The following is a 144,179-nucleotide window of genomic DNA, read 5'->3' as shown; positions in this document are numbered from 1 at the left end:
GGGTGGGAGTTGGATGTGAGGGCTGAGGGGTTTTCACACTTTTCCTGTACAACCCCAAGAAAATTTTGGCTATGCCTGGAGACAATTTGGTTGGTTGTCACAACTGGGAGAATGCTACTGGAATCTAATGGGTAGAGGCTAGGAGTACTGCTAATCTTCATACAAATCACAGGACATACCCCCCAATCAACAAAGAATTATCTAGTCCAAAATGTAAATAGTACTGAGACTTAGAAATCCTGCACTGGCCTCAGAAGGCTGATCTAAGTGACCTCACTTTTCAGCCATATACTGCATAATTTGACAAAGTTGTGAGGGTATAATCCACTCCCAAATTTTGCCTCATCTGCCTATATTCCATCATCTCCTAACTCCTGGTTAGATAATTTCCCACTGTCTTATTAACTCTCTCTGATGCCCCCAAGCAGATGAGACCTGTCTACTTTTGTTTTCCTTTTAGTCCAGTTTCTAGTTTTTCTCTTTCCTTGTTAATCCTACATAAACAATTGTGCCATCATGAGAAGTCTAATTCCTTTAATACATTTTTTAAATTTTTAGGTCAATTTAATATTTTATCAAGCATACTCATTCGGGATGCTCATTTTTATACAGTTCTTTTCACTAAAAATATTTTAAAGCTTGCCTTTAAAAAAATACAAATATATAATATATGGTGTTTATGTCCAGTACCTTTGGAACTATAACCCTAGTTAATGTTACAATATTTTCATTTTTTCTGCTGATCCCCACCTACTGCTACTTTTTCTTTGATTGAGTACATTTTTTATTGAAAACTGCTTACTTAACTTACTTATTATTTATGAAAACCCCTAAGGTTCAAAAATAAAGTAATTTTTTCCAATAATTATTACAAGATTTAATTGAAGGCTATGGACTTTACTCCTCTACAGCATTGTAAGTAAAATGTAGGAAGGGAGTTCAGAAAGATGTTACATAGATTTTAGGCTGAACACAGTGACCTTTTAATTGCTATAACATGGTCCGAGTGCAATAAAGAACCACATATATGTATAGATATGTACACGTACATGCATGCATAATATACACGTATGTAAAAGGTACAACTGATCACATTGCTTTTAACATTTTGGGATATTTTATTTACATAATTTAATATCAACTAGAGATAAATTTGAGATTGTACCTTCCTAAAAACAGTTCTTTAGAGACTCCAAGAAATGGAAAAATAAGAATGACAAATAAATTATGGTCAGGAGTTTATCTTCTTTCAAATGCAGCAATTCTGCCTTTAAAAAAAATTGCATCAAGGCGTATACATCATATAATGTCACTCTGTAAAAATTGGAAAATTCTGTTGGAAAATCGATCACAGCATCATTTCCTTTTGAGCCTGGACACAACCCGAAAATCATTCAAAACATAGCAAAAAAGGCCATTACCCACAGATCATAATTCACATATAAAATGAAACCTATTTCCTTTGTTTAAAGTATTTTCAATATTTCTGTTTAAACTGACTGATAAAGAATGTTTCAGAAAAGAGTAAAACAAAAAGACCATAATGTTATAAAAATAGTTCATGAAAATAAAATTACTATTTGGTACCATCTTTTGATTTGTTTTAAATAATTAGGAAACATCTCAATATTGTTTTATTTAACAAAAAAGAGCATACAAATAATAAAATCATATATAAACATGTATGCTTATATTTGCTATTTATATTTTTAACAAATATTAGATATTTTGAATTAACTCTCCCTAGAAAATTATATTGTTTTAAAAACATAACTTAAGGTTTGATGAAAGTAGAGTTTTTAATCTTATGGGAATTATGAATATTTTTATGTTGCCTTTGTGGTTGAGAAATCTTGATGATAATATTACTTGTGAAAAACAATGAATACTCTTTTAGTCTTTTGTGTTTATAAACATGTACATATTAAATAATTTCACTAATAAATAACATAAATGAGTACATGGATTAATAGAAAAGTAGAACAGTATGCCTGAGTCAATTTAGGAGATAATTTTATATACTAGTATCATAAATCTTTGTATAAAGTAGCACAGGTTCTCTGTGAGTGCAGATAGCCCTTCAATATGCTGATTTCATTTCCTTTGGATGTATGTATTCAGGAGTGGGACTGCTGGATCATAATTTTTTAATTAAAAAATTAAAAGTTCTTTAATTTTTTGAGGAGCCTCCATATTGTTTTTCAGAATGGCCATACTAATTTAGATTCCCACCAACAGTCCTGTTTTCTCCACATCCTTAGCAACACTTGTTATATTTCATCATTAGATAATAGTCATTCTACCAGGTGTGAGGTAATACCTCACTGTGGTTTTAATTTCCATTTCTCTGATGATTAGTGGTATTGAGCATTTTTATTTAACATACACCTGTTGGCCATTAGTATGTCCTTTTTTGAGAAATGTTTACTCAGGTAATGTGTCCATTTTTAAATCAGATTGTTTTTCTACCATTGACTTGTTTGAGTTTTTATATATTTTGTATCTTAACCCCTTATTGATGGATGGATGGATGGATAGATAGATAGATAGATAGATAGATAGATAGAGACATATTTGTAAATATATTCTCCCAACCAAAGATTCTATCATTTGCTTTGTAGAAGCTTTTAGTTTGCTGTAACCTCGATCTCTTTTTCTCTTACAGTGGAAGTTGTAGCTGAGAGGATCCCTCTTGGCATTTGGTCTGGATTGCAGCCTGATCAAGGTGGTGCTGGTAATGTTGTCTAATGAGTGGTACCCATGGAGTGGTCAAACTGGTGATGCCTGAGCAGAGGCTTATGTAGAGGGACTTGCACTCTGGGATCTGGGCAAAAATAGCACTGGTCCCTGGGGAGCAGGCATACCACTGCCCCACTGGTAGCTTGTGAAACAGCCAGGAGGCCAAGAACAGGAGTACATGCTTGCACAGATTTACAGTGGCTCTGGGGCTGGGGCAGGACCCAGCTCTCTGTGACAGCTAAGCTGGTGTCTGGAGCACAGGAATGAATTTGGCTCTGGGGCTCAGAATGTGAAACAGCTCATTGTGATGAGGATTCTGGTGTCTGAGACATAGTGCAGCCACAAAGTCCAGGTGTGAAGTGTGAGCACTCAGGAAGTGGCCACAGCTTGGGTGTTGGGGCCCATGTATGGTTGGAAGAGACAGTGGATCCATTTCCCTAGCAGTTCAATAGCAGCTGCTTCTTGCAGGGAAGGGAGCATTTAGTCACATCTTCTGTGGGGCTCTCCAGCAGGAATTTGGCCATTACCTCATTGGAAAAAGATCCCAGTGTCCTGGGCAGAGCAGTTTGCCTGGAACCAGGGTGGTTTCAACTTTCAGCTAATACCAATAAATTCTGCCTTTCTTCTTTGTTCCTACCTCTCTCCTGGAGTATCAGGTATGCCGATCTCACCAGTGATCCTTTCTATATGGATAGTCTCCATTTTTTTTGCTTCATTATATTGCTGCAGATTCTTTAATGGGCCCTTTATCCCTCTCTGCATTGTTTTGATTTCTGGATAGCTGTTTCTATTTATTTTATTTATTTATTTACTTATTTATTTTTGAGACGGAGTCTCACTCTGTCACCCAGGCTGGAGTGCAGTGGCGCAATCTGGGCTCACCGCAAGTTCCACCTCCCGGGTTCACACCATTCTCCTGCCTCAGCCTCCAGAGTAGCTGGGACTACAGGCGCCCACCACCACGCCCGGCTAATTTTTTGTATTTTCAGTAGAGACGGGGTTTCACCGTGTTAGCCAGGATGGTCTCGATCTCCTGACCTCATGATCCACCTGCCTCGGCCTCCTAAAGTGATGAGATTACAGGAGTGAGCCACCGCGCCCAGCCAGCGGTTTCTATTTTTAATGGCGGGGCTGAAGGATGGTATCTCCTAGTCTGCTCTGTTGGTAGCATCACTCCCTTGATGTTTTGATATACATATATATATAGTGAAATAACGAAATCAAGCTAATTATTATATACTTAATTAACAGATCTTTATATACATATTATGTACTGGTATGGTGAGAATATGTAAGTAATTTTCATGTAAGTAATATTTTATTATGACTATAGCCACGATGCTGTTCAATAGATCTCCAAAACTTTAAATAATAAAGTTCTCAAAGCTTTATGCGCATATGTTTCTTTCCCATGTTCGTACTCAGAACATTTATTGTTTCACAATAAATTGGTCTGTGTAATTTTACCTGAATGAAATGTTTTGCTTCTGAAAATATAAAATGACCACTATTTTTCAGTTATCAAAAATCAGTCCGTGTTTGACAAAAAAATTGCGATTTTGGATAATAAATCTGTATATGACAAAACTTTTTGAAATTAAGAAAAAAATTCAGCTTTCCTTATCAGTTATTTAAAACATACACAATCATTAATGTCCCTTGTTAAATTTTTAAAATTCATTAATAATGTAATGTGACTAATATTAAAATATTTTGTCCAGCCATCAAATATAATGTCCAGAAGAAACATCAGTTTTGACAAATCAAACATATTATCACATAGGCCCAACATTTTGTACTTCCTTTGTTTAACTAATATTACCATAAAAAGAAATATGTTTTAGATGATTGATTTGTTTTGTTACTATTTTGAATTAATATACTATTAAATTGTAATTTCCAAAAGACTAATAATTTTAATATGTACAGTCATGCACCACATACCCACGTTTTTATCGATGATGCACCACATGTAAATCTCTGATCCCATAAGATTATAATGGAACTGAAAAATTTCTATTGCCTGGTGACATTGTGGCTGTCATATGTTATAGTGCAACACATTACTCCTGTGTTTGTGGTGATAATGATGTAAATGAACCTACTGTGCCACCAGTCTTATAAAGGTATAGCACATACAATTATGTGCAGTATGTAATATTTAATAACGATAACAACTATGTTACTGGTTTATGTATTTATTATACTGTACATTTTATTGTTATTTTGAGTGTACTCCTTCTACTTATAGATGTTAACAATAAAACATCCTCAGGCATGTCCTTCAAGAGGTATTCCAGAAGTCTTTGTTGTCATAGAGATGACTACTCCATGTGCGGTATTGCCTCTGGAGATGTTGAGATAGAAGACAGGGATATGATGACGCTAACACTGTGTAGGCCTAACGTAATGTGTGTGTTTCTGTCTTACTTTTTAACCAAATTTTTAAAAAGTAAAATATTAAAATTTTTAAAAAATTTAAAAAGTAAAATAAGTTAATTAATTAATTAAAGAATAGAAAAAAGTCAATACAGTGAGAATATAAAGAAAGAAAATACATTTGTAATACAGCACCACAATGTGTGCTTTAAGCTAAGTGTTATTACAAAGGAATAAAATAGTAAAAAAAAAATATAGGGAGAGAGTAAAAAAGTTGTAGTAAGATTAATGTACTACTGAAAAGAGAAAAAATATTTTTAAAAATCTAGTTTAAGGGCACAATGTTTTTATTTTTTAATTTTTATTTTAGGTTTGGGGCACATGTGCAAGATTGTTATATAGATAAAGTATGTGTCATGGGGATTTGGTGTATAGATATTTCAGTCACCCTGATAACAAGCATAGCACCCAATAGGTATTTTTAAAACCTTCTTTCGGCCGGGCGCGGTGGCTCAAGCCTGTAATCCCAGCACTTTGGGAGGCCGAGACGGGTGGATCACGAGGTCAGGAGATCGAGACCATCCTGGCTAACACGGTGAAACCCCGTCTCTGCTAAAAAATACAAAAAACTAGCCGGGCGCGGTGGCGGGCGCCTGTAGTCCCAGCTACTCGGGAGGCTGAGGCAGGAGAATGGCGTGAACCCGGGAGGCGGAGCTTGCAGTGAGCTGAGATCCGGCCACTGCACTCCAGCCTGGGCGGCAGAGCCAGACTCTGTCTCAAAAAAAATAAATAAATAAATAAATAAATAAATAAATAAATAAATAAAACCTTCTTTCTCCTCCCATTCTCCACCCTCAAGTAGGCCCCAGTGTCTGTTGTTCTTCTCTTGGTATTCATGTGTTTCCATTGTTTAGCTTCCATTTATAAGTAAGAAAATATGAAATTTGGTTTTTCATTTTTGCCTTAGATTGCTTAGGATAATAGTCTATATAGCTCCATCCATGTTGCTGGAAAGGACATGCTCTCATTCTTTTTAATGACTACATAGTATCATGGTGTATATGTACCAGATTTTTAAAATTTAGTCTGCCATTGATGAGCATTTAGGTTGATTCTATGTCTTTACTGTTATGAATAGTGCTGCAATAAACATATACATGCATATGTCTTTATGGTAGAAATATGTATATTCATTTGGATATATACTCAATACCAGTATTGCTGGGTCAAAAGGTAATTCTAAGTTCTTTGAGAAATCATCACACTGCTTTCCACAATGGCTGAACTAATTTACACTCCCACCAGCAGTATAAAAGCATTCCCTCTCTTCTGCAACCACTCCAACATTTATCAGTGTTTGACTTTTTAATAACGGCCATTCTAACTGGTATGAGATGGTATCTCATTGTGGTTTTGATTTGCATTTCTCTGATTATTGGTGATACTGAGCTTTTTTTTTTTTTTCCCCCATATACTTGTTGGTCACATGTATGTCTTCTTCTGAAAAGTGTCTGTTTTTTAATGGGTTTTTTGTTTTTTTGTTTGTTTGTAAATTTAAGTCCCTTATAGATTCAGATAACTAAACCTTCATCAGATGTATAGTTTGCAAATATTTTCTCCCATTCTCTGGGTTGTCTGTTTACTCTGCTAATGTTTTCTTTTTTCTTTTTTTCTTTTTTTTTCCCATGCAGAAACTCTTTAGTTTAATGAGGCCCCAGGAGTCAATTTTTTTTGTTGTTGTTGCAATTGTTTTGGGCGTCATCATGACATTTTTGCAAGGTCCTATGTCCAGAATGGTATTTCCTAGGTTTTCTTTCAGGGTTTTAATAGTTCTGTATTTATTTTATATTTAAGTATTTAATCCATCTTGGGTTGATTTTTGTGTACGGTATAACAAAAGGGTTCAGGTTCAATCTTCTGCATATGATTAGCCAGATATCCCAGCACCATTTATTGAATAGGGAGTCCTTTCCCCATTGCTCGTTTTTGTTGGCTTTGTTGAAGATCTGATGGTTGTAGGTGTGTGGCATTATTTCTGGGCTCTCTATTCTGTTTTGTAGCATGGAAGTAGCACCACAGGACTAAGGTCATGTGGGCCAAAATCCTGCCTGCCACAGGCACTTTTTTTTTTTTTTTTTCTTTCTGACGAGTCTGGCTCTTGTCGCCCAGGCTGGAGGGCAATGGCGCCATCTCGGCTCACTGCAACCTCCGCCTCCGGGGTTCAAATGATTCTCTTGCCTCAGCTTCTCGAGTAGCTGGGATTACAGGTGCCCACCACCATGCCTGACTAATTTTTGTATTTTTAGTAGAGATGAGGTTTCACAAACTTAGCCAGGCTGGTGTTGAACTCCTGACTTCCTGATCCACCCGCCTCAGCCCCTCAAAGTGCTGGAATTACGGGCGTGAGCCACCATGCTCAGCCAGAAATATTTAGATACCAGAAAGCTTGTAGTTGTGTTTAGAGTAGAAAAATTTTAAAAGTTAAAAATTAAACTGTAAAAAAAGGTTAACATGGTTAACATTACAAAAGCATATATTGTATCATGGTTTTGTAATGAGCTAATTTAGCAAAGAGAATTTCCAAATTACATTTTTCCAGAATTTATTTTTTTGTGTTTCTGGTTAGAGTGGGCCACAAAAGACATTCTTAAAAGATTTTGAAGAGTGGACAGGATGCAGTCATTTTGTAGTACACAATGTTTTGCTTATCATCTCTTTGTTGTAAAACAATACCTGAGACAGCAATTGCTTTGTTTTTTTGGTATTAAAATTATTATTTCATGCTGGAGTCCTTCAAATCCATGTTGTGGCAAAATCAGGACACATGTAAAATATATTACAATACATAAAATTCTGCAAACTTAACCAAAATTGTGGTAAAATTAACATATTAATTACAGGCAATTTATCACACAAGTAATATAAAGTTAAAAGATGAGAAAAGGTAGCATTAGTCTTCTAAGATCCTGTTTACTGCATGCATCTAAAGTTCACAGGTCCAGGTTGCATAACTGCAGTTGGCAGTAGATCCTCCAGTTTGGTTTTGAATAATCTCAACCAAACAACCCAAAAATGCCACTCTGGTAACAAAACAGCTCGTAATACCCCTCTGACCTCTGATACAGCAGACACTGACCAAGATAACAAGAACTGGGGAAATAGTAAACAGAAGAATGATTTCTTATAGAGAGAGAGTGATTTTCAATAATATGCACATAGCACAGGTGTTGAAAAAACTATGACACTTGTTAAAGTGATAGATAGTCCTGATTACTCAGGACTATCATGATAGCTGCAGGAACTATTGCCATGGGATTTTGCAGTAAGGAAGAGAGATTAGACTCAACTCCGAATACATTACAGAAAAGTGGAAATTTGTATTCAGGGTAGGGTTAACTAAAAAATCAGTGCATTTCATGATATAACTGATCTTATAAAATGAACATGATTATATCAAGATGCAGAAAAAATATTTGACAATATTTGATATCCATTGATGGTAAAAACTGAGCAAACGAGAAAGCAAAATAAGCATTCAATTAGTGTGAAAAAAATCTATAAATAATCTATAGCTGATATAATATATAGTGGTGAAAGATAAAGTGTTTTTTTTCCCCTAACAGGCAAGGATTTCTCTCACCACCCTTATTTATTACTATACTGAAAGTTCTATCACAGGCAGTAAGTCAAGAAATAGAAATCAAAGTATTCCGATTGTAAAGGAATAAATAAAATGATGCCTATTCACAGAAAACATAATTGTCAATGTAGAAAATTTTAAGGCTTCTATTTAAGCAATATCTTGGAATAAACAACTGAATTGAGCAATGTTATAAGACATAAGATCAATATACACAATTCTGTCATCTTTCTGTTAACTAGTGATGAAGAATAAAAACAATAACATAACGTGTCATCATTTCATGATACGCATGAGCTCTGCTCCATGAGAAAGTAATCTTAAATTAAGTAAAGTATGTACAGAAAATATATGCTAAAATTTTTAAATTATTGGTGAAATATATGATAGAAATAATTGTAAAGACATATCATGTTAATGAATTTGGAAGACTCAAAATTATTAAGATGACAAATATACCAAACTGAGTGATAGACTTAATGTAACAGCAATCAAAGTCACAGTAGGATTCTTCATAGAAATAGACAAGTTGATTCTCAAATTCATATGAAGAAGTAAATGGAACTATACTTTCCAAAATAATTTTATAAAAGAACAGATTGAGAGTACTTATGATGTTATGGATGTGTTCCATCCACTTTCTCTCCTGGCTCACAAAATATTGAGAGTTGTAACTCCCAGTACATCAGAATATGATCTTATTTGGAGACAAAGTCTTTATAGAGGTGGTCAAGTTAAAATTAGATGAGTAGTCTGGGCCCTGAACCAATATGACCGGCATCCTGATAAAAAAAGAACAGTTGGACACAGACAGAAATTCACAGAGGGAAGATGATATAGACAGATAACAGAAGCCAGTCATCTGCAAGTCAAAGAGAGAAACCTAGAACAGATCTTTTCCTCATAGCACACATAAGAAAACAACCCTGCTGACATTTTGATTTCAGATTTCTAGCCCCTAGAAGTGTGAGATAATAAATGTCTGTAACCTCAACCCAACCACTCAGTTTGTGGTATGATGTTACAGTAACCACAGCAAGCGAATACATATAGCCATTGATTTTAAGAGTTATTATTAATCTAAGTTAAGAAAGCCAGTTTAATATAATCGAACGACCAATGAAACAAAGACCAATGAAACAACAGAAAATCCATACATAGGCAAACTCAAACAAAATTACCTGATTTTTTACAAAAATGCAAGAGCAACTTAATGTAGAAAATACAGTCTATCATCAAAAGATGTAGGACCAAGGGTATATCCATATTTTTTTTAAACACAAAGAAAAAGAGAGAGAGGGAGGGGAAGGTGGAGCAGAATGGAGACGAAGTAGTAGAAGCAGCAGTTAACCTTTTCTTCATGCCATATAAAACACTAATTCAATATGTGTTACAGAAGTAAATATAAAACACGCAATCATAACACATTTAGGAGAAAATCTTTGTGATCTTGGATTAGACTAAGTGTTTTAGAACTGATATCATGTACATTAGACTTCATTAAAATTAAAAATATTTTTCTGTGAAGGACACAGTTAAGAGACTGAAAGAGACTACTTGCAGATGACATGGAAAACAAAGGATTTGTATTCAGAATGCATAAAGAATGATCAGAACTCAGTAGTAAGAAAACAATCATAAAAATTTGCAAATGATGTGAAGAGACACTTCACCAAAAAAATCCACAAATTACAAATAAACATATTAAAAGATGCTGAATATCACCAGTAATTGAAAAAATGAACATTAAAACCATGCTGAGAAACAACTAAACACCTATGAGATGGCTTAAACTCTTTAAGAAAAGAATAATAATAACAAAAGCAAGTGTTGACTGGCCCAGGGAGCAATGGGATTACTCAAGCATTGCTGCCAGGGATGCAAATTGCACAGCCACATAGCAAACAGTTTGGCAGCTTCCTACAAGGCTAAACATACACATACATTATGACCCAACAATCATGCTTCTAGTATTTATCCTAGATAAACAAAAACTGATAATTACACAAAAATCTGTATACAAATGTGTAGCAGCATTCAACACATTGCCCCAAAACAAAAACAACCCAAATGGCCTTTCAGGAGATAAACTGTGATGCATTCACATTCAGCAACAAAGTGAAATGAACGAATGTTTTATGTAACAAGGACAGATCTCAAGTGAATTATGGTAAGTGGGCAAACTCAATCTTAAAATATTACATACCCTCTGATTTCATATTTTACAGCATTTAAGAAAAGTCAAAAATATCAGAACTAGAACAAACTAGTTGTTACCATGGTTTGGAAGATGAAATAAAATTTGAATACAACGGACCAGCATGAAAGAATTCTTTGGAACGTTAGAATTATTTTGTATACTTTTTGTTGTAACAATTGCAATAATATAATTATTACAATAATATAATTATGGATTAAAGCTCATAGAACTATATACCAAAGTAGCATGAATTTACTTTAAGAAACTTAAAATTTTTAATTTTTTACTGGTAAAAGAATTGAGGAAATCAAAAGCTTTAATACATTTTAATGTTGAATTTAACTTTAATTAAAAATAACTAAAATTTCAAGAATTTTAACATTTTATTCAATGGGTCTTTGTGCTCTCCATAGGTCAATGTATGTTAACAATTAAACCTTGCAGACTTTGTGTGGATAATTACTCATCCTTTCAGACATTTATTTGTAGTATCATTACATTTAACATGCTGAAAGGAATTATCTGTTGTCACTTTCCTGGAAAAAAAGTTTTGGTTTGATACAAAGTGCCATTTTTTATTTTCCTGTCAAAAGGTTAGACAATACTTTTAAGTGATTAAGAAATCACTTTCTAAAAATTAAATTTAAAATATTACAGTTCAAACACAAAAGAAGCATTTGTTCTTAATGTACACTTTGTGAGGTCAAGTAACGTCCCTTCCTTTCACAAGAACTACATTCTAATCTTGAAACTCAGGTTAGGATAAATTATACTTATTTCCTCACAGTATGATGCTATGGTTAAACTATGAAACAATTTCAATACAGTGTTAAGCCCAGTGGAGTGATTTTTTTGCATTGTTAAATCTGAAACAGGGAACTATGGTCATGTATTTATTTGTTACTGGGATATAGTTTGCATATGGAAGTAAATAATACCAGATTGTCAAACAAAAATAAAATGCATTGTGTTGTTCATCTTCTAAATACTAATGAATGTCAACTTGTGTTCTAATTATCCCTCTAAGGGGAAGTCTATTGATCAAAAAAAGACTGGATTCAAAATAAAAGAATCCCAAGGCAGTAATTCTATGCTAGTCATAAAGCAAATTATAATCAAACACATGATGGTTTGTTCTTTTTACAAACACAAGTTTTAATATATTGAAATTCATAACAATGGATTTATTTTAAAGTAAATTCTGTTTACACAAATGTTTAACTTTTGTGAAAGACACAGAGTAAGTAGTAGTCAGTTTGGAGCACATGTCTACCAGATGACTGACTTCTGGGTAAATGTGATTAATATTAGATACTCTTATTATTTATTATACTATCCTAAAAATGAATTAATATCCACTATATTACTGAAAAGTGATAAAAATATAGGAAGTTAATATATTACTTTGTTCATTCATTCAATAAATATTTCTTGATCACTTTCTATTGGTCAGACCCTGTCCAAATACAAGCAAACAAAACCAATAAAATCACTTGACATCTTCGGGCTTACATTCTACCAGAGGTCATAAGACAATTTTTTAAAAATCGAATAACTAAGAAAATCATAGCAATGCTACAAAATAATAAGTTCCAACAGAAAACAAATTATAACAAGTTAATGAAAATTAGGAGGAATATGATCATACCTTTAAAAAAGGTTGATGGCTTTGAATATATGCCCCTTCCAACTCTCATGTTAAATTGCAATCCTCATTGTTGTAACTGGGGCCTGGTGGGAGGTATTTGGGTCATGGGAGCACATCCCTCATGGCTTGGTGCTGTCCTTGCAGTAGTGAATGAGTTCTTATGAGATCAAGGTGTTTAAGCATGTGGTACCTCACTTCCTCACTTTTTTGCTCTTGCTCCTGCTGTGGCTCTGTGACATGCCTGTTCCTGCTTTACCTTCCCCAGGGAATAAAAGCTCCCTGAAGCCTCCCCAGAAGCTGAGCAGATGTCAGCACTATGCTTCCTGTACAGCCTGCAAAACTATCAGCCAATTAAACCACATTCTTTATAAATTATGCAGTCTCAAGTGTTTCTTTTTTTTTTTCTTTTTTCTTTTTTTTCGTTTTCTTTTTTTTTTTTTTTTTTTTTTTGAGATGGAGTCTTGCTGTGTCGCCCAGGCTGAAGTGCAGTGGCGGGATCTCGGCTCACTGCAACCTCCAGCTTCCAGGTTCACGCCATTCTCCTGCCTCAGCCTCCCGAGTAGCTGAGACTACAGGCGCCCGCCACCACGCCCGGCTAATTTTTTGTATTTTGTTTAGTAGAGACGGAGTTTCACTGTGTTAGCCAGGATGGTCTGGATCTCCTGACCTCGTGATCGGCATGACGCCTTGGCCTCCCAAAGTCCTGGAATTACAGGTGTGAGCCACCGCACCCAGCAATGCAAGAACAGCCTAACATGGAGGTGGTTATGATTGACATCATTGTGAAGATGATATCTGAGAAAATTCTTGAAGAATGTAACACAGTCAAGGTTGCAGGGAACCAAAAATTGGATCTGATTTGAAAATATTGGAAAGCTAATTCCCAAGCCACTAATCCGTTTAAAAATCTTGGGCCCAGACTAGTATCTGACACGTAAAAGATTGTTGAAGAAAACAGTAATTGAATGCAAGCACATTATCTAAACCAATTTATATATTTGAGGAATCATGAAATTAGAGTTGAAGTTTACTTTATAGATTTGCATTCCTATGAGTCTTGTGACACATAAGAAAGCGTCCTGGGCAAACAAGCCAGCTACATATGGAATTCTTAGATGCTAGAGTTATGCTGCATTCAAAGGAAGTCATATCACAAATCCTGTGATTTCGGACTATACTAAGCAGAGTGTTTGTGATAGCATTGTCAAAACTTCTCTCTGACACTTTTTATTCTAACAGGAAACCTCAAAAAGATAAAACTCATCGAATATACAAGGCAGTGATGCAGAGGAACCTTGGGACAAAAAGAATTAAGGTGATGACCAGAAACAATAAATATTCAGTAGCAGAATTTCGTTCACTCATAAAATAGAAGCCACTGGAATAACCTCATCTTATACTATATGTTTTTTTAAGTGGTATAATAATTTTGTCAAAAAGAAAACAAAAAATTAACAATGTCATTTGTTTTCATTTCTCAGATGCCTCCAGATCACTACATGGACATTCAGATATTCAATATTTGAAGGAAGAATTTTTCCAGCATTAAGGTAGAAACAGAGATTTTGTTAGATTAATCATGTTGATCTCAGGACAAATACAGGAAGTGCTGTTTATTTAAACATTACCCAGTAAAAGGTCTAAAAACAAAATGTAGTATAAAAAAACACATAGCATTCAAGAGGTAGATACACAATTTATTGTGGCAATTCATTTATCTTTTTCCTCAATTCAAACTGTATTTCAGGAAATAATGGGTTCTTTTATATCCCTTCTTTGATGAAGGTACCAAGATGCATATTGCTGTTGCATGCACTGTGAGATATATGCTTCCATCTTTGCTTTCTAGTATCCACTGGGACAAGCTATAGGATAAACCCTCCTTGACACTGCCACACTATCCCTTCTGCCTTCAAAGGATTATCACAGCATGTATGGTATGAACACATAGATTTTATTTCTACATTATTAGTGTTTTTCAGATATTCTAAGTAGAAATTACAACTTAAAATAAGCTATAGTGTTCTTGGCTAATTTGATTTTGTCTTTATTGCGGGACAGACTTAAAAATTTTTAGGCTTCAACAACCCCATCTGTCCCCTAATTGGCTTAGTTACCCTAAATTCATAACACCAAGTATCCTAGGCAGGTCTACATTGCATAGTAATCATCACATTTTAGGCACCTAAAGAAGAGGAAAATTTTTAAAAATCAGAAGGTAAATACACTTTGGATATAGTTTCATATATATTACACATATGAGAAAAGCATATAAATATATATGTGTATATACATTGTCTTTTGTGAAATCTGTAGGATTTCCATACATATATCTTATTACATGTTTAACACATGTGGTAGTGTAATCCTAGTCTTGTCCATTCTTATAGCCTCAATAAAAACTAAGTCATTCCTCCTGAAAGAAAAACTCAGCTCAAATACTGAATGAGAATCATGCCTTTTTTTCGGATTTTCTTTTATGTTTTCATTTAATTTAAACAGTAGGACCGTGTGGCTGACTTGCCACCACTACTACTTGAGAAAGCCACTACAGCAGTTACTACTGTTACCACTTGAGACTGTCATTACAAGACTGAACGAAGGGATGAAGGTAGAAATGAAAACTTAAGACAAAAGAAACTCTTTTAAGGAAAGGCTAGCATGGGGAAGAAGAAAGCTCCCTACTTCTAGTGAGCAAAGGCAGCCCCACAAGCTTCTACAGCCCTTTGTTATTTATTGGGTAACAAGAGCAAGGAGCAGGCGCTAACTATTGGTCAGCTGCTTAATTGATCACATGTTCACATTGCTGCTGACAGGCTTCAATTGTGCCTAATCATAAGAAACATTTGTGCAGCCTCCAACAGGACTGTGGTTTATTTTCTGTTCTACACATATAGTGAGAACATCACCCAAGGTATACATAGCTAAGTTGTGAAGGAGAGCAAAGTTACAAAGCACATAATGTAAAAGTATTTCTCTTACAGCCAGGATCTGTAATTGCTCTGAGAGACATGAACTACTATGTTGAGAAGATGATGGTGGTTTTCTGATCAACTCATGCAGCTGTGGTCCTCACAGTGATCCACATTCACTTTATTTAACTTTTTGTGACATTGATGTCTTTGTGTGTGTATATGTGTGTATATGCATGTGCATGTACCCACATGGATATTGTTTAAAAGTTTATAACAGTTAAAATATTTATAAAACTTATATGAGTGTAACCATCTTTTAAAAAATAGAGTACCAGAAATTTAGAAACCCTTTATAGATGTACATAAAGCTCATAATCTATTATTCTAGTTTTTGATAAAACTGATTCTTTTGTATTGTCTTGACTATATATTAGATTGTTGTAAATATATTGCACTATTATTGTACATGGTCCATATCACATTACCCTATTTAATTCATACCCTTTGTCAAGTGCCTTTATAATCTATCACAACAGAAGAAGTAGAATCAGGGCAATGATGAAGGTAAAGCAAGTGAGGTTTTCTCCATTCTTCTCAGGACAATATGTAAAGGGAAACCAAAAAACTAAATAATTAAATTATATTTTACTATAATATTCAAAGATAACGAAGTTTAATGCAATAAGTTCATGGTATAAAAACATAAAAATTCTAAACAAAACCAGATTGCACCCTGCACTTGCACAACTTTACCTTACTGGCTTTGTCCTAATTTGGGCTCTAGATAGAGAATATTTTTATTCCCAAATGCTAGGATTGAATGTGTCTCCCAAAGTTCATTTGTTGGAAACTTAATCACTAATGCAGCAGTGTTGGGAGGTGGGGCCTACTGAGAGGTATTTAGGTTATGAGAGTGTCACTCTCATGGATGGGTTAATGCCAATTTCAAAAAAAACTTGAGACTATGAGTTTGATACCTCTCTCTCTCTCTCTCTCTCTCTCTCTCTCTCTGTCTCTCTCTACACACACACACACACACACACACACAAACTCCTCTATCTGTCGTGATTGACACAGCAAGAAGGTCCTCACTAGGTGCCCACACCTTGACAATGAAATTTGCAGCTTCCAGAACCGTGATATAAATTTTTCTTTATAAATTATGCATCATGTGATATTCTCTTATAGTAACACAGGACTCAAAAAGATATCCATTAATGTTGATATTATCTTCATGATTTGCTTTGACAAGTAGAATATTAGCATACGTAAAGCCAAGAAAGCATTTCAATGTGATTATGTAACTTGGCAGGACCTCTTGTATTCTAGGATTCTAGATGACAAGAACATGCCCTGGAAATCAGTTGGTTCTAACATATAAATACAGAAGAAAAAGAAAAATGAGACCTATAGTTTGGAATCACAATCAAGATCAAGGCCAAGCTGGGCCAAGATGACCTGCACCCTAGTAGAAGGCCTACCAACCTTTAGACCCTTGAACAAACCGATGCATAAATTTATCATAAAGGCATATAAAACTTGTAGTTTATTTAACAATTTTATTATAATACTTGAGGTGTGTATGAATGAATCTCAAATATAGTTTTGTATATTTCACAGTGTATATAAGCATCATGAAAATATAGTTTGTGAATGGAGTAGAAGTACTGCATTGAAAATTACACAGCCATACAAACACAAAGAGAAAAACAAAATGGAAGAACAAGTCAACATAAGGCATCGCAATGCTCAGCTGTCAATAAGATTTAGATAAGCATAAAATGTTCAAATCTTTTAAACAACTCTTGACTACAATTAGTTGAGTATATAAATACATAAACCTAAATGTTTATATTCGTGATTTATCAAAACACATTAATGTACCTACTAAATATATCAAGACATAAAATTTAAATGCCAGCCAAAAAAGCTTTTATACTTCTCCTCTTTCATTACAATCTCACTTTTCTTATAAAGGCCACGATATCACCTGTGGCTATAATGTAGTATTTTTGATCATGTGTAAACTTTATATTAGAGGACTAATACACAGAAGCATTTTTGTTTGTTTTAAATTTACAATTCACCCACACTTTTGTTTTTAGCATTAGCTGGTACAATTTTTAAATATATTTATTGGTACACATATTTATTCACTAATGTTGTTATTAATACACTTTTAGATGTTTTTGCCTGCTGTGGTACTATTCTGAACATGGGCATAAATAACATTGAACATGTCCTTGGTCATGCATGTATGCTTGCATTTCTCTTTAATATCAAAATAGGATAAGAATTGATAGTACCTAGGGTCTTGGTTTATGCAACTTTGGTAGACATTGTTAAAGAAAACTCTCAACGTTAATTGTTCACAAAAAGATGCCTAAACAATCTTTAAATTATCCTCTTTTTTAAATCATAGTTTTTCTTTATCAAATATTATTATCTTATAGATCAAAAACTCATTCATTTTTATCTTCACAATTTCTAGCATGTATAAGGAGACTGAGTGAAAGGTAGGGTATTCTACATAAATAATTTCATGGGAGAGTTAGTCATTTAGAAATTAGTCAATTAAGACTTTAGCATATGTTATTTTAAACCACATACCCATTATATGCTTAATAAATATTTGTGTAATAAAATATATTGAACAAGTTACATAATAACACAGGCCCTCAACTTTATGATTACATAAAGAGAACTAATAATAACTACTTGAGAAAGTTATGGTAAGGATTAAAGGTAATCTGTATAAAATTCCTGAAGTACTGCATGTATTGAGTTACTAGAATTTTAATAAATATTGATTTAAACTCACTGGCAATTATATTTTTCTGTCTCACGTAAATAATCCATTTGGCTAAACAGAAATGCAAGATAGAATAGCTTATTCAATTTCCTAATGCTAGATATTCTGAAAAAGACAATGTAAGGCAGATATTTGCATTGAATTGCAGCAAATGTAGTGTCTGTGTGTATGCATATATGTGTGTGTGTTTGTGTGTGTGTCTATATATAGTTATAATTGTGCCATTTACAGAATTCTGTAATTTACAAAATATTTACATAATCTGATGACGGCCTCAGTGCTCTGAGTTAATTTTACCATCTAGTATTTATTCTTAAAAATCAATGGGAATTTTTGTAGATAAAATCTTATCAGTCCAAAGTAGTCTTAATACTACTTAAAACAACAAAACCATCACCACCTCCCCCACACACATTCATGCACATACGCACACATACCACACTTTTAAAAATGTACATACATTTTACTATAAATTATTTAAAAATATGTGCTTAACAATATTAAAATGTGAACAGAAAAAAATGTTTTTTCAAAAATGAATTTTCTATGAAGATATACAACACATAAGACATATTTTCAAAGTTAGAAAAAAGAAAGAAAAAATACAAAAAAATGCAAGAAATCAAGTCAACTTAAGCACCTTCTCAAAAAACAAAAAACCTAAACTCATTAGTAAAGAATAAATAGACTAACAAAGGCTTCACAGCAATCAAATTATTGAAAATAAATAAATATGACATAGGAAAAAATAATCTAACACAATGCTAGCAAGCCTTTGAGAAAATATTACATGAGTATTTTTTTGTAATTTTTAATATCATCGGTTGAATGTATTAAAATTAAAATACTATAAGACATTTGTCTTAATTCTCAGAATCTTTTCCAGGTAGATAGATAGGTAGATAGATTTACACACACATACATGTATTTGTATGTGTGTTAAATATAGATATATATGAGAAAGATTCTAAAAATTAAGAAGTATTTATGTAAGTGTTATCTAAATAAGAACAGATAGGAAATAAAAGACCTTGCAAAATAAGTGAAACATATGAAATAAATTCATTTGTCATATTATTAATGTCTCATATATAAATACACGATGTATTTTTACTCAATTACCTATTGTATTGATACTGAAAATCACCATTTTAATAAACCCAAATTCACAAATTATAGGCAAACTTGGCAAAAGAAAATGTTCCAAAAATAATTTACATGAATTAAATGAAATGTTGCACAACAATTAAAAGTATTACACCAGTAGATTCTAAATCATTTACATGAGGTATGGTTCAAATACAAAACGTGATTCAGAGAATTGTACACAACGTATCATTTTTAAATCAAGCAACACAAACGTTTATGAATCATAATTGCATAATTTTTAGAAATGTGTATATATGTATATGTGTGTTTGTTGATACACGTGTAGACACAAAATATGAAAGTCGCACATCCAATTTAACAGCATATGATACAGAAAGAAGCACAATCTGCTGCAACAGTGAAGATAGAACAGAGGCAATCAACCTAATAGCAATAAAGAAGAGATTGCACTAAATCCAAAATTACATATCACATGATCCCATTTATACAATTGCTTACATATATATACATGAGTATGCATATCTATTCATAGCACCTTAGCAAAAAGTAGAAACACACCTACACCTATTAATTCATAGTGAAAAAAATAAATTAACACTAAATATGTATCATAGATTGTATTGATTTTTGTGTGTGCTTGTGTGTGTGTATATCTATGTGTGTGCATGTCTGTATATATTTGCATGAGCAATAACAAGGAGGGAGAACATTACTTTGTGAGCTTTTGGACCAGGAGGATAAATATGGAATATGAATAGTCCCTTATGCTTCATACCTTATTATATTACATCATACATGCTTTAGATTTAAAAAATGAGTAAGAGAATTAAATGCTGCAAACATCCATCATTTGAACAAATGACAATAAAATGTAACAGAAAAATTATATTTTGAAGACTATGCTGTTAGTATGTGATGTTTATTTATTTTTTGTACTTTTCAAAGTATGTTTCAGAGTGTTTTGGATATTCTTTTTTATATTCTGTTTTCATATGTCTCCACTAGTAGAAAATCATTTAGGAAACCCGGAAAGAAAAGTAGCTAAACTAACAAACGATGTAAAAACTGGATTCAGTAAATACAAAAATTGCATGAGAGGATAATTTTAATCATTTAATCATTATTTCCTTTCAAAAACATTTGTCTTTTATGTGGAGATCAAGATTGTAAGAACGTAAGCCATCATCATATAACTATATTATAAAAAATGATTATATGACAAATGAAGTTATTTTATTTATTTATTTATTTATTTATTTATTTATTTATTTATTTTTCTGACGAAGTTTCACTCTTGTTGTCCAGGCTGGAGTCCAATGGCGTGATCTCGGCTCACTGCAACCTCTGCCTTCCGGGTTCGAGCTATTCTCCTGCCTTAGACTGCCAAATAGTTGGGATTACAAGCACTCATGACCACGACCAGCTAATTTTTGTATTTTCAGTAGAGATGGGGTTTTGCCATGTTGGCCAGGCTGATCTCCAACTCTTGACCTCAGGTGATCTGCCCTCCTCGGCCTCCCAAAGTACTGGGATTACAGGTGTCAGCCACCGTTCCCAGCCCAAGTGAATTTATTTTATATGTTTTAAATGATTTTGTGAGGTTCTTTATTTCCTGCTTGTTCTTATTTAGATAAAAACTGCACAAAGAATTTACTTATTTCTGGTATTACATGTTTACTAAATCAAGGAAAGAAGACTGCACTCTACTTTTCCGTTGATATCCACCTACGTAAAGGTAGTTTGAAACATTTATAGAAACGCTGAAAGGAATTACTACTGACAATACATTCTTAAATGACAAAATGTCAGCAACTGTCCTAACTTTATTGCTGTATTTTGCGTATATCAACAAAATTTTATTATGTGAGTAAGCAATTTAAAAATCCTTTAGGGTTCTATTATTAACTTCTCAGAATTAACTTCAAAACGCAGGAAAAAAAGGAACAACAAAGATAACATTTTGGTCAGCAAAATGTCTCTAAACATATAATTCAATCAGCTAAAATGGCTATCAAAAGCCATGGGTGTCAATCATGGATGTGTGCTCCATGAGTGAATGGAAAGAACACACAAATATGCTTCCCAAGGTTAGAGGAAACATTTTGAAGTAGAAATCCAAGTTCTTTTTTTCCACAATAAAAAAGATACATTTTTAAAAACCCTCAGATTATATGTAAATTGTAATTGATCATAATGGCACTAGAAGAACAAACTTCAAAGGGACCGATTAATATAAAGGAATATAAGACAAAGAATCTGAGTTGAAATTTCTCCTTGGAAGAGACAGAAATAATCAACAATTGTATGAAAAAATGCTCAACATTTTTCCTAATCACCAGAGAAGTGCAAATTAAAAGGTACTTTATACCTATAAGTGAGAATGGCCATTATCAAAAAGGCAAATGACGGCAAGTGTTGGGAAGAATGTAGAGAATGTAGAACCATTGTACAGTGATAGTGGGAACGTAACTTAGTACCATCATTTTGGAAAATAGTATGGAGGTTCCTCAAAAAACTAAAAATAGAATTGCCATATGATCCAGCAATTTCATTTCTGGGTATATACCTAAAGGCATAGACACATATTTCAAAGAGATGTTGCACTCCATTGCACATTGCACATTTCGACATTATTGACAATAGTCATGATATGGAAGCAACCTAAATCTGTATCAGTGAATGAATGGATAAAGCAAATGTGATATACACACACAATGGAATACTATTGCACCTTAACAAAGGAGGAAATTCTGCCATTTACATCATGGATGAAATTGGAGGAGATTATGCTAAGTGAAATAAGCCAAGCACAGGAAGACAAATACTGTATGATCTTACTTATAGGTAGAATCTAAAAAGTCATTGTCACAGAAACAGAGAGTAGAAAAATGATTATCAGAGGTGCAGAGGAATTAAGAGTGAAGGAGAGAAGGAGAATGGGAAATGATAGAGAAAAGATAGATGTTGCTCAAAGGGTAAAAAGTTGCAGTTACACTGGATGAATAAATTTTAGGAATCCGTTGCACTGCATGGTGACCATAGTCAATAATAATGTATCATGCATCTCATGATTGCTAAAAGAATATATTTTTAAATATTCTCATCACAAAAATGAGAGGATGGAAAGGTGATGCCGAGTTGGCTTGAGTGAATCTTTTTACCTTGTATGTACAAAGACATCATGGTGTAGCCCTTAAGTATATGTAATTCTCATTTGTTAATTTAAAATAAATTAATTAATTTTTAAAAGGAAAAATAGATAATATGTCAATAAGTTAGCCGTGCTCAGAAAATCAGATAAAATAACTTCCAGGTGAAGGTTATCAAAACTTTCTATACTTTTAGAATACATAATTTCAATGATATATGAAGTTCTTAACCATATAATAAAATCTTCTAAACTTATTATATAAAAACCAAGTATTAATTCAAAAATCTCACATGATTTTACAAAACAATCTTAAGAAAATAATATTTATTAAATTCTAATTATATATTAATCAAAATTAATATATAAATAAAAAGCAAACATAATCCAAAATTATATTAAAAGATTAAGGCCCTAAGGCAAAATGACCTTTATTTATGAGAGCAAGGATAACCAAATATTAAAATTTATATGAATATAGGTAGCCCCAGTTATAAATCTAAGATAAAAAATAATTTACTATTTTCTTAGGAGCTAAATAATTTGATACAAAGCTATTTCCATTTTTGTTAAAATATTGAGCAAGTAGTATTAAACAGTTAAACAACAACAGATTAATTTCAAAGTTGATATATAAATGACTAATAGATACAGCACAGAACTGGAGGTTGTGCCTGTGATTCAGAGCAAATTTGAAGTATGTGCCTCATTTAAGAACTGGGAGGGTTTATCTATTGCAATAGGAGCAGAGAAAGTATATTAATAAAGATGATGGAATGGTGAGCACTCCGTGAGATCTATTTGAAATTCTAGGTGATTTTAGTCTAAATTCTCATCCTTAACAGAAGTTACATTAGACAAACCTGAGCAGATAAATTAACAAAAAAATGAACTAATATTGTGGTTATGGTTGAAGCTATTCTAAAGCAGTAGAATAGTTCTAAAGAAAAAGTTATAGCGAAAAAAAGCCTGAAAATCATTTTTATCCATAGAGAAGATAGGGAATCAACCTTTGTGTCCATCAATGGAGGAAAAGATGATTGAATAAAGAAGATGTATATATCCACAATGAAATACTGTGCAATTATAAAGAAAAATTAAAATTATGTCTTTTATATTAGCATAGATGAAACTAGATGCTGTTATCTTGAGTGAAACAAGAAACATAAAGACAAATGTTGCATGTTCTCACTTTTCAGTGGGAACCAAACTGTGTGTACATATAGACTTAGAGTGTGAAATAATAGACATTGGATACTCTAAATGGTGGGAGAGGGGTAGAAGGGGAGTGACTGTTGAAAAATTACTTAATGGATACAATGTACATTATTTGAGTGATCAATACACTAGAAGCTCAAACTTAAGGACTATACCATATATCCATATTTGCATATATTGTGTAGCACAATTGCACTTGTACCACTTAAATTTATACAAATAAGGAAATAAAATATATTTTTTAAAATTATTTTTCATATGAAGCAATATACAAATTGTAATGACATTTAACAATGATAATTAGGAATACTGAAATATTCACACACATATACATATGTTTTAATTAGATGACTATTTTAGAAACCTATTGACAGTAAGTCAATACTGTCAATCTAAGTGTCTATCAGTCATGAATGGATAAAGAAAATGTGAGATATATATATGTATATATATATATACACACACACACACACACACCATCAAAACTACTAAGATGATAAAAGAATGGAATAATGTCTTTTGCAATAACTTGAATGGAGCTGGAGGCCATATTTGTAAGTGAAGTAAACTCAAGAATGGAAAATCATATATTGTCTTGTAAGTGGGAACTAAGCTACAGAAACGAAAAGACAGTGTGATATAATGAACTTTGGAAATTCAAAAGGAGAAGGATGAGAGATAAGTGAGTGTTAAAAAACTAAATATTGGGTTCAATGTACGCTACTTGGGTGAAAGCTGCACTGAAACCTCAGACTTAACCCTATTCAATTCATTCAGGTGACCCCAAATCACTTGTAGCCCAAAAGCTATGAAAAATATATATATTTGTCAACAGTTTCTCTTCTTTTGTGATCTTATATAAGGCAAAAAAACCCATTATTATGTCAATATATAAATTATATATTATCTAAATATAATGCATACAAAATAATATATCGTTATTTATATAATAAAAAAATTGCCTTGACAAAGGTCACAAAAAAGAAAACACCATTGACAAACTGAAGATAGTTTCAGTAATATGTATTTGAGTCAATTATACACATACATAAGTATAGGATATCATCTAAAAAGATAGTTATATAGATTAATAATTTTTCAGTGATAACATATTTTAAAACAAATCGATATTCACCAAAAAATATTGGCAAAACTTAGTATTATTATTTGAGTAATAAAGAGCCTTATAGAGTTGTTATGAAGTAACAAAATATATGTAACACAATATAAGGTGTTGCGCCTATAAATCATAGCTCTATTTTATGTTATTATTTAATAGATATTTATTTTATTCACCTCTTAATGTACTGAAAATGGAATTTGATACTAAAGATTTGTCTTCTAAAACAATGTTTTTAAATTTCCCCGGTCTCCTTCTTAATTTGTAACATTTTATCTTTCTTACCTACCTACTTTTTCCCTTTTTTTGCTGATCAAGTCCACCCTTACGGAGTTTACCAGACTTCTGTAGGAATTCATTAGGGCCCACGATAGTCACCACTTTCTATCTATCAACTATGAAATGATAACAATATATTTATGTTTTAGACTCTCAACTCCTACATCTATATTAATTCTCTAGTATTTGCTTCCAATTTGTTGAATTTGTCCTCAACTGCTTATGTAAGGGCTTCACATAGATATATCATCATTAATTTAGGCTCGTCCTGCCTAAATGTAAGTGATGTCTTAATTCTGATCCTATTTTTATTAGGATTCTGACCCTTATTCATGCTGTAGAGTAATATCAAGATTACTTAGAAGGCTTGCAGAGGCAAATATTTGTAAGGGATGACAATATCTGTATAATGTTAGAAGAACTTTATTACTTTATTGTGCAGATTTAATGTTATAAGGCTTGTAACAACAGAATGCATTTGCTTTATTTTCAATAATATATTCTAACAGTAGAATTGGTAGTGAACATTTATGGTTAATATTTATAATATGAAACTAACAATTATTAGCTATCTTGACTGTAGCACTTTAGGATTAGATGGCTCTGAAATAATCATACCTGCCATATATGATTTGCCTCATAAAAAACAGTCACTAAGATTGTAAGAGGAACATTTTATAATTTTATAATTGAGTATAGGGTATGCCAATATCATGGTACAAAGAGAAAATGATTAAAATATTCAAATGTGTTTAGCTGTAACTCTGAAAAATTAATATATAGAAAAAATGCACATGTGTTCTCAAAGTTATTTACAGTCACAAGGATAAAATATTTTATTGTAATTATAAAAAAAACTGTTAACTGAAGATTCATAGGACTAACACATGGCATGACTCTCTAGAGGAAATTATTCTTATCTTCTTCTTTCTTTCTTTTTTCTACTTACCATGAGCAAGACTTTCTCTGAGAAATCTGTACTTTCTTTGCCACAGTTTCTGTACACTTCTTATCCTATAAAATATACACTTATAGTCAGGGCGGTGGGGAATGACACAGATGGTCAGGGTGGTTCCTTGCAATTTTGTTTCCAGACATTGTCTTTTCCTCTTAACTATACCCCTTGTATTACTCTCATTTGTGCTAATTACTTGGTATTATGACAATCCCATGTCAACCTTCTGTGAATGCAAGTTTCTCCTCAAATAATACTTATGCAACTCTTATCGAGTATTTTAATAATATAAAGAACACAGAATTATGTTATTTTGATGTGTAGGGGATTATTTTATTCTGTTTTAGAACCAGAAAAAAAAAGTTAGGAGGAAATGTCTGAGCCAAAAAATTAGATGGCATATTAGGAAAAGCATTTATTCTCATCCTCAAGGCCTAAAACTAAACACCAAGGCTCTTTGCAGTGATCTTTTATTTTCTGCTACCTTCTTAAAAGTATGGTTTTTCTGTTCCATTTTTTCTCCCTTCGTTAGCTATTATTTTCTCTCACTATGAACTGTAGGTTGTTTGCCCGAGTTCAGTAAATCACATACTAAACTCTAAAGTAATTGACATTTTGGTAAATTTTCTTTTTTCATTTATAAAAATTCTTCTTATTGCACAGAAACCTAGTTTATACAAGGTCCTAATTCATTTCTATAGTATCAGAATTTTAATTTGGAACCAGAATTGTAGATGTATTGTCATCCCAAATTTAACAGTGAACTTATAATTGAATCCAAAAAATTTAGGTGACGTGGTGATATGAATTCCTGCAGTAAATTGTGCTCTTACATTCTTTCTACCAGAAATGAGATTGGTTTCTTCACAAGTTTACATGATGCTTTAGTCTCTCCCATGCTCAATTTTCTTTTAAGAAAATTTTGTAAAATGTGTTTATTTTTCTAATTGACAAATTGAAATTGTATACATTGATATTGTACAACATGATATTTTGAAACATGTATTCTTAGTGAACCGGCTGAATTGAACTAATTAACATAAGCGTTATCACACCTATCTTTTTTTATGATGAGAACACTTAAAGTCTACTGTCTTATTTACTTGCAAGAATACATTGTTATTAACTATAGCTATCACTTCACACAATAGGTCTCTTGTACTTATATTTCCTATTTAACAAAAATTTTGTGCCTTTTGACAAACATCCCCCAGTCTCAGATCCACCTCCACTCCCATTCCTTGGTAGCCATGATTCCACTCTCTACTTCTATGAGTTCAAATTTGATTCCACATATAAGTCTCACAATGCCCAATTTTGGAGAACAAAGAATTTAGAGGACATAAAAGATGACCCTAATACTGGGCCCATGCTCAAAATGTTTAGGAGTCAACCCAATCCTGAGCTCTTTGAACAATTATTCCAATTAATATTTTGCCTGGAAAAAATACTGAATTTAGATTATTCTAATAAAACTATTTGACATACAGCATAGTTACACTGGACAAAGGGATGCTCAGGACAGAATACGATGGCATGAGATTTCATCACATTATTTAGTATGAGAAGCAATTTAAAACTCATACATTGTTTATTTCCAGAGTTGTCCATTTAGTATTTCAGAGAGCAGTTAACTGTCGGTAACTGAAATCTTGAAAAGTGATGTAGGGGACTACTGTATATGATCTCTATCACAACCATTCAGCACTACTGTTGTAACAAAAAAGTGTCCACAGAATATTTGCAAAATAATTAGTATGTCTAAATTTGGCCAATAAATATGTTTTCTGACACTCTTCTAGGTGATATGTGCCCATTAGTTCAGAATGATCCTAAATGTCAAATAGGAAAAGGAGAAAGTCAGAAATCTCACAAGATTATTGGGCTACAAAATGAATCAGCCGTGCTACAAGAGTAAATTTAATGGCATTATCTTCTCACTTAGCCTGTTGTTTCAGATAGTTTCATCATTGCCACTGTCAACTTAAGAGATTGAGGTACAGGATAATAATTAATGAATCAGATTAAGAACGGGTCGGATACACTTGCTCAGGCCTGTAATTCCAACACTTTGGGAGGCCGAAACAGGTGGGCTGCTTGAGGCTAGGAGTTCAAGATCAGCTTGGGCAACATAAAAGGCCCTTCTCTACACTACAGAAAAGAGAAAACTAAAAATTACATCTAGTAGGGAACCTTGGTGGGTTGATAGCTACATGGAACTGATGAGAAATGCACAGATCACTAGATACCTGGTAATTTTTTACTAAATTGTATTTTTCTAGAAACACCTAAGCAGCAAAATAAAAGAAAACCAAACAAACAAATGCAAATCTCTTGGGGTTAAAACAACCTACAGATTTTCAAACCTGCACCAGCAATAGGTGGGAAGCTTCTATAACACTTAACACAGATATAACCACAGAGATGAATAGACAAGAAGGAACTTTTTGAAGGGCAAAGCCAGGATATGAGAACAATTAGTGAAAGAACCCCTCCCAGGAAGCAAAATCAGGATCTAATCAAATAACTCCAATCTAGCACTCCAAGTTGTAATGGACCAGTAGCTTCTCAGTGTCTTTCATTCTATTTTTCCAGATGGGAGGGGCTTTTCTTGTTGTTGTTTGTTTGTTTGTGTGATTGATTTTTGGCCACTATTACTCTATTACACATGGCTATGCATCAGAGTGAGATTTACAATGGTCAGTTACAGGTTTGTTCAGGTCACAGGTCACAAGACCAAAGAAAGTTATATCCGTATAACATGGAAAAGTCTGCAAGTCACTCACTTTTCCTGGACTTTGAGTTAGAGACAGGAAATAGACAGGACTTTGAGTAGTCTTCTTTGGGGGAGTGGGGAGTATATGTATTTCATGGTTAAAAGGCGAATTAAAATCTTTTTTTTTAAATTTATTATTATTATTACACTTTTAAGTTCTAGGGTACATGTGCATAACGTGCAGGTTTGTTACATATGTATACTTGTGCCATGTTGGTGTGCTGCACCCATCAACTCATCAGCACCCACCAACTCGTCATTTACATCAGGTATAACTCCCAATGCCATCCCTCCCCCCTCCCCCCTCCCCATGATAGGCCCTGGTGTGTGATGTTCCCCTTCCCGAGTCCAAATGATCTAATTGTTCAGTTCCCACCTATGAGTGAGAACATGCGGTGTTTGGTTTTCTGTTCTTGTGATAGTTTGCTAAGAATGATGGTTTCCAGCTGCATCCATGGAATACTACGCAGCGAATTAAAATCTTTGTGACCATGAGGATACATGTGAAAAGACAAATCCAGATACGGGCACATGAAAAATTTCATTTTCCCATGCACAGAGATTCTTAAACTTCCTTGTCACTAGATATGGTTATATGACTGAGTTCCAACCAACATAATGTAAGTAGAAACATTATGGTCACCCCTAAGACTATTCTCTACAATAAAACCCTCCTACAAGTTTCTTCATACTCTCTCTCCCTGCCACAAAATGTAGAGTATCCTCCAGAGGACATTGAGACTCTTGGGGATGATGCACCATAGATGGAAGAAGCCTAGACCCTTGAATCTACATAGAGAAGGAGACCCAGCAAATACCATTATCAAATGGTTTAAAATGAGATAAAACAATTTTCTCTTCTGTTAAGTATTTGAGATATTCTGAGTCTTTTATTTTGACAATTTGCCTATTCTAAATAATATGCTGCTCTTTCAGAGAGTAACATGTAAGGCACATTTTTCAAAGTTAAGAATACAGGCTAATTTGAAGTAGCTTTCTTGATTATGTAGCTATTTAATTTTCATGCCCCTATTTCCCAAGCTGAAATGTGGAAATGTTTGTGTGATCTGTCTTACGGCATAGTTCCTGAGTATCTTTGGGATAGACATTTTCAGTCTTTTTTTCCACAACATTTGTTGCCAGTTTCTTTTCCATAGAATTTTTTCTTAAGAAACTGTCTTCTTTCCTCTCTCATTTTTGACACATGTGGAGCACCAAGTGAGCATGAAAGATACCGATACCTTTCTCCAGATGCACATTTTAGGCTCCAGCAACTTCTAGATTGTGTGCATCTTTCAAAGGTCATAGTTTCACTAAAAAAGCACAAGGCCTATTTACTCCCTAAGCATTGCTGACCCTCTTGCCAAGCTAGTATTCAAAGATAGGAAAAATTGCTTTCACTGTAAGCATAAAATATAAACTTTAAAAATCAAATGGCTGTCTTTGAATAAGTACAATCATGATTTTTGGTCACATTTTTATTTGGATAGCAACTAATCAGGTTTTCCTGTAGGATGTGAATCACAATAATATATCCTGACTTTCCTTATCTTATATGTCTATGCCCATTTATTCAATGAAACACACTTTGAACTTTTTGCCATTCCTCAAATATGTTATGTCCTTCTATTGAAATTTATTTTTTTCTAAATGAGGATGGTATTGTTAAGCTATCTGAGCAACATTATGCATTCTTGATATTGCAGTACTTACATTCATGAAGATCTAGTTCAAACTTCACCAATTTTTCATCTTTCTTAACTACAGTCCAAGAAATTCTTGTTTATAAATCTTTTACTCTATTAATGTTATTCCTGTGAATTTGATTTGGATTCCTACGGGACTAGACAGTCTTTTAAACTGGCAAGTTTTAGAGTAGGAGTGAAAGCTCATTAAAAATCTTTACAGCAGAAATGAAAGGAAGTAAAGTATAATTGCAGGAAACTTGAGAGATCAAGTGCACTGTTTGACCTTGACTTAGGGTTTTATACCTTGGCATGCTTCCAAGGCCTTGCATCCCTTTTCCCCTGATTCTTCCATTGCAGTGGCCTGCCCCCATGTGCAGTGGCCTGCCAGCACTTGGGAATGGCCACATGTGCAATGTGTTTACTGAAATTCTGCACATGCTCACTTGAGGCACTTTTCCCTTATGTTCCTGGAGAAAGGTAATATACAATTTCAACTCCACCATTCTGCCTCTTAGTGCGCATGCTGGAGCACACTCACCCAACTCCTGAGATCCTATCGGGAAGCTAATAAAGAGTTTTAGGTTTTTTCATCTATTGGGAGACTGCCTTTCTCTGGTGCCAGCTGCGAACAATTATTGTTTTAGAGAGGCAGCTTAACAACTGCCTGACTATCACGTGGTGGTCATCTGACATTCCTGGTGGAGAGGACTCTCTCCTGTTCTGCTCATCTCTGACTAGCTACCTACTATAACAAAATTAAAATACCTGGGGAGGAGCATAGGAATAGTCAGGGCCATAAAAAATTATATTATTTCCAGGTTGACATGTTTTCAATAGTCATATATTTGTAGTGTACGTGTGTGTGTGTGTGTGTGTGTGTGTGTGTGTATACTCATGACATGGAGAAGGAACGAATTGAATTTCACTAAGATTGAAGCATTTCTAAGGGAGTGGACAAAAAAGGAGAAAAAATATGTTATTGAATGATCAGATATTTTAGTATGAAAGTAAGAAGGAAAGTGAGAATATCAGATAAGGAATAGGGAACTAGTAAGTGATATAACATAATTGCAGGAGAAGTAGTTAGCAATCCCCAGTGAAGTCAGAACAATGATGAGACTCAGAGTAATAGGATGTGTTTAGAGAACGAATTTCAAAGCATATGATCCTTGAAACTGGGATGATATATGTGTTAAACTTGAAATTATTGGTAATGGCAAGATGATGATATGGAAATTGAGTTGCTGAGGAAAGGAGAAAAATAAGCATTTTGGAAAAGCAAATGGCAATCTATTGAGAGTATACGGTATTAAGAGAAGTAGCATAATACTGGAATCCCCAAGAATTCTGACAGAAGCACAATTTAAGATAGTCACAGTGAACCACTGTTTTACAGAGTAAAACTCAGTGGATCAGAACTATTGCATATTACTGCCAAAAGGAGAGGTTTTGAGTTAAATTTTATGTCACTTGGATGACATAAAATTTAAAAATTTATATTTTTAGAGACAGGGAAAAGAGACTAATTTAGAAATGGCAGACAGAAATTATGGAAAAATTTAAACTGCTTCCAGACTTAGTATGAAGTTGGTACAAAGAAGGTAGTATCCTTTGAGAAAGACCTAGCTTCAGCTAGTTCAGGGCAAAGACATAAATTCTTACACAACAAGTTGAATATATAGGTTGCTTATGCCCTGATAGAATGTGGGATTCAGAAGGCATAAGATAAGCATGCTAGGGGTTTGAGAGGTGTGGGAATTTAGATGAGAACAAATGATATACAGTGATATACAGAAATATATAGTGATTAATATGTAAGCATTGGGGGTTTACTTATATAGATTTCTGGTATATGATGGTGACTCTCATAAATGAGGTAAAGGTAAAATGTAAAATGTAATTATTCTTACACCAGAATTTGGCAAGGCTTTGAACACTGCTGGATATATTTAATGTGGTTTACTCTCTATAAGGTGACTGGGTTATGAACGTTCACTTCTCTGGTTTATGTTATTATAGAGACTAGGCATAGGACAGTTTTGCTTTGGACACATAGTTCTGATTTAATCACTTCAATTAGTTTAAGGCAAATAAAAAACTTTACACAACAGGTTGGAGATATAGGAGGTCCTTTTCTGATGGAATGCATGCTCTTGGTGACGTATGTCTGTAATATATTACTAAATTTCCATGTCACTGATAATTTTTAATTTGGTGTATTCATACCTTTCAGATGAAGAAATTCTTTTGGAAGCCTTTCTGCTTTTTAATGATGTTTTCAATGCTTAATATTTATCAATGCATGTGTATTCACACATGTATACAAGAGCTGAACAATTAAGTAAATAGATGGCAGATGGTGAGAGCCAGGTTTTTCACAGTTGGAGTGAGAAGTTACAGGTAAGCAAGAGGAGGCGGTTAGAATAAAACATATGGTCATAGAATCGAGTTGGAGCCATCGTTATGAATTCATTTTCAGCTCAATATACACAGAGATATCTGTATCTAGAAATATGTTTAATTATGTTTATGCAGAGGTTAGTATACATGCATATAATTCCTTACACTCTCAGCAGAGAGCAACTAGAAGCAAGAAACTCCAGTACAATGAGCACACCTAGCACCCATGTCTTGATTTCTAATGCCATTCTCCAGGAAAATAAACCAATGTTCCCTGGAAAAATGTCTGATTCTAGAACTGGGATAAGGAATATCCATAATAAACCTGGACTATCTTGTTACTCCAGGAAGTCAGATAGCTCTAAAACAAGCCCTATGTTGATGGAAGCAGCTAAAATGATGCAGGAGTCAACTGAAAGAGCTTCCAATATTTAAAGCTGAAACAAATTTGATCTACAGAATAATAAATCAGCATTCAATCATAACCCATATATATATGTTTTTTCCCCAAGATTGTAGATCAAATATCTTTGGCATGCCTCACTCCCCTAAAAATGCAAAGATCCCGCATGAATACCAGCTCTGTGACCTTTAGTTGGAGAAGGAAAATGGGTTTCACCAGAATTGTGAAGGATACCAGATACCCAGGAAGACAAACAGTCCCCATAATGATGTCCAGCTGATAAAAGTGAGTTAAGCCCCAGTACAGTCCCGAGAGAGGCAGAGAGCCTCCCTCTAAGACTCTCATTTTCACTGGCCAACGGAGAGCATTTTGTTTCTCCCAAGCCCTGGAGCTAACTTGGGGAGAGACTTGAAGGTGCTGAGACGGAAGGACACCAAGAAAAGCTGTGGTCATTTTCCCATACCTGGGACTGAGAGTAAGACATTATTTTTAATCTGTGTACATACAAGTTCTGTCATTCTTTGGCATCCCAGCAGCATGGCTGTAAAGGCATTTGAGTCTCAGGCCAAATATTGGAGCACTTGCTTTGGAATGCAGTTGGTAATTCCACAGCAGACTGTGGAAATCGCCGTAACAGTAGGTACTGGAATTGTGCTCTCCCCAGTCACAGGCCTGAAAGCATCAGAGAGCTCTACAGCTGTGATTTCTCCTGGGTTGGGAGACTTACACCCAGGACCAGCTTGGTGATCTGGATGGAACTGGTCTCTGTGTGCCATTGCTGCGTGCCCCAGCATGCTTCCCTGAGACTGCAATCCACTGAGGCCCTCTCCACTCCACCTTAAGGCAGATATCTAGGCATTCAGAGCACACACTTGTCTGGACCAGCAGTCTGAGCTGCCCCACTCTTCCTGGGCATAGATAGTGGTGCATAGGGATCCTCTCTGCTCCACACTCAGGCAGATCTCCAGTCATTCAAAGCACTAGCTTGCCTAGATTGTCAGCCTGAGCCTCTCTACCCTTTCTGGGCAAAGATCCTGGTGCTGGGGACCAGGGGTGTCTCCACTTCATGCCCAGGCAGATCTTCAGTTATTTGTAGCACCTGCTTGCCTGGTTCAGCAGCCTGAGCCATGCCACTCTTCCTGGGCATAGATATTTTGGTGGGGCCTACTTCACTCTATGCCCAGGTAGATCTCCAGGCATTCAGAGCACCTAGTTACCTGTATCACCAGCCTGTGCCATGACAGCTTTCCTGTGCATAGGTCATAGTGTAGCGGGACCCCCTCTGCTCTACACCCAGGCAACTCTCCAGACATTTAAAGCACCTGCTCACCCAGATTGCAACTTGAGCTCCCCTAACCTTTCTGTACAAAGATCCTGGTGTAGGGGGTCAACAAAATAAGCAATGGAGAAAGGATTTCCTATTCAACAAAGAGTGCTGTGATAGTTGGCTAGCCATATGCAGAAGAATAAAACCAGTTCCTTACCTTTATCACACACACACACACACACACACAAACACAACGCATGGAGTCAGAATAAATAACATATAATTACAAAAAACTAGAGTAAATGGGGAATATTTTAATATTCAATAAGCAATAACAGTATGGATAGCCATGCAAAAATCCATATAAATTATACCTAATAGCCATGTCAATTCTAGCTAGATAAAAGTTTAATATAAAAGTAGTCACTAAACAATCACAACATTTATGAACATTGTTTAACATTTTTACTCTCATATTTCTTTTTTTAACTTTTATTTTAGCTTTGGGGCTATATGTGAAGGTTTGCTACGCAGGTAAACCCATGTCACAGGGGTTTGTTGTACAGATTATTTCATCACCCAGGAATTAAGCTCAGTACCCAATAGTTATCTTTGCTGCTCCTCTCAGTCCTCCTACCCTCCACCTTCAAGTAGACCTCAATGCCTGTTGTTTCCTTCTTTGTTAAACTGTTAAAAGTGTAATGTTTTCATACTCTGGTGTGAAATAGATGCATACATATATGTGTATTTGCAGCAGTCTCCACTTATCCATGTTTTTGCTTTGCATGGTTTCAGTTACCCATGCTCAGCCATGGTCTTAAGATATTAAGATATTTTCTGAGGAAAAGAGTTAGCAAGAGAGAAAGAAATCACATTAAAATGACTTTTATTACAGTATATTTTTATAATTTTTCCATTTTATTATTAGTTTTTTAAAAATAATTTACTGTGCCTAATTTATAAATTTAATTTATCATAGGTATGTGTATATAAGAAGAAATATAGAATGTATAGAGTTGATGCTCTCTGTGGTTTTAGGGATACACTGGGTGTCTTGGAGATGGGTGACTATTGAGTATACATACATACATGAACAGTTTTATTTATGTATATACACACATATAAATAAACATAAATATATATAAGATCTCCACCTATTTATATAAATATATAAATGATTACACATTTAAATGCACATATGTTTATAAATATGTAACTATTTTTCAATACTTCAAACATGTTTCTACTTTGAGTCACTTTTTGGCTAGGTTTGTTGAGTCAAATTTAATTAAGTCATTCTTTTTTTTTTTTTTTTTTTCCTACTTAATTCATGGAAAACCTAATCAAATTAGTGCTCTCACTCTCCCCATTTCTCATTTGGTGAATAGTGAGTTCCAGTAGCCTATGTTTATTATAGAATTGGAAAAAAAGAAAAATCTAAGTCTTGTGAGTCATCTAAATAACTGATTTTCTAAGGGATGTATATTGTTCCATTCTACTTTTGTCCACTTCTCCACTAAACTTATCCCTTCTATTCTGGCATATCTGGAAACATATCATTCTATTTTTATCCAATTCTCCACTAAACTTATCTCATCTCTTCTATTCTGGCCTATCTGGAAACGTCTCCATTTTTATCTGATCTCCGGTAGTTTAGTCTATGATAATAATCCAATTATTATTAAGAATCCAGTTGACATGATCAAAAGACAACCTCAGGTCACACGCCTATTAATCAAGACTGCTTTACTTTCAACTGCACAGAAAAAGTATATATGACTGCTTTGCATGTCCAGTCAGATATGAAGGCACACTGTCAGACTGTCTCAGCATGTATATCCAAGGCACTCAATACTTCTATTTATGCTCTACTGTATTATTCCATCATATTGTGGAAAATTCTGGTTGGATATTTTCTCATTCAAAACTTAGATAATAGTGTGGACACAGTTTTCCTCTACTTTTGGTCCCCAAGTTAAGAATTTCTTGGAACCTGAGGCCAGGAGTTCCAGATCAGCCTGGCCAATATCATGAAACCCCTTCTCTACCAAAAATACAAAAATTAGTTAGGCATAGTGGTGCATGCCTATAATCCCAGCTTCTTGGGAGGCTGAGGCACAATAATTAGATGAACCTGGGAAGCAGAGGTTGCAGTGAGCCAAGATCATGCCACTGCACTCCAGCCTGGGTGACATGGCGAGACTGTCTGAAAAAGCAAATTTGCAAACATAATGTAAAAAAGATAACCAGTGTAGGGTTTAGTGGTATATTCACCCTCATTCGTGTTGGAAATATATAAGTAAACAGCTTAAAATATTTATATCATTAATTTAATCTTAGACTACAAGGAAATAATAAATTGTGGTAAATTCACATAAAATTTTGCTAGAATGTAAATAACATCAGTTTTTATAATTAAATATTTTCTATTTAAAGCAAGGTTAATCCAACTAGTGTATTTTCATATAGAAAGATATTGCAAGCTGAAGAATACTTATGAACATTTTAGATGACACGGGCCAGGTATGGTGCCTCATGCCTGTAATCCCAGTACTTTGAGGGGCGAAAAGGAGAGGATAGATTGAGCCCAGGAGTTCAAAATCAGTCTCGGCAACACTGTGAGATCATGTTTCTACAAAAAATAAAATAATTAGCTGGGCATGATGGCAGTGCCTGTAGTCCCAGCTGCTCAGAAGGCTGAAATGAGAGGATGGCTTGAGTCCAGGAGTTTGAGACTGCAGACAATTATGATTGTGTCACTGCACTCCAACCTGGGTGACAGAATGAAACCCTGTCTCAAAAACTGAAATATGAAGTAGTGCATGCTTACTGCAGATGCAGATATAGCCATCGTAGATGAAATATCGAAATAATGTGTGCAATACAATCAAATGTTCACAGTGATAGTGTCTTCATGAGAATATTGCCAGCATTCCATTCTTCATTCTGATAAAGTGATAACTTTTAAATATTCATATAATAAAGAATATCTGTTTCATTTATTCCTTCTCTCCTCTATACATCTAAGCATAAATGAGTCAGACATTTATTTTTGATTTTTTCTGTCTTTGGTTAGGTTTTTAAACTCTTGTCCATAAATGACACCATCATTTTCATTCTTCAAATTATGTTTTTCTACATATAAAATGCAAGTCTAAGTTCAGGAAAAAAAATGTCTGTGCGGAAATACACATTTGAAAGTCATTGGCATCCATGACTTTTCTTTTTGTCTTCTAAAACCTATATAATCTGTCAGAAAATCATGCTGTGTCAATTTCCAAAATATACTCAGAACCATCTGATCACATGCATTTCTGCATTCCTGATTCAATTCAGAAGCAGCTTATCACCCATTTATTGTTCTTGCTCCTATGAAAGCAATCTCAGCACAACAGACAGAGTTCATCAAATAGGTAGATAGATAGATAGATTGATTGATAGATACATACATACATACATATGTACATATATAGGCAAAGGTCTCTATATTTTCATTCAAAACTCTAATCTCTTACATTTCCCTAACTCACACAGTATGAAAGCTAGAGGTCCTCATTAAAATACTGATAACATTGGGCAAAGTCACTCTGTTATGTAGCCAACAGGTATTATACCTTGATTCTTGGATAGTGTCTGTAGCTTCTATTTTTCCTCTCCAAACCTAGGTTAGAAGAGCTCTTATTTTTGTTTCTTTAAAACATATCATTCTTAATTTTTAACAACTTTTCAAAGTACATGAATAATGCAAATAAATTGTATTTGAAAGTTTAACTTAAAAATTTCAATATATTTTGCAATTTTTAGTATCCACAATCAATCAACAGAATTTGATTTTTTACATGCCCTATGTCCTTCAAAATGGGGATAAACCTAAGTGTTATAGGTTCTGTTCTTTGTTTATTCCCTCTGCATTTTTCTTCTGAATGTCTTTCAACTCACTTCCCATTTGCCTCTTTGCCTTACTCAATATATGTGTCTTCTCCATTAAGCCCTATTAATATAGAAATCGGTATTTCCTCTCCAAGCCCTCCACAAAGACTCACACATTCACCAACACAAGCTCTCTGAGCACCCTTTTGTATATTCCTCATATAAACTTTGATTCTGCCACACCAAATCAAAATTTGTAAATCCTCAGGCCTGGTCACATTTATTTACTGGAAACTATGAAACAGAGAAACATGAGGCATGTGGCATGTTTAACTGTATGGCAAATATCAAATGCCATTAATCGGTGAGGTAAGAGAGAGTGGGACATCTAGGATTACTGCTGCTTTTGGTGTTGCCCAATTTGGAGGCAACATTTTATTGGGCAACATTCTTTTATATGTTGCCCATGTTTTGTCAGGTCATCTTACAAAATTAAGAGGACTTTAAACTTTCAGCAAAGATGTACTATAGGAAGCTTCGTTTACCATTATTCAGTTCTAAAATAAAGTGGACAAAGCAGGCTTGTGTGTAACAAAGTCAACATTGGCTCTAGATGCAAATTGAACCCAAAGTGCTGTTTCTTTAGAAACTACAAAATTAAGGTAAATGTGGAACTCCATGTCCAGAAATCATTTATCCAAATCTCTTCACCAGGGTTTTATATTGAGGTGTCTCTCTTTGTCAAACTGACTTAGAGCCTGCAGGTAATAATGATATATATTTTACCAATACAATATCAAATAACAAAGTTTGTAATAATCTATGAGTTTAGAAAACAAATATTTTCAGTGAGAAATAAAACAGCAGCCTCCCTCAAAAAAACAGGATTTTTTATGGTACTTCACAACTGCAGCACTTCCCAGGAAAAAATACAATTTTCTGTTAGCCTTTCAGATGGCTTTATCCATTTCAACTATTGGTGGTTTGTTGAATCACTGGACATGTTTTTGTTTCTACATCGGGGTTAATCTTTACTTCCTTACTTCTACATGACTAAATTTCAACTTTTTAGTCATTATGCTTACTAACACATTTTTGTTCGTAAAATCACAAGATTAAGCAATGTACATCATCAATATTTTTTGAATTTTTATCAAACCAATATAACATAGAAAAAAATCTGTATTCAGTTAAGTCTTCAATAGGTGAAAATAAATATTTTAGAAAATAGATCAGGGATAAAATTGGTTTGTAAATTATTTAATCATAGTATCATCTGAAATAAATAAAATAGAACTTACTGAAATGAAATGACTACATTTAACATTTAAAATTACTTGTTTCTTTTTGTTGCTATTGTTTTTAATTTAAACCTTTTTCAGTTGATGCTCTGAACCTCTTAATGACAAAGGATACACCAGATACATAAATAATTCTACACAAATCTTAACCCAGTATACTTAAAAAAATAAGTTAGAAACATTAAAATATCCAGGCCATCTGCCAGGAATAATAAAAGTAAAAGAGTCATTCTATTTTCAAGTTTATATTACCACTTATTTTTTTTCCATGTAATAATACAAACAGAATGAAATACAATAATGGGAAATACAGGTTGAGTATCTCTAATCTGAAATCTGAAATCCAAAAAGCTACAAAATCTGGAACTTTTTGAGTTCTGATATGATGCTCAAAGGAAATGCTAATTGGAATATTTTGGATTTCAGATGTTTGGATTAAGGATGTTCAGTTGTTAAATATAATGCAAATATTAAGAAATAAAAAAAAAATCAAAATTGGAAACACTTTTGGTCCCAAGCATTTTGGATAAGGAAAAATTACGAGAAAAGGTGAAAATTAATAGAGTAGCCCCCTTACCCAAGGTTTCATTTTCCACAATTTCAGTTACCCAAGGTCAAACATGGTCCGACAATATTAAATATAAAATTCCAGAAATAAAATATTCAGAAGTTTCATTGCAGACCATTCTGAGTAGTGTGACGAAATCTTGTACCTTCCTATTCTATTGTATCTGGGATGTGAATCATCCCTTTGTCTAAGGGATCCACACTTTATCCACTCCTCACTTGTTAGTCACTTAGCAGCCGTCTCTCTGTGATCAGGTTACCTGTCACATTATCTTAGTGTTTGTGTTCAAGTATGCCTTATTTTACTTCATAGTGGCCCTGTAGTACAAGGGTAGTGATGTCGGCAGTTTGGATGTGCCAAATAGAAGCCATGAAGTGCTTTCTTTAAGTGGAAAGATAAAGGTTTTTGACTTAATAAGGAATGAAAATAACTGTATGGTAAGGTTGCTAAAATCTACAATAAGAACAAATATTCTCTCTTTTAAATTGTGAAGAAGGAAAAATGCATCTGTGCATAGTGTATATAGGGTCCGATACTCTACGCAATTTTATATAGTACTGAAGGCTATTATGTAAGGATGAACTGCTGTATGTAAAACCCTGAATATATGTACAACAGGTACTATGACCATTTTAATTATTCATTAATATTCTTAATCCTATTTGTTTGAGGAGAAAATTAGAGATTTAAAGTAATTAGTTCAAGTCCTCAAAAGAGAGACATTTAATTATATGTCTATTAAGGGAAAATCTCAGAGGTTACTTACATTAGTAACGTAGTCTACTGATACTCATATAAATAATACATTTGTGAATTTCTGTAATTAGGAACTTGACTTTACAAAGCCAATTTCTTTTTCAATATTTCATTAGGAAATAAAATTTTGTCAACTAAGTAATTATTTTATACAGTTAGAGGATTAGCATAAGTTTAACTGCTTGAGATTAGGCTAATATCCCTGCTGTTTTTCCTGCGGAGGCTGTTTTCTGGGATCTAATAGCATCCAAAGTAATAGTTATACTTTAGTGTTTATTATTACTACAAGTTCACACTTACGTATTTTTTTCATTATTGATGAATTTTTGCTTTTCTCTTTTCCTCATAAGAGTTCTATATTAATATCTTAAAATACAATTTTCAGTATATATTTAATTTAATCATGAAGTGCTTGAGGCATTTCTGAAAACTTTCTGAACATAGTGCAAAGTGATATTTAATTGTATTAGGGAAAATTATGTTGCAAAAAACCATTAGTTTTGAGTCAGGAGTCATTATATATGCTATTAGGTGAAACCATCGTCTTTCATTCCTTTTATAACCTCAATATGTTGTGTCTTCATTTTTAAATTACGTATAACTCGGTTGTCACATACCTCCTAAATTTCTTCTACAGCACTGTCCTACTTCTTTCAGTTGATACAGCCAAATTTTAAAGAAATAAAACTCGTAGCCCTGTGAATGGTATTTCCTAGGTTATCTTCCAGGGTTTTAAAAATTTTTGGCTTTACATTTATGCATTTAATCCATTTTGAGTTAATTTTTGTATATGGTGTAAGAAAGGGGTATACTTTCAATCTCTGCATATGGCTAGCCAGTTATCCCAGCAAAATTTATTGAAAAGGGATTCCTTTTCCCATTGCTTGCTTTTGTTGATTTTATAAAAGATAACCTAGGAAACACCATTCCGGACATAGGAAAGACTTTGTAACAAAGATGCCAAAAGCAAATGCAACAAAAATGAAAAAGAGCAAATGGGACCTAATAACTAAAGAGCTTCCGCACAGCAAAAGCAAAAGAAACTAACAGCAGAGCAAACAGACAGCCTACAAAAATGTAAGATAATATTTGCAAACTATGCAACTGACAAGCGTCTAATATCCAGAATCTATAAGAAACATAAACAAATTTACAAAGAAACAAACAACCCCATAAAAAAGCAGACAAAGAACACGAACAGATATTTCTCAAATGAAGACATACATGTCACAAAGAGGCATATGAAAAATCGCTCAACATCAGTAATCATTAGAGAAATGCAAATCAAAACTACAATGAGATATCATCTCATACCACTCAGAATGACTGTTATTAAAAAGTCAAAAACTAACAGATGCTGGCAAGGTTGTAGAGAAAAAGCAACACTTATTCACTGTTGGTGGGAATGCATATTAATTCAGCCATTGTGGAAAGCAGCTTGGTGACTTGGCAAAGAACTTAAGCCAGAATTACCATTTGACCCAGCAATCCTGTTATTGGCTACATACTCAAAGGAATATAAATTATTTTACCATAAAGACACATGCACACAAATGTTTGTTGGAGCATTAGTCTCAATAGCAAAGACATGGAGTCAACCTAAATGCCCATTAACTGTAAACTGGATAAAGAAAATGTGGTACATATACACTATGGAATACTATGCAGCCATAAAAAAGAATGAGATCATGTCCTCGCAGCAACATAGATGAAGCTGGAAGCCACTCTCCTAAGCAAATTAACACAGGAACAGAAAACTAAATACTGCATGTTCTCATTTATAAGTGGGAGCTAAATACTGAATACATATGGACACAAAGAACAAACAACAGAGACCAGGCCCTACTTGAGGGTGGAGCATGAAAGGAGAAAGAAGATTGAAAAACTACCTGTTGAGTACTATACTTATTATCTGGATGATGAAATAATCTGTACACCAAACTCCCATGATACACAGTTTACCTATATAACAAACCTCCACTTGTACTGCTGAACTTAAAAGTTTTTTGAAAAAGAATACCATGTACCTAGTTAAAAAAATAATAAAAATAAATAAAGCATACAATCATTAAGGAGCAACAAAAATAAAATAAAATAATATCAAAATTATCAAGAATGGTCGAATAGATCCATGTTCAATTTGCAACAGTTGTTCCCAATCTTTTCATATACATTTTACCCAGAATTAAACATTTTTGTTATTTTATTTCATTTTTTCAAAGTACATATCAAAAAAATAACAACAGAAGAAAACTACTGTAGAACCTAAGCCATAACATCTAGTATTGATATAGTACTGTTACCTTAATCAGAGTCCATATTCAAATTTCTCATTCTCTCAGTAATGCTCTTTAGTCTCCCTTGCCTGGATTATAACCACACATTATAGCTAATTACTGTGACTCTTTATTTTTCTTTAATCTGAAACAATTTCTCAATCTTTTTTTTTTTGTTTGTTTGTTTCTCAGCCCCTTGCATTTTTAGAGTTCGGAATATTTATTTTACAGAGTTTCATATTTGGGCTAGTCCATATTTTCCTAGTGATGAAATTCAAGCTATTCACTTTCAGCAAAAGTACCACAAAAATGGTGTTGTGCCCTTCTATGTGCTTCATGTCAGGAGGCACGAGATGCCTGCCATTCCTGTTATTGGTATCTTTACTGTGGCCACTGGGTTAAGATAATGACTGTAAAGTTTTTTTCCCCCACTTTAATTTTATGATTATTTACTTTATAATTAAACAACATATTGAGGAGAAATACTTTAAAACAAATATTCTGTTTCTCATCAAACTTGCACTGGCTAGATTTAGCATACATTGCTACTAAAATAATCATTATGGTTGACGAAGATTGTTTTACTAACACTATTATTTCTTCAACATTTATTATTGCTGTCTCAATATATTTTTAAAAAAGCTTTTGCTTACTATTACTTCATTAGTTTATTCCTAAATTTATTGATAACATGATGGACTCAGGGTTACCTATTTTATTTAGTGGATTACATTCCACTATCATTATTTATTTTGAAACTTTCATTATACTGTATTTGGTCGGTATGTGTACCTTCAGGCTGATCCTTGTGACCTTCAGCGTGCCCCCTCCACACTTAAAAAACTTCCTTATTCTCTAGTATAATGAAATATTCCATGAGCATCCAAGAGTTTTCCTCTTCTATTTCTAGAATTAGCCATTATTCCAAAAATCCCTGGAGAAAAATATTACTGAGACACTAATATATTTGTGCTAGGTGTGTTTACTGCTATTGGTTGTCATGTGTAAGCTCTAAAGATATTTACATATACACATGTGCTATGCGTGATAGATGTATGTTTCCCTCTCTTCTCTATCCATCCACCCACCTACGTACATTTCTATCTACTATAAGTTCATATTGATACCTCTGCTTCCAGTTCAACATGATAGAAGATATTCTTTCTTTCTACCTTCCCATATTAGTAACTATGTCCTCCAACTGTGACAAGCCTGGCACACATTAACTTCAAAATGTCTACTTATTTGCTAAAGCATAGAAAATTATACATTTATTTTGAAATTTCTGAAACATATCTTTGGGAGAAAAAACATATCATGAAATAGAATAGAGGGCAATATTAGTTTATAGTTGTCCTGTTTTTATTTTAAACCTTAGGGTATAAGCTGTGTTTAAATTTATTTGGGTTGACATTTTCTCCGTTTAGTGTGACCATATTACAAACATGGAATAGACATCAATTCAATTGTTTTGTTTGTAATTTGTTTTATTTTTCAATGTTGATTTTATTTTATATTTTATGTAAGATATAAACATGCTTACAAAAATTAAAACAAAACTAAACTTTATTCACCACCCCCCCAATCATTTCCCCCCATTGACATCCACTCTCTGCAGGTTCTCATTCTCATAATACTTTGAATTATTATTTTTGCATTTTTAATAAACATAATGAAATATATTTATATGTTCTTATATTTTTTCTTACACAAACTATTATCTACTATACATATTTTTGAATTTACTACTTTCAGTCAGCAGTGTATTCTGGATAAAATTTTGCATGACCTTATAGAGATTGTTGTCGTTGATTTACAACTACAATGGACTTCATTGTCTTCAAGTAGCATGGTTTATTCAATCAGTTAATTATTCATGGAAGATAGTTTTTTTCCCCTAATACTATATAACTATAAACAGTGCTCCAATGAATAACCACTGCATATAAGTTAACGTGGTATCAGACATACATTTTCAGTCATTTCCTAGAAGTGGAATTACGGGATCAGAGGTAAAAATTTGTATTTCTGTTAGATATTGTCAAGTTTCCCTCATTAAGTGTTGTAGTAAGTAACAATCGTAAAGGTGTGAGAGTGCCTGTTTTCCCCACAGCTTCAGCAAGATGGCCTTTATTTTTTCAGTCAAGCTTTTAATTGTTTAGTAGTATAGTAAGGCAAAACGGTGTATCAGGGTTTTCATTTTTTAAATTTTGTGAATTGCCTCTTCATGTATTTGCTTATTTATATTTTGTACTTTTGTTTTCCCTCAACTGTAACAGTTATTATATGTTTGCAAATATTAATCCTAAATTAGTTCTATATTTCCTGAGACAATGTAATTTTAAGCCGATGCTGTGTAATATGTTTAATTTCTTGTTCATTACTAACCCCTCTGTGATTGTTAATACTGAATGTTAACTTGATTGGATTGAAGGATACAAAATATTGATCCTGGGTGTGTCTGTGAGAGTGTTGCCAAAGGAGATTAAGATTTGTGTCAGTGGACTGGAGAAGGCAGATCCACCCTTAATCTGGTGGGCACAATCTAATCAGCTGCCAGCGAATATGAAGCAGACAGAAAAACGCGAAAAGGAGAGACAGGCCTAGGCTCCCAGCCTACACCGTTCCCCCACGCTGGATGCTTTCTTCCCTTGAACACCCAACTCCAAGTTCTTCAGTTCTGGGACTTGGACTGGCTCTCCTTGCCCCGCAGCCTGCAGACAGCCTCTTGTGGGACCTCGTGATCATGTAGGTTAACACCTAATAAACTCCCCTTTATGTGTTTCTCCCATCCAAGAATTAGAAATGGCTTTTTACTCATTCCAGACAAATATTTTGTATTTCTTTTGGTATTTTTATATATTCCTTTATAGATGTGTTGTTCATTACTATTAGGCTTATTTCTAAGTATTTTATTATCCTACTCACTATTAAAAATAAATATTTTAAGCTATATCTTCTCACAGGTTATTGTGTTTATGTGAACGTTGTTGATTTCTGTATGTTAATTTTTGACCTTCTACCTCTTTGAATTATTACTTGAATTAAATATATGATTAGTTCTCTATGATAGTAACATTGTCATGATATAGGAAAATAATGAATGTTATTTCTTCTTTTCTTATTCTTCAACCTCTCTTTGACTCCTTTTGCTAGTTGCATTGACTAATATATTTAGTACAATTCTAGTTACACTAAAAATGAGGAATATCCTTGTTTTTTCCCTAATCATAGTGGCAGTATCACTTGTGTTTCCATTAAAATCAAAATGCAGGCTTTAGGAATATGGTTTATCCTTTTAAAACATCCTATTCTGTGAGTTTTTTAATCAACAAATGTGTATTGAATTTTCTTGATGTCTTTTATTCTGTGTCTATGAAAATAATCATAAGGTGTCTTTCTCTTTCACTGATTTTTATTGTGGTAAAATTTACATAACGTAAAATTTATCACTTTATGTTTATATTTACTATTGAGTGACATTAAGTACTTGCATATTAAACAATAACCACTACCATCTATATTCAGAAACTGTTTATCTTTCCCAGCTGAAATTCTGTACCCATTATACACTAACTTCCCATTTCTTCCTTTTGCAAACCCCTGGTAACAACCATTCTACTTTCTGTGTGTATGAATTAGACATTTTTTTTTTTTTGAGACAAAGTTTCACTGTTGTTGCCCAGGCTGGAGTGCAATGCTGCGATCTTGACTCACTCCATCCTCTGCCTCTCAGGTTCAAGCGATTCTCCTACCTCTGCCTCCTGAGTAGCTCGGATTACAGGCATGCACCACCACCCCCGGCTAATTTTGTATTTTTAGTAGAGAAGGAGTTTCTCCATTTTGGTCAGGCTGGTCTTAAACTCCCGACCTCAGGTGATCCGCCCACCTCGGCCTCCCAAAGTGCTGGGATTACAGGCATGAGCCACCACTCACAGCTGAATTTGACTATTCTATGTGCCACATAAAAGTGTATAAGTGGAATCATACAATATTTCTCATTTTGTGTCAACTGTTACTTATTATAATCTTTTCAAGGTTTATCATATGCTATAGTATGTGCCAGAATTTCCTTCTGTTTTTATAGGATGAATAATATTCCATTGTATATATATACTACTTTTGCTTATCCATTGATCTATTGATAACAATTTTCGTTGTTTCCATCTTTTGGCTATTATGAAAAATGCTGCTGTAAACATTGGTATACAAATGTCTCTTTGAGTCCCTATTTTTGTTCCTCTTGAGCATATGTCTTGTAGTGGAACTACTGGGTCATGTGGTAATCATATGTTACTCTTTAGAGAAATCACTACAATTTTGCCCAGTGACTGCACTAGTTTACATTTTGCTAGCAATGGAAAGAGTTGTATCATCTTCACATCCTTAACAATTTCTTCTTCTTTTCTTTCCTTTCTTTTTTTTCTTTTTCTTTCTTTTCTTTTTTCCTTCCTTCCTTCCTTCCTTCCTTCCTTCCTTCCTTCCTTCCTTCCTTCCTTCCTTCCTTCCTTCCTCTTTGTTTTTCTACTTTCTTACTGTGCCATTCTAAAGGATGTGAAGTGGTATGTCATTGTATTTTATAAATGTCTTGTTGTAGATCTACTATTATGCTGTTAAGCAATAGTAATGGATTTACTAATATTGAAACAATCTTGAACTGTTTGGATAAACTCTATTGTGGTTAAAAATTTTCTCTTTTTATTAAGCTTTAATTTCAGGAGCACATGTGCAGGTTTGTTATATAGGTAAATTGTATGTTGCAAGGGTTTGGTGTACATGTCACCCAGATAAATAGCATGGTACCTGACAGGCAGTTTTTTATCCTTACCCTCCTCTCATCCTCCACCCTCAAGTAGGCCCTGTGTCTATTGTTCTCTTCTTTGTATCTATGTGTACTCAATGCTTAGCTCCAACTTACAAGTGACAACATGTGTTATTTGATTTTCTGTTTCTGCATTAATTTGCTTAGAATAATGGCCTCTTGCTATATCAATGTTGCTTCAAAGGATATGATCTCATTCTTTTTTATGGCTATGTAATATTTGGTGGTGTATATGTGCCATATTTTCTTTATCCAGTCTAACATCAGTAGGCATCTTGGTTGATCCCATGTCTTTGCTAATGTGAGTAGTCCTGCCTTGAACATATGTGTGCATGTGTCTTTATGATAGCATGATTTGCATTCCTTTAGTATATACCCAATAATGGGAATGCTGTGTCAAATGGTAGATTTGTTTTAAGTTATCTGAGAAATCCAAACTGCTTTCCACAAGGGCTGAACTAACTTACATTTCCACCAGCAGTGTACCAGCATTCTCTTTTCTCCACTGCTTCACCAGCATCTATTATTTTTTGACGTTTTAATAATAGTCATTCTGACTGGTGTGAAATGTTATCTAAATGTGTTTTTATTTGCATTTATCTAATGATTAGTGATCATAAGCGTTTTTTTCTGTATGTTTGTTGGCTGCTTATGTCTTTTTTTTTTTTTGAGAAGTGTGTGTTCATGTCCTTTGCCCACTTTATAATGGGGTTGTTTGTTTTTTTCTTGTAAATTTGTTTAAATTACTTATAGATTGTGGGTATTAGACATTTGTCAGATACATAGTTTGTAAATATTTTCTCCCATTCTGTGGGATTTCTCTTTACTCTGTTGATACTTTATTTTGCTGTACAGAGCTTTTAGTTAATTTGCTCCCACTTGTCAATTTTTGTTTTCATTGCAGTTGCTTTTGGCACCTTCATCATTAAATCTTTGCCAGGGCCTATGTCCAAAATGGTATGTTCTACATCTTCTTCAAGTAGTTTTATGGTTTTAGGTTTTTAATCCACCTTGAATTGATTTTTATATAGGGTATAAAGAAGGGATCATTTTCGGTCTTCTCCATATGGATAACCAGTTATCCCTGCACTATTTATTGAGTAGGTAGTCCTTTCCCATTTCTTGTTTTTGTCAACCTTGTTGAAGATTACATGGCTGTGGATGACTGTCTTCAAAAGACCCATCTTACATGCAGTGACACGCATGGGCTCAAAGTAAAGGAATGGAGAAAAATGACCAAACAAAAGGAAAGCAGAAAAAATCCATGGTTGTTATTCTAATTTCAGGAAAAAACGGACTGTAAATGTACAATGATAAAAAAAAAAAAGACAAAGAAAACCATTATATAATTATAAAGTATTCAATTCAGCCAGACCTAACTATCCTAAATATACATTCACCTTACACAGGAGCACCTGGATTCATAAAGCAAGTCCTTAGATACCTACGAAGAGACTTACATAACCACACAACAGTAATGGGAAACTTCAATACTCAACTGACAGTGCTATAAAGATCATTGAGACGGAGCACTCACAAAGATTTTCTGGACCTAAACTTGACCCTGGGCCAAATGGACCTAAGAGGCATCTACATAACTGTCTACCCCAAACAACAGAGTATATATTTTCCCATCTGTACATGGCACATACTTTAAAATCAACCACACAAGTGGCCACAAAAATATTCTCAGCAAATTAAAAAAAAAAGTCAACATTATACCAACCACACTCTCTGACCACAGTGCAATAAAAATAGAAACCAATACTAAGAATCTATCTCAAAACTATATAATTGCATGAAAATTAAACATCCTGCTCCTGAGTGACTTCTAGGTAAACAATAAAATTAAGATAGAAATCCAGATATTCTTTAAAACTAATGGGAAGAAAGATACAATATAACAGAAGCTCTGGGACACATTTAAAAGAGTGTTAAGAGAAAACTTTATAGCACAAAATGCCCACATCAAAAAGTTAAAAATATCTCACATTACAACCTAACACTACAACTAGAGGAACTAGAAAAATAGGAGTAAACCAACACCAAAGATAGCAGAAGACAAGAAATAACCAAAATCAAAACTAAGATAATGAAATTGAGATCAATCAACTATAAAAAAGATCAAGGAAACAAGAAGATGCTTCTTGGAAAGAATAAATAATATGAATAGACCACTATCTAGACTAATAAAGAAAAAAAGAGGAAGATCAAGATAACAGTGTGGACATTTCTTAAATAACTAAAAGTAGGTCTACCATTTGATCCAACAATTCCACTTCTGGGTGTCTAGCAGAGGAAAGTAAGTCATTATACAAGAAAGACACTTGTACATACATGTTTATAGCAACACAATCTGCAATTGCAGAAATATGAAACCAGCCCAAATGGCCATCAAGCAATAAGCAGATAATAAAATATTATATATATATATACACACACACACACACACACACACACATATATATATACACACCCACATCGTGGAATACTACTCATCCATAGGAAGGAATAAAATAATGGCATTTCCAGCAACCTGGATGGAATTGGAGACCATTATTCTAAGTAACTCAGAAACGAAAATCTAGACATTTCATGTTTTCACTAGTAAGTGGAAACTAAGCTATGTGGGTGCAAAGGCATAAGAATATAATGGACTTTGAGGTTCAGGGGAAAGCATGGGGGGAGGGGGAGGGATAAAAGACTAGACATTGGGTACAGTGTACACTGCTCAGGTGATGGGTGCACCAAAATCTCAGAAATCACCACTAAATAACTTATCCATGTAACCAAACACCACCTGTCCCCCAAAAACCTATTGGAAAAATAAAAATAAAGAAAGTTGAAAAAAATAAATAAACACAATCAGAAATAACAATGGGGATATTACTACCAACCCAACCTTGTGGAAGTAAAAATAAAAAAATAAATAAAAATAAATTTAAAAAAACACAGACTATGACAACCACCTCTGTGCACACAAGCTAGAACTTCTACAAGAAATGGATGAATTCCTGGAAAAATACAACCTCCCAAGATTGAACCAGGAAGAAATTGAAACACTAAACAGACTAATAACAAGTTCTAAAATTGAATCAGTCATAAAAAGCCTATCACTCAGAAAAAGCCCAAGGCCAAACAGATTCACAGCTGAATTATGCCAGATGTATAAAGAAGAGCTGGTACCATTCCTACTGAACCTATTCCAAAAAAATTGAGAAGGAACTCCTCCTTAAGTCATTCTATGAAGCCAGCATAATTTTGATACCGAAACCTTGGAGATACACAACAAAGAAATAAAACTTCAGACCAATATCCTTGATGAGCTCAGACACAAAAATTCTCTTGATCTGGTAATAGATTCTGTTTTTTAATCTTTTATTTATTAATCTTATGCTATTTTAAGTGTGTTTTGACTGGAAACTGAACTGCTACTGTTGAGTTGAAGAGATGTTTCTAAGGAGCTGCTGGCAGGAAAAACAGAAAAAACAAGAAGGGTCAAGTATTTTCTCCCATCTGCTTCCTTCTAGTTTTCCCCTAAATCCTTTCTATTGATCTAACCTCACAGCAAGTCATCTCAGACATGATCCTAGTCCCGGTGTCACAGATCAGAGTATAGAAGCTTGGGTTTGGAGCTGAGCCAGGCTAGCAACTGTGTTCTATATATGTAAGGTAATGACTGTGTGGAAGGTGTCTTACATTATTACAATAAGTTTGATTGTTAATATGAATTAATAAATGTTATTATTTAGTGAAGGCCCTTTCTAAAAATATATATTTATTTTGCTAAGTTGTTTAACACTAATTGTATTTAACTAAAAAGCATATTGCTAGTATTTGTATTCTTTTTAAATTGTCAATGTACCCTAATTACAGTAAGGAAACATGTATGTGTTTAGTGAGAGACAGTAGGGAGTATACTTTACAGTATTGACGTAAAAAGCTTGCATTTAACAAGATTTTTAATCTATCTTATTAGTTGTTCAATACTTTCAGTGGCACTGAAAAATGTATTAAACTTATTTTGATGCTGCTATTATGAGAATTTTTTTCACTGTATGTTCAAATACATTCTTAATATTTCACAATTAATATATTAGAAAAATAATATTCTTTTCTGTGTGAAGCATCAACATTACAAGTTTATTTCACTGAGCAAAAAATAGAAATAGCCTGCTTTTATCTTTTACGGTATACAGCTTACTAAATCAATTTTGATTTTATTCTTTGTCAAATACACAATTCTTCCATGCCTTTTACTGAAGGTTAATATTTTCATGCCTTCTTTGAATTTCTTAGAAATTATAAATAATAGTTTAATTTGATCATTTCCTGTGGGCAGAGTAAATAAATATGTGAAAAATCTCAGCTATTTAGAACTAATTTATACTAACTGCAGATTATCAGGTTTTAGCCTTTTGGCACTAGTTAACTTGTTTTATTAGTCTGTTCTCACACTGCTATAAAGATACTACCCTGAGACTGGGTAATTCATAAAGGAAAGAGGTTTAATTGACTTGTAGTTCCGCATGGCTTTGAGGCCTCAGGAAACTTACAGTCATGACAGAAGGTGAAGCAGGCACGTCTTACATGATGGCAGGCAAGAGAGCATATGAAGGAGGAACTGTCAAATATTTTTAAAACTAACAGATAGCATGAGAACTCACCCACTATCACAAGAACAGCATGGGGACAACCTCTCCTACGATCCAATCACCTCCTTCCCTTCACACACAGGGGTTACAGGCCCCTTCCTCAACATGTGAGGATTACAATTTGAGATGAGAGTTGGGTGGGGACACAGACCCAAGCCATATCACCTGTATAAAAATAAGTTTTCATATTGTCCTCATACCTGTGGTATTTCTGATATTTTTTCTGATTTCTAAAGACTACATTTGTAAAAGTACAAATGAAAAGATTTTCATTTTTACTCCAGAAGTAAAAATACCCTAAAATTTTGTTCTTTCTTAATTAGCCTAAAAGAATAAAGAATAGAAAAATATATTTTAAAAAGGCATCCTTATCCTTACATTAGGGGGAAAAATGCAGGCTAAAATTATACGACTTTCAATAGTTTCCTTTTATTGTCAATAAGACTGTTCAAATAACTACTTTAGAAAGCATGTCAATTAGAGTTGTCACACACTCACAAAAGAGACTTTAAAGGATGTAGGATTTAAAGAATGGTGGGTAGGTTTAAAGAACCACAGAGGAATATGATACACTTAGGTATTGGCCACATTAAAGAACCATCACACAATAAGTCTGAAAGAAAAAAAAATGGTGTTACCAGACACTTTGGCTCCACGGAAAAGGGATCACCTGACATCAGTTGAAACGACAGAACAATCACTGCTAGAATGATGGCAATGCAAAGGGGGATACATTTCCAATGTGTTTCTTCATCTGCCTTCTAATACTCTACTACGCTTTCTACTTGCTGAACCCAAGGGAAAAATGAAGAGCAAAGAAGCCCTCCCTGGTGAACTAAGATGTAGTGATCAGCTTTGCACAATAGAAAGGCCGAGAAGGGTACATAATTAATCAGAAGATGGGCAAATAGTGAAAAAGTGACATCATAATACATGTCCACTAAATAAAAATTGAATATTTAAATCATTTTATTATTCTTTTCCTGTGTAAGCTTTTAATGTATGTTCAATATTTTCTTTCCATGATGAATTCTATATTCTTTTGAAAGACATTTTAAATCAGAAGAAGCAAATTTGACATTAAGACTTTCTTGCATGGCCTCCTCTTACTGAGAAATTGTCAATAAGCTTGGATGTCTGGGCTTTAAAAATGGCAAAGAAGATTCATTAACCTGAGGATAAATTAAAGACATGAAAATAATCTAAAAATTAAAACTTTATCTTCACTATAGGAATGAGGAAGAGAATACCTTTAAAATATTGACATAAACTGTAAGGGTATTTAAAATACTTTCATTTAGAAAAGGAGAGGGCTTCAACTCATGAAAACTATTTCATGAATTTTAAATAAATTAAAATTTATTTAAATTAAACTCATGAATTAAATAAACTAAAATAAATTTAAATTTAAAAAATTCATTATTATTTATTTATTTAATCAGTTAAGTCTGCCTAATAAGTTTCCATAAAACGGAATGGTGTAGATGGACTACATAATCACATATTCTACCATAAGCAAATTTGACACATGAATTCCCCAGTTTGATGAAATAAAACCCACAATTGTTTTCTTTCAAGGTAACTTTATGTTACATAAAAACATTTTCTTGGACTATTAGTTTTCAAGAACTGGGAACATTAAAAACCTAATTATGTTTACATACTGACTAAAGAACTATATCTCTCCTTTAATATGCCACACATCTGCAAGAGGTTTGTTAAACCCAAATAAGAATATACAGTAAATCATTCTTCATTAAGTCACTTTAGACTATAAGAAACAGTGATTTGTTTTCTGATTTGTTGAGCCAGTGGAAAACACATAAACACAAATACAAGTATCCATAAAATACAAAACAGACAAAAATAGAGGCAGTAAGGAGGAATTATCCTAGTATAGGAAATTTATAGTTGCCACATTACAAGTATTCTAGCATATTAGCATGTTTATGGCCACATACTAATAAACTGACCACAAAACTTGAAATCCACCAATAAAAGCATACTATTTTTAGACTATAGGACTTAACTTTATTTATGTTATCTTATAGTGAGAAAATAAAGGTGTAACTGAAGTTAATCTTTATGGAGCAATTATTCTGTATAAGGTGATTTATCTGCATTTTTGTTTTTAATATATCAAATTCATATGAATCATCAGTGACTTTGATGCTTTCAAAGTCATCTGGAATCTACCTAATCATTCACCACTTATTTGTTTTTTATTATTAAAAATTATTGGACATTTTTATGCCTCTGTGCACAAAGAATAAAAAAGTTACCTTCCTCATAGACCTTATTTTAAGCATGAGACCCTGGACATGAAGTTCTTACAATAGCTCTGAAGTGTATGAAGAACTAAAGTAATGGTTATTTATACTCAATATTACTATAGATGCTGTTGTTATTCTTACACAGAATTAATCACAACATTAGAAATAGGAAAAGACAATAGCATTGCTGTAAGTAGAAGGACTTGATGATTGTGTTTTTTAAAAAAATTACAGACTTAGTTAAATGTCCCTAAAGATATCCAATGTTGCATTGTGTTAACAGCTGTCTGGACCAGAACTAGCACATGGATCCTCTATGTGGTAACAGCGTCTTTTATTTTACATTGTCCACAATGCCATGAAGTAAGAATCATTTTTTATATACTAATTTATAAATTTGCCTTATTTATTTATTTAATTTTGAGACAGAGTCTCGCTGTATCACCCAAGCTGGAGTGCAATGGTGTAATCTTGGCTCACTGCAAACTTCGCCTCCCGGGTTCAAGCGATTCTCCTGCCTCAGCCTCCTGAGTGCTGGGATTACAGGCGCCCGCCACGATGCCCTGCTAATTTTTGTATTTTCAGTAGAGTTGGGGTTTCATAACATTGGTCAGGGTGGTCTCGAACTCCTGACCTCAGGTGATCCACCCACCTTGGCCTCCCAAAGTGCTGGGATCACAGTCATGAGCCACTGGGCCTGGCCAAATTTTTCCTTAATTTATTCCTCCTTAAGATCAATTCCATTGCAAGGTAAAACTGCTTCTCTGACATTACAGAGGACTGGTCTTGTGACCTGCTGTGCCCACCAAAAATGCCACTGTGCCTAATTTAAGACTCAACTTTAAGAAGCTTGGCAGGTTCCTTCCACCCTCCCATATAATTGCCACTTCAATAGAACCAAGTTTGCTGTATGTTGATGGATGATGTGAGATACACGGGGGACAGCTCAATTCTCCTGGTCCAACCATCCTTGATCAGCCTGATCCAAATTACTAAATAGTGTCCACCCAAGTTCAGCTGAGCAGCCTATAAATCTGTAGCTAAGCACAAATATCTGAGTAAGCCAAGTTCAGACTAGAATAGCCTTCCAGCTGAACCATAAAATTGTTAGAAATAATACACTCATGGTGTTTTAAGCCACAATGTTTCATAGTAACATTGTGAGAAACCATAGCTTACTGATCTATATCTATATTTATACCTATATGTATACCGATTCTGATTTTTAGAGGGAAATTAATAAACAGAGAAGTTAAGCACAATAAAAATCACAATTTTAAGGGATAGGATTTTTGACAAATCAGAAAATTTTATGTATACTTCATCTTACATATAAAAATGAAACCTAATAGCCCAACCTGAAATCACTGATTGTTTCAGATATTACTGTTTAAATTTTCTGAAAAGAAATCAATTAGAGCCTCAGGAATTGAAAAACTCACTAATGGAATTTCAAAACACAGTTGAAATCTTTATCAATAGAAGACCAAGCAGAAGAAAGAATTTCAGAGCTTGAACATTTGTTTTTCAAATCAGCCCAGACAGAGAAAAATTTAAAAAAAAGTAAGAAAGCCTAAGAGAAATATGAGCATATGTAAAGGAACAAAACCTATGAATGACGGGCATTTCTAAGAGAGAAGGAGAAAAAAAAAAACAACACAGAAAATATATTTGAGGGAATAATCCAAGAAAATTTTCTAATCTTGCAAGAGAGGTTGACATCCAAATACAAGAAATCTAGAGAACATTTGTGAAATGCAATGCAAAATGAGTATCACAAAGTCTCATTTCACTCAACAGACTGTGCAAGGTCAACATTAAAGAAAAAAAGTCTTAAAAGCAGTTAGAAGAAAAGGACAGATTACATAAAAAGGGAGCCTTATCAGGCTACCAGCAGACTTCCCAGTGAAAACCTTAGACAGCAGGAGATATTGGGGGCCTGTTTTCTTAAAGAAAAAAATTCCAACCAATAATTTCATATCCTGCCAAACTAAGCTTCATAAGTAAAGGAGAAATAAAATATTTTACAGATAAGCAAGTGCTAAGGGAATTTGTTACCAATAGACTAGCCTTACAAGAGATCTTTACAAGAAGTCCTTAAGGGAGTTTTAAATATTGAAATGAATACTTTCTGCTTCCAGAGAAACACACTTAAGTACATACCTACAGACCCTGTGCAGCAACCATACAATATAAACTACAAAGCAGCCAAGCAACAGCTTCACAATGGTGAATATTAATATTCAATATTAACTTCAAATGTCAGTGGTCTAAACCATTGACATCCAGATACAAGAAACCTAGAGAACACTTGTGAAATACTATACAAAATGAGCATCACCAAGACATGTAGTCAACAGATTGTCCAAGGTGAACCATAAAGAAAAAAGTTTTTAAAAACAGCTAGGGAAAAAAAAAAAAAAGATCACATACAAAGAATGCCATCAGCCTACCATAGACTTTTCAACAGAAACCTTAACAGGCAAAGAGTTGTAAGTTGGATTAAAAAACAAAACTCATTCATCTCAGGTCTTCAAGGGACCCACTTCACAGATAAAAACACCCATAGGCACAAAATAAAGGGATGGAGAAAGATCTATCATGCAAATGGAAAAAAAAAGAGCAGGGTGCAATTATTATATCTATAATATAATTATATCTATTATATCTTTAAACCAAAAACAGTAAAAGAGGACAAAGATGGGGATTGCATAATGGTAACGAGTTCAATAAAATAAGAAGACTTAACTATCCTAACATATACACACCCAATATTGAAGAACGTAAAATACTTGTTCATAAACCAGTACTTCTAGACCTATGAAAAGACATAGACAGCCAAACAATCGTAGTATGGACTTTAAAACCACACTGACAACATTAGATCATTGAGACAGAAAGCTAACAAAGAAAATATTGATTTAAATTGGACACTTGGACAGCCAAATCTGATAGACACCTGTTGAATAAGTCCACCCATCAACCACAGGATATATATTTCTCGGCCAGGCACAGTGGCTCAGACCTGTAATCCCAGCACATTGGGAGGCCAAGGTGGGCAGATCACCTGAGATCAGGTGTTCAAGACCATCCCGGCCGACATGATGAAACCCCATCTCTATCAAAAGTACAAAAAAATTAGTTGAGTATGGTGACAAAATTTATAAAGTGTTATAGAAGGTTTTTGCCTCTTTACAATTTCTGAGTCATCATTTTTGCAAAATAAATCACTTATGGTAATCTGGAATTCTGTTTTATAATATCAAGTGTTTTAAACCTCAAACATTTAGCAGCCTTCCCCTAATAAAACTTCAGTTTCAAAATTGTCTTCCCTGACACCTGGCTTTTTGGATAGTTCAAAGGGTCCCTGAAGTGTCCAGAAAAGAGAGGTAAACAGTATTATTTTACATGTTTAGTTAAATGAGATTGACAAAATGATGTTCAATCTTCTTTAGGTTATATCTTGGTGAATAATGCTAATATATGTTTCAAATTATATGGAATTTCTAAAATTCTACTGTCTAAGTATGTGCTATCAATCATAATTAAGGTTTTTATGTTAAATTATTGTAAACCATGGAGATAACCCAACTGCTTTGTCAATTGTATTTCTAACTGTAACTACAATAGACATTTTGCTATTCACAGAAAATTGTTGTCTTGTTTTAATCCTTTTCAAAAATGGTTTATAATGAGCCATAGAACATTAACAAGTGCTCTCAAATACAGGCTTCTGATGACTTTAGAAACTGTAACATTGGAATAGAGGAAAATGTACAGGACTCATAAAGAGCCGAAATGTTTTCAAATATCAAGCAAAACAAGAGTTAACTAAATGGACTGAATTCAGGAAGCTGAAGCAACCTTTTTGACTTTTGGTGGAATATTGCAGATCCTTGTTTTGTTTTTCAGCGTCAAGGAAACTTATTTCAAATTATTTATAGCCTTTAATAATTGAGTACAATATACCCCCTGTGATCAAAATTTGGAGCACGTTTGTTTCTCTCTGCCTGGTTCCTCTAGAATTTGGAACCTATCTGTGAGTATTCTTAACTTAGGGAAATATAGTTGTTTGCATCAGTGCAATAAGAATTCACTTTCTTTTGCAACAGAACACAATTGGAGAAAGTGGTTATTTTACCAAAGCATTGACTGCTTCTCTTTAAGGAGTCAATCTTGACTTGCAGAAACAATAAAACTCTGTGAGGAAAATGGCCTCATACCCTTGCCTACACAGTCCCTGTGTAGGGTTCCCGACCTCTAGTCAGTAAAGAATGTCACTTTCTAACAGGTCTAGGAGCTCCAAGTTTATCTTGGGACCTTAAGAGGAGAGAATCACCCACCTCACAGGTATTTGAGGATAAACTCATGGCTGTGCTCAGCTTTAAAAGGTCTTATTTGAGATTTCTTGTGGAACAAAATTCCATCAAAGTCAATCCAAAAAACCTATGTAGAAATAATTATTCTTGCTGCATGTTATGCAAATAATCAGGCCAAGTATTAGACTACAGTCTATTTTGCAAACCATTCAGTCTTATGATTATTTGGTTTTTTAAAAACACACATGGGGATTGGAGAAAGAGAAATCATGTTTCAAAACTTGTATTTGTCATTAAATTCTAAACTCACTAGTCATTTTTAAGTTTTCACTTACATTTTAGGCTAACCCTGCTTGTTTCTGTGACCCAACCAACACTCTCCAGCGACAGCTCAAAAAGATCAAAAGGGATGGGTAATGTAAAAATCTGGATCAATATTCTAGTTCTGAGCTATTATGCAAATCCTGCCAGGTGATGGAATACATAGGGTGCCCATCATCCAGAGGTTTCCTTTTTGGGAAAGTGAGACCAAGAGAACGAACCAATACCAAGCACCATGCACCCAAATCCCAGCAAGCATAACTATAGCTACTAGTTATCTGGGTGTGTCACAAGACCTGCTTTTCTCTCCCTTGTTGGACGAGAACTTAGTTCCACAGTTTCACTTTAGCATTTGGCTTATGATAAGGAGTCCATACAACCCCCACTCTGAGACACATCTTTGTCCCAGACTCAATTCCAAGCTTAGGGTCAAAGCCCTAGAAAAGAAAACTGGATCTGAGGGATCCAGAGGCAGATGATGATGGAAATTAAAAGGCACATTGCAGGTGAGCGTGGCTGATTCCTGTGGATTAAGCCAACCTGAAGCTTCCTGTTTCATGGATAAAGGCCACATTCATATCCATGAGATAAATGAGGTCCATGGAATCCCAGCCTACTGACAGCAGCGGAGATAGGGCATAGGTGGGTAAGAGTGAGTGATTCCCACCCACCAGGCACCCCTGCTTCATGGGTGCAAGTCGCTTTGGCACTCATGGCCTTACCTGCCAAAGTCGCCAGAACTCGGGAATACAAGGATGGAAGAGGGAAAGAGGACGCTCTAACCTCTCTCCCTCACGTACCCTGGGTATCTGCTAGGAAGAGAAGGGAGCCAGGGACACCTGCTCCCTTCCTTCTAGATGGGTAGCCATTCATCTTCAGTCTGTACCCCTTTCAAATGAATCCTGAACCCTTGGGACTCCTTTAAGAGGTGCCCTCTTTTTTCTTTCTTCTTCTCTGTTCTCTCTTCAATAATAGTGAATCATGTCTCCTTACTACAGGACACTCCCCTCAGATGCATCCTCCAAACTGGAAAAAGTTAATTCCCCAAACCTTAAACTGGTTGTCTTAGGACTGGACACAGGTGAAGGGAACCGGGAAGCCCAACATGCCAGCAAAAGGGTAAAGGTTTATTTATTTATTTATTTATTTTCTGTCAGTTGGGCTTTTGGCCTTCCTCTCCCTGTGTAAACTGGTAAAAGGCCTTGAAATTTTTAGCTATTCTCATCCCTCCCCTTATTTCATTGTGATAGATGTTTTCTAATAAGCCGGTTTGTCTGTTCTTGCCTTCAGGCCATCAAAATCCAAATGATCATGCAACCGGTGCCTCGGACCCATGGCCCTTCTGCTGGGGACCCTTAGATAAGCCTCTGAAAGAGCTCTGACTGCCAATTCCCCTAAACAGCACTACCCTCATCAGCAGGAAGCAGTTAAGACTGGTGTTCGTCCTTTAATCTAACGGCAGTTAGATGTACTTTTTTAGAGGGGGGAATGAGACAGCCAGGTGAGAGGGGTCCCTGGAGAAACTCCCAGCGGCCTCCGCACTGGTGTGGAGCCACAGAAGTTAGTGCCCTTTGCAGCGGGGAGGAGCCAAGCTTCCTCTCTTCCTATGTAGGGCCTGGGATTCAACCTGCGGGTAGGGAGCGCTCTAGCAGGAACTCTGGACTTGTGGAGGGTCCCTGTTTCCCAGCCCTCCTTTTTTTTCCTTTTCTCCCAATAACACCCTGCTTCACTCATCCTTCAAACCATCTGCAAGCCTAAATTCTTGTGGCTGTGGGACAGTCACAAGAATTTAGGTCTTTAACTGAACTAAGGAAAAGTCTTGCAGCAGCTGCTAATGGGGAAAAATTAAAATTTCCTGTTCACTGGAACATGAAATTCAGTCTTGGTACCTGAGACTCTGTCTCTTGAAATTTGACTCATGTTGAAAAATACAAGAAAAATGTGTATACTATTCATATCACAAACTGTCCTAAGGATATTTCCATTAATTCCTGCTAATTAGATTGTAATTTTAAATATAATGTCTTGTTTCCATTCTATCTGAGTCTTAAATATTCAGCATTTGTTTGAAATCTCTAGTTGTCCCTTGATCCTTTCTGTGCTTTCTGAAATTAGCCAGATTTCGTGTCTCTGCATAAAATCAAAGCATAGTACTGAAGCAAAATTCTTACTACGTTTTTCGAAGTAAAATTTTGTTTAATGGCATAACCTAGAGTAGAATTATGTGCCAAGATCAAATTATCTCATTATTTACAGTTACTCATTCTATATAGTATTCTGTTTCATGTAGATAGCAATTCGGTAAATGTATACAATTTAAGCAAAATGGTGATCTTTACACTCATATTCCTTTGTCCTTTGCTTTAAGCATGTATTGGATCATCATGAAAGTTAGATGAAATAAATTCTTAATGAAAGACAGTTCAATCAATGTTTACACTTTTAAGCAGTATTAAAGTTAACTCTGAAATGAAAATGTGCTAAAGTTATATGTCATAATACTAGTAGTACAAAGAAGATATGTAGTTTTGGAATTTGAAAACCTTGAGTCTCACCCATTCACTAACTGTATAACATTAGATATTGAAATTAATGTGGTGTCAGATTTCTCAACTATTAAAATGGGTAATTATAAGAATACCCTTGTGAAATTATCATATGAATCTTGAGAAAATTAGATTAAATTATGTACTTAAAGTACTTATCTTAGTGGCTACACAATTGTGAACAGACACTGAATGTAAACTACCTTTATTGAGTAGAAAGAGCATTCCCCTTTACATTCCATGTCATATGGTGTGACTGATGTAAACTTTATCCACAGTAGAAATGGAAAATGCAAGCAGCAAGGGGGTGAGCTTACAAAATGAAACTGAATATGCAATTACTGAACAATGCAGTTGCCTCATGGTCCAATTGCTTTTTATCATTATTCACATTTGAAATTATTTGAAACTAATTATAGATCTTGGTGTGACTCACCTTTTACTAACACTCTATTATGTGATATGGCTAAATAAACTGCTCTCCTCTCCTCTTGAACAAGAGAAAATGTGATTACTAGTAGTCATTAATGACTTTGGATGTGTATATAATAAAATGATTATGTAAACTGTATGACCCCTAAATGTAGTTATTGGTTCTTAGCACAAATTCTGTATTTGTAAGTGAAGAGTCTTCTGGGGGAAAAAAAAGTTGATAGGTTCTGTTTAGAGTAAATTATTTTGTTCTTATTTTTATTTATTTTGTTATGTTTTATATTTATATCCATGGATGAAAAGCATGTTTCTCATTTAGACATTATTTCAAGCTAATTTAGAGGCTGATTGCTACCAAATATTTTTCCAAATAATCATATCAAAAATATTTAAATTTTCAAAGAATATAGTTTTTACTTTGAAATAAGTTATGCTTTGTTATGAATATTTAAATATCTTTGCCTTTAATTAATGGCTCATAAAATTAAACATTTTATAAAATTTCCAATCTGTCTTAATTACTTTTTAGAAATACCTCTTAAGTATATTGCAAAATAAGATGCTTCACAATAAATTCCATATGCATGATATATTTGTCAGTTTATTGTTTTATGTGATAGCATTTCTGACTTATATAATCACATGCTATTATCTTCATTTTACAAACAGCAAAAACAAGCAGAAGAATTAAGCAATTTTCCAAAGGCAAAAAAGGGGGTCAATGTCAGCAATCGGATTAGAGCTAAGGACGCTTTGATTCCCAAGACTGGCTTAAGATGATTAAAATGCCTCTTTCAGTCTGACTTCAGTAATTAGTTAGAAGTTGGATCTTTCTATTGAAATCTTAAAACCTCGTGTTTTTGTTATTTTAAGAAGCACTAATAATAAGCTAAATATTCAGTTAACCAGATGGGAATTTTGAAACATAAGCTAATGGCGTGATCAGTCTAGATATTCTGTGTCTGCATTCTGCTTCTTTTTTATTTTTACTTATTTACTATATTAACAAATCATATGTATCACCAGGATATAGTCTGAGTGAAAGCACTTCACTACTCTTCATGTTAGCATTTTTTAGTCAATCCACATTCATCATTCACATGTCAATTTACCACCAGTTTTGTACTCATTTAACACCCAGAATGGGCTTTTAAAATATCATAAAAATTTCTAGCATTTTTGATCTTGTGTTACTCCACTATTTCCCATTACGGTTGGAATACTTTCACTTCAGGATATTTGCACTCTAAATTAAAGCCTCATTTAATCAGGCTTCTTCAGACTTAGCTAATGGTTCTACATTGATCCTGTGCTGCTCTGAAATGCCTCTATTTAGAGACCTTCCTGAATAATTCAATATCATTAACATGTCCATTTCCTTTCATCACATGTTCCTGCTTTATTTTACTCATAATATTTATCACTATTAAAAACAACTCATGTATATGTTTGTTTGCTAATTGCTCCCTCCACTCATACAGCAAAGCCAGAAATCAGGGATCCCATCGATCTTTTCCACCCCATCTCCATTGACTAGAAGAGTATCTGAGAGGCAGGAGATATCCAAATAAGTATTTTTCACCAAAGTAATAGATATGAGAAACATTAGGATGACAAGTATGTTGTTCATACAGGCCCGTCTCCTATTGTGAGTACTAATCTCATTTGTATTTATAGTATACCACCTTTGATGTTGTTTGTCTTTAAAAAAATGTTTAAGTGTTCCACTGGAGAAACTAAGGAGAAAAAATAAACATCAATAGAAAAAATAAATTGTCATATATACCCAAGCTTATTGTTGAAATGAAATATCAGATTTGATAACCAGGTTCATTTAAAGAGAAAAATAATTTATCTTTTACAACTCTGCTGGGATGAACACATTTATACTCTCAACTACTTTTAACATGACACATAAAAAAGAGAGTTTTTTTTAAGTGTAATGAAAGCTAGCTTTTATATATATGAGAAAGGACTGAATGATATAACTCCACCATTTATTGTTAAGGAAATGGTCACAAAAGAATGGATTCACTCACACTATAGGAAGCCCTTCTCTGTCTTTTGATAATTATTTGTGTAACAGATAGATATTGAATGCAAACTGTAGTACAAGCAATTTCTTTTGTTGGAAAAGATAACTGAGTTTTTTCCACCCATGATATTATATAAGTTAACCTTGATCCTGGAACATAGAACTACAGAAAATAGTTAACATATTCTACCTTTGAGCCAAGTATACAGTAGGGTGAAGCTTTATTTTTGTAATTGTAAAATAAACATAATATATTATAACCTTGATGCATCAAGGAAAATTGATTTTCTTTAAATATAATAATTTATTTTTACCATTTTATTAAAAAATATTTAAGCAGAGGTATTTGGTCTTTCAAGAATACAGAGGAAATCAGTGACAGACATGGCAAAATAATTACAAATATTAATATCAGTGTGGCTTTTTTAAGGAATATTCTCTGAATTCCTTTTTCAAAATCTGAGCATCGAAAAAATAGGTATACCAAATTACAGAGATGTATCTCAACTGTTTTAATCCTCACCGGGCATAAATGTACTTAGTATCAAATAAGTCTAACAGTAAACTTGTTTGTTGTAAGCTCCCTCTTCTAGCAACAATTTTCCTTAAAGAAGGCACAACTCAAAGTTTCACATTTTAAGAATTTCCAGATGTGTTTCTTGAAAAGAACATGGTACATGTCTTTGTCATCCTGCCTTTCTTCTGGGAGAAAGAAGTCCATGAAAATTTGCTATGAATTAGCTCATATTGAGCACATTTTTATTTCATGCCCTTACCCTTAATGCAACAGGACCATTGGAGTTATATGCTGAGTGAATGTCTGGGTGAGACCTTAGATGTGACTTTGGATTTTGGATTTCTTCACTTATGGCACAGGCAATAAAATACAGTGGCCATTCATGTACAACTCCGTAAAAATTAAGGGTAAGAATTGCTTCATAATTTCTAATCAGTACATCAATTAACATTTCCTGATCACTGACTATGTGTGTGAGAAGATAAAACAAGAATAACAACAATAAAAAAATAATATATGTCCTATGCACTCTTGTACTTTGCAGCAGAAGGAAAATGCTGTTATCTAATGAGCAATGTTAATAAACTGGCAATAATTAGAATATTTGTATTCATGTGCTAGATTCAGAGAAACTCAAATAAGACATAAAATGTAGGCCAGCTCACACAAAAGACGTTAAAGCCTTTCTAAGTAGAATAAAAGTTGATGCAAAATGCGTCTAGGTATGTAACAGCCTTGCATGATAGGGATCCGAACACAGCTGGTCTATAATGCAACAATGGGAAAAGCTGAAGCTGAGAAAGTATAAAGGAACCAAATTTTAAAGGCTGCAAAATAATTTGCCTCATGGTTTATAATATTTCATATATTCGCATTAATAGACTTTATTACATAATTTGCAAATGAATATGCAGCCTTTTAAACAGTTATTTATCTATATCAGTCAATTGATCAGTTGATTCGAAGAATTTTCAATGTCATTTTTGCTAACTTGGGTAGGTTTTAAAGCCTCTGTTGTCCTCTCTGTTACCATCTATTCACAGGCATTAAATTTTTTTTAATATGTCATATAGTTTTTATTCTCAATAAGATTATAAAACCATTTAGGATGAAGTTATTGTGCCATGCCCTGGATTCTGTATGGAGCCCTTATATTTCTCTGTCTGACAAGTGAAATACTTTATAGTTCCTCAAATACTTATGCTTTCTTTTAGGGGAAAGTGTGCTGAAAACATTGGTTACTGCCTGAATTAGCCAAGTATTCATTATTCTGAGACATTTAGCTAATGCTTTTTATTAAATAAAATAATGTGATATGATGTAATATGGAAAAAGATTATGGTTTTCCATCACAAATTAAGTTCCTAAGTAATCACATTATTCTAAACAGAATATTAGTAAGACATTGCTTGTTTGGATTAAAAACATTGTCTAGACTATAAAAGCATATTTCCATAAGGAAAAAACACATTGCCAGCATTCTTTCATACTTAATGTAACTAACTGAGATGTGGTTTTTTTCCCTTTTATATTTTAGATGTTTCTATTAAACTTAAAGGTACACAATTTAGTAATTTTGAAATATCAATGTGTGTCACACAAAACCTAACATTTATTTTTTACCTCAACAAATGTAAAGTTAGTTTGATCTTTCTACACAGCTAATCTGAAAATGTTCTTAGTTCATCATTATGAAAGGACTGTTGAAAATCCACTGGGGAGTCTTGAAATAAAATAAGTTATTTTAGCAATTACGTCATTCTTTCTAAATGTTTTGCTCATTTCTTTAAAAATATTTTTAAATTAAGTCATCTTTTTGAATATCAGTTTATATTTTCATTGTGCATCATGTGAATTCGGCATAAAGAATTATAGTTGCCAAAGTGGGAAATTAAATTTCTCCACCCAGAAATTGCAGACAGAATTGATGTTATTTGTCCTTTCAGTCACAAAAATAACTGTTATTTTTTGGTTGAAATTAAATATAAAAGAAAGATTCATTGTATTTCATGTTTCCAAGGCATTACTCTAAGCACTTCACATAAATTTTCTTATTAAATTTTCACAGAAAGCCTGTAAACTTAGAATATATTATACATTACAGATGATTAAATTGAGTTTTACATGTTAAATAACTCATCCAAGACTGAAATTTAAGCTTGTTAGATTCTGATTCCAAAGGCTCCATTTTCACCCTGAGAGCCGCATGTTGTTTCTTCATTAACAGTCACAAAAAGAAGAAATTTACGGAAGTCTCAGCAAGAAAAATGTAATACACCAGACATTTAGTAACTAGTTAGAAGAGATGAGTATTTCTTCTTCAGAAAATAGATGAGAAAAACTCTCTCAGGTCCAATACTGAGGCTTGTCTAGAACAATGCTACTTCTAAAACATTCAAGATCACAGGAAAAAAAATTGTCCTGTATAGAAAGGGTGATTTTAAGTATCAAATAACTAGAAAAGCTGTAATTTGAGATATTATACACGAAACAGTAGATAGAATGCTATAATAAAAGTTGAATAACAACCAAAATAACAACAACAACAACAACAACAAAATGTTGCTTGAGGAAAGTCAAGGAAATGTATTTGGATGAAATTTATGATAGGAGAGAAAGTGGTTTACAGGATATGGGATGCAATAGCATCTAAGCAGACCAGAAACAATGTGGGAAGAGACTCAGGTGCCTTGCAAAGAACCTTTTACTTGTTTCAGTGTAAATTGAACAATGAGAACACTTGGACACCGGGAGGGGAACATCACACACCTAGGCCAGTTGTCGGATGGGGAGCTGGGGGAGGGAGAGCATTAGGAGAAACACCTAATGTAAATGACGAGTTAATGGGGGCAGCACATCAACATGGCACATGTATACATATGTAACAAACCTGCACATTGTGCACACGTACCCTAGAACTTAAAGTATAATAATAATTTTTTTAAAAGGCAGTGTACAGCTTCTTCATTTTTTTTTTTTTTTTACAATTCAGTTAACTTAAAATTTTAAAATTACTCTTTTTGTCATGAATTATAACACATATGGGTACATTTTATGAATCATAAAGATATAGCTCAATAAATTATCAGTCCCATGTAACTACTTCTCTGGTCAACTGTTAGAATAATACTGACAATACAGGAAATTCACCATTAATCCTATTCAATTCTCAAAGTTAACCATAATCCTTACTTTGAAAGCTAAAACCTAGTTTTATTCTTTTTTAACATTTTATATCAATAACAGCCCAATATATAGCATGTTACAACTGGCTTCTTTTCTCAATATTGTGTCTGTGAAATGTGTCTATGTTGCTGAGGGCAGTTCAAGATGGTTTATTTTCATTTCTGTAGTATTCCATTGCATGAAGATATTACATATTTCTAAAAATATTGATGTACATATAAATTGTTTCAATATTTGAGCTATTGTGGATAACACTGACATACACATACAGGTTAAGCATCCCTAATCTGAAAATCTACAATCTGAGGTGCTATAACATCCAAAACTTTTTGAGCACCGATGTGGCACCCCAAGTAGAAAATTTCACACCTGACCTTATGTGGCAGGTCTCAGTGGAAACTTCAGCACACAGTGTAAAAGTGTTCCTATTTCTCCACATCCTCTCCAGCACTTGTTGTTTCCTGATTTTTTAATGATCACCATTCTAACTGGTGTGAGATGGTATCTCATTGTGGCTTTGATTTCATTTCTCTGATGGCTAGTGAAGATGAGCATTTTTCATGTGTCTGTTGGCTGCATACATGACTTGAGAAGTATCTGTTCATATCCTTTGCCCACTTTTTGATGGGATTGTTTGTTTTTTTCTTGTAAATTTGTTTGAGTTCTTTGTAGGTTCTGGATATTAGCCCTTTGTCAGATGAGTAGATTGTAAAAATTTTCTCCCATTCTGTAGGTTGTCTGTTCACGCTGATGGTAGTTTCTTTTGCTGTGCAGAAGCTCTTTAGTTTAATGAGATCCCATTTGTCAATGGGACTGTAAACTAGTTCAGCCATTGTGGAAGACAGTGTAGCGATTCCTCAAGGATCTAGAACTGGAAATATCATTTGACCCAGCCATCCCATTACTGGGGATATACCCAAAGGATTATAAATCATGCTGCTATAAAGACACATTCACACATATGTTTATTGTGGCACTATTCACAATAGCAAAGGCTTGGAACCAACCCAAATGGCCATCAATGACAGACTGGAGTAAGAAAACGTGGCACATATACAACATGGAATACTACACAGCCATAAAAAAGGATGAGTTCATATCCTTTGTAGAGACATGGATGAAGCTGGAAACCATCATTCTCGGCAAACTATCGCAAGAACAGAAAACCGAACACCGCATGTTCTCACTCATAGGTGGGAATTGAACAATGAGAACACATGACACAGGGAGGGGAACATCACACACCGGGACCTGTCGTGGTGTGGTGGGAGGGGGGAGGGATAGCGTTAGGAGATATATCTAATGTTAATGATGAGTTAATGGGTGCAGCACACCAACATGGCACATGTGTACGTATGCAACAAACTTGCACGTTGTGCACATGTACCCTAGAACATAAAGTATAATTTAAAAAAAAGTTTTTTAAAAGAAACTTCAGCACACAACACACAGTTTCTTCAGTGTCCCCAAGAAAAAAAAAAAACACCATCCCAGCCCCCTGCAACTGCAATATATCTTTTCCACACACAGCATGATGGCAATGGCAAGTAATCACGGGTTGTCTACATAGGTGACTGAGCTAGTGACACCTTTGCTTTCTGATGCATCAGTTCAATATACACAAACTTTATTTTAGGCACATAATTATTTTATTTATTTATTTCAGAGACAATTTCTTGCTCTGTTCCCCAGACTGGATCATAGCTCGCTGTAGCCTTGGGCTCAAAGTATTCCTCCACCTCAGCCTTCTGAGTAGTGGGGACCACAGGTGCCCATCAGGCCCGGGAAATTTTTAAATTTATTGTAAAGACAAAGTTTCGCTATATTGACCAGAGTGGTCTTGAATTCCTGGCCTCAAATGATCGTCTCACCTCAATCTCCAATTTAATAGAATTATTTTAAATATTGTATAAAATTACTTAATGTATTGTATAAGGTTACCTCAAGCTGTTGCATGAGACACGTAGAAAACGTCAATGGATTTCTTCTTTAGACTTGTGTCAAATCCCCATGATATCTCACTATGTAGATACAAATATTCCAAATCCAAAAAAATTTGAAATTCAAAACACTTCTTTTCCCAAGCATTTTGAATAAGGGATACTCAAGCTCTACTTGAACTTGTCTCTTGGTCTACATAAGCATGCATATCTGAAGGTTATATCACCACTAATTAAAATATTGAGTCTGATTTATATTCATGATTGAATATGTTACATATAACATATTCAACATATGTTATAATATATAACATGCTATAACATACATAACATATTAAACATATATGTTATTATATATAATATGTTATAACATACATAACATATTCAACATATATAACATTTATATATAACGTATATAACTATATAAAACATATATATTATTTATAAAACCAATATATAACATATATTGCTATATATTGTTTTTTATATATACATTATATATTGGTTTTCCAGTATCCGTGTTATATAAATTGTTACATATATAAAACCAATATATAAGAACATATAACATATACAATATGTTCTTATATATTGGTTTTATATATGTAACAATGTAACAATTTATATAACATATGCATTGTTGTGTATATATTAGAAAAAATTTTCAATGATGCTGTATTCTTTTCAGCAAAAGATATTCAGATTCACTGAATGCAAATTTGTCACTATGATGACAAAATTTTAAATGATTTTATTATTGTATATTTTACACATCATAAAATTTCAAAGTGCATATTGCTGTATTATTAACTACAGGTACTGTGTTATACAGCATATCTTTGCAAATATTTATCTACCATAACCGTAACTTCATACCTATGGAACATTCCCATATCCCCTACCTCCCAGTCTTTGGCAACCATAATTGAATTCTCTGTTTCAATGAGTTTAACTATTTTAGACCCTGCATAGAAGTGGAATCTTGCAATGCTTGTTCTCCTGGGACTGAATTATTTCACTGAGCAAAATGTTCAAGTTCATCCATGTTGTTGTAAATGACAAAATTCCCTTTTTTTTCAAGACTGAGTAATATTCCATTGGATTTTTATTCCACAATTTCTTTATTCATTCATTTGTTGATTGACATTTGGATTGTTCCCATATGCTGGCTAGTGTGAATAATGCCAAAATAAACACAGGAGTGCATATATCTCTTTGAGATTCTGATTTCAATTTGATTATTGGATCATATGGTAATTATATTTTTAGTTTATATAAACCTTCATACTATTTTCCGTGGCTGCTGCACTATTTTATATTTCTACCAGCAACATAAAAGAGTTCTAATTTCTTCAAATCCTTGCTAACACTTGTTACCTTTCGATTTTTTTTTTTTTTTTTTTTTGATAGAAGCCATTTTAACAGATGAGAAGTGATATCACATTGTGGTCTTGATTTGAATTTTCCTGATTATTAATGATGTTAAACGTCTTTTCATATACCTGTTGGCTATTTGTGTGTCTTCTATAAACAAATATTTGCTGAAGTCAGTTGCCCATTTTAAACGGGTTATTATTATTACTTTGCTGTTGAGTTGTAGGAGTTCCTTAAATATTTCAGAAATTAGCCTTTTGCCAGATATATAATTTGTAAATATTTTATCCTAATCCATAGGTTACCTTTTCATTCCATTGATTGTTTACTTAGCTGTGTAGAGGCTTTTAAGTTTTATGTAGTCCTACCTGTGTATTTTTGTTTTGTTTCCTGTGGTTTTAGCATAATATCCAAGAAATCACCACTAAGCATATTAAGAAACTTTCCTGTTTTCTTCTAGAATTTTTACAGTTTTAAGTCTTAAATATAAGTTTTAATCCACATTAATTTGTTTTGTCTGTGTATGGTGTAAGAAAGCGTCTAATGTCATTTTTTTTTGCATATGAATATCCAGTTTTCCCAGCACCATCGGCTGAAGAAATTATTTTTTATCCATTTTATATTCTTGGCACCCTTGTCAAACATGAGTTTATTGTAAACATTTGTGTTTATTTTGGGTTTCTATTTTGTTTCATTTGTCTAGATGTCTGTTTTTATGCCAGTGCCACATAGTTTTAATTGCTGTAAATTTGTAATATATTTTGACATCATAAATAGTGATGCCTCCAGCTTCGTTGTCCTTTGTCAGGATCACTTTACCTTGAAGTTGGGCAGTATGATGCCTCCTGCTGTGTTCTTTATGCTGAGAATTACTTTGGCTCTTCATACTCTTTTGGTTCCACATGAATTTCAGAATATTTTTTAAAATTATGTTTAAAAAGGGAGTTGATAGTTTCATAGGCATAGTGTTTAATCTGTAAATCTCTGTGGGCATTGCTATAATAATGTAGTTCCAAGAGATCTGTTGTTGTTGTTGATCCATTTGGATTTTCTACATAGACAATCATGTCATCTACGAACAAAAACAGTTTCATTTCTTCCTTCCCAATCTGTATACCTTTTGTTTCCTTTCCTTGTCTGATTAGATTAGCTAGGACTTTCAATACAATGTTGAAAAGTAGTGGTAAGAATGAAAACCCTGGCATTGCTACTGATCTTATCAGTATAGCTTCTGAAGTTTCTTACCATGAAGTATGATGTTAGCTGTTGGATTTTTTGTAGATAATCTTTATCAACTTCAGGAAGTTCTATTTCTAGTTAACCACGAGATTCTGTCATGAAAAAGTGTTGGATTTTGTCAATTGCTTGTCTGCATCTATTGATATAATTATGCGGTTTTCGTCTTTGTCCCATTTATGTGATAAATTACATTCACTGATTTTCAAATGTTGAACCAGCATTGCCTACCTGGACTAAATTCCATTTGGTTGTGATGTTCGGTTCTTTTAATTCATTGTTGCATTCAGTTAGCTAATATCTTATTGAGGATTAAATCTATGTTTATAAGAGTTATTGGTTTGCAGTTTTACAGCCATTTCGTTGTTGATTTCTGTATTAGGATAATGCTAGCTTCATAGAATGAGTTAGAAAGTGTCCATTCTGTTTCTTTCTCCTGGAAAAGATTGTATATAATTGGTAACATTTTTTCTCAACTATTTCGTAGAACACACCAGTGAATTCATATAGGCTTGGTGCTTTATTTTCTGGAAGGTTTTTAATTATTGATTCAATTTATTTAATAAATATAAGTCTATTCATAGTATCTGTTTCTTCTTGTATGAGTTTTGGCAGATTGTGTCTCTCAAGGAATTGGTTTATTTCATCTAGGTTTTCAAATCTGTGGTCCTAGATCTGTTCACAGTATTCCTTTATTATCTTTTTAATCTTTGATTTTCCGCAGTTTGTATGATATGCTCAGGTGTGGGCTTTCTTGTTTTGTTTTGTTTGTTTGTTTTGCATTTGCCAAGTCTGGTGGATTTGAGCTTCCTAGATTTGTGATTTGATGTCTGACATTACTTTGGAGAGATTCCCAGTTATTACTGTTTCAAATATTTCTTCCTTTGTTTCTCTCTTTCTTCTGCTTCTTGCATTCCCATTACACGCATGTTACACCTTTTATCATTGTCCCAAAGTTCTCAAATAATGTTTTTAGTCTTTTCTATATTTGCTTTTCAGTTCTGAAAATCTCTATTGACATATCCTCAAGCTCAGGGCTTCATTTCTCCTCCATGTCCAGTTTACTAGTGAGTCAATGATTGGCATTCTTTATTTCTGTCTCAGTGTATTTTATCTCTAGCATTTCTTTTTGTTTTTTTTTTTTTTTCTGGGAAATTTCTGTCACTGTTAGAGCCTTTAGCATATTAATCATAGTTATTTTAGATTTTTGGTATGATAATTCCAGTATTCCAGTTAATATATGACTCTGGTTATGACGCTTGCTCTGTCCCTTCCAACTGTGTTTTCTTAAGCAGCCTTTAGTAACGTGATGGTAATGTGTGGGGGAAAGGAGGAAGCATTCTACAGTCTTATAATTAGGTCTCAGTCATTTAGTGATACTGGGACCCTGAACTGAATTTCGTGAGTGCATTCTAGTACTCCCCTCACCTTAGGTGACAAAAGATAATTAGAGAAGGTAGAAGTCTGGTATTTTTCTTTTTCCACATGGAAGGCTAGGAGTAGACTAAAGCAGGACTAAAGCTGGCCAGAGTTGGATAATTCCCTTCCCCAACATTAGTGAAGCTCTGATAAGCTTCAACATGTTACGTTCCGGTAAAGTAGTTTCTCATGAGGGCAAGCCTTGTTAAGAAAAGCAAAATGCTTTTCATGTTTCTAAATGGCTACTTCTTCCCTCCTATTGCCAGATTCAAGAGGGAATTCTCCTCAGATTTTTACTGTGAGAACATAGTAGAACTCCTGGAAGTAAAACTGTGAAAAGTGTGAGTGTGTTCCCCTAAGGCTGAACACCCTGAATTTCCCAACTCTCAGACTTCTCTCCATTGAACCTGCAACAATTTGTCAATTATAGATCAGGTTTTCTACCCTGGAACTCGTTTCTATGATGGCTTCTTCTTGGGGCAGCAGTTTGCCCTGTGACATCAGTTTTATGACAGATCTAAAAAGAGTTGGTCACCCTTGGTTTGTTGAGCTTTTACTTACTAGGATGGAATTATAATGTCCAGGATGCTTAAGTGTCAGACCAGAACTCAATGGTATTTTAATACTCATTTTTCTCATTGTCTATGAAATTCTATAACTTACCTGTTTAGAAAATGACTTACAGAAATAAGTCAACTCATATATTTCCTTCAAAGCCTTCTCTAACTTTGATTGGCCTTTCTCATGACCTTGCTAACGTAGTATAAAACATACAGAAAAGTAGTCTATCTTGTTAAAATGTATTGATTCAGAAGAATGATTTAAATGGCATCTTTTGCACCAAACAAATCCTTAGGTGGGAAAAAGGTCACAGGTGACTGCCTTGCTTAAAATTTTCTATTGCAATAAATAGAGCTCACTATATATTTAAAGTTATTTAAATATTCCTCTAGTTTATATATTTACATTACAAATAATATGCTGTAACTCTCCTATTTTATATTATAGCACCACCCTTTTAATGAAAGCATTTCAATATAGATACTATTAATTAGCGTACCAACACACAGTTTGGTCAATGGATCGGTGTTTGCAAAACACACATTTTCATACACTGATGACTTCAATTATTAAAGCAGAGAGTCATCAGCAAATAAACAAGAGTGGTCATGTAACTACAGACTCAAATGCCCTAATATGCAACTGGATTATGAAAACAAGCAGCTGTACCAACAAGATACACAATCAAATTGATGAAGTATGTCTTTGAGTTAATGAAGTATTTGCCACTTGACAAATATAAGCAAGTGCTGAAATGGTGAAATGAACTGATTTGGATTATCACATTTATTCAGAGTAGACCCAACTTAAATGAGATTATTGTGCATGCACATCAGGCAAATGCAGTTTTCTAGGTAACAGAGAATTAAATGGATCTAGAATACAAAGCAAACCATTTTTAAATATAAGATAAACTTATCAAATAAAATTTCGTATTTAGAAATAATCCAAGGGCTAGACAACAAATATGCCACAGACTATACTAAATCTATATAATTCTTGGTAAAGATACAATATAGTTCATTGCATCTTTTTTATCAAGTCCAGGAGTTCAACACACTATAGAAAATTAGCAGCATCTATAATTAATTATAAAATATATTGTGACTTTATTACATGACATGACCTGTTACAAAATGTACACAAAAGGAGTTTTAACTCAACAATCATGAAAGTACAGCAGACTTCAAATAAAGTATTTATTCTCAGTAGCTACTCAACAGTTTAATATAGAATACAAAGCAACATAAGCAAATGAAATTATATTTATTTAGTATTACATCTAGTACGTTCAAATGTATGCAATGAGTGTGCGTATGTCTGTGCTGTTTACTAGTCAACTAAGAACCTATTATTGTGTTCCATTCAGTTAATATACAATAATTACCTATGATTATTATCATTCACCAAGTTAAAGATAAAAATATTACTATGTTAAGTAATTTTTAGCTTATAGAATTATGATGGAAAGTGAAATAAAAAGTAAAGACAAATACCTTGTTTCTATCTTTCCCTTTAGCTAATTAGTTCCAGAGACCCCAGCATCTCTTACCTTTTCCATGCATGCCTTTCAAATACTTTTTCTGGCCTTTGAGTTTTCCTTCTTCCAGTAAATATTCTATTGTGCAAATATTTCACAGTTACCAAAATCTAAAACACAAGATTTTGTGATTCTACTAAACTTTTTAAAAAATATTTACTTACTGTGAAATGATTCATTTTTCATTCTTCTCATACTATACTCTTTGGAAGAAAGTTATACGTAACCCAGATTTGAGGAGTGTGGAGTTATCACTCTACCTCTTTGAAAAAAAAAATCTATTTTGAAAATTGTAATTCTTCAGCAGAGGAGATTTGTCCATTTTCTCTATTTTACTTAGGTTTTAGTGATTTGTTTATATCAGTATGACATTATGAATACTGATTTAATATTAAGGGTTAAAATACAATACTACATTAGTTTGTGGTTTTTATTGTTTCAGGTTTGGCCATAAGTAGATCTTTCCATTGGTAAATGTCTCCCTATAACATACCCATATTTGGGGGATTTTTTTTTTTTTTGGTCTTTTGTTTGTTTGATTGGTTTTGCTCTATTTTGTTTGAGCACATCTTCACGTTCTATTACTACAAGGTTATCCAGTCTAACCTTGTATATTTCCACTTCCAGTCCTATAATCAGACATTTCTCCAAGGTGCACTAATTTTTTATTGGATGATAGTATCATAATAAAGATATGGGTGCTAGATGCATTCATTGGTTTTGGGTGCCTTTTGTTTTAGGCCCTCTCAGTTGTCAGAGCAAGGAAATATGTGTATATACAAAGAATTTTACATACCTGATATATAACAATTTATATGGCATACATCTATATCTATACTAAGATAACATGAAGTCATTATGATGTCTCCTATTGTAAAATTTTACCACTTGGATACATTTTGCTTTCCTCACTTGCTTGTTTTTAACTTCTCGGTCCAGTAGTAAGAAACACTGATTTAACCATCAGATATCGATGTACTATAAGTTTGAATTTCAGTAAACATGTCTAGTGGTTTCTGAATTGTTAGCCTGTAACCCTATAGGGAATGATTTTTATCAACTAAAATGCAATTCTTATGCGGTTACATTTCCACTCATAAACAAAGTGACTCAGTGCAGCACCTTCAGCTCCCACCTCCTGGTGTGAGGTTGTATCATACATTTGTAATACTGTTAGATTTTATTGGCACATTCTGAATTCCATCCAGAGATACTGATACTCTTCAGTATTTCTTTAATTTGTATACATTGTTTCATTTTTGTGTTTTATAGGTTTATGGGTTTTAACAAATGCATGGTGTAATATATCTAATCATATAACTATGATTCCAGTAAAATAGTATCATATAGGATAGCTTTATCATTCTAAAAATATTTTCTTAGCTATGTCTATTACACATAGTGACACAAACATACTAAAACATCCTATTCCTTAAATAATATGAATCTTATGATCTCATCCTAATACAGTGTTCAACCAACAAATATAAAATTTTCATTTTTCCTTCTCCTCTATTCTGGAAAATGTATACTTTTTTTTTCTGTTTTCTTCCTACCTCTCTAATTATGCATAAAATATATTAAATTAAAGATAATAAAACTCAATAAGATATATTTCAGGAAAATTTAGTTTGGCAATCATAGTAGCAATGTGTTAATAAAAGTTGCATATTAATTTCATTTTATTTTGTTTTTTGTTGCTATTGTTTTATGTTAAGCCATTTGAATGTCCATTTCATTTATAATGGTTTATAACTGTTGGCATTAGGAACAGATTGAGTGAACACTATTCTACATGCAGGATACTTCTCTCTAAGTCAGCTATGTTTTCAGATTCATTAATCTTTTCCTTCAAAATACCTGATTTTATCACACCGGGTGTATTTCATCTCATTCATTTTGTTTCTCATCTCAAAGTTTGATTTGGGTCCTTCTTTTATTCTTTACGTTTGTCTACTTAACAAATGAACAGAATACATTTGTAAGAAATTTTTTTAAATATTGTTGCATAATATTTCTGTCCTGTTTAATCAGTTTTGAATAATTGATGTTTTCAGCCTTGGGTTGTATATTCCTGGTTCTTTGAGTGTCTGATATTTTGTAATTAGCAGCAACATAATGTGAATTTTACATTTTGGGGTGCTGAATATGTTTGCATTCAATATTTCTGAGCTTTGCTCTAGTGTGATATGATATTTTCTGGATTTGGTATAGTGCTAATTATTTTGTTACCAACTACTGAGGGAAAACACTTCTTAGGGCTCTATCCAGTTATTCATGAATTATGAGTCTTTCCAGTTTGGCCGGTGTTAACATAAACTATTCCTTATACTTGGTGTGTACCAGACACTACTACTCTAATCTTTTTAAATGTTTTCCTAATCTTTGATAGTTTTCTCTCACATGTGTGCCATTCAGCATTCTGCTGAACACTTGAGGTTAATCCTCTGAGAAATCTCTTGATTTCCTCTCTGCTTCTTTCTCATGTTTGCCATTCTGTCCTGTGATTTCCAGTGCATTAGATCAGGCTACTATAAAAGAATACCATAGAATGGGTAGCTTAAACAACAAAACTTTGCTTCCTACAGTTTTGGAGGCTGGGAAGACAAAGGTCAAGACACCATCAGATCCAGTGTCTGGTAAGGGCTCTATTTCTGGTTTGCAGATGACCATCTTCTCTGTGTCTTTATTTTGCCATCTTCTTGTGCCCTCGCATGAAAGAGAATACAAAAGCGAGGAAGCAAACTCTCCTCTCTCTGTTTATAATGGCACTACTCCCATCTGAGAGCTCCACCATCAAGACCTAATTACCCTCCAAAGGCTTATCTCCAAATACCATCACATTAGGGATTTAGGCTTCCACAAAGAAATTTTGGGTAGACACAAACATTCAGCCCATGGCATCTAGCTACCTTTGTTTTCCTGCACTCTCAGCTCTATTCTTACAACTCAGGGAATACATCAATCTTCATTGGCATTTCTTCGCCTTGTTCCATAGTCTGAAAACCATTTTAAATTTATTTTATTCATTTTTTGTTGCTTCAGGTGGGAGGGCAATTATCTTCCCACACACTCCATCTTAGCCAGAAACAGAAACTTTGTGATGTACTTTGTTCATAATGGTATACTAATGTGTCAAAGCATTCTATTTTAAACTCACAGAAATAGAAAAAAAAAAAGTTAATGGAGCAGCCATGAGTGAATAGTGTAGAAATTTATAAAGATCCAGGAGTATGGCCAGGCCTGGTGGTTCATGTCTGTAATCCTAGCACTTTGGGAGGCCGCGTCAGGTGGACCACCTGGGGTCAGGAGTTTGAGACCAGCCTGACCAACATGGCAAAACCCCTTGCTACTAAAAATACAAAATTAGCCCGACATGGTGGTGCATGCCTGTAATCCCAGCTACTTGGGTGGCTGAAACAGGAGAATCACTTGAACCCGGGAGGCGGAGGTTGCAGTGAGCCGAGATCGCGCCCTTGCACTCTAGTCTGGGCAACAAGAGTGAAATTCCATCTCAGGAAAAATAAATAAATAAAATCCAGGAGTACGAGTTAGCTGGAATGAATGAATGCTAAAACAGTCTAGAAGTTAGAAGGAGACATTGAGCACAGTTCAGCAAACAAGTCAATGCCACTCTAAAAATTTCACTTGGGTTTATAATCCCAAGAAAGTTATTTAACCTATGTAAGCCTTAGACTCCACAAGTGTAAAATTGAGGTAAAAATTTTGTTCACCTCATAGAGTGTTTTGGGAGAATTAAATGTGTTAGCATGTAAAATGTCCGGAATATTGCATTTGCTCAATATGTGGAAGCTCCCATTTATCTTTCATAAAGATTATTGCGGCACGTGGGAAGAAATATCATTTAAGCCATTTCTACTGAAGGGAGAGCTTAAATTGAACATACTTTCACCCTCAAGTGTAAATTATCCACAGAAAATTGCAAAAGCATATTTAGGGAGTGGAGGAAAAATAAGGAAAAGAAAACTGCATTTCAAGTTTTATCTTGCAGAAGCTGAGAACGCTTGCTTTCAGTATGTAAAGTTTTGATAGATGCTTGAGGGATTTGGAACTCTAGAGTGGTGACTCAAAAACTTATTTAGCTGCCTATTTCAGTTAGATAATTTCAATCTAGTGTCAACATTCTCTCTTTAAATGCTCCAGTGAATGCAGAGTCAGCCAATCGCCTTCACTTTCTCTATATTTCTCATTTCTATTATGCCACTTAGCTTACTACCTCTTTTGCAATAGAGAATTGATTCCAGATGATAGATTGATTTTTTTTTCCCACTGTTCCTATATACTACCAGTCTCCCAATCAGGTTAAAACCACCTCCATAATCCTGTCTTTTCAGTTTTTCTCCTTGCAATCATTCCAGGTAAGAAGTACTGTGTTCTTTAGGTTTTATTGCATATTGTGCGAGGTACACAGTTATCTCCATGTAATCAAAACATACTAGTAATTAACAGATTGAGAATGTCTGAGCAGAGAAAGATCAAAGAGCACAAAATTATTTTAGCTTCCACAGTTGTTTAAAAGAGTGGTGTAGTTGTGGAACAAAAGATTAATGTACTATGAAGATAACTCCTTTTGAGGAAACAGGGGACTTCAAATTCATGAAACAACCTTGAAATGTCTTTGGAGCTCAGTTAGGGAAATTACATATGAATGTTGCTGAAATCAGCCAGAATATTTGGAATTCCTAGATGAGATGGGGTCAGGGCCAACCTTATGGCCATCTGAGATAAAACTTACGTCGTTCCTCAGTATAACACTTGGCCCATAGGAGATCATCTAACATAAACTTCTTCATCTGGAAAAGTAATTCATTTGGCTTTAAGTAAAATATTCATCAATGTTTAATAATATTAGAGGTACAACATACTGGAAGCCAAGAAGAAAAATGAGAGCATTCGTATGCCAAAGAAGATTAAAAGAGCTTGACACATTAGTATGACTATCTGGAATACTATCAAGAAGAACAAACTGGAGCCTCAGGTAATTTTAGAAAGAAGGGATTCCCAAGACATTATCTGGAAGTGCTTTCACAAAACCACTTTTGTGCCATGTAATGCTTAGCATGACAAATTTAACATTATAATAAATTCATATTGTGAGCTGAGCTGTCTGTACTGACTAGTGTAGTCAGAGGAGGTTGTTCAAGGCTAGTTGCCTGTACATGGAATACAAACTGAGAATGATAAATGTTTTCAATGTAAACACTCACTTCCTCTATGAGTTTCCTCCTTTCTTTTGTGAATAAGATTTGTTTAATCTTGATTAATGGTGTTTTGTTATTCCTGCTGAGATTGGCCACACTGTACCTTTTTCTTGGAGTAATAAAGTCTAATGAAGACAGGAGTGAATCACTGGGTTCACAAATAGTGCTTATGAAAATGGATAAGCACATGCCCAGCATGTGGAATCCTCGGATGAGGGACAATGACTAGGGAAATATTTTCCACCTTCAGAGTGGACATTCAACAAAAATGTATAATCACTCCAAGTCGGGCTATCATTATAGTTATTTCTCCAGGGGAAAGGCTAGTAGGACCATCCTGAAGGACAAAGATAATTAATACTGTGCTTGTCTTATCTACTTATCCCCAATTTAAGCAATGTGAAACTCCTTTGCCATTCACTGGAGTCACTTTGGGAGCAGAAAGTGGAGATGAATGTCCAGAGATAAGATGCAGAAATTCTTTCCTAGCATACCAGATAGAACAATTTCCACTGCTTTTCTCTACTGTGCTAGGAAGTACTTAAAACCCTGGCCAAGTCAGAGGGGGCTTTTCAAGTTATATTAATGTTCAGAGTGTCAACATCAGAGCACAGCTGGACCAGCCAGCCTGTAAAATGTATTTTAGAAAGCCATTAGTGCATGTTGCCTATGGGTAATGGCAGGCATGGAACAACCAATTACACTGCAGTACTATGCCAAGGTATTCATTCCTGAGTAGCTGTAGCTACAGAAAGAATCTTATTGTCGTTTGTGATATCTGGTAATCATAGTACAAAGAGGGAAAAAAGGTCATTTAGGAATTTAATTGTATGTATGTGCTGTCTGCTCCTGCAAGAGGCATGACATCTTCAGATTCTGACAAAATGCTTATGGAAAACATAATCCATCACTGACCTCTGTTTGAGAATAGAGTTTTACCAAGTCTATCTGACAATTACAAGCTGGTCCATGTCCACAAATTATATGCTAAGATCTCTTCAAAACGTGTCCATCCAGATAGCCTCTGCCTTGTGAACCTTGGTGGCTTGCCCCACAAATCCCTCATTTAGCACCAAATGTCTTCACGGTACCTACATTTTCATAGCAAATTTAAGTGTGGATCCAGTGAGCTAATATAAACACTGATCTGCATTATTTCTTCTGTTACTTTCTTCCAGATACGTCCCTTCTGAGGAGCACATACATGATGTATTTGCCTCCATTGAAATTGACTCTTCAAATGGATCTCCCTCTAATTGTCTAGGAATATGAAGTTTATTTGTCAGAGCTATTAACAATGGCAATTACAGTGGTACGTTCCAGTAAATTTCAGTGGCATACTGTATGGCAAAGAATGCTGACTGGAGCTTAATCTATTCTATTGAACATACAATACTGTGGGCTGTCACCAATTTTCCATAGTTAGGAAGAATTGTACTGTAGCATGATTTTGAATTGCCCATCTTATAAATGGGCTATCCCACAACAGAATTGTGCTTTTTTATCAGATAGTAATCTTGTAAGTAGCGCCCATTAGAACAGTGATTTTAAAAAAAAGCGAATGAGAACATTTTTATATTCCAAATTATTTAAGCAGCTGCTCATTTTTTCCAGTATGATAAGGTTTTGAGCCGTTGATTGGATGTGACATTTACATTTTACAGATAATTCTTATACTCATATTATGTAGTTTGGGTTCAGAAGCAACCCATTGCAGTATGGGAAAGTGATATCTGAGTAAAACAATGTTCTCTTCTGCAAGATGATTTGCTTTCACTAAGGTCCAGTAAAAGGGAACACTGCCACACAAAGGGGGTAAAATAAAAAGTCCTTGAGTTTTAAATTCCAGGACCAAAAATGACAAATGATTTCAATCAGCTATGGGCTCGCCATCGATACGTATTTTCCCAGACATTGCAACTCCATAACTGAAGCAGAAGAAAGACCTGAAGACAGAATGTCTTACCCGTATCTGCAATCCAGTTATCCAGACTACTGGTTCCAAAAAGTTCTCTGTTCAACTTTGCAAGTTGGCTGGTAATTTATTAAAAAAAAAAAGTTAAAAATATAGTTAGATAGAATAAGATTTAGTATTTGATAGCACAACTGATTGATTATAGTCAGCAATAATTTATTGTACATTTAAATATAATTAAAAGAGTACAATTTGAATGTTCGTAACATAAAATAGTGATAAATGATTGAGGTGAAGGGTGTGAAAGACATGAGCTTATGTCTTTCTGAGTTTGAAGGGTGTGAGCTAGAGCTAGCATTAAAAGTTGAGAATTTTACCCAGATGTGATTATTATTCATTGTATGCTTGTCTCGAAATATCTTATGTATCCCATAACTACATACACTAATCACATACACCCAGTTTTTTTAAAAAAGAGTCAAACTAAATTTCAAGATATGGAATATGCTGCCTCTGTGTCAATTCTTTTGACAAATCTGGTTTCAGTGCATATCTTTGGTGGAAACACAAATGAAATCCAGAAACAAAGCTCCAGTGGAGTCAGGGGATGTTGGGTGGATATTTTAGCCTTAAATTACCTGCAACTTGAGCAGAGGAACAAAGGAAACAGAAATAAAAGCTGCCAAAGCATAATATCCACAGAATATTTTAATTGCAATCTGTGCCGTTCACCTTTATAGTCTACAGGAAATATAATACAGTGTTTTCAAATACTCTGGCACTCACTTCAATGATGTGGGAGAGTGTCTTAGGTAAACTCAAGGGTTGGTGAATGGATCAGCATACTAAATACATTCAACTATTCTTTTTTGGTTTTAGGAATCTTGTTTTGGTTTGTTGGTTTGGAATATTTATTGTGGAAAAACTTTGAGATTAGTGGTTTCAAACAACCAAATCAACAAAAAACTGAAGAATCTCTCTTGGTTGCCAGAGCAAGAACATTCTGTAAACTCTAAGTTTATCCATGTTTCTATGTTTATTTAATATAAGATTATATTCTAACTTCCATGGCCTGACACCATGAAAATCTATTCTAAAACATCACACATATTTTAAAAAGCATATCAATTTCATGTGACAATCCACTGCTACTGAATATACACGGATTGGAATATAATTATAGTGGGGGGCTTTGAGACTGAGGAGTTTGAGACTTCAGCATGAGACCATATACAGTCATTTGCAAGGTCTGCCACAGGGCCACTAAGCAAGGCTAGTATTGCCTCATCAGGGGGAAAAAGGTACTGCATCTGATGGGGTGGGAGGGTTAGGGAGAGGTGAGCCATGGGGGTCCCTGGGCTCATCCAAGTCTCACACACCGTTTCATGTCAATTCTTAGGGTGCCACCCTTTTCCTGGGAAATGCCTTAGCTTTCACTTAAAAAAGTTGACATATCTAATAATTCAAATGATATAATTTGGCAGTGAACCGAAAATACATTGGAAAATGGAACAGAGCATCTGTTTTCAGTTAGAGAAAGTTAGTGTTTATCAGACCATACCCTGAATCAAATGTTTGTGATTTTGAACTTAAGTTTTTTCTTTAAACCTCTAGTTTAGTTATACATAGCCAGTGCACACTAAATCATGGTAATCTTCATGTCCTTTACCCTGTTGTTTGGCAAAATTTACTCAGTTCCCTTAGCTAGACTATATCCTTGTTGCCACAGAAGTTGGAGATGTAAATATTTATCTTCTATTTTAAAGATTCAAGATTGAAAATGTGGAAAACTTTTCCCCATTTGAAGAGTGATTGAAAAAATACTGGGCTATGTTATGTTAAAAGTTCACTGCAAATAATAGTGCAATGTGATAAAGACAAACTTCCAGATACGTCTTTTGTTGAGATAATTGTTCAATACACCAACAATTGGCTTTATCTGAGTGGCCTTAGAAATAAAACTGTAAACAATTTTAATCTGTAATAAATAAAGAGTTTTGGAAAATAAAGAATTAAATTGTCAACAACTCTGAAACTAGAGATAAGAAAAGACAGTCCATGGGGGGAAATGTAAACATCTCTCTCTTGTGTATGCAAAAAAAAGTCCAGTTTGCTAAAAATAAAAGAAATGTAAATTAAAATTATACCAAGAGACTATTTTTACTGAGGAAATTATCGAAAAGTCCAAAAGTTTACTGATTATATGGGAAGGTTGAAGAAAAACAGGCACTCTTATATGTTGTTAGTGTGAATTGCAAAATAGTACAACTCTTACAAAGAAGTTGTAACACTTGAACTAAAAAAAATCTTATCCTAAAGATGCATTTGTAAAATTATAAAAATCATACACGTGAGTTCAATATTTTCAGCACTTCTTGTAATAGTATGATTTTATAAATAACATATTAATTGTCAGTTATTAGGGTACCAATTAAATACATTATGTAAAATCTCTAATAGTATACTAGGCAGCTTTAAAAATTTAAAGAGAAATATCAAAATGCACAAGCATGGAGTGATCTCTGGAATTTAGTATTAAATGTGAAAACAAAGAGTTGTGAAACTTTTGTTTATAATACTAGTATTAAACAAGAAAATCTTCAGTCTTTATTTGAAATGCAAGGTGGCACAAAACATCATTTGAGGAAGGAACTGTTTTACTACCGTTTAAGATAGAAGGATTTATATATGATTTGTCTACTTAGGGTTTTGGTTGGTTGGAGGGTCAATGTGTGCAGTTTCATACAATTGAGGACAGAAAATTGGTGCATTTTTATGTGTCCAAATTAAGGTGAAAAGGCAGAAGTAATTCTGACATAAAGATGAGCATGTTATGCAGCTAGAGAGGATCAGGTTTTAGTTGGGTAAATAAAAAATTACTAGGAATGGAGAATTTTCCAGAGACCCTGACAATTCATAGGCATGCATTCACTTTTGTGCACTCAAATGTATCCTCATAAATACTTACAAAATCACAACCATACAGATATATCCACATATCACTTTTATTTATGGAAAAAAGAACAAAGGAATGAAAAACAATAAATTAGAAAAAACAGTTACATGTAAAAACAAATGAATAAATTGTGTAATTATAATGTAAATGTATTTTAAATGAATCATTAAAATTAAAAATAAAATGAATGACCACAGAGAGAACATATTACAAGTGTCTTCAAAAGATTTATGATAATATTTTGACTGTGCATTCCTACTGGTATAAAATTTAAGTACTGAAAAACTACAATATTTGCCAGCAGACTGCTTTTTGTAATAATATTGTTTGTGTTCGTGCTTTGTTTTTTATCCTGAGACTGTCGTAAATGTACTGTAAAATAAAACATATGAATAATTGTGTGAGTGTTATTGAGAAGAGATATTCCTCATTCTGTAGGGAAAGTATATACGAAAAAGATATAAAATTGCGCAAAAACTCTGCCACATTGAATTCAAGTGGAAAGCATCAATGCTTGATACTTAATATAAATATTCCGTTAATTATATTCTCCTTAATATAAACATTCCCTAGTAGCACTCATTGGAAATTGTTTAGAACTATGACCAAACCAGGAGCACTGAGCATCCTTAGCTCACAGGTTGAAGTTGTGCTGAAATTGAAGGTATTTATACCTGAAAGTAGCCAAGCCACCTTGGACAAATTACTGATTCTGGATGTAGGGTGGGATCCTACATACAATGTCTTGATATTAAAGATGACAACATAGTTATAAAAGACTATGTGCCTTTGATACTTGATTACTTTATCATATGTGAAGAAAATTAAGGAGTGGCCTAAGAAACCTCACATTATGCAATCTGCGACAATTTGAGCATCACAATAATAATGACTGCAACTGAGCAAATACATATTAAATGTGTTTAAATCCATGAGTTCTTAATAAATCTCAAAATATTCTTATAGGTCATTCTCATCTTTGAAGAATGAAAGAAAATCTCAAAAAAATGCTAGAAGAGAAACAATCATTCATCTTGTCTTTTATTCACTATCTTGGTACTTTAAGAGAAGAGTTAATTAATGGAAGTTTATTTTATAGAAATATCCTGCATAATGCAAGAAAATGAAAGATGGAATTAAACTATACACATTTTGCAACTCCTAATGAATGATTAGATCTAAGAAATGATTATCAATGTTCAATACAACAAAAAGGGTAATAGTGAGACATGTACCTTCTGATGAAAAAATACAGTATCCTCTAGCCAACACAAAATTAAAATGGAATCTGTTTAAGCCTGGTGATTTTACTTCCAATTTGCTTTCCAGTATTAAAATGACAAAGGGGCATGTGAAAAAGCATCACAAGGTTATAATGGGCAAAATTCAGACCATAAGTACTCTACATGATAAAGAATTTAGTGTCTTTAACAATATCAACATTTCAGGGGAAAAAAAAAAGATGAGAGCAGCACCTGAAGATTGAAAGAGATTTAAATGAAAACCAACAAATTATTGTAATACGTGGATCTTATCTGGATCCCAAAGCAAAAGGTAAAAACCAATCAATCACAAACCGGAATATATAGCACACATTGACTAGATACTCCATGAAATAAATAAATAATTAATTTTCATGTGATAATGGAACTCTGTGCTTTCAAAAAGCCCTTATCTTGGCCAGGCATGGTGGCTCAGGCCTGTAATCCCAGAACTGTGGGAGGCCAAGGCGGGCAGATCACCTGCAGTCGGAAGTTTGAAACCAGCCTGGTCATCATGGGGAGACCCCCGTCTCTACTAAAAATACAAAAATTAGCTGGGCGTGGTGGCACATGCCTGTAGTCCCAGCTACTCGGGAGGCTGAGGCGAGAATTGCTTGAATCTAGGAGGCAGAGGTTCCAGTGAGCCGAGATCGTGCCATGGCACTGCAGCCTGGGAGACAGAACAAGACTCCGTCTCAAAAACCAAAAAACAAAAAACAAAACAAAACAAAACAAAAATGTCCTTACCTTTCAGAAATGCATAATGCAATATTTATAGAAGAAATGCTGTATCTCCTTGGTTGGGCTTGAAATAATACAGATGTAAGGGTGTGTAGATATACTGAAGCAACATTGGCCATGTAATGATATCTGTTAAAGTTGAGTGATGGCTCAGTCTCCCCTCTATTTTTGTATATGTTGAAATATTTCCATAACAATAATTTTGAAAATCCAAAAAGATAAATAAATTTGCTGTGTATATTATTTAATGAGGCACCTAAACTTGAAGACCAAATACAGAAAATAGAAGAAAATAACTACAAAATATCTCGTATGTGGACACAATTTTGGTGGCTGAATATTTACAATAGCTCATTAAATGACCACATGATACAGTCAAATGAGTTTCTTCTCTCTTCTTCCTTTACACAGACCAGCAACTCAAAGTTGCCTATTAAAGCTGAAGTTTTTTGTTTTTGTTGTTTCATTTTTGGGGGTTTCTTTGTGTTTTAAGAGTAAGCCAGTACCCATACATCGACTGTCATTCACACAGTGACTACTCCAGAATTTTCTATAAAACAGAGTTACGAGAAGCTTTCTGGTTAAAAGTATAAGTGAAAGCCTTGTGCATGCTAAGAGACCAATGATGAAATTGTATTTATTTAGCAAGTTTACTGTTTGAAAGGACTTATGAAAATGATGATGAAGTTCATAGGCTAGCTAAGATCTGTTCACTAACTCCATTTGCCATTCTTTGCACCAACCACTGCCCTTGCATCTATTTTAGACGACATTCACAAGACAAGGGTATTCTTGCCTGGAAAAAGGAAATAAACACTGCTTTTTTTTTTTCTTTCTCCACACTATTACTCAAATAAATATGCTTACTCTTAAGAGATGGGGTGCTGTGACTATCCTGTTTGTCTTACATACAACTTGTAGGTAATGGAATGCCAGTGAATTACCTCATTTTATTGTTTCTGGTTCATGGAAGGAGGGACAGAGCATTACCTAGAGCCAGATGGCCAATGTTCAGAACCTGGCTCTCTTTCTTACTTGCTGTAAGAAAGAAAATTTAATTACTTTCCTTTGGTTCTTCAGTTTCATTATCACAAAAATTAAAATAAAAATAGGATTTCTCATTTGAGGATTGCTGCAAGGACAACAATCCTTATTGTTTAATTAAATTAATAAAATTTAATTGCTTTTAATTTAGCAATTAAAAAGTTTTAACACGTAAGAAGTATTTGATAACTGTTGTCATTTTCATCGTAAGTTGTTAGACGATAAGTTGTTAGAAGACTTTCAAGATTGTGATTATTTGAGATAAGGGAAAAATAAATAGGACACTTGAAAACTCTCAGAGAAGAGCATAGCCTCACTGGGCTGAAGAAGTGTTGGACAGGGTGGCATGTGACTGCGTCTCTGCTCTTTCATGATATGATTATGCAATCCAGGCATTAATTAAATCTTGCCTCATTAAATCACAGATTTCTTTCTTTCTCTTTATATTACTACAAAACCAAGAGGGGGAAGGTGGATTATCGTGAACAATTAAAAATTGAACATTCTTATCTTTTAAGAATGAACACTTGGAAGTGTCATTCTATAACGTAGCAAAATAGTCATTGGATATTGCAAGATGCTGTGTCACCTAGAACACAGAATTGTTAAGATTTCTTAGAAAATGGAAAACGTCCATATATCTGTATATTAATTATAAATGAAATGCCTGGGAAAATTTATATCTAATTCTAAATGTGTTTTATTTGTAGTATAATGTGTCTAAATATCTGTCCATATCTCTGAATCTTAAATACTTAGGAAGAATATTTTATGATATCTCCCCGTTCTAATGTCCTAAATGTTAGTTTATAAATAGAACTGTAAGAGTCAATTAGAGTTGTTTCAATTAAAACATGGAAATCACTCTGCTGAACTCTACAGAGATCAGTATACATTGCCACAGGATATGTTATGTGTTTCTTATTATTTCAATATGAAATTACCTCAATTCCATGCTGTCGATTTGCTGACCATGGTTGTAATTAATCTTCTAATGATTAAAAAGAAAGACTTGTTTTGATGTCAAATAAATGAGGATAATAGCCTCTATGAATTTCGCAAAAACCAATTTATTAAATTGGTCCTTACCATCTTGGATAGCTTCCAGTAGTATAGATGAATGAAATCCAGCAATGGAGTATTTCCTTTGAAGATAAGACTTATACATGAAAAGGCTCTGGAAGGAATCCTAGCTTTTTTTCCACAGTGGCAGTAACTATAAAGTTAAATATTGTTTAAAATGGAATTGCAAAGAATGAGGTTAAGACTAAAAGAGATGAAGGACATATTTGATAATATTATTTTTAAACATAAGATATTTAACTCCCAGAAGTAACTTTAAAATGCCTAACAATTCTTAAAATTCACTTTTATAGAGTGTTGCCTCGTTACACATTCTATTGTAATGACTTTTTTATATTAGTATGTAACAAAAGATTTAACATTATGTGATACTTTTCCATAAAGCACTAAAAAATACAAAAAGTGTGACATCAAAAGACAGTAATATTATGAAAGCAACCATTCATTACAACAATTATAAGCATGTTTCTGCAGAAATAGCTGTGATATTTTGTATAATTATTTATTAGTGACAAATGTGGGCCATAGAATAATTCCAAGCTCTCCACAATTGTGTTTTTGTTTCATTCTTCAGCCTCAACTCTCTCATGCCTTGTTCATACACTTCTACTTAAATAGTACCAGTTTCTTAAATCCTTTACTAGACACAGACTTTGTTCATGCTCATCTTTTCAGCTGAATGCACTTCTTTTTTCCTTACTCATGTATTGTATTGTCTATTGTGAAAACAACACAATTGACAAATTCCTTCCTTCCTTTCTTTCTTTCCCTTTCTTTCTTTCCCTTTCCCTTCCTTCCTTCCTTCCTTCCCTCCCTCCCTCCCTCCCTCCATTCTTTCTTTCTTTCTTTCTTTCTTTCTTTCTTTCTTTCTTTCTTTCTTTCTTTCTTTCTTTCTTTCTTTCTTTCTTTCTTTCTTTCTTTCTTTCTTTCTTTCTTTCTTTCTTTCTTTCTCTTTCCTTCTTTCTTTTTTATTTTTTGAGACAAGGTCTCTCTCTGTTGCCCAGGCTGGAGTACAGTGGCACAATCATGGCTCACTGCAATCTCAACCTCCTGGGCTCAAGGGATCCTCCCATCTCAGCCTCCTGAGTAGCTGAGACTATAGGTGCATGCCAGCATGCCTGGCTAATTTATTATTTTTTGTAGAGATGGGGTCTAACTATGTTGCTCAGACTAACTTTAATTTTGAGATTCAACTCTAGAAAACATTGTGTGCTACCAGATGATATACAATGTGAGGACAACATACAGGAAAGAATTGATCATGTTCTCCTTTAGGCTAGCACCATGCAACCATACAGATTTTATTTCAGCCTTTGTGAAACAGTAACAAACTGATATTTAACAAATCTGCCTCCTCATTCTAAACCACCTTCCTTTCTTTCCATGTTGCCAGTATTGAGCCAACTGAATAATTGTCCAAGGTGTGCTACAGTTTAGGTAAAATTTTCTGTTAAACTATTGTATCCTTATTAATTGGCTATTTCTTTCAGGTCAACACACCTCAATTTGTTCAGGCTTATGTGATTTTGAAATAATTTAAGATATATCGGAACATTGCAAGTGAGAACTATTGATTTCCCCTGTGTCCACCTAATCTTGAGGATACATGTAACAGAAACTGTTGGAATATCATACCCTATAGAGCAGTGATCTTCAACAAAACTTCCTGCAGTGATGGAAAAGTGTATATCTGAGGTGCCCAATATGATAACCACTAGTTATATGTAGCTATAGAGCATTTGAAATAATAAATGTGACTGAGAAAGTAAATAGTTTTATTTAATTTTACTTAATTTAAATTTAAATAGCCATATAATGTATAATTAGTGGCTACCTATTAGCTCTACTCTGGAGTTAGAAGATAGTTAGAAATCAAGTATTTTCAATGCCACAACGGATGCTAGCTATGCATCTTTATACATTGCCATTTAATTAACTTCATAAACGAGTGTTTTTCCAGTCACATTGCTGTGCAATGGGAATTCAAAGATAATATGCATACACAGAATTCTAGACATTTTTACTTTCTAAAGAGCAGTTGTGATAATATTTACCTCAAAAGTCACACACATTTGAATAATAAATATTTACCCGTATCAGTTCACCCTGATCAAAATTAGATAGCTTTGCAGACGAATGAAAGAAGGGAACTGAGAAAAACAGATTGGGCTTCACGAAGCAGAAAAACAAATATGAACAATAAAGTAAAAACTTTGATAATAGAAGGAAAAGCTTCAAAATGAATTTAATAGGATCCAGTAGCAGAAAACAGATATGACTAGAATGATACACATTCTAAGAAATATTCTTTTAGATTTGCTCAAATTTATTTTTAAAACATTTCAGATTGTATAGATTTTGACATACTGATTTATTCAATATTATTTCTTCTAGCCTATGCACCTGGTAAGAGTAAAAATTATGTCTTGCTTTTTCAGGGTACCCTTTCACCTGGAATGCTGCTTGACCCATAGGAAGTCCTTAGGAAATATTAGATGAAAGCCGGGCTTAATCACTGTGTCCTGAGCACTGTAATATAAAAACATTAAATCCACATAAATAACATATTGATGAAACTATATGACTTACAATAAATATTGGCAGCATCATAGAAAGAGCAGATCATTAACATGGAAGCAACACCAATATAACTTTCATCAGCAGCAGGATATAACAGGAATAAAAGAAATATATTTCAAGTGACAAAATATACTAGTAACCAATAGCAGCAGTTTGTTGCTATTGGAAAGCCAGAATTCAATAACCTAATTTTCTTTTTCTTTCTCAGGGGATAATCACTGTTTTCATGTGTGACTTTCCTCCAATGTATATATATATACACACATATATACACACACACACACACACACATGAGTATGTCTGTCTGCACATGTATGTGCTCATGCACAGTTCTATATGTTTTCATAAATTATTTTATTTTTTGTTTAGACAAGAAAGGAAGAGAAAACTCAGAAAGATGGTATTCCTGATGGACAGAAAATGGTAAAAGGTGCTTAGGACTATCTCAATATTTCATTTTATTAAATATATTTTAAATAAGTAGGACTATATATAATCTATGAAGACTAAAGGAAAAGATATGGCTCCTTGTTATGTCATTAGCCACATATTTTTTCAATTGATTAGAATATTTTATAATTAAAAATGAAATAAAAATATATTTGCTGTACAAAAACTAAATTTGTGGTGCTGTCATATATTTCTAAAACATAAAATGAATGTGGCATAAACCAGTTGTATATAGATTATTATCAATATACAACTTTTATTGCACAATAACCACTATTGAATCCCTAAAAAAACACAAGTTAATTTAAACAATTCTTTTTTGGTATGCTTTGTCACACAGAACACAAAATCTTAAAGATTTCTTTAAGGTGGATTCTTGTATAAAATGGAAAACTCCCATATATTTATGGATTAATGATTTATACATAATATGCTTGGGAAACTGTGAACATATTTCTAATAACTCCATATACAGTTTTCCACATATTTATTGTGACACTAGTTTTAAGTAAGTGCCAATTTACGCTGTTTAAAAACCAACCATAGAAGTGTTGAAAGTGTTATTTCTTTAGAAAATAACAATCCTTAGAAAATGTATTTAAACCTACTATAGATATGTGTATCTACGTTACATTGAGTTTAGAAAGAGTAGCCATTAAATTAACATGTTTAATTTCTCATTAATTTACACTTGAGCAAAACATAGCAAGTGTTTATTATAATTGTGTCCCCTGTTCATAAAATGTATACATTTTTATTTGATAGTTGCCTTTACCAATTTTATAAATTTTCTTTTATTACCATTGTCAAAAGATGGCTTGTTGAATTTTTGCCCATGAAAGATTTTATTCCAGCATTGAGTCATATTAAAATATGAAAAAATTTGAGTTGGCATGAAACACATGAAATCAGCAAAGTTAAGAGAACATAGTGGTATTGAGGGAATCTGGGAAAATACTGCTTATCTAGCATCAGAACCATTGCTGCCCAGAGGCAATTTTAATTAGGCCACAATTCATATAGCAGAAAGCAGTTTTGTAATTACCTTCAAATGACCAGATGATATAGAATTCTAAGGAGAGTTGGCTATTCCCAGTAATGAACCAATTTGCAATTGACTGCAATTTTTATGTAAGGCATTTATTGGGCAAACAATATTTAAAAATATGTTACTTCAAATTCATATCCGTGTAAATAGGTGAATTTTAGTAGCTTATTTCAGAAGATGTAGAATAAAAAGAATTTAAAAACAAAACCTACCAATTTTTAAAAACATTCTACTTAAAATTAACAGTACTATTTATAAAACTGATAAATATTTACAACCCTTAACTAAGTTTTAGATTGGACCATAAAAATTTTAATTAATTTGAGTATGAGAATTATATTAGTTAAAATCTGAAATATTTATTAATGATGAGTAAGGAAATAGAATTGTATTAGTCTGTTCTCATGCTGTTAATAAAGACAAATCTGAGGCTGAGTAATTTACAATGCAAAAGAGGTTTAATGTACTCATAGTTCCACATGGCTTGGGAGGCCTCACAATCATGGCAGAAAGTAAAGGAGGAGAAAGGCTTGTCTTACACGGAGGCAGGCAAGAGAGCATGCCCAGGGGAACTCCCTTTTATAAAACCATCAGATCTCGCGAAACTTATTCACTATCATGAGAACAGTATGGGAAAGACCCACTCCCATGATTTGATTACCTCCCACCAGGTCCCTCCCATGACACGTGGGAATTATGGGAGCTACAATTCAAGATGAGATTTGGGTGGGGACACAGTCAAACAATATCAGACATGCCTCATTTTCTGATTCAGCGTGCCTAGAGAGAATTCTTCCTTATCAAATTGACTTAAAAATCATAACACTTTCTTAATCTTTATGTTTGCCTTTTTCAAAAGATAAGTGACTTTACTACATTAACATACTATCCCAAACCAGAGACATAGCTTCTCTAAACTATAGATAAATAAAATTACTATGACATAGGCAGAAAATATGATGGTGAGTTCTTGTAATTTATCTAAAAATATTTTCATTCCTCAAGATATAAGCATTATCAAGAGAGTAGAATTGATTGTCTGTGAATACAGAAAATGTTTGAAATATTATGGGAAATTAAGAATGTCTACATAAGTACATTTAACTTATAGTTGCAATTACTGTAGACTTTATAAAAATTAATCCTTACAGTTAACTGTTATGACCTTCACTTAACAGGTGAAGAAAAGATATAGAAAAATTGAATGATTTACCAAGGTATACACAGATAGAAACATTGAAAACTAAATTTGACCCTAAGCGGTTTGCTTTCATAGCTGACATTCTTGACAACTGTGCCATGATTTCTATTTATACTTTGCTGCTTATATATATTTTATAATACATTTTGATTAAAGCAAATGTATATTAAATAGTCACATCAATATGTCAATACCTATAAGGAATTCAGAGAATCACCATACCTCTCTTGTTCTGAGAATTTAAGTAGGTAGAAAACAGAACTAAAACACTGAAATATATACACATGTTTATGCTAATATATATTACTTTGGAACATGTGAGATATTTTAACGTGTATTTGAGCACACGTAACCATTACTAACTGATTATATATACGATGAATACATAATTATTGCAATATTTGAAATACAGAGAAAATACTGTTGGGAGGCAGTTATTTATGGATTTCTCTCATTTCTAACAGGTCTTATGATCAGACACTCTTTCTGCCATTGTTCTAGATTATCTGATGATTGGAGAGTCAATAGCATTAGGAAATAGATACATTGTCTCCCTAGAGAGGAAAGGACAGGTTTGTTTACAGCCTCAGTAAAATAAGATTATCTTTCTCCAGAAAATGGGCAGATATGATATCTGCCCTCTGTATATCGTTTGGGTTTACTTCTAATAATATAAACCACTGCATAGGCAGACATCTATCTTGCTCACCTACGTGACCCCTTTCAGACCTGCGGGCAAGTGGAGCAGGCACACTTACATGGTTCATGCTACCTGTTTTACGATGTGTAATAAACTGCTTTGGCCTCCAACCCAAGAATCTTGTGTTTTGACAAAAATCCATGAAATTTTGATAGGCTAACATTTTATCTTGCAAATAAAGTAAAATCTCAAACCCTTCACGGTTCTTTACAAATATGGCATTTAACAATAATTCAGGATCTAGACCTACCAACCAATCCAGAATGTTTAAAAAAACATTAATATATATTTTAACAGACCTGCGGGCAAGTGGAACAGGCACACATTTAACAAATGAAAGAGAAAAAGTACAATAGATAGTTCAAAATTTTGTCTTAGAAAGAAATGCAAAATTGTAATTAGAGGTATTTAAAAATAATAACAATATACTTTACATAGTAAAAATTATGTAGATTAGACAAATTTGGATACACGAATTTGTTTATAAAGAAAGAAATGAATGAAAATAGTGGAATTAACTATTAATTCAAGAACTGAACAAAGGTAACTAACAAGAGCTCAATGTAGACTATCAAATTACACCTCACGAACTAAAAGATCTTTTTTTAAGGCACACAATCCACTACTAATAAATCTAATAAAGAAAATAAATGTCAGAAAAAAAGTCACATTCACAACATCAGAAATCAGAAGATGAATATAAAAATGGATAGAGCATCAATTCCAGTAAGTATGAGAGAAATAGTCACATATTCTGTGCTAATAAATTTGAAAATCTAGAAGGAACGGACACTTTCTCAGGAAAATGTGAATTAGAGATTACCATGTGAGAAAGAATAGAGCATCTGCATAACAAAACAAAACAAAACAAAAAAACGGCATTGAGACTATTAAGGGAATTTAATAGAAAATATCAAAAATATAATCTAAGTTGTTTTAATGAGCTCATGAAAGTATGAGGTATTGATAGATTAATCTAAATTTGGTATTATGATTTATTAATAGGGTATACACAAGATGATTACATGCAAATGTGTAATTTCATCCTGAGATCAATATCAGTGATTGCTTTGTTAACTTTACTTCACTAGCTTGTTGTAATTGTTTTTCTATGTATTTGTTGTTTATTTGTTTATGGGCTGTTACTAATGTTGTGTGTGTAGAATATCTAAAAGAATTCTCCAAAACCAAGCAAAGATACCCAATCCCACTTACTCAAACATAAAGTTATCAATAAAAGTTACCAGATGTGTTGTGAAAGTTAGCAGTTTAGAATCAACTTTCTTGTAAAATAAATATGAAGTACTTGAGTTTTTATTAAACTGTACTTTATTTATTTAAGCTTATTGTTGTTGAATGTATTTATTGCAAAAGAAAAGTGCTAGCAATGAATGGAATAAAATGTATTTGTTTAAAAGTGTTTTATTTATACTGTGCACTAAATTTCTGCTACTCAAATTAACTTTGAAGAGCAGGAGCACAGGCATCAGCTGGGAGCGATCATTTCCATCAAGTTCTCAGGTGATGTCCATGTTGCTGGTCTGTGTACCACACTGTAGCCAGGTTAGAATGAATGATATACCCACTTTCTATATAGGCTAATCTGATAGCTTGCTCTGAGTTTTACTACAGTATTGTTCACTCTCAATTTTCTTATATTTTTGTCAAATTAGCCCAACTAGCAGACACTTCTTGTGGCTCAAATGGTACAAAGGAGAGCTCAGCCTATTATTCTGGAGGAAGCAAGCCATTAGCTTTGGTGGCTTCCAGATGGGATTAAGTGTGCAGGTGCTCAGAATGACTTTCCGTAGTCGCTTTTCATACCCCAAGACTTAGTCAATGTGCATGACAAAACTGGTTGTTTCACCAAGCGGCCAGCAGAGACAGCAACATGGATCATTTATTTCATCACACCCTAAGATCAGAAGGGGTGAAGGACTGACTGTGCCTGCTCTGTCCAAGTGAATTTATTTTTATCAAATAGCCCCCTACATACTCGTTCTGAAAGGGAGATACTAGTTTCTTCACATCGTAATGGGTCTGACAAAGACAGAGTTTAGCTGCAGTATTCTTTCAGATTTAATTTCTGAAGTAGGTGAGAGATGTGTTCACAGTTCAAGTCTCTCACAAATTACTACATTAGACATTGGTAGAATCTAGAAAAAACAAACTTGAAGACTAACAAATCATTAGGTTAGTGCAAAAGTAATTGTGGCTCTTCCAATTAAAAGTAATTTTAGTCTTAAAATTTGTTTTTTCTAATGTATCATGTCTAATTTTAAAATTATTATTAATTTTTTTTTTTATTTTATAGAGCCAGAGTCTCCCTATGTTGCCCAGGCTGGTATTGAACTTTGGAGCTCAAAGAATCCTCCCACTTTCACCTCTCAAATTGCTAGGATAACAGACATGAGCCACTGCACCCGGTCTAAAATTCTTATTTATAGTGTACTTCATCGAAACTTTTTAAAATGTAGGAGAAATGTTACATCAGATATGATACTGGGCATGTAAGAAAGCTGGAAAATACCAGTCACCCTGAAAATATGTGATTTTGAAGAAATAATGACTGAAAATTTTCTCTGATATCTAAAAGAACAAAAATTACTAAATACCCACATGGAAATACCATATTTGGTCACCCCAGACTAAGTGGAATTATCAAAAACCAGAAACAAGAAACAGGTTACCTGAAATTAAGTAGTAAGAGACCTCAACAGGACCCATAGAAAAAGGAAGACAGTGGAAGATTATCTTCAAATTTCTGAGGAAAAAAAAATGTCAACCCACTACTATTTATTTGCTTCTGCTAACCTTCAAGAGTAATAGCAAAATAGACATTGCATGCAAACAAAAGTGATAGACTACTATTAGCAAGCCTTCACTAAAAAAACCCAGGTAGTGAATTTTCCAAGGAGAAAAAATATGAACTTATAAAGATTGCACTGAATTGGTAACGGCAAATTTGTAAACATAAAATGTATTTCACAAAATGACACCAAAAAAACCTGCAAGATCAGTGTTATGTGAATAAGTAGTGGAATTTATAGAGTTGAGAAGCCCTGAATTTGTTCTTTTTTTCTAAAAAACTATTTTGCAATCTATGGTTAGAAGAAATAGACACAGTATTGTCTATTTTTGCAAAGCAAGTAGACAATTTAAATTGTTAATAAATACAATTTGTAAAAGCTGTTTTACCATATGTAAAAGCTAGAACAGAGTTTGACACGCATTGACTAAATGGCTAGGCAAAAGTAAATATATGAATTTCTTGGATATGAGAGAAAAATGGTTGAATAGGAGTTTTGAATAAAAAAGAAAATTCTGAAATGTGTGCTAGTATGGCTATGATTTTAATGAATTCTTATTTATTGTAAATTGGCTAAATGATAACAGTTACATAGACCAACATCCATTCTCCTTCTTTAGAAAAGTACGGAAGTACTGAAGTATTTTAGGGAAAGATTTCCAGACAAAACAGTGATAAAAGCCTGATTTATTGGGCAAAGTATTTTCCCATGGCTAAAAATGTGAGCCATGATTCAATTAATTCTGAGGAAAAAAGAGAAGACATTTGTAGAAGTCTCTGGAAATATTTTTTTTAATTGGATTGTATTTCTATTCATATTGTATTTTTGGAGGAATATAGAAGTCACTTTTTTTGCTCCTTTATGACACTGATTGAACGAAGATATAGAAGCGATTTGCAGGTATTTTGTAAAAGAGAACAAACCTTAGAATGATACTAATGCCAGAAAATGCAAAACAAAAAGTTGACATCGAGTTGCTGACACAAATATACATTGAAGCTAATATACTTCTAGAATTCAGTTTATATTAGCCAAATAATAATCTTTCTTGTTTAAGCCAGTTTGACTTGGCTTTGGGCCCTATTTGTTTGTATGCTTGTGATTTCCTTCAATGCATTGCATATGAGACAGTTAAGAGTGGAGCAGCCAGGAATCCGAGTAACCAGAGCTTTCGGAAACTTCTTTCAGAGATATTGAAGTTAATTTAGATTAAATTAACCTATCTTACAAGAGGTATATATTTGCTACTAATTTCTGGAATTTCAGGTTTAGACAGTGTTATATATGTATAATATATGGTGAGTACAGACTTGTTGCCTCTAGTACATTATAAAAGAGACAGCACTGTTCACTAAATGTTCCTTTTATTCTCCCCATTATTTTTCCATTCTTATAATTGTTTCCATTGTCAACACAACATTTGCACCAGACAAAGTTAAACATGCCAGGAAGGCTTTATTTACAGTAGGGGAGAGAAGTCAGAACTCAGTCTGAGCATAAGTGCTCAGAGGAGAGTTTTTAAGAAGTAAGTGGGAGGATTTTAGGCCATTTGTGTTTGCGAATTGACTTTACCCAAAGGAAAAGTAAACTTTCTTGTACTTTCATGACAGAAGGCAAATTTACAACATGCAGTAGAGGGAGGTGTTCACCTAAATTAGGCATCTAATCTCACACGTAAATTAGGAGATAAGATCACTCTTTTCCATGATATTTACATTTCAAAAGGATGGTTCCCAGATCCTTGGGAAAAAATCATTTTGGGTTGTAAAAGTGGCTGTGAAAAAGATGTACATCTCAAAAGGGCAGACAAATAATTTACAGTCACAAATTCCCTAAAATAAATCCTCTTAGGAAAGGAAGGTCAGGGGCTTAGATGCGGAGAGGAAAAAGCCTTTGTGATGCTCTGTGGTTTTGAGGAAGTGTTTAAAACTGTTTTAATGATCATCTAACCAGTAGTAACCAACAAAACGCGAAAAAGTCACCATCTAATCTTCTGGATTTCTCTTTTGGCTTCTACTGTAGTTGAGCCTTCTAGGACATGAATCCTTAATAGTTTTGGACTTCGAGTAATAATGTAGAGTATAGCTCAACCAAGGACTTGAGTTGGACATGAAGAATAAACAAAATAAGTGTTTATTTTAAGCCACTAATACTTTTGGTTTCTTTGATACTACAGCATTATCTGGCATTGCCTGCCTAATATAGGTCTTGCTTTCAGTAGAATGCCACCTCAGTTAAGTCATTGTGTGACACAAGCTTCTCTACAGGGAGTGGAGGATACAATTAGGAAAAGCTGTAGATGTCACTCTTGAGCAGTAGTGGAATGGTTGGCAACAACTTATCTGTGAAATATCTTGTAAGACAGATTGCACGTCCAATTATTTTGTAGCTGTAGGGAAAGAGGTCAAAAAACAAAGTTCGCGTTTTGGGGTTTTATTGACTAAATTTTATCAAGCATTACCAGAAAGATGAGTGAAGAAAGGGATTGCTGAACAGCAGAAATAAAATGAAGTAAACACTTTCTAAAATTTTGGGCTTTGATGCTATGAAGCTCAAACATTAAAAGCTATAATTGAGAGGCAACACTCTATCAAAACTCGACATTTTGGCCAAGACAAAATGAGAGTGTAGCTTTCCCATTTATTGCTAAAAATTCTCAGAAGATTCAAGTGCCTCAGGGCAAAGATCCGATCACTCTCATAGAGAACAGTTAAACCACAAAACCAAATTAATTTATTTAGAGAATTTCAGGCTATAGTTTTTCCCCAGAAGCCAAAGAATTTGAGTTATCAACTTCAAATTTGAAGACAGAATAAAAGATCTGTGGGTAAGAAATTACATGTAGAAAAAAAAATAGATATGAAAGGAAAATAAAATATCGGGACCCCAAACTCACTACGCCAAAAGGAACAGTTAAGCTTGGAGACTGAGGCTTGCAGAAAACTGCAAGGAACTTTTGTTCCTAAACATACAGCTATAAGATAGAAGGCTACATATCTCCCCAGATAGCCTCCCTCACCCTGACAATGAAAAATTAACAGCTTATCTTCATGAGGCAAGAGGAAACTAGAAATCCTCCCCCCATCGCCGCCCCTGCCCCTTAGAGGAATACATATTTGTCATCTTCCTCTGCTCTATATTTTTCTTATGTAAAGTGCAGATTTACTAAGCATGACATGAATAAGTAATTGTTCTTTTACCCCCTCCTTTTCACATGCAACATGTGGATTCAGTGAGTGCTAATCAAAACCTCAAAGGAATGTAATGGCCTGTCTCATTTGTTTACCTCCTCCCACCTTTTTTTTTCTTTCCTCCTTCCCCTCCTGCCCACCTTCCCCCTTTAAATATTGAAGTGCTCAAAACTCTTTCTGGAAAAAGCGTTGACCACAGATTCTACTTGGCTTGTAATTCTTTTTTTTTCCTTTCTTTCTTTCTTTTATAATTAACCTGAACAGCTGGTCGTAAAGAGCTAAGTTTTGCAGCGACCACTGAGGACTTGCTGAGTGGGTAGTGATGGGTCGGGGGCTTCTCTCATGGGCACCGTACCAATATATTGCCAACCACTGGGGCCAATGCCATTTTCATGAGCCCCCATAAAGGTGGTCATTATATGATGGGATTGGAAAGAGGCAGGGGGAATGCACCAAGAATCTGTGGATAACCTGTCACTGAGTGGGAACAGTTTACAGACCAAGAGGATCTCTCTAGCCCTTGAAAGTATTGTCTTCCTTTTTTTTTGTAAGATACTAAAGCTCTTTCTTTCTTTCTTTATTTTTTTTCTTACTATACTTTAAGTTCTAGGGTACATGTGCACAAGGTGCAGGTTACATAGGCATACATGCGCCATGTCGGTTTGCTGCACCTATTAACTCGTCATTTACATTAGGTATTTCCCCTAATGCTGTCCCTCCCCACTCCGCCCACACCATAACAGGTCCCGGTGGGTGATATTCCCCTTCTTGTGTCCAAGTGTTCTCATTGTTCAATTCCCACCTATGAGTGAGAACATGCAGTGTTTGGTTTTCTGTCCTTGGGATAGCTTGCTCAGAATGAAGGTTTCCAGCTTCATTCATGTCGCTACAAAGGACATGAACTCATTTTTTTTTAATGACTGCTTAGTATTCCATGGTGTATATATGCCACATTTTCTTAATCCAGTCTATCATTGATGGACATTTGGGTTGGTTCATCAAAAAGTGGGCAAAGGATGTGAACAGACACTTCTCAAAAGAAGGCATTTATGCAGCCAAAAGACACATGAAAAAATGCTCATTGTCACTGGTCATCAGAGAAATGCAAATCAAAACCACAATGAGATACCATCTCACACCAGTTAGAATGGTGATCATTAAAAAGTCAGGAAACAACAGATGCTGGAGAGGATGTGGAGAAATAGGAACGTTTTTACACTATTGGTGGGAGTGTAAACTAGTTCAACCATTGTGGAAGACAGTGTGGCGATTCCTCAAGGATCTAGAACTAGAAATACCATTTGATCCAGTGATCCCATTACTGGGTATATACCCAAAGGATTATAAATCATTCTACTGTAAAGATACATGCACACGTATGTTTACTGCAGCACTATTCACAACGGCTTGTAACTCTTAATCCCTGGTGCATTCACAACCAAAATAAGCCTCCAAACTGATTGACAACTCTCTCAGGAACCTTTTCAGTTTACACTACATGTACACATGCAAACTATATCTTTATAAGAAATGTATGTATAAATATTTACTAGCATATAGAATGGGCTGCCACCAAATAAATAAAAATGTTTACTTTTTTTTTGAAATAGTTAAGCTGCTAAAACAAATTCAAACCTGAAGTAATAATATTAATTATAATAGTAATAATGCCATTACAAGTAATGTCAAAACTGCAATTACTTTTGCAGCAATCTAATAGCAAAGAAATAAATAGCTGTTACTACTATAGACTTTGCCCCTTTCCCATGAATCTTTTAATTGAAATGAGTTTAGAAAGCTGAACAAGTCCAAAATAGGGAGATTCCTTCTAGCAAAGCCAAACAAACAAACAAACAATCAAACAAAAAAAATGAATACAGTAGTCTCCCTTTATCCCCAGTTTTGTTTTTTGTGGTTTCAATTACCCATGGGCAACTGTGGTTCAAAAATATTAAGGGAAAAATTCAAGAAATAAACAATTCATCACAGTGTAATAAAATCTCACACCACCCCACTTTATCTAACCTGGAAAGTAAATCATTCCTTTGTCTAGTGTATTTGCACTGTTTCAGTAACCATCTGGTTATCAGATGGAATGTTCTAGTATAACAACACTTGTGGTCAAATAACCCTTATTTTATGTAATAAGGGTCTCAAAGTACAAGAGCAGTGATGCCGGCAATTCAGATATGCCAGAAAGGAGTCATAAAGTGCTTCCTTGAAGTGAAAAATGGAAATATGTTAACAATAAAAAAGACAATAAAATGGTATATTGAAGTTGCTAGTATCTATGGTAAGAATGAATCTTACACCTGTAAAACTGTGAAGAAGGAAAAACAAATTTGGAATATATAGCGTTTGGTACTATATGTGATGTTAGGTATCTATGGAAGCCTTAGAACTAACCTCTTGTGGATAAGAGGGAACGATTGTAAGGGAAAGAAGAATCTCTCTGAGTGCAGGACCAGGACAATAGAATGCAATGCACTGTGGCACAAGACCTGTACATCAGAATCAGAGCCTAATCAATGAATACCCACCAACACTACGATGGGTGCTGCTCACAATGCCTATCTAGGATCGCAGAAAGCTGTAGTCAAAGGACTGTTGAGAATCTTTCATATCTCCCTTTCTGATCAGGAGACTTCAGTGCAGATATCCAGTCTTTGTTTCACTATCTAATATTGGGAATTTGTAGAGGGAAGATAACTTGTCCTATAGTGCAAGGTTTTTCAGGTTAATAAGAGCCACAGCCAGACTTGTCATTGAAATCCCTCACAGCACCCAGAGATTCTATGATTTGAGCTGGATGTAGTGAATGAATGAATTTTTAGGTTGTTTTCCTCAGGGATGACTGAGTGTGTATTATATGTTGTAATAAAGAAAAAAGGACACAAACAAACACAAAGAGGTGTTTGGCAACAAAAACATAAAGCAAAATTATTGGTCACCCAATAACTCATTTGCCATTGTATATTAATCAGCCCTTTTCCATTTGAGTGTGGCCATAAGACAATTCCTCCCAATAAAATACAATGCTAGAGATTGTATGTTACTCTACAGTTTTATTGGCTCCTAACACAGTGTATTGTGAAGTCACATATTGAGATACTGTTATAATGAATTATAATGAATTAGATTCTTCATCCATCTGAGCCCCTGGGTCACTTTATGGAATAAAGGACCCTCTCAACCGCAGGCATATTTCCTAAACTGTACATGCATTTTGAGGGAGAAACTAATGCTTAAGTCACAAAGAGTTTGGGGATGAGTTTTATCTAGACTAATACATACTGGAGTCATTGAGAAGAAACATACTGAAAGACAATTACTATTCTATGTTCCTATTCTATTTTGAAACCAATCCTTTTCTCTCAAGCATGTACAACTATAATCATGTACCTCATTTTCCTGAGAAAAAAAATTATTTCCACTTTTTTTCTTTTTCCTCATTCCTACTTAGCTCTTTAGAAATGCAGGTATAACCTCTACCTTCTCTTCACCAGACACTCTCTGAATTGCAAGCTTATATAACTATGTGTGTGCTTTGAAGTTCCAGGGACCAAATTTTACAATAAACCAGGTGCCTCTGGAATTTTTTCCCACCAGATTACCTCGAGCAGTTTACAACCTAACTCTGCCCCAGAAGGTGCCAGCCAGACTGCCCAATAGACAAGACACTGAAGTGAGTCACAAAGACCCCAGACCTCCTCATCCCCTCCACTGCATGCCTTTTACACCAAGTCCCACAACCCCCTTTTTTTAAAGAGACAAAATCTCCCTGTGTTGTCCAGGCTGGTCTCAAACCCCTGGGCTCAAACAATCCTCCTGCCTTGGCCTCCCAAAGTGTGGGAATTATAGAGCCACCACACCCAGGTCCAAGTCCCCTTTTATAAACCATTGCCTTCTCTCTAGAAATTGGACGTGATTACTTTGAAAGGGAATCTAAACATTTCTTGATTACTAGGTTTGGTTGATAAAGTCACCGTCTTTCCACCAGACCTTGCTCTTGTTAAGTGAACTCTGCAAGTGGTGAGTAGCCAGACCTGCATTCAATTACACATGGACAATCAGTGTAGAAGAGCCAGTATCTGAAATCTAATACTAGTATCTGAAAACCATCCAAGATTTAGCAGGGATTGTGAACTAATTAAAATTGTGCATTTACTTCAGAATGGGAACTACTATCAGAATGATGTTGAGATATGAAAAATGATGATTGGTGTCTGTTAGCTTAAATATCATCACTTTAGCTAATATGTATATTTCATTGAAAACTGTGAATTATAAATTAGCATAAAACACCACCACTCTAATAATTTGAAAAATATTGAAAGATAAGGCACTTGAAAAATCCCATAACCCTAACAAAAATAAATATTTCTACACATTCCCTGCAGTCTTGTTTATAATTTTGTTTTATAAATAATGGATTTTAAAAATATTTTCATTTTAATAAAATATTTATGCTATTGGAGTAATATCTATACAATATTCTATGAAGTAAGTATAATGCAATTTACATAAATATTATAGTTGTGGTAGGCAAAAGGGTAGCATCCAAATGTTCAGCAATATATACAAGTGTATGCTGAATATCACCAAACTAGAAACAGACCATGTGATTCATATTAATTACTTCCTCATGAAAGTTGAGCACCACATATTTGTGTGATTATTATAACATATTAAAGTACTTTCAAAAGAATAAACCTACTCATGTTATAGTTATTTATGATGGCACAACTATTTTAGTTGCGTTATTTGTAAACATCATATTGATATTTGCCATAATGTCTCAGAAAGTCCTAATAATGTAAAACGAAATTCTACTTTTTGCTTCCCTGTCTCTCTCTTCGTGTCTTCCTCATTGTCACCTTTTTCCTCTTTCTTCCTTCTCTCTTTTCTTCCTTCTTTACATGTTACCTTTCTTCTTTTATTTCCTTTTTCCTCCCTTTCTGTCTTATTTTTTCATGAATACCAACAGCTTTCTATTCTCTCTCTCTCTCTCTCTCTCTCTCTCTCTCTATATATATATATATATATATATATATATATATAAACAAATAAAGTCTATTTGCTGCCTTGCTAGTTAGTCCTGATCCTAACCATATTGTAATCCTGAATAATATAATAGTAGTGTCTATAAGAAGAAAAGGCCAGACATATTTTTTTAATGTAACACTCTTAACTATAACAAAATTCATTGGGTTTTTTTTGTTTTATTTTGTTTTGATTTTTCCCTTTGTGTCTTATCTAGGGTTCCTTCTAAAACAAGGTTTGGGTTTGGAAAGCTTATTTGGGGAAGCAATCACATGTATCAGAAGTGGAGGACTGGGAAGAGTGATACAGGCAGGTAGGGTCGGGGAGCTCTCCATGGGTGAGCTACTACAATTATGGTTACAGCTCTCAGTTACCAAGACCCATGCTTGAGGAGGAACTCCTTAAAAGCTGCAGAGAAAGTGTTCCAGAAGAGTCCACTGAATAATTCTGGCTGTCATCGTCTATCAGTCAAGAATCATTTCTGAGAGTCACAGCATACTCCCCATAATATTTATGCAGAAAGGTCAAATATATTTAAATATATTTTCTATTAATATTCTTAATGAACTCATGAGAAAATTTCAAATGATGTATATGGCTGTGATATAAACCTTTAAACAAGATGAATAGTGTTTTAAGTTAGATTGATTTTAGTCAATGAAAATTTTATTTTTACAAAATACTTCAGAAATTTTCCACCTGAAAATGTAAGAGAAATCAGTGCAACATTTCTTTCTTCAATGATTCAAGTGCTTCACTAAAATGACCATAGATTTCTTTTTCAGAGAGGGAAGCATTTGGAAATCAATTTAAATTAACCTGCTCACAACTTTTAATTGACATATTTATTGGCTTGCAGTTTCACTGCTGATACAGCAAACCAAAATAGACCAGATCATAGATTTGGTGTAAGTCACTCTTATCTCACATTAGTTTAAGTAATTCTGTTTGGTTCAATATCAAAATTAGAAACATATAATTGTGATTTTTAATGTTGCATAATGATTAGAATTAGAAGATCAGTTGGAGAATTACATGTATTGTATTTTGCCATTCATTAAATAATTCAAACACAACATGTATGTACATTTTCTAGGTATTTAAAATAAAGAAAATGTGGAACAATAGTTATTGGAGAAATTGATAACAAAAGGAATGCTTATCAGTTGAATGTGATTGAAAATAGTTATGAAATAGTATGTATAAAATTTATTAAAAACCATGCAATACTATAAAACTCAGCTCAAAAACTACAAGACTCAATTTTCAAATGATTACTACATAATAAATTATTAATAATGCTCAAGTCGTCTGCAAACAGGGACAATCTGAATTCCTCTTTTCCTAATTGAATACCCTTAATTTCTTTCTCCTGACTGATTGCCCTGGCCAGAACTTCCAACACTATGTTGAAGAGGAGTGGTGAGAAAGGACATCCCTGTCTTGTGCCAGTTTTCAAAGGGAATGCTTCCAGTTTTTGCCCATTCAGTATGATATTGGCTGTGTGTCTGTCATAAATAGCTCTTATTATTTTCATATACGTTGCATCAATACCTAGTTTATTGAGAGTTTTAGCATGAAAGGCTGCTGTATTTTGTCGAAGGCCTAGATGACATGATTGTATATTTAGAAAACCCCATCATCTCAAACCAAAATCTCCTTAAGCTGATAAGCAACTTCAGCAAAGTCTCAGGATAGAAAATCAATGTGCAAAAACCACAAGCGTTCCTATACAACAATGACAGACAAACAGAGAGCCAAATCATGAGTGAACTCCCGTTCACAATTGCTTCAAAGAGGATAAAATACCCAGGAATCCAACTTACAAGGGATGTGAAGGACCTCTTCAAGGAGAACTACAAACCACTGCTCAAAGAAATAAAAGAGGACACAAACAAATGGAATAATATTCCATGCTCATGGATAGGAAGAATCAGTATCGTGAAAATGGCCATACTGCCCATGGTAATTTATAGGTTCAATGCCATCCCCATCAAGCTACCAATGACTTTCTTCACAGAATTGGAAAAAAATACTTGTAAGTTCATATGGAACCAAAAAAAGAGCCCACATTGCCAAGACAATCCTAAGCCAAAAGAACAAAGCTGGAGGCATCACGCTACCTGACTTCAAACTATACTACAAGGCTACAGTAACCAAAACAGCATGGTACTGGTACCAAAACAGAGATATAGACCAATGGAACAGAACAGAGCCCTCAGAAATAATACCACACATCTACAACCATCTGATCTTTGACAAACCTGACAAAAACAAGAAATGGGGAAACGATTTCCTATTTAATACATGGTGCTGGGAAAACTGGCTAGCCATCTGTAGAAAGCTGAAACTGAATCCCTTCCTTACACCTTATGTAAAAATTAATTCAAGATGGATTAAAGACTTAAATGTTAGACCTAAAATCATAAAAACCCTAGAAGAAAACCTAGGCAATACCATTCAGGTCATAGGTATGGGCAAGGACTTCATGACTAAAACATCAAAAGCAATGGCAACAAAATCCAAAATTGACAAATGGGATCTAATTAAACTAAAAATCTTCTGCACAGCAAAAGAAACTACCATCAGAGTGAAGAGGCAACCTAGAGAATGGGAGAAAATTTTTACAATCTACCCATCTGACAAAGGGCTAATATCCAGAACCTACAAAGAACTTAAACAAATTTACAAGAAAAAAATCAAAGAACCCCATCAAAAAGTGGGCAAAGGATATGAACAGACACTTCTCAAAAGGAGACGTTTATGCAGCCAACAGACACATGAAAAAATGCTCATTATCACTGACCATCAGAGAAATGCAAATCAAAACCACAATGAGATACCATCTCACACCGGTTAGAATGGCAATCATTAAAAAGTCAGGAAACAACAGGTGCTGGAGAGGATGTGGAGAAATAGGAACACTTTTACACTGTCAGTGGGAGTGTAAAGTAGTTCTACCATTGTGGAAGACAGTATGGCGATTCCTCAAGGATGTAGAACTAGAAATACCATTTTACCCAGCCATCCCATTACTGGGTATAAACCCAAAGGATTATAAATCATGCTGCTATAAAGACACATGCACATGTATGTTTATTTTGGCACTATTCTCAGTAGCAAAGACTTTGAACAAACCCAAATATCCACCAATGATAGACTGGATTAAGAAAATGTGGCACATATACACCATGGAATACTATGCAACCATAAAAAAGGATGAGTTCATGTCCTTTGTAGGGACATGGATGAAGCTGGAAACCATCATTCTGAGCAAACTGTCACAAGGACAGAAATCCAAACACCGCATGTTCTCACTTATAGGTGGAAATTGAGCAATGAGAACACTTGGACACAGGGTGGGGAACATCACACACCAGGACCTGTCGTGGGGTGGAGGAAGAGGGGAGGGATAGCATTATTAGAAATACCGAATGTAAATGACGAGTTAATGGGTGCAGTACACCAACATGGCACATGTATACATATGTAACAAACCTGCATGCTCTGCACATGTACTCTAGAACTTAAAGTATAACAACAATAATAAAAAAAACACACAATGGAATTCTGGTCAAAGGATACAAAATTTCAGTTAGGAGGAATAAGTTCAAGAGACCTATTTTACCACATGGTGACTATAGTTAATGACAATGTATTGTATTCATAAAATGTGCTAAGAGAGTAGATTTTAAGTGTTCTCACCTCAAAAAATGATAAAAACATGAGGTAATGCATGTTAATTATCTTGATTTAGACTTCCACAACGTATACATATTTCTAAACAAGATGTACACAATAAATGTATACAATTTGTATTTGCCAATTAAAAAAATAAAATTTTTTTGAAAAAAAAAATAAATAAATAATCCTCAAACTTGCATTATTAACAATAACACAGATCTTTTCCACATGACACTTCCTTTATAGATCCATGTGTTTTCTTAAGCAGAAAATATTAAATATCCTGAATTATGAATTTTAAATAATGCCCCCAAACCAGATAAAAATTGTTTATAAAGCAAAACTACAAAATATGGCTCTTGAAGATATTTAAGGATGAGTTGTTTTATTTTTATTTTATTTTTATTTATTTATTTGTTTATTTTTTTGAGATGGAGTCTTGCTTTTTCTCCCAGGCTAGAGTGCAGTGGCATGGTCTCGGTTCACTGCAACCACTGCCTTTCAGGCTCAAGCAATTCTTCTGCCTCAGCCTCCTGCATAGCTGGAACTACAGGTGCATGCCACCATGCCTGGTTAATTTTGTATTTTTGGTAGAGACAGGGTTTCACCCTCTTGGCCAGGCTGGTCTCGAACTCCTGACCTCAGCCTCCCAAAGTGCTGGAATTACAGGTGTGAGCCACTGTGCCTAACCAAGGATGAGTTTTGTATGGATAAAGGACTGTGTAGAAAGTAATCATGAATACCTAACGTCCATTAAGCTGTTAGAATATTTGTGCAAAGTATTTAATAGGAAAAGAAGCTTGTTTTACATGTATTCAATACACTTTGAATAACATGTTTAACTTATGGAAATATAAAAGAGAGAAAAGTAATAGTTTTTCTTCACATAATGAACACACAGGTATTATTTCCATTTATAGGATCCTAAATTTAAATTCTATTCAAAGGTTTCTTGGAAAGATGCTACATTTAAGCTAAAGGATTTAAAAATAATAAAGAGTCAATACATATTATTCGCATTAAATGTAGTAAAGTAAGATGTAGTTCACTAGCAGAGAGAGGACCTGGCTTAGCCTAGGTAGGGGAAACACTAAAAAGTTGACACTCACAGTTACTAATATGATTTATCATCTCCTGGAAGTTTAGCGAATTCATTTTGTAAGAGACTAAAATTTCCATTATCAGCAGTTGACATAATAGTCTACCTTTAAACTTTAGATAAATCAATTGGAAAGCTATTATATCTAAAAATAAGATTCACTTAAGAGCCAATTTACAAAGTAAAGCACAAAAATCAATATTTAAGTGTTATGCATTCTTCAGATACCTGTTTAAATATTATCCTCAAGAAGAAAATTTAAACAAGTTCACACCTTCTACTTTTCCTTCTGTAAGAGTTGAAGAAAGAAGAAAGAAACATGAAGAGCAGCTTAACAGTCAGAGACAGGTTTATTTTAAAGAATAAACCTGAGAGGGGCTTCTGCTGAGTTAGTTCAGGAGCACTCTCTCTTACAGACTAAGAGCATTTAAAGGTTCAGGGTGGGATTGCTTATCGCAGGCTTAGAGTATCTGTGTCTCTGTCTTGCTTATCTAGGTAAGAGAGTTGTGTGTCTGTTCCCATACATCTTTCTGTAGCTGCAGGCATAACCCCTGAGTCTGCTTTTAGCTTCCCCATCTTAGTGCACCTAAAGGGAAAAGAATGTGCTTATTTGGGTCCACTGTTTTACTGGAGCCCATTGTATGAGGATGAAGTTTGGTGGTTACCCAAGAGACTTTACTCCTCCTTCCATGCCCGAGCTGTCTTATCTGTGTTATACTGTCTGCTCTTTCAGGCTGCTTGCTGTTAGAAGAGAAGTGATTTCCCTGAAATGTGTGAGGTTAGAAAGGGACCTGGAACTTCAAATTGTGATGTTTGTCCAAGATGATGGTGTTCCTGCCCTGTCACCTTCAACATTCTTTATTAGTATGACAATAGTGTAATTATGTATTTAAGAGTTTTATAAAAATTGTAAATGTATTACTTCCAACAAAATTTAAAAAAAAATAGAAAATGTGACTAAGTTTTTTTCTTAATTTACTTGGAAGAATAAATCGGTGCACATTGAAACATTTCTGTAAGGAAAAGTGAGAAGGAAATATTTACATCTATCAATTAAATGTATTGTCAAATTACTTGCAATAGTCTGATAGTGGCTCAGGAATAGAAAAAAAAAACAGCAAAATGTGTCAGTGAGCAAATGAGTTACAAAATAATACCAGCTTTTCACAAACTCATGGAATTCATAAACAAATGTTTATGCTTATGTTGACTATCTTTGCTTAGAGGTTCCAAGAAGAGAGACTTATTTGACTAGGGTAGAAATATGAGCTATTATATATAATTGTACAAATAGCTTGTACTAAGCCTATGGCTTCTCATATAATCATCAAATTTTGTAGTCCATTTTTCTGTAGGGGAGATTTGGGGGAATAGTCTGAAACTCTTTTAATCTTTACCAGTTTTGATTCTTCTTGCTCTTGTAAGGAAATTAAATGAAGAATAGCATATTTTAAAACATATGATTATTAGTTAGTTACACAAATGGATGAACACCTTTGTTTTCACTATAAAGTTATAGGTGGCAGCTAGGGAATGATCAGAGAGCTTGAATTTGTATGTTTAAAGATTATTTCAATCACTATAAGACTTTTTCGCTTGTAAGTTTTTCTAGGTTAATATTTTGTGTTTCATGATGTAACTAAAGATATAGACTGAAAATTTTTGGTTTTATTCCGCCATTGATAACATTACACATTTGGACTCTAAATTTCTAAACAGGAAAAATTTTAAATAGCATTGTATTAGTCTGTATTCATGCTGCTAATAAAGACGTATCCGAGACTGGGTAATTTACAAAAGACAGAGGTTTATCGGACTTACAGTTCCACGTGGCTGGGGAGGTCTCACAATCATGGTGGAAGGTAAGGAGGAGCAAGGCACATCTTACATGAATGGCAGCAGCCAAAAAGAGCAAGATCTCCTCTTTATAAAACCATCAGATCTCATGAGACTTACTCACTATCCCAAGAACAGCATGGGAACCCCCATGATTCAATTACCTCCCATTTGGTGTCTCTCACAATACATGGGAATTCAAGATGAGGCCTGGGTAGGAACACAGCCAAACCCTACCAAATGTCATTAGAGATATTTACACTTACAGAAACTAATAAAGGTTTGAAACATGTAAGATAAATATAAACTGAAAAAAGTCAGTTTGTCTCACCATGAGTCATTTTATGTATTTACATCTCAAATCTTGTCTTAGTAAATATTCCTACCTTTCTGTCTTATTATGAAAGCTTTTTTTTTTTTTTTTTTTTTTTTTTTTGACACAGAGTCTCGTGCTGTCGCCCAGGCTGGAGTGCAGTGGCCGGATCTCAGCTCACTGCAAGCTCCACCTCCCGGGTTTGCGCCATTCTCCTGCCTCAGCCTCCCAAGTAGCTGGGACTACAGGCGCCCGCCACCTAGCCCGGCTATTTTTTTGTATTTTTTAGTGGAGACAGGGTTTCACTGTTTTTAGCCAGGATGGTCTCGATCTCCTGACCTCGTGATCCGCCCGTCTCGGCCTCGCAAAGTGCTGGGATTACAGGCTTGAGCCACCGCGCCCGGCCATGAAAGCTTTTAAATTGCCACACTTCTTTGAATTTTATCACAGCTTCAAAGAACACCTTAGTTTTATTTTTAAGCCTTTTACTTCTACTGAGGTGATTAATTGGAGACCTGCAGAATTTTATTTTATCCAACATTTTATTTGCAAGTACTGATATAGATAGATAAATAGGAAAGACAGATTAAAAACTGATAGAGAAAATGCATGGATTTTATGCATTTTAGAAATTAAGCATATTTAGTGTTTATAATTTTTTAGTTTTAGAGTATATCTTAATTTTCCAATGAGGCAATTTGTTTAAATTTTATCAAAAATATTTCCTATCATCAATTTATAAGGGATAAATTAGCACCTTATTTCCTCTTCCTAATATAATAATGCTGATTTTCAGATTTTTCAGCATTATATTTATAAACAGCACATCTATATTTATACAGAATTAATCATTTCAAAGTGCAGATAATGTGGGCAGAATCAAGAAAGATATAAGAATCCTGTGTGGACAAAGAATAAATTCCTAACCCTCTTCCTACCACAAAAATTATGCATTCATTCAGTAGCTATTGTGAAAGCATTTGTCCAACAATATAAAAAATAAATAAATATGTACTTTTTACTTTATACCATGTATCTGCAGTATATTTATCATGTGTTAAATTGTAAATGTAAAAGATACCCTTAAAATTATAGTTCAAGTATATTCTAAACTTAAATGCAATTGAGGTAAAAATCAAGACTCAGAAATAAATTTTACTGCATACCATCTTTACATTCTGTATATGTCATTTGTCACAAATAGAAAAAACAATTAACCAGTGATCAAGGGTAAGCAAACTATGACCTGCAAGTCAAATCCAGCCTATAAACTAAGAGTTTGTTTATGCTATGCCCATAAACCAAGAATGGTTTTTATTTGTATATTTTATTTAAAATACATGGAAAAGAGGGAGCATAACTCTTCACTCCTTAACTGTGAGCTATGTATAGAGACTACCTTTAAACAAAATAGTACAGAAAGAGGTTGAAGGGGGAGAGATTAACTTGGTAATGGAGAAACCTGACAAATACTACTTCAGCCAGTTGATCAAGGTCAACATCAAAAATTATAAATCCTGTTGATAATAATGTGTATCCTGGATATGATATAATAAAAATGGCACTTTACCTCTTTGATCTTTCACCCCAAAACCCAAATCTCCACTCTAATCATGAGAAAAAAATAGACAAATTTCTCTAGAGGAGCATATTCCAGAAAACCTCAATGCTTTCAAAGTGAGAAAAACAAAGGAAGTCTGAGAAATAATCCTCAATAAATTGAAAATGCCCACTAACACCACATAGAACTTTCTATTTATGTGTTGCTTTGGGAAAGGCTAGGGATTGTAGCAGCAAAGTGTTAGAAATGCTTACATATCCCAAGTCTCAGGCCATCTTTTAATAAAGCATTTTTATCATTTTGCTTTCTTTCCTTTGACACATTTTTTTTCTGGCAAATATCCAAAAACTGATTAGAAGGTTAGCTTATATGATTTATAATGAAAGATTATTTATTTATTTTCCAAACATTGACAAAGTTTGGCTGAAATAAATAAAATAAAAGAATTAAATGGAAATGATGAAAACTAATATTTCTAGATTAATACATTTTCAATATCTCTGATGGAGTCATTGTCAAGTTTTCACAATTTTGAGGGTATTAATTGTATTGATCATCACCTAAAACTAAATTTTAAAAATATTTGTAATGGACATTTCCTAAAATTAATCATTTATTTAGAAAATTTCTATGGATTTGCCACAACATACTGTAGTAATCTGAAGTACCTATTGATTTTCCATTTATGCACCATACAACATATGACTATTCTTCTCATTAGCTTTGTTTTATTTTTAAATCTGCCATCTTCACTTGCTTGTAAGAACATACACTTTCCGGGGTTGGAACACTAGACCTGGTGACGTGGGTTCATGAGCAGGATCTTCCAATCTGTGGGTTGCGCAGTTCCATGGAAAAAGCACAGTTTCTCCAGCTGGGTCGCACGCTCACTCACCACCTCCCTTGGCTGGAGGGAGAGGGTTCACCTGTCCTGTGTGGCTCTCAGGTGAGCCACCACAAATAAGGCATCTACCATTATATGCCTCTAAAATAACTCTTGTTATGAACCTAATTGCCATCACTTTGAGAATTGTAATATCATCATATTTATCTTCTCATTTTACAAAGTTCCTTAGTAGCTTATGTCCCAAGTACAAATTTGTATATATTTTCTAGTTTCATTTACTCTTGATTTCTGTGCTGTTTAAATTATCTAAATGTAATTTTCAAGTTGTCTTTATTCTAATTATCCTCAATGAATACTGGAAATCTAGTGTAGTAAGAACTTGATGCATGCACACAATAGATATTATTATTACTGATTATTAGATCTTCATTAGAGTGTTTTTATTCATTAATTTTGTGCATCATGTGACATCTATTAATTAGCATACTGATTCTTATTGCGTGGACTTTCGATATAATGTGCAAAGAACATTTCTTACAATAACACAATCTCTTTATACAGTAACTAGTCAATAGATAATTACTAAATTGTATAGATTAGGCTGCTGTCTTTGTTTGTGCCACTAAAACAAATACCTGAGGAAAATTTATGAACAGCAGAAATTTATTTCTCACAGTTCTGGAGGCCGGGAAGTCCAAGATCAAGGCATTGTCAGGTTGGCATCTGGTGAAGGACTGTTCCTCATACCTGACATATTTCTAGGTGTCCTCACCTAGGTGTAAAGGACAGGAAGGTCAAATAGGGATGAATACTGACTTCTTATGTGGGAGAAGAATGGAAGAACTAAAAGGGCATAAATTAATTCTCTCTGTCCCTTTTATAAGGCACTAATCCATTCACGAGGGTGTAGACCTCATGGCTTAGTCATTTCCCTACCAGCCCCACAATTTAATACCACCACACTGGAGATTAAATTTTAACTCATAAATTTTGAAAGATATTCAGACCATAGCATTCTGCTTCTTTCTCTGAAAATTCATGTGTTTCTCATAAGAAAAATACATAAATTCCATCCCAACAGCCCCCAAAATCTTACCTTTTTCCTGCATCAACTCAAAAGCCTAAAGTCTAGCGTCTCGTGTAAATCAGATATGGGTGAGACTCAAGATATGAATCATCCTGAGGCAAATTGCTTTCCATCTGTGAATATGTGAAATCAAACAAGGTATGTGCTCCCAAAATACCACGTTGAGAGAGGAATAGGCTAGATAGTTCCATTCCAAAATAAATAAATAGGCAAAAAAAGGTGGATAAAAAGTCCCAAGTTTATCCAAAACCAAACGAATCAAACAAAATTAGATCTTAAAACTCAGTAACAATCGTTTTTCGGAACTCTATGTCCTGCCTTTCTAATATACTTGTGTAGGGGTTGGACCCTCAAGACCTTGGACAATTTCTCACCTGTGGCTTTGCTGGGTGGACCCCATGGTTCACCTCTCATGCTGTTATAGCTTGGATATTTGTCCTGTTCACATTGCATGTTGAAATTTGATTCCCATTGTTGGAGGTGGAGCCTAGTGGGAGGCGTTTGGGCCATTGTGGGGCAGATTTCTCATGAACATCTTGGTGCTGTTGTAGAGGTGAGAAGTAACTTCTTGATCTTTTAGTCCAAGCAAGAACTGGCTGTTTGAAAGAGTGTGTCACCCTCCCCACACCATTGCATGTACATAAAATGCCTGTTCCTCCTTTGTCTTCTGCCATGGTTGGGGTTCTTATCAGACACAAATGCTGGTGCCATGCTTCTCGTACAGCCTGCAGAATCATGAACCAAATAACTCTCCCCTTTTAAAAAATAAATTAGCCAGCCTCTGGTATTCCTTTATAGAAATGCAAAACAGACTAAGATATCTGCATTGTAGTTGCATTCCTGTATGCAACACTGCATGCTAGTATTTCTGGGGTCTCAGAAGTAGCCCCATTTCCGTGGTTCCACTACACATTGTCCTAATGGTGGCTCACAGTGGCTGTGAGCCCATGGTTTCACTAAGGATTGCCCTAGCAGAAACTGTCTGCAACAGCTCAAACCAAACTCTCTGCAACAGCCCAAACCCTGTGGCAGTTATTTGGCTCAGCAGTGAAGCTCTCCAGAGCATCCTTTGAAATCTAGGTGGAAGTAACCATTCCTCCACCACTTGTACACTCTACTTTCTTCATAGTAAGGACCACATCATGCCAACAAGGTGTACTGCTTGTGCCTTCCAAAGCAATAGTCTGCATTGCACCTGGGGTGGCAAAAAGCTTTGCACTGGAAAGAGGAGAATAAAGACTTGATGTGGCCCTGGGCAGTGAGCCCTATATCCAAAGAGCACACTGGGCCCTTACTTAAAACTTTTCTGCCTTCAAGGCCCTATTTATCTGGGCCTGGGATGGGAATGACAGCCTGAAAGATTTCCAAAATGCCTTTAGGGTTATTATTTCACTGTCTTAATAAAAAGCTTCTGGCTTTCTTCTATTCATTCTAATCTCCCTATCATAAATTTGTTTGTCCACACCCTGATTTCTCTCCCAAACAGGACTTCTCATTCTTTAGATGTCTAGGCTGAGAATTTTCTAATTCTTTAAGTTTTCCTTCCCTTTTAATTATAAACTTTTCTTTAATTCATTTATATATTTTTATATTTTACTATAAGCAGTCAAGAGAAGCATACAGTGTCTAGAACACATTGCTTAGAAATTCTTTCCGCAAGCTGGGTGCGGTGGTTCACAGTTGTAATCCCAGCCCTTTGGGAGGCCAAGGTGGGTAGATCACTTGAGCCCAGAAGCTCAAGACCAGTCTGGGCAACACTGCAAAACCCTGTCTCTAAAAAAAAAAAAAAAAAAAAAAAAAAAAAAAAAAAAATAGCTGAGCGTGGTGGTGTGTGCCTATCATTCCAATTACACAGGGGCTGAGGCATAAGGATTACTTGAGTCCCGCAGTTCCAGGCTGTAGGGAGTTGTGATCATGCCACTGTACTCCAGACTAAGTGACAGAGACAGACCCTACCTCAAAAAAAAAAAAAAAAGAAAAAGAAAAAGAAAAAAATTATTTTGCCAAATATCCTTGTCCATTACTCTTAAATTTCACTTTCTATAAAATATCAGGGAACAGACATAATTCAGCCAGGTTTATTGCCACTTTTTAGCAATGTAAACCAAAAAGTATCTGAGACAAGTCTCAATCAATTTAGAAATTTATTTAGACAAGGCTAAGAATATGCCTGTGACACAGCCTCACGGGGTCCTGGCAGCATGTGTCCAAGATAATGAGGCTACAGCTTGGTTTCAGACATTTTAGGTAGACTTGAGACATTAATCAACACATGTGAGATGTACATTGGTTGGGTTCAGAAAGGTGGGACAACTTGAAGTAGGAGGCTTCCAGGTCATAGATAGATTCAAAGATGTTCTGATTGACAATTTGTTGAAAGAGTTTATCTAAAGACATGGAATCAATAGGAGCGAGTGTCTGGGTTAAGATAAGGGGTTGTGGAGACCAACATTCTTGTTATGCAGATGAAACCTCCTGGTAGCAGGCTTCAGAGAGAATAGGTTGTAAATATTTCTTAATAGACTTAAAGAGTCTGTTTTATCAGTCCTTATTTAGGGGTAGGATTGGGGAAGGGTCTCAGTCTGTCATCTAGGCTGGTGTGCAGTGGTACCATTATGGCTTACTGCAGCCTTGAACTCCTGAGCTCCGGTGATCCACTCACCTCAGCCTCCCCAGTAGTTGGAACTACAGGTGTGTGCCACCATGCCCTGCCAAATTTTTCTGTATTTTTTGTAGAGACAGGGTTTCACCATGTTGCCTAGGCTGATCTTGAACTCTGAGACAAGCAGTCCACCCACATCAGTTTCCCAAAGTGAGCCATCATGCCTGGCTATTCTATCAGTCTTAAGGCCACTCTTTTAATGTTAATGTTGGTCAGCTGTCCCTAAATTCCAAAGGGTGGAGGGTATAATGAGGCATGTCTTACCCTCACTTTTCATCATGTCCTGAACTAGTTTTTCAGGTTAACTTTGGAATGACTTTGACTGAGAGAAAGGGTCCATTTAGTTGGTTGATAGTCTTAGAATATTTTTGAATTACAAGCAAGGATGCCACTTCCTTGGGTTTGCATTAGTATACTCCTCATTTTTGCCTAAGACTTCATCAAATGAGCTTTACTGTCTGTATTTCTATGAGCTTTGTGATTATGACCACTTACAGAATCTCTAAGATGAATGTGACTTTTCCTATAGGATTTCTCTGCATCTGAGTCCCCACCAGAATTATCTATAACAGTTTGTTCATGGTAATCTAGGCGTTTTCCAGAATTTGCTTCAAAAGTGTTCCAGCCTCTATCACCCAGTTCCAAAGCTGCTTCCACATTTTCAAGTATTTGTTATAGCAATACCTATTCCTCCAGTATAATTTCCTATCTATGACTATTTGTGCTCCTATAACAACATACCTGAGAATGGGCAATGTATAAACAACAGAAATTTATTTCTTATAGTTTGGAAGATTGGGCCGTCTGAGGTCAAGTCATCTGCAGGTTTAGTATCTGCTGGAGGCTACCATCTAGGTGCTTTGCACGGGAGGGATAAAAAGGGCAAAAGGAGACAAACACTGTGTCCTCACATGGCAGAAGAGAGGAAGAACAAATAGCAACTGAGTTATTCCCTCCAGTCCTCATATAAAGCACTGTTTCATTCAGGAAGACGGAATCCTCATGAAGTACTTACTTCCCTGAAGGCCACACCTCTCAATACCACCACATGGAGGTTAAGTTTCAAGTCATGAATTTTGCAGGTTCTAAATTGTATCTTTCAGCTTCTTAGAATCCATTTTATTTACAGCGATGGCCGGAATTTAGCACATTCATTTCATAAAATTTTGTTTGTTTGTTATACAGAAGCCTTGCTGGACTATGAATAGAGATTATTTTTTTCATGTATAAGTACATCATGTCTACATTACTCTGTTTTCCATGACATGCATTTGGAGCATTAAGCTCTCTGAAACAACTGCCACGAACTAAAATCTTAGATTAGTAAAAGCTATTTTGTCACTGATAATAAAGCATATTTAAAACAAATCCAGGAGAATGATAAATTATCTGCCTTATACCTTTATTAAAATATAGTTATTTTACTTAGACTTCTTGGGCCATATAAATGTCAAGTTAAATAATTCTGAAACTCCCAGAGTTATTTTTAACTCACTTAGTACCAGGTTGTACATAACCAGAAACTATTGGAAACAAAAATTGAAAAAACGGTTGCTTGGAGAAAAAAATGGAAAAATAACAATGTAAAATTCAAAACTATCTTCCTGTTTATATTTATTTTTCCCCCTCATTTTTGATATTTCAACATTTTGATCTATTCACACAAAATCATGGCAAATAAAATTTCATTCCTCTTCAATAAATCTTATTAAGTAAAACCGATACAGTTTCATGCAAGCTCACAGTAATACACTTGGATATGCATTGATGGTTTGGCGTTTCTGATGGAAATTTGTTTTAAGTAGGTTGAAATAATCCAATTTTCTTTTGACAAGTTACTGCTAAATGTCACTCAGGGATATTTTAAAATATTTTTTTTCAACTGCAGGAATAAAATTTTAAAGTAAAAAAAAGGAAAGTATATATTATTATGTCAACACTATTTGTTCTAAGTTTGAGAAAACTGTTGCACAGAGGGGAAAAGTAACATGCTTAGTCACATAGCTAAATGGAAATAGAAATTGAAAAACATTTTTTGATGTGACTAAATTTCAACATGTATTATTTTGCAGCAAGTAAGCCATATAAAGAGGAATTTGGTAGTGGAGGTAAGCCTTTTAAATACAGAGAAGTGTTAGGGTTTAGAGACAATCCATTTTTGTTCCTGAGTCTCATTAAGTCCAAGTATTTTATCAAACGATCCTACGTATTCATCAATACAAGATTAAAGAAAACTATGATCCTCCAGGGAATGACCCAATGAGCAATAGCATTGAGTTTTTCTATTTAATCATTAGAAAAGGCTCTGAGTTTATTTCCTACAGAAGTTAAAGTGTCAACATTAAAGGGTAGAGCTGTCCAATGTTGCTGTAAATTGTTTTCGGAAAGATTTTAGAGAATTTCTCCAAGATCATTTAATTCCTAGTATGCTTAGATGATATTTAAGAAGCAAAAGAACTTTGAGCATGACCTGGGGGCAGCATTTCAGACCTGAATGCCTCGGAAGTTTAGAAAACTACCTGGATAGACCATGGTGTTTTAGCCTGAGCCCCCTTACCTAAAGAGACTATTAGTAAATTCTCATCACCTTGAATGTTGGAATGGTCTGATATAAGGTATTTCACTTTCAGAATAGTGACTGTAGATACGTGTTTTTGATATGTTTTAAAAATGGATAAAAAGATCGTATAATTATGTGACTATAAAAGACCTGCACAGTTAAAAATGAAGCACAGAGTTGAGTTACTATAATGTAAAATACCTCAGAGTTTCCTGTGACCTCCTCAGCTGTTTCAAAGGCACTATCTCTCTGTACCATCATGTCTTCCTGCCAACTTCCAAGTTGAGTTAGATCTTATACTGGTCCTGGGCTATTTGTATCCAATTTATTTTCATTGGTCAAATTGTTAAACAGATTATTGCCAGATAGCCCTGTCAAGTACTGTGCGAGAAGCCAGTGGCAGTGATTACCACAGATGTCGCTTTCTAGTGCCAAGCATTATTAGTATTTGTGTGTGTGTGTGTAAATGTTTGTTTTTGCAATGCAATCATTTTATGAAGCCTGTTAAAATACATCTCCATTTTCTCCTGACAGACAGAAACTGGTCTATGCTATAAGTGCTTACACTGCTGTATGGACTACAAATAAGACATTATTTCCATAATGAGATCATAGAATAGATACTCTATCATTTACTCATCTCCTGTATCCCCTATCTTTCTTATTTATCTGTAAACCAACATTCATAATTTAAAGAAAATAATGGTTTTTAGGATTTTCCCTCTTCATTTCTTCATTTTTTAAAAGGGTGATATGGTATTATTTTACATCTCTTATTTATATCATCAAAGACAAAATTAGAAATTGTCTGTAAATAAGGATACATTACTTATTAGTAGGCATGTCAAAAACAGAATCATTGTCAAATGTGTCAGACCATGCTGTGAGCAAAACCATATCAACCAATTATCTGAAGATATTTTCCTATTAAACCTTCAAGAGTACAGGATGGAAACTGTGGGATTCTGAAATAAATCATTTTAAGTGAATCTTAAAATTGATAATTAGGAAAAACATACTCAGAAGAAAAAAATAGTATAAAATTTTTAATAGTTATTCTATGTTACTGTAGAAAAAATATTTTAATTAAAATTAAGTGGCAAGGAAGTTTAATAACTTACATTAAAGGGACAAACAGACATATTGGTAAATTATGTTGCTAATTTTTAATCACGCACACTTTATTTAACTTTCTTAAATTATTATTTTGGTGGAGTTTAATAGTAATATAGAAAGGACTCCAGTTAAATTAAAATTATGCTTCTTACATGTTCTCCCACAGATAACTTGTTTTGATAGTGTCATTTAAAAATATTTACACTTAATTTAGCAACAATAATATCTGAACAAAATATTAGGTATTAAATATTAAATAACTGGGATTGCCAGTAACACAATCTATAAGGAAAATATAATATCTATCCATTCCTTTACTTTGAGCCTATGGGTGGCTTTACACATGACATTGTTCTCTTTAAGACAGGGGAAGTTTGGGTCTTGTTTTTTTGTTCGTTTGTTTGTTTTGTTCTTTTAATCCAATTTGCCACTCTATGTGTTTTATGTAGATAATTTAGGCTATTTATGTTCAAAGTTAATATTGACATGTTGGTGAATATTTTGACAAACAAAATGTGTGTTTTTGTTCCTTTCATAGTGTTATTAGCTGCTTGTTTTGAAGTTTCAATTGTGTAATTGCTTTATAGGATCTGTGAGCTTTGTACTTACATGTGCTTTTATGGTAGCAAGTATAGTTCTGCTGTTCCCATGTTTAGAACTCCTTTGAGTATTTCTTGTAGGATTTGTATGGTAATGACAAATTCCCTTAGTGTTTGCTTGACTTGGAAAGATTTTTGTTTCTTCCTCATTTATGAAACATATTTTATCAGGATGTGAAATTCTTTGCTGAACTATTTTTTTCTTAAATAAGGCTAAAAATAGGCCCCTGAATTCTTTTGGATTGTAAGGCTTCTGATGAGAAATCTTCAGTTATTTTGATGTGATTTTCTTTATAGGTGATTTGGCCCTTTTCTCTAGTTGCCTTTAAAGGTTTTTGTTGTTGTTATTTGTTAGTTTTTGTACACTGACCTTAGATAGTCTGATGACTATATTCCCTGACTATAGTCATCTTGTATAGTATCTCAAAAATCTTTTTGGAATTTCTCATATCTATATGTTGACCACTCAGAAAATTTTCCTCAATTATTCTCTCAAATATATTTCCCAAGTTTCTTACTTTTTTATTCTCTCAGAACTGCCAATAAATTATAGGTTTGGACACAGTACATAATCCCTTTTTTCTCAAAAGTTGTGTTTGTTTTTAAATATTCTTTATTTCTCTCTGACTGGATTAAGTCAAAAGACCATTCTTTAGATTCTAAAACTATTTATTTTGCTTTGTGGAGTTTATTAGTAAAGTTTCCAACTATATTTTGGAATTTATTTAGTAAATTTTTAAATTCCAGATATTCTTTTTTAAATGCAGCTATCTTATATTTTTTATTCTGAATCATTTATCTGGTTTCCTTGTGTTGGATTTCACTTTCCCTTGGATCTCACTGAGTTTTCTTACAATCCATAGTTTGAATTATTTATTTGTTATTTTAGACTTTTCAATTTAGTTCAGATCCATTGCTAGAGAGCTAGTGCAATGCGTTGAAGGTGGGAAGACACTCTGGCTTTTTGTATTGCTGCAGTTGTGATGAGTCCTTCTCATTATGTGAAGGAGCAGTCACTTCTCTCTCTCTTTTTTTTTTTAATTTGCCAACATCTCTATGGGACTTCTTAATTTTGTGTGTGTGTGTGTGTGTGTGTGTGTGTGTGTGTGTGTGTGTGAGATGTGAGATGTAGTCTCACTCTGTCACCCGGGCTGGAGTGCAGTGGCACGATCTCGGCTCACTGCAACTTCCGCCTCTTGAGTTCAAGCTATTCTCCTGCCTGAGTCTCCTGAATAGCTGGGATTGCAGGTGCCTGTCACCATTCCTCGCTTATTTTTGTATTTTTAGTAGAGATAGGGTTTCACCATGTTGTCCAGGCTGGTCTCCAACTCCTGACCTCGGGTGATCTGCCCACCTCGGCCTCCCAAAGTGCTGGGATTATAGGCATGAGCCACTGTGCCCAGCCTAGGACTTCTTAAGTTTTTAATGCTTTATTACCTTGGGGGTATGACTTTGGTTTATACTGTGTATGATTGTTTGGCTTTGCTTCGGGGTGCTTTCAGGAGGTCATGTCTCTGTGTGGTTTCCTTGATTGTGGAGAGCTACAGTGTGGTGGCTTTATCAGATGTTGTTGTTTTAGTGATATATTAGTCTTAAGAGTCGACATAATATCTTCTGCAGAGTTCAAAGCTGAGAATACAGAGGTCATGGGAAGCTGATCTTGTAGACTGGCACTAACCCCTTTCTGGTAGCAGGTTTGTAATTGGTGGTGCAGTTCAGCCTAAAGTCCAGTAAACAGTGCTCAAGAGCTTAAGAGCTAGCTCACCCTCAGGTAGGCTGATATCCAGTGGAAGCCCCCATCCTGATGGAGGGGCTGTGAAGAGATTCTGTTGGAGTGTACTGAAGTTTTAGGGAAACAGAGGATGCATCAGCTTCTCATCCTGAGCTGGCAGGAATGGGATCAGCTTTCCTATCAAACCTCTGTTGTAGGGCTCATGACCTTCAGTTCATAAACACTTCATCCTTTGGTTCCCAGTTGCAGTGCAGCTGCAGGCTGTGGATACACTTCTCTGATGGTTACCACCAAATTGTGCTCAGGGCAAAGCCTCTTCTCCCAGTCCAGAGCAGGGAACTCTGTGACTTGTCCACATTCTGTTGCCAGGACACTGACACTCTGTGTAGTGAGAGGCAGTTGGGCCCCATCCTTTGGGTAAGACCAAGCAGTGTGGAAACCTTTTTAGTCATGATAGAGCTATGGTAAATATCCCAAAACACACTTTCTCGAAGTGCACACACACTGATGCCCAACTGGAAGAACCACCACTGTGTCTGCAATACTGTGCAGAGGGTGGGAGAGAATCCCCTTTTCATGTCTTCTGGGTATCAATTTTGACCTCTTCAGGGAGTGGCACCACACCCACATTTCCTTTGTCCTGAGGGATCTTTGGTGGACTGTGCCTCTCTCTTCCTTAGGGATAGTCCACATCAAGTGTTAAATTTCCAGGTGTCCCACAGCTCTGTGAGGACCCATCGATCAGTGTCCTGTGCTTGCCAAAGTCAGAGTGGGTTGTGGGGTGTGTTTGCAGGGGATCTAGTGGTGTGGTAACTCAAGGACAAAGAATCCCCAGGCAGGGCAATGACCCATAATGGCTGCACAACTAGTATGACACCTGCCATATCTGTTTGGGTCTGGGTGGAGTGAGGGTAATCTATGTGAGCTGGTCCCCCAGTTCTCTGTCCCTGAGAAGTTCCCAAATCATCACAAACAGCATTGCCCTGCATAATGAGGGCAGAGAGGCTCCCAACAGTTGGCAGTCATTAGATTGTCAGAGAGGTGAGGGGAGCAGAGGAGCACTCCCATCTACCTTTTCTGTGGTATTTAAGTTTCTCAAGGGTTAATTTTTGCAGGACGATTGCTGCTTTCCTTTTCTGCACCCCAGCTTCTTCCCATGGATGCTCCAATAGGCCCCGGCTCTCTTCCTTCAGTTTTCCATTCAGAACGAATACATTCACCAGTAACTCTGATCTTCCTTCTGAGATGAACTGGCCTCTGATATTTTTAATCAACCATCAACCTCTTCTGGCACTCTCCTCTGGCTCACTCAACTTCTGCTATGCTGGCCTGCTTGCTGCTTCTCCAATTTGTTGATCTGTTCAAAAAATAAGGTTTTGGTTCTGGTCATTTTCTCCATTATTTTCCTTTTTTCAATTACATTTATTTCTGCCTCTCTTTTATTTGATTATTTATCTTCATTTGGGGTGAAATTGCTCTCCTCCCTCCTGTTTGCTAAGTTGTAAGCACAGATTATTGATTTTAATATGCATATTTAATCTTAAATATTTTTCTCTAAGCATAATTTCTATTGCAATTCAAAAATGTTGATAAATTATATATTCATTTATTTTAAAATATTTTTCAATATCTACTGAGACATTTTTGATGTGCTATTTAGAAATGTTTGTTTAATCATTAAATATTTTAAGATTTTGCAGCTATGTTTCTGTTATTGCTTTCTAGTTTAACAACATTATTATCGGATAACATTAGTTGTATAATTCTACTTTTTACTTTATCTAACTGTATCTTATGACCCAGAATGTGTCTCTTTTGGTTGAAGTTTCATGTGAGCTGAAAAAGAATGTATATCCTAACATATACATTAGATGAAATATTACAAAAATGTCATGTATCAAGTTAGTAGTGCTGTTCAGGTTAGGTATATCATTATTGATTTATTATTGATTTCTGTCTGCTGGATGGGTAAATTACTAATGGGAAGATGTTGAAGTGAAATAGTAGGGTTGTTCCCAATATCTGCCACATATTCATTTAATTTTAAAAATTTTAGTGTTTTATATGGTCTTATTATAATTGTTGACCTATATGCCCATGGAAAATAAGAAACTCAATATTAACTAGAGAACATTGTTTATTTATAATGCTTTTGCATTTATTCTAACATATATCCATCATTTATAATGTCTGCAACATTTGTCTCCCATGCATTCATACGTTTTTACAATCCATAGTTGGATTGTTTTGTAATAATCTTCATTCCATCATGGAATTCCCTAATCACTTAAATTTTGTTTCATTTTGCATACATTAAACTTCACTTTTGTGCTATAAAATCCATGAGTTTTGACAAAAGCGCAATGCCATGTATCCACAATTACCACATCATACAGGATAGCTTCACCACTCTAAAGTATCCCCTGTGCTTTAACTATTCAAGGTTCTCCCAGGCTCCCTGCATTAGTTTGCTAGGTGACATAACAAAATACCACAGACTGAGTGGCTTCAACAACCAAAATTTACTGTCTCACAGTTTTGGAGGATAAAAGTTTGCAATCATGGTGTCAGCAGACTTGTTTTCCTCTTGGACTTTTTATTGGCTTGCAATTGGCCATTCATTTGCTGCCTGTTCACGTGGTGGTCCCTCTGAGAACACACATCCTGATGCCTCTATCTATGTCCTAATCTTCCCTTGGGATAAGGACACCAGTCTGATTGGATTAGAGCCCACCTCTAAATTATTTAATAACTCTGGTTACCTAATAATTTAATTACTCTTTAAAGGCTCTGTCTTAAATGTAGTCACATTCTGAAGCACTGTGGATTTAGGTCTTCAACATATGAATTGTAGAGAATACCAGTAAGCCCATAACACCCTCAAGCTCATGGTAACCACTCACCTTTTTATCTTTGCTATAGTTTTACCTCTTCCAGAATGTTCTATAATTTGAATCATACATAGGCAGCTTTTACAGACTTTTTTCTTTTTCTTAACAGTAAGAGTTTTCATTTATAGCTTCTTATTGTTTTAGCAATAGGAATTTTTTGGTATTGGTGAATAATACTCAATTTTGTGGCTGTATCTCAGCTTGTTAATCTAATCACCTATTCAAGGTTGCTTCTAGTTTTTGATGAATATGAATAAAAATGTGTGATTGCTTGTTGTAAACTTCCTTTCTAATATCTATACCTTAATGAAATTATCATGCTCCATGTACAAGAAAAATAATTCCTTAATTTTGCAAGCAAAGTATCTATATAGAGTACATGATGATGTAAGATGCACTTTGTAAGTGATGACTATTTTTGTTATTAGTGAACAATACCTGTTTTTCCTCTTAACGTTGAGCTGTGAGCAGTGGTTGATTTATTCCCAAGCATTATTTTCCAATTTTAAAAAAATGATTTTAAAGTGAACTCAGAACTTCCTTTACTTTTATATTCAGCGAAGATAAAATCTTCTTTGAAATTTCTCTTGATATTACAAAACACAGCTTTTCGAAAATATTCTAATATGGTGTTTTTGGAAGTCTATTGCTATGCTCCTCCATCCTAGATCTATTGTTTCCTCCCACAACACTGCTGTTATATCAGAGCTACTTTTCCTGGTTTGATCCTCCAATTCCTGCATTCAATGTACTACCTTTCATAGTTAATTCCCACATTTTAATTAGGTATCTGTTCAAGTGATATTCCTATGGGAACACAAGTATTGTCCAGAAATATCCATATTTGATTTTACAAATAATTAATAACTTGGTTGAATACATGATTCTAAATTCAAAATGAAATTGTCTATCTAAACTTTAAGGTGTTGCTTCATTGCAGTTTAGAAATCTAAGCCCAAAGTTAATATCATGTTTATTAATTTTTAAGTTACATCTTTTTCTTTCTTGAAAATGTTTTCATTGATGACATTAAATTTCACAAAGACACAGACTTCTATGAATGTGTAATCAGTTTATCTATGTGTGTATTTAAAAAAAATTTGTTTTGGCTACTTGAGCCATCTGATCTCAGGAAAAAAATAACCTTATGACAATACCACAGAAGGTTTTTGTTTTGTTTTATTTTGTTTTATTTTAAGATTTTCCAGATAGATTTGGCTTTCTTATTCAACCATACGTGTTATTGTAGTATACTTTTGTTTCTTATAGCAAGGATAACATCTTCCATTTTGTTAGCACTTTCATAAATTTCCAAAAGCTGTGGGTGAAACTCTCATGCTGTTAAACATTCACATCTAAAACTAGCCTAAACAACCAAATAGATATGCCTCAATAACTTCTCACCTTTAACTATTCACTGCTCCTATCAAATTATAATTTAAAAACTATGTTTGTGCAATAAATATCTGCTCAAATTATTTTAACTATTTTTTACCTTTAGGGCTTTTATAATGAAGATATATAATTCAAAAATGATTGAAATGTATCATATATCATAAAATTTGTGTTATTTAATATATAAAATACACAGGTAGTATTATTTACATTATACCTTATGACCCAACTTATGTGTGTTGGTTTTGTGTATGCATAAAATTATTATAATTATACTATTTAATAAATTATTTGAAGAGTACAACCATTAATTTTCATATATTTGGACATTTCATTTGTGAATAAAATTTTAATAAACATGAGATGAGAATGAGAATTTTAGGAAAATGGAATTTACTCATTAAGTTATAAGAATAGCATCAGTCGTGTATAACATGGTATATAAAGCATATAATTTAGAGTTAGAAATATGCCAAATACTTTACAAAGAGTGGACTATGCATCCACTATGCTTTGCAATAATAATGATTAAATGTTGCTCAGTGCATTTAGTAGATATTTCATTTTATGTATTAAAACATATTCGTCCTATCATTTAAATCATGACTAGAAATCACTTTGAGACACTTTATTTTCTTTTCTCTTATATTGAACCATTTCTGTACTTCATTTTCCATCATCAATTTTCATTCACTGAGCACTCTCCATCTTTGTTCTTTATTGTTGCAGGAAATGTACATGGCAGGTGAATAAATTGAAAATGGCTCTATGATATTCTGATCAATATTTCCAGATTCCATCAGCGATAGAAGATGCAAGTATGTAGAAATGCTAAATTGGCTTTCAAAAATCTGGAAAAGGTTAACTTAAAAGATGTTTCTGCAGGTTCAAAAACAAAACAAAATAATTCTCTGGGTCCCAGAGCAGACAGGATTACTGCATTATTTGGCAGCACCCATGTGAAGTGACAAAGCTCTACAATAAAGATGGTATTATTACTCTACAAGGTAAAAAAATTCTGATTCAGATTTTCCAAGTATGATAAAAAATTTCAGTGTTTCATACATGTTATAAGATCAGTAGAACTTTGCCATTACTGAAGCAGACAGAAATAAAGAAACAGTATTTCCCACCTCATCAAGCCCTACCGAAGCTTTCACACTTTAAAGGCATAGATCCTTACTTTACACTGCCATCTCAAAAGCCACATCTTTGAATGCTATCTGCAATGGGATAGGTGAATTGCATGTTTCAAACTGATATTACTTTATGAGTAATTTATTTCATATAGGATAACTCTAGCAGCATCATTTGGAAAAATACAAATTCAAGTAATTTTTTTCATAAATTCATTGGATAAAGCGCAGGTAGCATTTGGAATCAGAAGACATCATCTCGAATCTTGCCTCCATTGCTATTAACATCAGTGCCTTATACAAATGATTTACCATCTCAAAATAAGTTTCACTACTCACAAAAATTGTGATGATGATTCCAAAGTCTCTTATCTCTTTAAGAATCAAATAATTTAATGAATAGCGTATAAATTTTATTGAGTTATTATAATCAGAAAGCTATATAAAATTGTAGAAAATTTCAATAGAGATTCCAGAGTTATGAGAGATATTTTTCTTTGAAGTCACTAGGGAAAAGAAAACTATGTTCATAGATGTAAATTATTTACTAAAAATATTTAATTACTAACATGGTATATTAAGTTTAAATCTTTACAGCATTTATCTAAATATCCTTGCAAAATTAATTTAACAGTAATTAGTAAAATTGCAAAATGTCTGTTCACTTTTCACAAAAAAATTTAAACATCTTTGATAGGCAAACCCCAAGGCTACAGTATAGTACAAAAACATTTTACATTAGTTTGTGAATTCACTTAACTGTAATACTATGCATATTAGCATTGAATATCTTAAATTTAAAAGAAATCAGATTATTATAAGTAATATTGTTAAGAAATATATCTTGACCTACATCTTTGGTGGACATATCTAAATGTAAGGGTGTTACAATAAAATATTTTAGTAAATATTGTACAATAGTGCAATTAAATAAAAATTTACAAAAAACAGTTAATTAAAGAAGCAATAATTTAAGAATATAGCTATCATATGCTGCATAATATACAACTTTATACAGCATCAGAAGTATATCCTAAATAAAAGTTTTCTTGAGTCATCAATATTATTTGTCTCTGAAACATAACTTTTTCTTTTTAATTCAGCACTTGGCAGTATTGTGAACATATTGATCTGTAATCAACTGCCGACACAGTTATTTGGCTTAGGCTGTATATTTACTGAACAGAAACACAGCATTATGACAGGCATATATAAAACAGTTTTCTACAACACACACAAACTCATTGCAAACACTTTATCTAAGTGACAATTTTATCGCACTTTTTTTTCTTCAATTTGTTCTGGAAAGAGGATGTATGTTAGCCACCGTAAAAATAACATATTGCTATGAAGCATCCCCTAAAACAAAATTGACTTTGTATTTCCTCATTTATAATAAGGATCTTAGCAAATGTTAAATCCCTATGAAAATACTCATTTAATATAGCTTGATTGTAGAGGATTAGCATTTGGAGTATTAATTTATCAGCAATATCTAAAAATGCTAGGGCAACTTTTTATAGATTAGGGATTTATTAGTTTAATAAATATTGTAAAGAATGTTAAAAGTATTGCAATTAAAATACTTTATGATGCATTTCATACAGGAAGCTAAATAGTCTTCAGTATTTTAGCATGCTACTGAGGAAATATAATAAAAATCAAGATGTATAATTTCATTGTTTTAAGACATTTTTCTTTTCTTACCCAACATCTTACTCATAATGTGGTTATTTTCTCAGATTTACAACTAGAAAGCTGAAAATCACATACCTATCGTGTGCCTAGCAAATATTATGCTTGGTGCTACGACTTAAAAAATATGAAGAAAACTTTCATGTAACTAGAGTATGATGACTGTTATGATAAACGTATGCAGAAGAGACAATATTGGTATAAGTAAGATATAACTGGTTTTATTTTTCTTTTGATCACAAAAAGCTTCCAAGAAAAAAAGATGTAGGTTTTGTGTTTGACTACCATTTATAGGATTCAGAAGGTTATATACCATAATGTAAGAAAGCAACATATGCAATTACTTAATAAATGACATATTAATTTTACAGTTTCTTGGTCTTTGTTTTTTTACTATTAACTGTGTTTGCAACTCAGACAAGTATGCTATTGTAAAATGTTCTATAATGCAATTATATACATTGTAATAAGACTGTTGCTCTACTTTATTCTATAAAAGTATTTCCTGCAAATGACACTATGTACTGTTTAGTTTTTAGCATGTGATGAATGAGAAGTATAAAAATTTTTCCAGGAAAAAACACTGAAATGTTGGATGATTACGTATCTAAAAAATCCTGACCAGTTGACAAGAATATATGGGAACTCCTCAGAAACCAGAAGCAAAAATTAATCACAAGTTCAGAGATATGAGTAGTCACCAAACCTGGGGTAACTGCAGATCCCTATTGTCCTTGAAACTGCACTTAATGTGCTACACAGATGGCACGGAAAGTGGCACGTGGGGTAACAGACAAAGACTAATATTCAAGTAAATAACACACAATCCAACCATTCTAAAGTTAGCATATTCCACGGATAAATGAAGAAAGAAAAATACTCCGCCAGAGGTCCACATGAAAGGAGAAAAAGAAAAAATAACAATGTCTTTGTACAATCCTAATTATAAACTTGTATTTGCATTACTTGAGTGACTTAAAAAGTTTTCAAGCTAAATTGTAGTTTAAATGGATTTTCAATTTATATTTACTACCTGTAATTTGCAATGATAAATGCAAGTAATTGTTTGATAAATAATATATTCCCAGGCTTTTCTTAGGCAGTACCAAATAACACATTAAATAGTTTTTAAAAATCAAAAAAACTTAAAAGCTGCTATGTTAAAAAATCAGAACATTTAGAGCAGAATCGACCTGCCAAATACTGCAGATGATGAAATGAGTTTTGATACTGCATATAAAACACAAATATACAATATGTTCAAAAATAAAAGAGAACATCAGAAATATGATAGTACAACACACTATAAAAAAGACAAGGAAAACGTTTCACAATATCAAATATATTTCTAGACATAAAAAACATAAGAAAGAGAATTAGTCACTAAGTATATGAGATAAACTGGAGATTCACTACAAATGGAAATAAAATCAGTAACCCTGACCATAAAACAAGAAATCAAACATAATGATGCAAAATGTGAAAAATAAAGTATTAAAAAGAGAGTAGAAAACCCAGAGATTAGAGAAAGAGGATTTAAATATCTAATCAGATATTTGGAAGGAGCAGTATAGAGAAGTGTGACGAGGCGGTATTCAAAAATATAATAGGGTAAGTATGTTTTAAGAACTGTTGAGGCCAGGCACGGTGGCTCGCCTGTAATCCCAGCACTTAGGGAGGCCGAGGCGGGTGGATCACGATGTCAGAAGATCAAGACCATCCTGGCTAACGTGGTGAAACCCCGTCTCGACTAAAAATACAAAAAATTAGCCGGGCGTGGTGGCAGGCGCCTGTAGTCCCAGCTACTCGGGAGGCTGAGGCAGAAGAATGGCCTAAACCCGGGAGGCGGACCTTGCAGTGAGCCGAGATGGTGCCACTGCACTCCAGCCTGGGCAACTGAGAAAGACTCTGTCTCAAAAAAAAAAAAAAAAAAAAAAAGAATTGTTGAAAAACACAAATCAGGAAGTCCAAATAATTCCAAGTAAAATACAATTAAGAAACAATACTCCTAAATCTAATAAATATTAGAAGATAACATAAATGCATGAAATTATGCTAATAGGTAGTATAATGTAGATAATTTACAACTGAAAATATATCTCACAGGAGAATTTATGAAGGAAAGTTACGTACAATTCTTGCTCACCCTCATCAAAATATATTATTGAAATTCACAAGATGTCTGAATAATTAAATAATTGGCAGTACTTCTGATACCCAAACTATTTGCAAAAGGGATATAGTGCAAATCTGCTCTTCATCTTGTTTAATATGGCATGCAAAATGAGAACCTTTATTATTACCTGTACCAATTCAAGTAGTTAATTTAAAACATTATAAGATACATAGAGGGGAAGTGGCAATAAGAAAATTTCAACTAATAAATCAGCCAGAACTAATTATTAGAAATCTCCTGGAAAAGACTATAACTGTCACCTTCAGTCCACTGCTGGGACTTTGATACAGCTTCAAGGAACACACAATTTGAAATGAATTTATTGACTTCTTATTGAATTTGCATTTAAACTTCTATTACAGCAGAATTTACACTGTATTAAGAGTTGAAATAACCTTCATATTTTGGTTTAGGACAAATTCTGGTCCCACACAGATGAAGATGTAAAGATTTCTCTCATTTAGTAGAAATTATATATTCAAGAATTTATGACTTACATGACTACTGGAGCATCAGGGACTATATGAATTAGTGGCTGCCCTGGCTTTTGGCTAGGTCTATGTTAGATTCCTGTTAGAATTTACTTAACTCTATAGCCAAGGAGCTCCTTCCCATGACCAGTTCTTGGAAGATACCAAATAGCATAGGTTATCAATGGTAGATCGAAGGTAACTGATGTTCAGTCTGAAAAACAATTGCATTGCATCTAGGTGATGGTTGCTCTTGAGGAAAAGATACAATCACACAAAGAGCATAATTAAAATTGCAGTGTCTTGAGGTATGAGAGGAACTAGAATATAACATAATGGCATGGATTTTTAATGATTCTTGGGCAGTAATCACTAAATTAACTATATATTCTGGAAAATGAGGTTTAGATCACTAAAAGATAAAATGTGATACATAACTTTATGGAATTGGAGAGACAGCATCAAATAAGTCATGTCTATGGCCATTAAAAATACCTTTAAACTCAGGAAGGGGACAAGTGACAACAAATGGATGATTTTCTGAACTATTTGAAGGTTGTCCCACAGGCACACAAGACTAATGACTATGTAGGCATTCAATAAATGCACTCATGAGTAGAAAACCAAAAAGTATTTCCCAGTTTCTGTCAGAGACTCACAATGTTACTAACAACTGTTCTGTTTACTAATAAGACCATTAAAGGCTAAAAGCAAAGGATCTTGGGCAGTTGCGCAAGGCCCTGGGCTCATTTCAATTTAGATTAGTATATTGGCTTATAGAAGCAAAAACTTTAACCCTATTAGAGATCTATAGAAGAAATATTATTTTAATTTGGACTTTGTGTTTATATGTAATTTGATCAAGGAATCATTTAACTGCAAGTGGTAAAACAATGGGCCAAGAATCATCATAGACAATGGACTTATCATACACATCGTCATACAGAAAATAATGGAGTGACTAAAAATTAAACAAAGCAATAGAAACATCTGCTTACTAAATTGAGGAGTGTTAAGGAACTAAAGAGATGGTTTCCATAACTCATAAATCTGTCAGCAAAATGAAAATGGGCAATTCTACCCTATCATCCATCCCTAGTCACATGGAGGAAGGCTGAATATACACAAGTTCATAAGATTGTCTCAATCACTTTGCAGGAGATAGGCAGAAACTGTTCTTCCCAGCCTAGCCACGGGGGAAGGAATAACCCACCTGAACTTTCTATGAGGAATTTGAATAATAATATTTGAGGTATTGTTGTGGTGTCCTATTTAAACGTTAATTTTTCTTTTGGACCTCATAAATGAAATGCAGGTCCTGGCGCTACAAAATCATATAAAATAGAGAAAAAAAGTAGAAAAATAGTTTATTTAAGTTTCTGTACCATTCCCCCATTTCTCCCACAAAATCATGTACACAAAAAATTACCCAATGATATCCCTTTATTTCTACGCATATTAATTGTAAATACACATTCTTTTAGGTACATGGGGTTAAAAATACACTATGTGCTTATGGTTGCTGAAATCATCTACCAGCTCATAATTCATTTGGGCATGTGTTTTTTTCCTCAGCAGTTCAATATATCACTTAGACATTTAGTTTTATTTGGTTTTAAAGTTAGTGTTTGCTACATAACATACCCTTCCAAAACCTAAAATATCAATCATTATTTAATTCATGGTGTTGAGAGTGGACAATCGGCTGGGATAAACTGGTAGTTCTGCCTGTTTTAGCCAGATGTGTGAAACTATATTAAGTTTCAAAACCATGCTAGTACTCTTACTGATGTGTTATTTGAATAAAAGTCTTAATTTTAATAAAATCCAGGTGATTTTCCTTACAGATAAGAACATTTTTTGGTCCTATTTAAGACATTTTTTGCCCATGTTCAAGTTAAAAAGTTATTATACTATATGTTTAAAACATTCTATACTTTGATTTTCACATTGATATCTGCAATTTACTTAGTTTTACTTTTGTGTATGACATGAGATTGAGATTGACTTTTTTTTTTTAAGATAAGACAAGGTAATTTAAATATTGTGAAGTAATATGTCTATGAATGGAAAAAGTTAATCATGAAATTGATCTATTATTCAGTTCAATTTCAATCAAATTTCCAGTAGAATTTGTAGGTGTGTTTTCATTTGTTTATGTGTATGTGAATAAAAGTATATGTGAGCAGTAAATACCAAGTTCATTATAAAATTATATAAACATACTAAGTTCCAAGAATATCCAAAAATAGGCAAATCAATCAAAAATGAGATGAAGAAAACAAAAAGAACATACTCTGACATATAAAAAGATTACAAATCTTTAATGATAAAGACAAAAAGACAATATCAAAAGCATTTCAAATATATATACCCCTTTTATTAAAAAACAGAGTAAAAGTGATAAAAGGATATTCTTAGTGAAAAAAATCTGTCAGTAACACATAGATTTGTATTCATTAGTATTTATTCATCCATTCAAGATAAATTTTCTTTATAAACAGGCAGAAAATATATCTTAAAGATTAATAATGTCTGTATCAACATGTATAGACAGATATTAGTGCATTATCCTTGAAATTTGGATTAATATATGACCAAATGCAGTGATATAGATAATAAGCAAATTATAGTGTTTAAAAGAATGGGGAAAAAAAAAAGGTTTATTTGGAGAAATCTGGAGCAAAAGGATAGATACAATCACAGATAAGGACACTAAGGACACTCCTCATGTTCTTCTTTCTGCATATATTGTCCATGTGTTCTACTACACGAAACAATTAGGAAATCAGAGGGTAAAGCAGGCTGCGGCATATTATTCTATTTTATATGGTAGAGAATGGTGGAGAATGAATCTAATATTAAACAGACAGATGGAACCTATCTATGAAACCAAGAGTTGCTCTATGAAAAGATCAACAAAATTGATAAACTATTAGCTAGATTAACTGAGAGAAAAACAGAGAAAAATCAAATAACTGATATCAGAAATGAAAGAGGGAAGCTTACAGCCAATTTTACAGAAATTAAAACAATTATAGGAGAATAATACTATATACTATTATATACCAATAAATTTAATAACCTAGTTGAAATAGGTAAATTTCTTAGAAATACACAGCCTATAAAGAAAGAATCATGAAATGGAAAATCTTAACAGACATAACAATCCAAAAAATTAAGAAAATGATTCCATGTATAGCAACATTAATAATAAGAAAATACTAAGGCAGAAACTTAAAAATGGAGGACCATGCATACATGGTCAAATGATTTTTGACAAAGGGGTCAAGTTCATTCCAAGGACAGACTTTTCAACAAATGGTGTTAAAAAAGAACCGGATATCCACATGCAAAATAATGAAGTTGCCCCATTACCTTATAGCATATGCAAAATTTAACTCAAAATAGATCAAAGACCTAAATGTAGGAATGAAACTTATTAAACTATTGAAAGAAAACATAGAAGAAAAGTTCATGACATTGAATTTTGCAATTATTTCTTGCATGTGATGGGAAAAACACAGGCAACAATGTAAAATAGATGAATTGGACTGCATCAAAATTAAAAACTTCTGTGCATCAAAGGACACAAGAGGGTGAAAAGGCAATATATAGAATGAAAGAAAATATTTGCACATCATATATTTGATAGTGAGTTAATATCCAGTATATATAAACAATGCCTACAAATAAATAACAAAAAACAACCAATTTCAAAAATAGGCTAAAGTGTCAAATAGACATTTCTTCAAAGAAGACATATAAATGGCCAAGAAACACATGAGAAGATGATCAATGTCATTATCAGTAGGGAAATGCAAATAAGAGCCAGGGTGAGATATCTCCTTACACCTATTAGAATGACTACTATCCAAAAAACACAAAGAAACAAGTAAAAAACAGAAAATAACAAGTGTTGACAAGGCTATGGCGAAATTAGAAAACTTGTGCACCACTAGCGGGAATGTAAATGGTGCAGTGCTATGGAAAACAGTGCAGTAGCTCCTCAGAAAAATTTTAAAAATAGAATTACCATATTATTCAGCATTTTACTTCCAGACACATCAAAAATAATTAGAAGCAAGGTCTCTATTAGATATTTGTATACCCATGTTCTTAAAAGCATTATTCCAATAAGCAAAAGATGGAAGCAAACCATAAGTTCACTACAGGAGAATGGATAAGTAAAATATGGTATATACATAAAAATAAAATGTTATTCAGCCTTCAAAAGCAAAGAAGTTTCTAAACATACTGTAATATAAATGAATATTGAATACATTCTCTTAGTTTTGAAAAGCCAGGCGCAAAAAGGTGAACTTTATGTTATTCCACTTATATGGTATGTAAAGTAGTCAAACTTTACAGAAATAGTAATCTGAATAATGGTTATCAGGAGCTGAGGAGAAGAAGAAATAAAATGTTTAATGACTACAGAGTTTCATTTTTGCAACATAAAACAGTTCTGCCAATTGGTTGCAAAGTTTATATTATGCATATTTTAACACAATTAAATTCTTAAAACAACAGAAAATATAAAATTGTGTCATCTTTACATTTACACTCAATTTCTAAGGATACCATGAGTTTGGTTTCATATTAGATTTTTTCTGACGTGTGGCAAACTCTCTTCTGAACATCTCATTGATAAAAATTTATATATACTATTTAACATTTTGAAAAACAATTATTAATTTTATATCTTCCTTTGGTTGGTTACCACTTTATATATGACAAAATGCAATAGCTTTTACACAAAAGTAGACTAATTTAAAATATCCATTTTAATGACAGAAGATATAAATACTATTTTCTCTATGTATGTATCTAAACAACCTTAAAGAACAACTAATATCTTTGTGGTGTAATTATCACAAGCCACATAGGAATGTTAGAGACATATCAATAATATAAACAGAAACATTTCAAGAAAACAGAAAATATTGTGACTATAAAAAAATAGATTTGTACTAATAATTATTTAACAGAAAGTTACTCTTACTCAGTTTTCCAAAATTAAAACAATCTTGCATTTCTAGGAAAACAAACTGATCCACATATGTTTCTTTTAAGAATATTTCTTGATACAGTTTTCTAAAATTTAGTTCAAATATTCCCATATATGTTTGTAGTGTCATTGACAGTTTGTACTCTTTTCTTAAATTATTTTTCCCACATATTTTGTAGGAAAGTTTATGAAAATTTTAGATATCTCTTTTTAGAATGTATGATTATGTCTATAAAGCACCTGTCTTATCTTTTTTTAATTAAAAATTGTAAACTTCCAGTTTCATTTATTTATGGTTATTATTGAACTGTTAGAACTAATTGAAAACTTCAGTAAAGTTGCAGGACACAAAGTCAAAATTCAAAATTGGTAGTGTTTCTATACACTAAAAACAAGCTATTTAAAAGTAAATCAATACAACAATCTCATTTACAAAGCTAAAAAAATACTTAGGAATACATTAAACCAAGGAGGTAAGATCTGAAAACCATAAAACATTGATGAAAGAAATCGAAGACATAAGTAAATGGATTAATATGCGGTATTCATGGATGGAAGAAATGATATTGTTAAAAATATCCATTCTACCGAAGGCAATCTATAGATTTATTTTTTCAATTTATTTTTTAGACAAATATTCTAAAAAATTATTTTCTTGAATTTTACTATCATATATTTATCTTAATTTTAATATTAGTCATTTCTTTATCACTATCTTTTCAATTGAATAAACATTTAAACATAGTTTTTCTTGACATTCACCACAGTTACCCTAAAAACTTACACTCTCTTGCTACATTCAATTACAAAAATATGAGGAAAATTAGCAAACTGTAATACATAAAAGGCAGAGTAAGAATTGTAATTTGTAAACATTTAATAAGAATATATACTATAAATATACCTTTGGAAGTTTCCTTGGTTAATATGAAAATTTATAGGCAAATTTTTAAAAATATTCATGTACATTTAAATTTTAAAAGAGAAAACTTTATCCCCTTCTCAAAAAATTTAGAAGCAATGATTTGAACAGCAGATGAACCTAGCTGATAGTTATTTGATGCAGACCAAATTAAGTTTCTAAAGTTGTTTATTATTTTACCAGTACATTTACACTTTATGGCTTTCTTCTAATTTATCTTCTGATGCTACTTCTTTGGACTAAATATTCTCTTTTTTATATAAATACTTTTACAGTATTACCCTATTTTACTTAAGTCTCCAGCCATTTATAATTATTCTTCCCTTAAGTCCCCATCACAGCCTACCATACAAAATAGATCATTAATTTTACCCATATTTCACCTAAATAGGTATACACAGATTAAGGCATCACCAAATCAAAAGACTGTATTGGTAGGTAGAGTGTGTTATTCTCTGTAAAACTGTTTTATGGCTTACTTAAGGGTATGATAATTAATAGGTGGTCAATGCACCTTTGTATTTAGATACATTTTATCCTTTCAGTACTTAGCTGTTCAGTACTTATGGTATTGTGCTTATAAGTTAACAATACCAATTTGCCATAATTGGTAATAGAGCAGAGCTCATGTCAAATGTTCTTACCATAAAAAACAAAATCTTTTTAATACCCTTCACCTATTATCTTTACAAAACTTTTAATAGAATTTTGAATTTTCACTTTATGTTTCTTAAAGACTATATCATAAGAGTAATTTTGTTCTGTGACAAGAACCTATTCACAACCACATTATCAAAGGTACCCTAAAAGTAAGGATAACAATTAAAGGCAAATACTTAAATATTCCAAAATATAGTAAGTCTATTATGATAGTTTTTTAAACAAAAAGAAAGAAAAATCGTAATTGATTCATAAGCAACAAATTTAATCTCAGAAATACTGTCAAATAATTCTTATTCTTGTATTTGCTTCGAATGTGAAATATTTTTACTACTGTTGGGTTTATCTGACCTTCTAAAGTACCCTACAGCAAACATAGGCACCATTATTATATACAGAATGCTGTGAAAGCAATAGACAATAAATCATTCATCTTTATAGTGGAATTTCATAGTTTCTCATTCTCAAAAGAAACCCTCTATCTCCGCAATAAAATAATGTCATTTTACATCAGAAAAAAATATACTTTTCAGAATTACTAAAAAACATAACCATGTCAAACAATGCAGCTTAGGCATATGCTGATATATTTTCTGTTCTTCAGCTAATGCTCTAGTACAATCTTTAAAAAGCACTTGTATTTTATTAATAAGTAATGTGAGATTTGCTCTTTTATATGCATGTGATTAGATTAAAATTAATACAAATATATTGTGATCATTGATATAACATGAAGAGGAAGTCATTGAAATATTTCTTGAGATAAATGTTCACTCAGTTATTATTTCATGTTTTCTCCTTTTCATTTGACTGAGAAAAAAATTATTAGAAAACTTA

The sequence above is a fragment of the Macaca mulatta genome, chromosome 17, assembly GCF_049350105.2.
Source record: "Macaca mulatta isolate MMU2019108-1 chromosome 17, T2T-MMU8v2.0, whole genome shotgun sequence".
NCBI lineage: Eukaryota > Metazoa > Chordata > Mammalia > Primates > Cercopithecidae > Macaca > Macaca mulatta.
This window is presented reverse-complemented; position numbering follows the sequence as displayed.